The 110,862-nt window shown below is 33.4% G+C and overlaps 8 protein-coding genes, 1 long non-coding RNA gene and 3 other non-coding genes across 16 annotated transcripts; 8 read left to right on the top strand and 4 right to left on the bottom strand.

Annotated features, from left to right (window-relative positions):
* Positions 1 to 3,796: 3,796 nt before the first annotated feature.
* Positions 3,797 to 7,694, top strand: LOC100260093 (large ribosomal subunit protein bL27c). The gene is made up of 3 exons (XM_002270234.5): positions 3,797 to 4,277; positions 7,139 to 7,240; positions 7,329 to 7,694. The coding sequence occupies exons 1-3, from the start codon at positions 3,999 to 4,001 to the stop codon at positions 7,506 to 7,508; spliced, it is 561 nt and encodes a 186-aa protein (XP_002270270.1). The 5' UTR covers positions 3,797 to 3,998; the 3' UTR covers positions 7,509 to 7,694.
* Positions 7,695 to 13,839: 6,145 nt separating this feature from the next.
* Positions 13,840 to 18,900, bottom strand: LOC100249687 (uncharacterized). Its single transcript, XM_002270518.4, has 4 exons — positions 18,712 to 18,900; positions 18,073 to 18,137; positions 15,226 to 15,424; positions 13,840 to 14,648 (listed from the first exon to the last, which is right to left on the bottom strand). Exons 1-4 carry the CDS (start codon positions 18,835 to 18,837, stop codon positions 14,277 to 14,279), a joined length of 762 nt encoding a protein of 253 aa, XP_002270554.1. The 5' UTR covers positions 18,838 to 18,900; the 3' UTR covers positions 13,840 to 14,276.
* Positions 18,901 to 22,493: 3,593 nt separating this feature from the next.
* LOC100249751 (peroxidase 55) lies at positions 22,494 to 24,698 on the top strand. Its single transcript, XM_002274095.4, has 3 exons — positions 22,494 to 22,793; positions 23,595 to 23,786; positions 23,880 to 24,698. The coding sequence occupies exons 1-3, from the start codon at positions 22,551 to 22,553 to the stop codon at positions 24,453 to 24,455; spliced, it is 1,011 nt and encodes a 336-aa protein (XP_002274131.2). The 5' UTR covers positions 22,494 to 22,550; the 3' UTR covers positions 24,456 to 24,698.
* Positions 24,699 to 31,286: 6,588 nt separating this feature from the next.
* On the top strand, positions 31,287 to 32,409 carry LOC100266922 (peroxidase 55). The gene is given in 3 exon segments (XM_059742729.1): positions 31,287 to 31,649; positions 31,731 to 32,152; positions 32,154 to 32,409. Coding segments are annotated over 3 exon segments (933 nt in total). The 3' UTR covers positions 32,302 to 32,409.
* A 198-nt stretch (positions 32,410 to 32,607) lies between these two features.
* On the bottom strand, positions 32,608 to 36,969 carry LOC100244537 (protein NUCLEAR FUSION DEFECTIVE 4). Its single transcript, XM_002270701.5, has 3 exons — positions 36,306 to 36,969; positions 33,635 to 34,566; positions 32,608 to 33,535 (listed from the first exon to the last, which is right to left on the bottom strand). Exons 1-3 carry the CDS (start codon positions 36,639 to 36,641, stop codon positions 33,028 to 33,030), a joined length of 1,776 nt encoding a protein of 591 aa, XP_002270737.1. The 5' UTR covers positions 36,642 to 36,969; the 3' UTR covers positions 32,608 to 33,027.
* A 9,003-nt stretch (positions 36,970 to 45,972) lies between these two features.
* LOC100266857 (protein NUCLEAR FUSION DEFECTIVE 4) lies at positions 45,973 to 50,037 on the bottom strand. 2 transcript variants are annotated; one of them, XM_002270773.5, is made up of 3 exons: positions 49,350 to 50,037; positions 46,931 to 47,862; positions 45,973 to 46,832 (listed from the first exon to the last, which is right to left on the bottom strand). In XM_002270773.5, the coding sequence occupies exons 1-3, from the start codon at positions 49,683 to 49,685 to the stop codon at positions 46,325 to 46,327; spliced, it is 1,776 nt and encodes a 591-aa protein (XP_002270809.1). In that variant the 5' UTR covers positions 49,686 to 50,037; the 3' UTR covers positions 45,973 to 46,324. The 2 variants fall into 2 exon arrangements, with proteins under 2 accessions (XP_002270809.1, XP_019080572.1); XM_019225027.2 differs by having other exon boundaries at positions 48,927 to 49,995.
* An 8,075-nt stretch (positions 50,038 to 58,112) lies between these two features.
* Positions 58,113 to 58,194, top strand: TRNAS-UGA (transfer RNA serine (anticodon UGA)). The gene has a single exon. It is a non-coding gene; the product is annotated as a tRNA-Ser (tRNA).
* Positions 58,195 to 58,257: 63 nt separating this feature from the next.
* TRNAS-UGA (transfer RNA serine (anticodon UGA)) lies at positions 58,258 to 58,339 on the top strand. The gene has a single exon. It is a non-coding gene; the product is annotated as a tRNA-Ser (tRNA).
* Positions 58,340 to 58,402: 63 nt separating this feature from the next.
* On the top strand, positions 58,403 to 58,484 carry TRNAS-UGA (transfer RNA serine (anticodon UGA)). The gene has a single exon. It is a non-coding gene; the product is annotated as a tRNA-Ser (tRNA).
* A 1,773-nt stretch (positions 58,485 to 60,257) lies between these two features.
* On the top strand, positions 60,258 to 63,853 carry LOC100261671 (hypothetical protein). The gene is made up of 2 exons (XM_002270806.4): positions 60,258 to 60,532; positions 63,460 to 63,853. The coding sequence occupies exons 1-2, from the start codon at positions 60,334 to 60,336 to the stop codon at positions 63,681 to 63,683; spliced, it is 423 nt and encodes a 140-aa protein (XP_002270842.1). The 5' UTR covers positions 60,258 to 60,333; the 3' UTR covers positions 63,684 to 63,853.
* A 7,914-nt stretch (positions 63,854 to 71,767) lies between these two features.
* LOC104881648 (uncharacterized) lies at positions 71,768 to 80,833 on the top strand. Of its 2 annotated transcripts, XR_009467569.1 has the most exons (4): positions 71,768 to 72,199; positions 72,415 to 72,620; positions 75,223 to 79,705; positions 79,874 to 80,833. It is a non-coding gene; the product is annotated as an uncharacterized LOC104881648 (long non-coding RNA). The 2 variants fall into 2 exon arrangements; XR_787606.3 differs by having other exon boundaries at positions 71,787 to 72,199; positions 75,223 to 80,833.
* A 1,157-nt stretch (positions 80,834 to 81,990) lies between these two features.
* LOC100241171 (MADS-box transcription factor 18) lies at positions 81,991 to 108,366 on the bottom strand. Of its 3 annotated transcripts, none has more exons than XM_010662442.3 (7): positions 107,993 to 108,366; positions 83,713 to 83,794; positions 83,294 to 83,349; positions 83,096 to 83,195; positions 82,914 to 82,955; positions 82,454 to 82,495; positions 81,991 to 82,366 (listed from the first exon to the last, which is right to left on the bottom strand). In XM_010662442.3, exons 1-7 carry the CDS (start codon positions 108,175 to 108,177, stop codon positions 82,325 to 82,327), a joined length of 549 nt encoding a protein of 182 aa, XP_010660744.1. In that variant the 5' UTR covers positions 108,178 to 108,366; the 3' UTR covers positions 81,991 to 82,324. The 3 variants fall into 3 exon arrangements, with proteins under 3 accessions (XP_010660744.1, XP_002271169.1, XP_010660743.1); XM_002271133.5 differs by having other exon boundaries at positions 81,991 to 82,373; positions 107,993 to 108,334; XM_010662441.3 differs by having other exon boundaries at positions 81,991 to 82,373; positions 83,294 to 83,346; positions 107,993 to 108,334.
* Between the last annotated feature and the right edge of the window lie 2,496 nt (positions 108,367 to 110,862).

The raw sequence follows: 110,862 nt of genomic DNA, 5'->3' as shown, positions 1-110,862 counted from the left end.
GTGAGTCTATTCATCCACCATGTGGACCATTCCATTATTTTATGATCTTAATAGATGCTTCTACCAGATGGTCACATGTTTGTCTCCTTTCTACATGTAATGTTGCTTTGGCTAGACTCCTTGCACAAATAATCAAATGACAAACAAAATTTCCAGATTATCCAATTAAGACAATACATCTTGGTAATGCTAACGAATTTACTTATCAAACATTCATTGACTATTGCAAGTCAGTAGAGATAAATATTGAGCATCTTGTTGCTCATACTCATACCCAAAATGGTTTAGTAGAATCCTTCATCAAACGTCTCTAATTAATAGCTCGACCATTACTAATGAATACTAAATTACCTAAAACCGCCTGGGGACATGCTATTATGCATGCTGCAACTTTAATCCATATTCAACCTACAACTTTCCATGAATACTCTCATTCACAACTTGTGCTTGGAAAACAACCAAATATCTCTGACTCACGAATCTTTGGTTGTGCAGTATATGTACCAATTGTACCTACATAATGCACTAAAATGAGTCCCCAACGAAGACTTGGGATTTATGAAAAGATATCTTAAACCTTTTACATACAATGTTTTTACAGCCTGGTTTGCGGATTGTCATTTTAATGAGAGTGTTTTCCCATTATTAGGGGGAGAGAAGTCAATTCCTAAAGAACGGTAAGAAATTAGTTGGAAGGTATCTACTATGACCTATCTTAATCCTTGTACAAATCAATGTGAACTAGAAGTTCAAAGAATCATTTATTTGCAAAATCTTGCAAATCAATTACCAGATGCATTCATTGATACAAAGAAAGTGACAAAGTCATATATCTTGACTGCAAATACTCCAACATGAATTGATGTCCTTGTAGGATAATTAATAAATGAATCTAAGATACACCTAAAGCGTGGTAGACTTGTTGGCTCAAATGATGTAACTCTTCAGAAGAAGCAAACCCATGAAAAACTCGACACTCTAAAAGAGGCCATCAAAATGACTAATTAGTTTAAAATTGATAAATCTATAGCCCCATAAAAGGCACAAATAATGTAGAAAGCCCCTGAAAAGGCACATATTGAACAAAAAGCTTTTAAAGAGGCACATATTGAATGAGAAACCCTTAAAAAGGCACAAATGCCTAAAAATTGTGAAATCTCAGTAAGTTATGTACACACGGGAGAAAAATGAGATCAAAATAATATTGTTATTAACAATATTTTTGCTTTCCAAGTGGCCTCCAATATCATAAGAAATGATGAAGATATTGAACCATGAAATGTGGAATAATGCCAACATAGAAATGATTGGCCAAAATGGAAAAAAGCTATGCAGGCAGAGTTAAACTCATTAACAAAGCGAGAAGTTTTTGGACCTATAACCCAAACACCTGAAGATGTAAAGCATGTTGGGTACAAATGGGTATTTGTACGAAAGCGCAATGAGAATAATGAGATCATAAGATATAAAACGTGATTATGACTGAATTAAATTAAACAATGAATTCTTATTTTTTCACATTTATATTAATGATAATATTGAGAAATTAATTTTTTTTTATACTTCATTATTTGTATTGATGAGATCTCTTAAAGAACGAGGGAATATAGTAAATATGATAAATTAATGAGACAATTAATTTAGGTTATGTTTTGTTCATGAAAAGTATTAAGGAAATAAAAAAATGTTAAGAAAAATAGTTTTCTCATATTTGGTTTTATGGTAAAAAAATACAATATATATATATATATATATATATAATTAAAATTTGTAAAGATTTTATATATTTTTAAATTATTTAATCTTTATATAATAGTGGGAAATAAGTCAAATAAATTTGAAGAAGCATATAAAAATAATTTATTGGGTTTAAATCTATTTTATATTTTCTTTTAGTTTTTCTTTCTTTTCACTTTTCTTTTCCTCATAAAAGTAGGGACATTAGTCAGTCCAAAGGGCATTACCAGAAACTCGTATGATCCATACCGAGTTACACAAGTGGTCTTCCCCTCATCTCCTGCTGCAATTCGCACCTGCTAGTAGCCCGATCTCAGGTCCAACTTGGCTGTCGAGCTATTTGATAGACTGTCAAAAGCTTCATACTTCACCAAGTTGGACCTGAGATTGGGCTACTGGCAGGACCAAACATATCCTTGATATAAAAACATATAATTTTTTTTTATGTATAGAACACTAATCCCAATTATTTTGAAATTTTAAAAAATATTTAAAATAAGGGTATTTTAGGTATTGTATTAAAAATATTAATTATTCTCTTATATGAAATAAAATGCATTTTAATATTTTAGATTAAAAAAATGAAAAATCAATAGTATTTTTTCAAATATTTTCATTTGTTTATATCTTATCTCAATTTTCCAAAAAGAAAGAAAGAAATCTTATATACATAACTAGTTCAAAATAAGTAATTTTTTTTAATAATTATCTAACAAAAATATGATTTTATAAATCAAGTAAATATAATTTATTTTTATTATATTAAAAAATTTAAGAGAAAATATTTTATTTATAAAAAAAATTAAATTTCAACCAAAATCAATTAAAGCATAATTTGAATTAATATAGTATCCACAAATGAACAAAATTAAACTTTTTAGAATTTTAATTATATTATGTTAATAATTAATAATAACAATTTTGAGGTAAATTTTAATATAAAAAAAATTTAATAGTAAAAATTTTGATCTTGTAAAAGAATAAAGATATAATAAAAAATTAAAAACTTTAAAATTTATTAAATGTGTTTTTCTAAGTTTTTAGCAAATCTTGTTTATTAAAGGATGTTTATTTTTTTTTAACATTTTGTTGAAAGCATTTTATTTTTAGACTTTAAATCATTTTTTTTTTTTTTACCTTTTTATGACTTATTATAAATTTTTTGCTCAACAAAAAAAATATTATGTTGATTTTATTTTTTATTTTTTAATGTTTGATAAAAATAAAATATTATAATAACAAACAATTTAATATTTAAAACTGTTAAATATTAAAATTATATTTAGAATCAAGTAAAAAAACAAACATAAACCCGGGAATTTCAACAAATGTTAGATAATATTTAGTGTTAATTAATTTAAAATTATTACTATCAAACACAATTTTTAAGTAATTTTTTTTTTTTTCACTTCGAAGGATAAGTTGATTCATCGAAGATCCGTCCTTTAACATTCCGCACCGGCAGTAGGAGTCGAGCCTCCAAATTCCAAAATGAGACATTATTGCACAATAATCGAGGCGGCTTGAAACATGACTATAAGAGAATGGTCATTATCGGCCTCAAAATCTCGTCTGTCTACACCAATTTGGAAGTTGTTTCTTTAATAAAAGAGATGAAGTTCAAAGTACCTGGACCATTTCGGCTAACGTCTCAGCCACATATTTTGCGCGTGACAACTCGCCGCCACGGGATAGAGAATTGTCCTTTATATCCTCTTGACCTATATACCATATATATACGTGTATAAAATATATATTTTGAATATTTATTCGTTGGTTTCTTGACTGTGGCCAAAAATAGCAGATCTAGACACTCTTTCAAACATTTGTTGCTTCTAGCTTTTTTTTATGATGTCGTAGATGTCATGTTGTTCCTTTAACAAAATACCTCAAATATGGTTTAAATTCTTATTTTCTTTTTTAAAAAAATAAGAGGTATTTTTGCCAAAAATAGGTTATTAATTTATTAGCTAAAATATGTGGAGGGTTATATTTGTAAATTTGCAATTATTTCGTCATTTTTAATCAAATAATCCAAAAATTATTTTGGAAAGGTGAAATTTTGGCCCAAAACTCTGTTTACTGATATTACGAGTCACACTCGAAAACCCAAACCCAAATTCAGGTGAAGGCCAAGCCCAAGCCCAACAAAATTTTCTCGCAATTCACAAAGGGGGAGGAGAGTTGTTTTGAAGATAAGGTTTTTTTTCAAGGCCTCTCTCCCTCCATCTTCCAGCAGTTAATTTTGCAGAAGAATAACAATGGCGAGTTTGAACCTTGTAGGAGCTTTCAAAGGACTCTCTCTAAGCTCTACCTCTTCCTTCTTGAGAGGAGATTTGGGTTCCATTACTGGTAGTTCCAAGTTATGTGTTTCATTTCCACTCAAATCGTTGCCACTCACGATTGAGTCTGCGCACAAGAAAGGAGCTGGAAGTACAAAGAACGGTCGGGATTCCAGAGGGCAAAGGCTTGGCGTCAAGATTTACGGCGATCAGGTCGCGAAGCCCGGCGCAATCATCGTCCGGCAGCGAGGTACCAAGGTATGAATTATTGTGAATGAATCATGACTACTCAAATTAGAGGTTCAATTCGTTTTCAGAAGGTAATCTTTGTTTCCATTTTCTAGGTTTTGCTTTGTTTTGGTCAGTTTCTTACTGACTAGCATGTAAATTTCATTTCCAGAGACTGATATTCTTTTCTTTTCTTTTTTTTTCCTTCAAGTTTTTCAAGTATACAGTTATCCTAGATTAGTCTCATAATTGGATCCACATTGATTGTTAGGAATCCAGTTTATCTATGCAGGCTTGTCTTAATTACTGTGTCAATAGTAGAAGAGAGAAGAATTGGAAAACAAGATTAATTGATTGTGAGAGAAATCAGAAAAACAAGCTTTGATTCATCGTATGGCAATTGGAAAGGAAGCTCGACGAGTATAAGATCATTCGAAACAAAGAGCAAAATAAACCATTAGCTAGTAGGCAACAACTATCTTATAAATGTTTTAAGTCGTTCTGAACTATATAGGCTACATAACATTCAATACCAGTGGTGTGTTTTCTGTGATGTTTTAAACTTTTAAGTGAAATTATCTTGTGAATTGAGAAGGTCTCTGTCTTTGTGAATGTTTGTGAATGGCTCTCATTGTTCTACTAATTGACTAGATGCTTACAAACTTTTATGTTCCCTCCATCAACATGTCTAATATAATTTGGCTTAGATAAAGTGAGTTCTTCGTTTTTTGGGGAGATATAAAAGAAATCTGCAAACTTAAAATTTCTTTTCCTTTCTTTAAATCATTCTTCCCTTCTACCAAACAGAAGTTTAACAGTTTTGAGTAGTGAATTTTTCTGTTTTGCTAATTACTGATTATGGAATGGAAGATTGTTGTTATTTGCAAATGTAAGACAACTTGTAAAATTTGAAATCTAGTTTTGTTTTTGTGGAGATTATGGTGGTTGCTTTATGATAAAGTCAAATATTCTAAATAATTTATATTTTACAGTGATGTTTGTAGGCAGATTTATGCAAATTATTCGTTCTATTTTTTAACATGATGCACATTTGCAACTGATCTACTTGTCAGGGTTTTTATTCTAATGGAGTGGAATTAATGTTTTATTGAGTTTCAAATATCTTGAACAATGCATTGTAACATATTAGTTAGAGATGTTAAAGAAGAGTGGGGGCCATGCTTTGAGATCACATGATGAAGACTGGTATTCAAAAGTAAATGAAGTTGATCGCTCCAAGGAAACCTGTGGACAAACAGACTGTAGGAAAATAATGTTATTAGGAAAAAAAAAAAGGAAGATTTGTCTAAAATGAAAATGGGCAAATCCAAAACTGAAACTAGAGCTTTAGGAGAGAGATTGAAGTTTGGCTAACTCAGTTTTTCAAGCCAACTTCATGGACTGAGACTTGCAAAGGAATGGGTTTAAGTATGGTGATGCTTATTTAAAAGAAGAATGGAAATGAATAACATCGTTGCAAATGTAGTCATCAAACATGTGATTCACAATATGGAACACCAATATGTTGTCAATGAACTTGTAGTACGAGTAGAAACAAGAAACAAGGTTGTGATCCATTAGGAGGAGGATTGAGGATTTCTTGTTCCCTAAGCCTATATTGCTCTTGCATATTAGAAATGTTGATGTTCATTTGATGTGTTGAGCTTTCATTATTCACTTGTGTGTCTATGCACAACTTGTATAATGATGTCTTGCTTATTTTGGTTGATTTGCATCTTAAACAATTTAGATCATGATCACCATTACCTCCTAACTAACTACAACTTAATATTCTTATTTTTTTTCCATTTTATTTAGACTTGATATGTGGGGAAATAGTGTTGATTTTTTTTTCTCTATTTAAATAAAGTTTATTTTTATTTTTTTTTATATATACTGCAAATTGTTCAGATTATATACTTGAGAGATTGAGCATATGTATTTCTATATGCAATCTGTAAATTGGGTGATCATATAGGTCCTAGTGGAGCCATGGCCCAGGCTTGAATGTATGTTTCAAGACTATCATTTGTAGTCAAGAACATGTGGGTGAACACAAGTTCCTCCATAAAGTCGTGTAAACTTTGCCATGCCATGTGGGCCCTAGTGATTGGCTTTTAGCTTGATTTCAAGTGTTCTTGCTAGGGACACCTACATATTAAACACATTCTGTAAGGGGTGTCTGTGTGCATGGAAGTGTTTAGCTCTTTATCCACCCACTCAAATGGGGGGGTTGGTTATGGGGTACTACATCATTAGAATGAGGCCTTCATTCATTTGTTTTATGCCTTTCTATGCAATTATGAACATACTCATTTTTTTCCCCTTTATTTTGCTCATGACTAAGATTGTTCAAAATCCACACACCAGAACCATCACATACTGTGCAACAAGCTCATCTTTTCAAAAGCTAAAACCATTCAGCCTGTTCCCCATCATTTCCATGGCGACCTGGGTTGGTTTATTTGATACCTTGCATTTGTATCTAAGTTGATCCAGGTGCTTGAAAACAGGGAGGTACATTAATTCAAATCCCAACCCTTTCCAGTAGTTTTGTGCATGTGTAGCATATTAGTGTGTTGACCCTAGTTAAACTTTATTATCTCTTTCTACCCTATCAGTTCCCTCAGGTGCATGGGAAGAGCATCATCTCCTGTATCTGTGAAGGTTTGAAGCATTACTGTCAGAAATTCTTGTGTTTGTCTGCTTGCTAGCTACAATGCCTGAATTGCTTTTCTGTCTTACCTGCACAATAGTTTACGATATCATAATATAATGAGTCTTAAATTCCTTTATTGTGGCCACTGGTACTGGACTAATAATTGATGTTTCTCATGAGTACATGTTATATCTTCTAGCTATCTCTGAATGTATTTGTCATGGCGTTTCAGTTCCACCCAGGGAAGAATGTGGGGCTGGGCAAGGACCACACCATCTTTTCCTTGATTGATGGATTAGTCAAATTTGAGAAGTTTGGGCCTGATAGGAAAAAGGTCAATTTTTAAGTCCAGAATCTTCAAAAGTTTGTGCGTCGGTTAAAAACAGGGTTGACACTGATGGTTATCTCTATCTGATTGGCAGATAAGCGTTTACCCATGTGTTTTACAGCCTGAAAACCCCAACAGTTGCAGAGCAAAGAAGAGAGAATACTTCAGAATGCAGCGTGAACGCAAGAAAGCCAGAAAAGAAGGCATTGTCCCTCAACCCCAGCTTGTACTGGCATCAGCAAATGAAGCTACTGATGGAAATCCAATTTGTTGATTCCTTTTATCGTGGGAATCTTCATTAAAAGTGCAAGTGATGTTGAAGCCAGGTTTGCTGTGCAAGTTTTCCTTTTATATTTTTTGTGCATTATCTTTTCAAAAATCTTAATGTGAATTTTGAGCTTTACTACTGTAAAAATTGCCTACTGAAGGCCTTTCAATATTTGGCTTGAGTTTATGGGAATCAATATGTCCTAATGCATGTCTGAAATAAAAATTGGGGCTTTAAACTGGGGGGTTTTTGAGAGAGCAGTTTTCTCTGCACGTAAGGCAGGCGATTGCAACCAGTTTTTTCTTGAGGTTTACGAGACACAAAAGTAGAGTTTGTGGTACTCTTTCATCCCTTATGCTCTGTACAAGATTCTTGTATTTTTAGATTGGGATTAGGTGTTGTCCTTTTCACTCAAGACCCCAGACTGGAAGGCTTTTTCATGTCGAAGAGAAGCATGGCTCTTTCTTCTTTTAAAGCTAATCCTAAGACGCATCCTTTTTTTAAGCTAATCTGAAGATGCGTCCTTCCATATCCGTAGGTTAGTTATCCATTCCTACCCCTTTTTTAAAAATGGTCTCTAGGATTGCAACTCGGTCCAGACCTGGTTGAGGTCATATATCCCACGGAGAGGCTGTGATTCACCTACCTTCCAAAGCCCTTCTCCTTCCAAAACCACTACGCTCCATCCTCTCAAACTTTCTTACCCCCCTCCCCCTTAGAGGGGATATAGGAATTTGACCGCCCCGTTTTTCAAATTTTTGGTAACCCAATGACCCCAGTAATACAGCAGGGTAACAGTTTGGACCTGAGGGTCAATTTCGGCAAACTCATCAGGGGTCCAATGGCATGGGTTTACTCCCTCACGAACCTCCCCAACCCCTTTCCAGGCCAAGTCACATTTATTCCCCTCTCCGTATTCAGGATAGGCTCATATGAAGAAGGTTCATACGGATTATCAAATTCATAGGGAAGTATTCCATCCTAAACTCCATTAAGTGGACGGTTTGCTAATAGGACCTAGCTAGCCCAGTTCAGTTTAGCATGATTTTGGCGTTTCCAGTTTGTTATGACTGAAAATTTTTATGCCTGGCAAAAGTTGCAGGCCTCATCTACAGCATGCGTTGATGATGTGGATTCTAAGCCAACTATTTCCCACTGAAGCTCACGCCAAGAGTAGGATATACTGAGACCTGATTTGTTTGCAAGTCTAAACTCATTCACGTCTTCATAATAGATGAAAAAATAAACAAAAAATAAAGAAAATTAATGTTTAGCAAAATAACCAACTGGTTACAGTGGCCTCGTGAATTCATTCAACCTCGAGTACTATCAAAATGAATAACAAACCAACAGGTATGTCTCCAACATAGAAGAGCTCAATGCAACTCAGAAATTTTAACATCCACCAATCTGCTTGTTTCCCGATAGTTTACATGTCAAAGAAGAACCTAAAAAGCTTAAAGTAATTTTATCCTGTGTAAGCATTTCGCACTCCAGACAATTTCCACCATTCCTTAGAGGCCTGCAGTTTTAGTTAAAATTCCATCAGTCAAGACATTATATCAGTCAATGTTTTATATATTATGCAACAGCAACAACCACCACCATAAAAAGGGAAAAAAACCAACCGATAATCACCTCAATAACCTGCTTCATTTTGCTTATGCAATCGACAGCCTACCTTGTTCTGTTGAATGTATTATCTAAAACTTAATTGGACAACCAATAGGTGGAGCAAAAATTCACCATATGCATCACATAAAAATGCATATTTCATAAAATAATTAAGAAAACATACATTGACAAAAGTTTGACTACATATTCAAAATTTAAATAGTTTCTTTGACCCAGATTTGATTTAATGTTTTACAACCTCTATTGAATTTTAAGATAGCAATGGAAATTGTCTATGGTTTTATCAGATAGCTTGAAATTGCCTAAGGCTTTTATCAGATAACTTGGAGAAGAAGATAGATGTTTTAAATTTAAAGATGGCAAATGAAACTTAGCATACAGCACTCTGATAACGCAGAAAAGATAGATTTTATCAACCTTGCATGATGTAGCATGTGTCCTAAAACTCAAATACAATTGCTGTGGGAGTAAATACTAATCCTGAAATAAAAAATTACATTTGATCAACCCTACTATGGAGATTATATATGACTGAACAGTCTTGAATCTTTCAACTTTGGCTGCTTTCCATTTACATGGTTTTTAATATTGTTTCTTTTTAGCTATTTCACTTATCATATTTTAAGAGCTTTATCTATAGAGTGAAATGGTATATATTGAGGTAATACACTAATACACCAAAAGAACAAGAATGTCATCATAACCATGTGGGCTAATTTCTAAATTAAATTTAAGACTTCAATTTCTACCTATTGGAAAACCTAAATTTCAGATGGTACCAATCAGTTTTTCCAGTTTTGCAAATTCAGGAAAAGTTTTCAACAATTAATAATGTTATGTCCTAGGGTTACACCCCATTTTGCTTGGAGCCTGTTAATATATATCTCTAAAACAACTACTAAAGTTTTGTACTACATTCTATCCCTATTTCTCGGTGCCTATTATAATATATATATATATGACTTGCCTTTTGAGAGAATAATTAATAGAGTTCACAGTTTTCAGATTTTTTATTTAATAGCACTGCTGGACACCATGTCAGTATTTCTAATGACAAAACCCAAGTAATGTGAGTAACTCAGTTCTCTGATCAAAAGATTAAAAAGGTGATTATTAACCATACAACAGGATAAGCATTCTCGATAATAGAACAGACTATTCTTCCCCTTTGTTCCAATGAATTGCACCCTGTGTAGGCTTGAAAAAAAGATCTGCAAATTATGCTTTCAAAGTTTTTTCAAACAATAAGATGGTATCAAGGGAAAAGGCAGTGCCAAAAGATTCAGAAAAATAATGATTTAAGGTTTCATATGGATTGCAGAAAAGGATAAGGGAAGGTGTTTTATACAGTACTATTTGGATTATGTTGGGCATCATATAGAAGTGAATACTCTTGTCTTTGATCAATTTTGTTGATTGGTTAGAAACTAAGTAGTTGTGGGTAGGTGTTGTTTTTCCTTAAATTGCCCTCTTTTCTTTGGTCTTTTCACTTGGTTCACTTTCTATACTTCCGTGTACTTCAGCAAGCTCTGCCCTTTCCCTTTTGTACCACCTATTCTCTTTCTATAATATTTTTGGTGTGCTTATTAAAAACAGATTAGGATAAAGGAAGGGAAAGGGGAAGAAAATGCTAAATGTGACCAAGATAGAATAATTCTTTTTTGAGTAATTTTCATCTTTTTCCCACTTTCGTCCCCTTCATTCTTTCCAAATCCAACAAAGAGCCAAAAGGATCTTTAGCAGAAAGAAGCACTTGTGAGAAAGAAAATATAGTGAAAGAACCTAAGTTAGTTACACAGGTAGAAACTCATAATTGTATTTGATTATGCTTTAGTATTATAACAAACTACATAACATCCTCGTCCAAATATAAACTATCATGAGTTAGTCCATGAAATGAATTCCATTTAGTTTCCAATTTTACACCAAGGAACATATATTCCAGTAGGTTAACTGCAAACACCAATAAAATTCATTAAAACAAGTCACATCACCAAAATGGTACCATAGGTTTTTGACAATACCATCCATCAAAACCTTTGAAACCATGGCATACACATACTTTTTAAAAGGCGCAAGGCACACTTAAGGCACAAAAGTCTCCTACAGCTTAAGTGCAAAGCGCACCACAAGGTGCATGCCTAAGGTGGTGTTTGTTTTTTTACTTAATTCTAAATAGAACCTTAATGCTTAATAGTGTTAAATATTAGGTTGTTTGTTTTTGTAGTATTTTATTTCTATTAAGTATTAAAAAGTAAAGAAAAACCAATATGTTATTTTTTTTATTTAGAAAAAGTTAAATATTTTTGCTTTTTCTATTTAGTAAAAAGTTTATAATAAGAAATGAAAAAGTAGAAAAACAAACAATTTAAATTCTGAAAACAAATTGCTTTCAGCAAAAAGCTAAAAACACAAACACCACCTAAGTGAAGTGAAATGCCACTTGAGATGCATATTAATTTTATAAGAAATGATTCAAAATCTAATCCAAATAATAAAAAATTTAAGATTCCAAACATTTAAAAGAAGTATGCAATAAAAAAAGCAATGAAATTATATAAATTTCAACATACAATTAGAAATTTCAAGAACAAACGTGTTTAAAAAGGAAGAGTAAAATTGACAAAACGCACCTCTTCAATAAGACACATGTCTTGGCAAGTGAGACCCTATAGCTAGGGAGTGGTTACAGCGTGCCTTTTAAAACTATGGGCATGCATGGTACCAAATAAACTAATAGAAAGGACTCACTTCATATGCTATGCAAACAATGCAGTTCTAAAATTCTATATGACATGCACACATCAACTTTGCACTTTACAGACATAATTCCAGTAGATTAACTACAAAACACCAACATAAAATGTTAAACGAAATTACATCACCAAAATGATAATATAAGTTTTTGATAATATCAACTCTCAAAACCTTTGAAACCAAGGTATACATATTACCAAATAAACTAATTTTATCTGTCCCAAAGAATGGATTCACTTCATATGATAGACAAATCACCACAGAGTTCCAAAATTCTACGACCTCCACACATGACTACAGGAAATTAGTAACCCAGGTCTTTTGGTTCTGTTATTCAACACATTTGGAACCTTCTATGATCTTCCAGGAACCACATATTCAGGAATATACAGTTGGCCACAAAGTTAGCTTTCTAAAAGAAGTTTGATTCAAAATTATGCTACTCCTCAAGCAGCAGACATCAACTCAGATTAACTCGTTAATTATTTGTTAAAGGAAAATTGGATTATACTTTTTCTTCTTTTACTGTAGAAAGCATTTTTGTTCTTTTAATTAAAAAAGACATAGAACAACTCAAAAAGTTATTTATTTTCTTTCCCCCTGTTATCTCGGCAACCAACCAGATTTTTAGCAGATTTACAGATGCTAATTCTATTCAAACACTAGAAGAAACCGCATCTCCGAATAAAAATCACATGCACAACAGAAAACTAACTACAGATTGATTGCTCATCTATTAGGTTATCACAAAATAGATCTCCAAAATAAGAAAACAGATGATCTCAACTTAACTAACGACAATAACAACCATTACGAGAGAGAGATATGACTCTTGTGTGGATCGAAATTGATTTTAAACCCCTAAAAACAATTTGCTTTAAAAGAACGAGTCTCCATAAACAAGGATAATTAGCAGGCAGAATAAAAAAAAAATTAACAATATACCTAGACAGATCCGACAATTATGTTGTTGATAGGGATGAAGATCAGCTTGACGAAAAACCCTACGAAGCCCATCACCACGAAACCTATGGCTGTGCGGAACGCGACCTTGGTGAATTCTGCAGCAATATCGAACGACCAAATAAGCACTCAAAATTCACAGATCTGAGGAGAAACACAAGAGGAGAGAGGAGAGAGGAGAAAATACCTTTACGATCGGGCTTGTGGCACCGCTTCACGAGGCGGACGCTGTCCTTCGCGAACTCCCTCATCGGATCGAAGACGTTATCGATGGCATCCATTGCTTTCTGCAGGCAGAAACAGCTCTAGATCTTATCTGATCGAGAGATTGGTTAGATATCCGAGAAAGAGAGGGTTTGGATTTTCGATCAATCTGAAGAATATATATGCAAAAATGGAAAGCCTTAATACCGAGTCTAAGACGGAGGACTCTAGACTTTTGTTGACCTAAATACCCCTGACGAATTGTAAATCAAAACGGCGTCGTGTTTAGAGGCTTAAAGCCTTATTTGCTAAAAATTTCCCTTACAAATATAATTTCGAATTGACAAAAAAACACCTTCCATTGGAAAATACTTTATAGAAAACACAGATAATCATGCTCAAGATGACTTCTTTGTTTAAATTGAAGATTATTTCGTCCTTCTATCCAAATATTCCTTTCAACCACATTGGCACTGGACATAAACTTGTTGAAGATTGAAATAGTTATTTAAAATTAAATAGATACAAAAATACAAGAATTCATCTTATCAAAAGATAAATTCACTTTTTACCTTAGAACTCATCAAAGACTGTCTTTTTATATTTTTTGGTGCTGTATTTTAAAAAATTACACTACTATTACATGAAGGCCCGAATCGGTGTCTATTGAAAGGATTGGATGCCTTCGTCCACCTCGAAAGGGGTTGTTCACATTTGGGATGCCCTGCTCAGTTTTATGGAGGGTAGATGTCAGGAACCAGCCAGAGATAGGCCTCGATTCAAGTACAAAATTGGAGTTTCACCTCATGCATTCAACTTTCTTAATTCATTATAGCATCACATAGAAGTACGTGGAGCCTGATCACAATACAAAGGGAGGATTAGAGACTTTTTTTAGAAGCCATAGGGAAACTCCATGCATGACAACCTACACAAGCTATCAGCCTCTCCAAATGGTCTGTACCCAGCATGTGATTTCTTTTCGCATAGAAAGTTTCTGAGAGTGAGAGCATACATCTTCAACAGCAATGAAGATCATTCGAACAGCCCAGCTGTACTCAGTTCCAAGCCACTGACAAAAATTGATAAATTTATGTACCTATTCATAGAACCGAAATTTTGAAACAAGCTGGAGAGCTTGTTGCACTCTCCGTGTACAAAGAGAAGACAGGGCACTTATATAGAGGATCCAAATTTGATTGGCAGGCATGCTGACTATCTCTTAGTAATTGCTTGTGTGGAGTCTGGCCTTTTTTCATTCTGAACAGCACGAGGGACAAATGTGAAGCCACGAGTGTGGTGACGGCCAAAGCTGACAGAGGAAGGAGTTGAGTCTGAAGTGCTTAATTTTGAGACTGCTGAAACAAGGCCACTAATAGTTTCTTCTTCTATTTCCATGGTGCTTGAAGCCTCCTCCCTCTTGTGAACAGCTTGTTTACGTTGGAGTTTCTGCCTCCGTTTCTTGGATGGCTGGCCCTTCTTAAAGAACTCAAAGGAAGTGGGGAATTTATGTTTGTCCACCAGATGCTGCTGACGACTTTTATAGCTCTTAAGCTTCATACCACAGCCTTCGACCAAGCATTCATACTGAACACATAGCATACATGGATGTTTATAATTTACCTAGTGATTTAGACAAAATAGAAAATAAGAGCACAAAATTGAGAAGTTTTTCCTTGTTCTGCCAGTTATGATCATATACTGACAATCTAAAGACCTGTAACTCTATTCATTAAGATATCATCCAGAAAACAACCAAAAGCTTCCATAAATTCTTTAATTGATTCTGTCTTTTCCCCCCATAAACACCAGCTATTCTCTCATATCCTTCTTATAATCCTCATTTGTTTAGGTTTTTTATTTATTTATTTATTTATTTATTTATTTTATATCCTTAGAGAGAGTGGTGGGGGGTCAGGTGGGTTGTGGATAAGAATATTCCAGCAAAGCACCCACAAAGTGAGGAAAAGAAGAGCATAAAATATTTTGAAAGGTCATGCTGGACACTTTAGTTTTTTTCCATCCAGAAAGAATGCACTTCAAAATAAACGAAACTGTGGAAAAGAAAAATAAATTTGCTAACCCATCACCAAGAATGCTAAAAACAAACATCATATGATAACATCAATATTAATTCACATAATAGAGGATAAACAAAAAATACCATTGCATAACCACGAGCAACTTTTGCCTGAAAGAAAGAATCATGTGCTTCTGACACATGTATGCTGAGCAGGCGGGATGTTGGGTAAACTCTTGAGCAAACCGAGCAAGATGCAGTATGTCGTGCATTATAGTGATCTTCAAAGCCTTCCAAAGAAGTCAAGCGTGCCCCACAACCAACAATTGGACAAAATAAGCCCCTACAGAAATTGAGCAAGTTTAGAGTTGTTTCTGTTTTTTTCTTTCTTTTCTTGTGTGTGTGTGAATAGGGAGAACAGGGAGAAAATGTATCTCCATGTTGCTTAGAAAATACCTCTCCATCAATTGTTTTGCCCCACAATTACATTTTCTAACTCCATAGAAGAGACAAGTTTTTGGCACATTTTGCATGTGCAGAAACATAAATCAATTTGGCACAAGGAGAAGAGCACTAAATAAATTGGTGAAATTATATCTGGATTCTGGGCATTTTATATTATTTTATGGGTCAAACAAAAATATCAGATCAAGTGTCACAGATGAGGAATGCCAGGCCTCATTCCACTCAGATTTCCCATCTCCCTAAACCTATTATGTTGAAGAACCTAAACAAATGCCTGCTGAATGAACATGGGTAAATGCTTGAAACTCCCTTATCAGGTTGGAGTTTGACATTGGAGATCTAATAAGTGGAGCTCAAGTCCTTCTCACATGAATGTGCAGTACTAATCTAAAAATCTATAATAGATAACATATCAACTTCTGAAAAAGTTTCCCATTGGAACAATACAAAACAAATACAGATGTTCAGATCTGGAAAACAGTCATTGCTCAACATAGGCACCATAAATATCTGACCTAAATGCTCCTTCACTGTCAAGCCAAAGTATCCTCATAGAAGGATAAGTATGTGATAATAAATTTTGCCATCATTGTTATGAAATCACATGTTTGCTATAGTATACAGATCACTGGAAATCAAAGACAACACAAAATCCTATATTTGGAGTGGGGCATCCATATTAAAAGCTATATGGCCTCAGGTCCCATCTTATGTAGATCCTCACTTTTTATACATGCAACAAGTTTGAGAGAGAATGTTATAAAAGATTCACAATCAAAATAGATGTTCTAACCAGATGAAGTCCCTGCCGAACTAAAACGCCACTCACATTGTAATGTCAAGGGCAGTAGGTAAAATATGAATGTCTTTGTTCCCACCCCAGTAATAGAGATCACATTTAACTACAATGCTGATGTCTGGCAAATACAGACTGCTTAGTCAATTTATGAAGGCCCCTTTATACAACACCCTGAACCCTCTTAAAAATTACAGAAAATCCTCAAATGGCATATATTGATTGTATCATAAGAAAAAGAAAGGAAAAAAAAGAGTGGAGGGGGAGGGAGAGGGGGAGAGGTGGGGGGCTATGTTGCAAACAACAGGGTAGCATCTGTAACGTCCCCAATTTTTACTTAGAGACTTCATTACCCAATAGGAAAAGGGCCAGTGACCTATTATTAATAATGCAAAATTACCCAAAGATAGATATTTGAATTTATTTTTATTTTTTTGGCGAATTTAAGAATTGTTGACACAATATAGTGACACTGCATATACAAATATTGGGGTTATTAGTTCACATGACTTAAGCGATTAAGAACATTGAAGAGGAGGCATGCTGCTTGATAAGCCCACCTGTCTACATCTTGAGCAGCCACAGTTTGTTGCTCATGAGACTTTTTGGAAGACACCTCCAGGGATAAGATTGAGTAATTTAAATTCCATTAACAGAGTTCCTCTCTTTCATTAGCCTAATGATCATCAGGGATCAAGCTTAAACTTGAAAGATTCTAAACTCTTTACTCCCTTCTAACCTCAGGAAAGTTTTGAGAGCTCAGGTCTCCACAAATATCTTGGTACATTCTAACAAGTCCTATACCACTTTCCACCATTCAATTTATCCCAAAATAGCATAAATGTCAAGGGGATACAGGAGACCAGAAGAAATAAAGGCAATGATGTTAAAAGGGAGAAAAAAATATTGAAGCATGATAGAAGAGTTAGATACTTAAACAAACTAGTGTTGGTATTTTGATTATAGTATTCCATTAATACAGTACCAGAATACTGTATGTCATACACTTTTGTCTAACAATGGATGGAATAATAGATATACAAGCACAAGAAATATCTTTCACTAACATGAAAATGAATTTTATGAAAGGTGGCTAGATTCCAGAAATACAAACAGGATAGAACACCTATGAAGCATGAAATATTTTTTAACACAACCTTTAACAAATCCATAACATGAATAAATGTTTGGAACCACCACACGAGATCAGCAGTCTGTAGCTTCTCAATATCATAACTGTTACAGCTAAATTTGACTTCTAACCATATAAGCTAAGGCCATGTTTTGTTTCTGGAAAGTTTTAATGAAAAAAATAGAGCAGAGAAATATAAGAAAAAATTATAAAAGTTTTCTTTTATTTGATTGCCCATTGAAAAGTTGAGGGAAAGAAAATTAAATTGCTAAAGAATGCAATTTCCACTAACTTTCCTCACTTTTTGTTAAGGAAAATGCACACCACCACCACCCCAACCCTTTTCTTTGGTTTTTTTTTTCCTTGATCTTTTCTCATGGTACCCAAACATGAGAAAACCATTTTCACTAGCATTTTTTCCTTTCCTTTCCTTATTACTTTCCAAGAACCAAACATAAGGAAAGTTTATGACACCCTTTCTGACACAACCATTAATAGACGGTTCAAGGTACTTCTAACAGTGAAAGAAGAATTTCACAAACAGTACTTATAGTAAATTACAGAATAAGCCAAAAGTGAAGATAACATCTATTAATACCTGCCTTCTTCATCTTCCAAATTCTGAAGATGTTGCTTTTCATCTTCAGTTAAGTCCAATGCAACCTAGGAAAAATTAGAACAAAAAATTAATCAAGCATTCTTTTCTCAGCATCATCATGCAAAATTTTCCAGAATAGCATAAAAGGAAATCATGAAGAAAAATAAAAAATTAAAAAATAATACGCATGCTCTCTACAATAATCACAATAAAGGCAAACTACTGCAAGAAATTATTAGAAAAAATTGGAAAAAATAAAATTCGGAGAATGGAAATCCAATTTCACCTCCATATAAAATACACCATGAAAAACATTGGAATCTAGTAAAGCTCTAGATAAAAGAGGTATTTCAGGCCAATTTAAGAGCTCTATGAGAAATTCAAATGTCCATTCTGAAATAGAAAATTTAAAACCTAATTGAAACTTAACTAAGCAATCCGAGTACCATAAAAACGTATAAACAGTCACACGAATACTCGCATAATCTTATCAGTCGAAAGGTTATAATACAAGGTGCAAAACACCAGAATCAGAAATAAGTTTCACATTCTACAAAACTTACACTAAAAATAGAAAGTTAAAAGGTCACAGACAGTCGAAAATAACCAGAAAGAAAAGGAAAATAAAAGAAAAGGGACCTGTTTGGCGAGAAGTTCTCTCTCAATGTTTCCGGAAGTAAAGAAAGGAGATTCTGGGCCGAATCTCCGTCGAACTGAGCTCCAGTACGGAAACCCTAATTGGCTTTCTTCCATAACCACCTCCATGTCTGACGTCCCTGCTGATTTCTGTAAGAGAGACGCTTGAATTGGTTTAGGCAGTTTGGGGGGATTTGAATTTGGGCCAAAAGGTCGAATGTGGGCCTTCAGGTGACACGAGCTTGGCCCCGCTTTTGGGTGGATTTTTAAACTTCCAATCTATTATTTTTTTATTTAACCCTTTCATATTTTTGTTTGAAAAATAACTCATTTTATATATGTATGTCTCTGATTACATATATATTTTAAAAAAATACTTACATTTATAAAGAAAAAATGAGAATATTTTTATCAAAATAAGATAAAAAATAGTTGAAGGGTTAAATTTTCAAATTACCCAATTATCTTTTGTTTTTAATGTAATATTTGCAGACCTTTTTGCTTTTGGGTTCAAAGGCTATTTGTTAATGTTTTTGAAAAACATTTTCGAAAAATAAAATTTTTAAATGGTTGTTAAAAATATTTTATAAAAATATTTTTCAATTATTTTTAACATAAAATTTTATTTAAACATAAAATATATAAAAAAAAAATTCTCAATCTTATTGTTCTAGGAAATTATTATACATTTATTTACAAATGTAAAAGTTTTGAAAGGATTCTCTATTTTTTTAATTATTTCTCAATATTCTAAAAATATACTTAAGACACCTCAAATTTATTTTTAAAAACAACATATTTTACAATAAATTTTCAAAAAATAAAAATTATCAAACAGTTTTTAAAATTAATTTTTTATTATAAATAATATAAAATTACTTTTAAGAATAGTTTCCAAACATTACATTGAATTCAAAATTTTCATTGATTCTTTTATTGTTTTACTATAAATGAATTCTTATTTTACTATAAGTGCCTAGAAATTTAAAAAAAAAAAGAAGTAAAAATAAATAAATAAATTCAAAAAAGCAAATGGTATATGAACATTTGAAGCCTATTAAGACTTCAGACCAAAAAGGAAAATGAGGCCCAAGTTCGAATAATGTTGACGTGTGTATCAAATTGAATAGAAATTTTTATAAACTTAAGTGTAAGTTTGGTTTCGGAAATTTTGAGGGAAAGATTAATAAAATCTTATTGAAGGACACGAATTTTAGTAAGATCACTCTAGTTGGAGAAATGTATACGAAATTTGGTACAAATTAAATTGAAATTTTATTCATTTGATGACGTAAGTGCAATTCTTAATTCACCCCTTGATTCTCCTTTTGCAAACACCCAGCCAAGCATTTTAGTAGAATGTTTCACATTAAAACAATTGTTTTTAACTTTAATATTCCAAAATCTTCAATAGTGATTTTAATTTAGGCTTGGAATCTTAAATAAATATGAGATAATATTGGGGAAATTTAAAGTTGGCTAAATAATTATTTTGTACATAAAAAAAATGAGAAAAGTGGGTTTTGATTCATTAATATGAAAATATATGAAAAAAAAAATCTCAAAAATTTTAAATCAATATTATTTAAAAGTAATTTGAAATATGTGCATTTTTAATGAGTTCTCTAATTATATCCTAAAATGTTTATTTTATTTATCATGTCATCAATATCAATTTGACAATAATTATTTGAAATTTTTTCTCTCAAAAAAACTAATACATAGCAAAAGTGAGGTAATTTGAAAAGTGTGAACATTAAGAGTAATAAAAAAAATCACAAATAAAATAATAATAATATAATTATAATAATAATAAAAGGAAGGAAAATATTTACATGGAGATCAATCTTTAACGCTCCTTTCAGCCACTTCATTCATTTCCCGTCAAGGAAAATGTTTCATCAATATAGAGTTAATGACGTGAATACCCATTGACCCTTTGATTATGGTCTTGTGTTAAAGTATTCAAACCAATAAGAAAGGGCACATACAAAGCTACTTACACTTTTAACCCTAATTCGAAAGATGTTCCTTGGTCGGATTTGTTTTTGTGAATAGTCATCGTGGCCTAGTCTTGTCGAGATAATGTTTAAAATGTCATTCACTCGAAAAATATTAAAGAACTATAATTATCAATTAATGTTGGTAACATGGTAAGTAAAAAGAGCAAATTAGGAAATAATTAGATGATTCATAAAAAAATTACATATATTTTAAATTCTTTTAAATTAAAAAAATAATATTAATTTAAAAAAAAAATTATATATTTTTATATTAGGAAGAAAACTCACTTTTCCCTAAAAATATTTTCTCTACTTTTAAAAGACTCGCGGAGATAGTCCTTAGAGATAAAATACGGGAGAGAGCCACGTTGACTATGTGCATGTCTGACAAGTGAAGCAAGCCTACCATAGGTTTGAACATCATGATTTTTGTTATATTTGGTCTTTAAAATAAATTTTTAATGTCTGTCATCTGGGACAAATTCCTGGCTACTCCTCTTGTTAGAATAATGATTACATCTATCTCATCAAATAAATAAATTTCAATTAATTACAACTTCCATTTGTGAGCCTTTGATCGGGTTTATGTTACACACGATTTCGTCTTTTTTAATTTGAGGGAGTTAATTCTACATTGACAATTTTTATGTCATCTGTATAATTAATTAAAAAAATTTAATTTTTAATGTTTTTCTTTGGTGCATATGATATACTACAAAATGTATATATTTTTTTGTGTTTAGTAAAAGTAATCAGTTATCCCTGATGCCAGGAGCTTATGAATTTTAAATTGGACGGCGGTCGGGCGGCGTTACTATAAGAATAAAATGAGTAGGTTATTAAGATAGTGTCTCGATGTAATTGCTAGGTCAAGAATATCGATCAGGGTCTGTTTGCATTGATATTTCCAACTTAATCCCGTCTGTACCAAGTCATATGTGGAATTCGAACCATTTGGTGAACGTTTGGTGAAAGAGCAATGTTATGGCTTTGGGCAGTTGCACCAATTTGGTTATGGCGGAGAAACTGAATAGGATGATGAAAAAGGGGTTTGGTGTGGGTATGGATGATTGTCAACTTACTGTTGCTAGAAGGGAAAAGGACCACCCGACTTCTCTTCTCTGGCTATGGCAGTTATCTATGTGCCACCAAGAGCATTGAAAAAGACCAAGTTATTACGGCTCAAATGAAGCATTTCCCATGTGAGCACTACTCAAACGAGTTTTTTACTTAGTCGTTTTCACGTGTCTAGTCTAAACAAGAAAAGAAAGGGAGCGCCTCTACCTAACCTCAACTCCATCTGGTAGAACCCATTGAAACAACTAGAAATTGAACAATTAATCAAACAAACAACTGGCAATTTCCTGCTACATTTATAGGTTACATCATCTCCATTGATATAATTTATGCCTTCTGAATGATATGTTAGGAGAAACTTTGAAAATAAGAAGCCAGCGGGATGACCAAGATGACAATGACCGATGCCCTACCACGCGCATGCGGAAGTGGAAATTTTCGTATGTAACCTTCGGATGGTGTGGGGACTTGAGACGTAAGATAGAGACACTTCAACTCTCTGATCCTAAAAGCAATTGTATGTAAGAGCCATAGTTATTCAGGTGTTAGATAAAGTTGTATTTATCTCAATATTATAAATGAACCCAGTAATAAAAAAGCTTTATTTCACTTTCTTTACATGTTCAACTGTGGTAATTTCAATGGTAAACCAAAGGCTTAGACCAAGTACACAAAGGATCGATTCAAAGTTGCTAGGCTCGCTCATTTCTTGTCTTCATCTGAGTTTTATATATATATGTATATAATAGCCAGCAATGGACCATGGAGAGGAAGAGAGGTGTGTTGATGGAGATGAGAAAAATGCAGGCATGGAGGAGGTTGTGTTTAGTGATGGTTCTGCTGATGGTGGGGCAGGGAGAGGGACAATTGGCGGAGAACTTTTACAGTTCGAGCTGTCCCAACGTGGAAGCTATAGTGAAACAAGAGGTTTCCACCAAGTTTAGTCAGACGTTCACGACAATCCCGGCTACTCTTCGACTGTTTTTCCATGACTGCTTTGTTGAGGTATTGTGGGCAATAACTTTTTCTGTTTTTTTCTTTTATTCTTTGTTTTGTATATTGGTGTGATCGTCCACGTCCGATGAAAACGTCTCACGCTGGTGTTTTTTCCTATATACAAGTCCCTTGGATTGTGATTATGGGGTGCTCAAATGAGCAAGCGCAGATGAGGGAGAAAAGAGAGATGTTCCTTCTAGTAAGAATCTTGTTTTTCTGCAATGGAAGATGTGGTCACATCGGAAAAAAAAAACCCGCCTCTAACTCTTGCACAATTTGGTCAATAGAACTTGAGAAAAAGTCAACTGGCTCAAAGACTAAGATTCTCAAGTTCATTGTTACTCGATGTGCAGTGAAGAAAAATGGCACAACGCCATTAAATGTAAAGGACAAACACACCCTTGAGTTTCTTTATACAAGGCGCCAAGTTTCAATGCAAATTGATTCCTCCTTTGAATTGGACAAGATGGCTGCAGTCAGCTCTACATCTCAACCCCTTTGTTTTCTCTTGTCAGGCACAATCCATTTAATTATTATAGAAATTAAGAGAAATTTTAGACATTTTTAAAATTTTCTTATTTGAGAGACAAACAAAGTTGGTATTCAAACAAGGAAGGAAGATTCATGGAAGGAGAAATTTGGGGGATCGGATTTGCATTCTTTTACCTTCCAATTTTTTTTAATTATCTCTTTTCTCATCATTCTTAGAACCAAACATAACTATTGATTCATTTTACATTTGAAAATGGAACACCCAACACCAGAAATTAAGCAAAATATGAAAAAACATTTCAAACATTATCTTTGCAGGGATGTGATGCCTCAGTCCTGATTTCATCACCAAATGGGGATGCAGAGAAGGATTCAGATGATAATCTCTCGCTTGCAGGAGACGGGTTTGACACTGTAATCAAAGCTAAGCAATCAGTAGAAGCAGCATGCCCAGGGATAGTCTCTTGTGCTGATATTCTGGCTCTAGCTGCCAGAGATGTTGTAGTCCTGGTAAGGATGCACGACCTCATTAGCAGTTACTGAAAGTGTTTCCCTTTTTTCTTTTTCTTTTTTAAACCAAAAACTCATTCCGAAAACTCTCAGGCTGGAGGCCCTTCATTCAGTGTAGAATTGGGTCGTCGTGATGGCCTTATCTCTCAAGCATCTCGGGTTGCAGGAAACCTGCCAGAACCCTCCTTTGATCTTGACCAACTCAACTCCATGTTTGCAAGACACAACCTTAGCCAGCTTGACATGATAGCATTGTCTGGAGCACACACTGTAGGCTTCTCCCACTGCAGCCGCTTTGCCAACCGCCTATATTCATTCTCCTCATCCTCCCAGGTGGACCCTTCTCTAGACTCAGACTACGCCAAGCAGCTAATGTCGGGCTGCCCTCAGAATGTGGATCCCAGCATAGCAATTGACATGGATCCTGTAACCCCACGAACATTCGACAATGAGTATTACCAGAATCTGGTGGCAGGAAAGGGTTTGTTCACTTCAGATGAGGCGCTCTTCAGTGACCCTTCATCTCAGCCTACAGTCACTGATTTTGCCAACAGCCCAGGTGAGTTCAATGGAGCTTTCATCACCGCAATGAGGAAGCTTGGGAGAGTTGGCGTCAAAACTGGTGACCAAGGAGAGATTAGGAAGGATTGCACAGCCTTTAATTCATGAAGGCAATGTCTCAGCAACAAATTCTGTAAGGAATTCCTCATTATCCAGTTTGCCTTACCGATATGTTATCTACAGTTTGTCAATATAGTCAAGACAGTTCAATTTTTTTTCCATAGCCCCCTGCATTTACTCTGTTTTCTGATTGCCTCTGTATGTGAACTCCTTGTTTTTTCATCCTTGTAATGTTCATATTCTTTCATAAGAAGACTTACAACAATGAAGATTTGCAATTTTCTTTTTTTATTTGGGCTGTAAATAGATTTCGAAGACAATATTTTACATGCTGTTGTTTAGATTTTCACAGCCTAGAGAGTCATAATGATCATAACCTACCAGTTGATGCTTACTGTACAACTTAATTTCTGTAACTACTCTCATAATGTAAGCAAATCAAGAAATACAGAGAGTCATTTGGGAATCCCCTGGAATGATATCAATTGAGGTGATTTTTGTGCCAAGTCATATCTGGAATTTGATTCATTTTTAGACAATTGAACCAATTTGGCTATTAAAGAGAAACAAATGAAGAGTAATTCGAAAAACTAAGTATGCTGATGAAAGAGGGTCTGGTGTGGCTGGTTAGCGATCAACTTACCATAGCCAGTAGAGCCACCCCTCTTCTCTCGTCAAATACACATTCACATGTCATTGAAAAAACCAAGTAATATGGATCAAATGGAGCATTTCCCATGTGAACACTACGTGGCATTTAGACTTTTGATTTTTTTTTTTATTAAGTCATTTTCACATGTCTAAACAAGGAAAAAAAAAGGAAGCAACACCTACCTAACCTCGCCATCTATAGAACCGATGGAAACAACTACAAATTGAACTATCGATCAAACAAACAGCTGGCAAGCTTTGCTGCCTCATTTATAGGTTTTTTCATCTCCATCAGTATAGTTTCTTCACTTCAAGGAACAGTTTGAATTGAAAAATCAAAAAGATGCATCCCAGACAAGCGGCGTACTTAAGCCTTCTGAATACTATTCTAGTTACGAGGAGAAATTTTGAAAGTAAGAAGCTCGTGGGATGGCGAGGATGATGAGAAGCGGCTATATTTTATTGAATGGGTAAGGTTACATGACAGTGACAGATGCCCAACCACGCGCATGCAGAAGTGGAAAGTTTCGTTATCTCTTAAGAGTATAAAAATTGCAAACGAGATAACCTTGCAGCAAGGTGACGTGACTTGTAAGACAGGACAAAAATATAGACATTTTGATTCCCTAAGTATTCTTTGTAAATAACTCCGTCCTTGCATAACAAATTACCCTTTGTGTTCTGTGTTTTTTATATTTTTAGATATGCTGAATTGTATAGTTGGTTGGGAGAAAGTTCCATAACTCATATATATATTTGTATTAGGCTATGTTTGGTTCCACAAAATTTGAAGAAAAATGCAAGGGAAAGAAAATATAAAGGAAAAGTAGAAGGAAAAAAAAAGTGAAAGACAATAAAAAAAAAATAGATTAAAAGTTGATAAATTATTATTTTTTTGTTACTTTAAACTCATTTTATTTATTTTAACTCATAATATAAAGATTAAATAATTTAAAAATACATAAGTTTTTAATTAGTTTTAATTATATTTAGTTTTCTTTTATATTTTTCATATGACAATCAAATATGAAAAAATCATTTCCCTTTGTATTTTTTTTTTCTTTTCTTAGTATTTTCCAGGAACCAAACATAACTTTATGTTTTTATACAGTTCAATGAATGATAACTAAGTAAATTTTCTCTTTTTTTGAATTTTCATTTTCCTTCTTATTTTCTAGCTAAAACTAGTAATATGGTATTAGAGCTTTCCTTTTTGCTCATCGTTGTTTCCATCTTCTTCTTCACCTAATGGCTCAAGGCAACCAATCGACATATGCCCACCCTGTGGTTGGTTCCTCAGACCCATTGCCAATGGATGATTCTAGTAGTCCATTTTATCTCCATAATGGAGATCATCCTAGGCTCATCCTCGTTTCACACCATTTATCTGGAAGCAATTACAATAACTGGAGTAGAGTTATGATGATGGGGTTGACGACAAAGAACAAGGTGGGATTCATCGATGGTTGCATTTCTCGACTTACCTCAGACGATCTTCTTTTCAATGCTTGGAACCGCTGCAATAGCATGGTAATTTCTTGGCTCTTGAATTTTGTTTCCAAAGAAATTGTTGAGAGCATTATGTACATCGGCAATGCCCATGAGATCTAAACAGATCTACGCGATCATTTCCGCCAGAGTAATGCCCCTCACATCTTCTAACTTATGAAGCAACTTATTGCGTTGTAGCAAGGAGCCCTTGGTATTAATGCTTATTATACACAATTCAAGATCATTTGGGAAGAGCTTAAGAATTTTCAACCCCTACCTATTTGCCATTGTGGTGGAATGCAAGCTTGGTCAGACTATCAATAGCAGGAATATGTAATCCAATTTTTAATGGGGTTAAATGATTCTTATGCCCAGACCCAGAGTCAAATTTTGATGATGAAGCCTTTTCCATCTCTTACAAAAGTTTTTGCACTTGTGATTCAAGAGGAATGACATCGGAATATCAATTATGGATCGTCATCTTTTGGGGATCTTCTAGTTCTTGGTGATTACAATTCAGCTTGAGTAAATGCTCATATTAGCAATGTTCCTTCTAAAGGAAAGCTAGAGCATCCTCAGTGTGTCTATTATGGTCTTCAAGGAAATACAATGGACAAGTGTTACAAGCTTCATGGGTATCCCCCATGATACAAACCTTGATCGAAGAATTCAACGGGTCAAGCTCAAGCCCATCAAACCACTTTTGTTGTATCCGGTGATACAGGCTCACTTCATCATATGCAACATTGGGTGTTATTTTCTTCAACCAATGTCAACAACTTATTGCTTTGTTGAGTTCACAGCTGCATCGAACCACGACTACCACTCTAGAATCATAAGAGTGGGAATCCCCTTTACTCTCAAATTTTCTTGGTAAATATTCCTTTTTATCTCCCTTTTCTCATAACTTGATTCCTTCCAATTCCTAGGTACTTGGCATCAGTGCTACACATGTTGGAATCCGTGCAATAATTAATGGCGAAAAATAGAAAAAAAAAACAAGAAAGAAGAACACAAAGATTTAACGTGGTTTGGCTAATTGCCTACGTCCATGAGAATAAGGAAAAATGATTTTCACTATGTTAAAATTAGGGTTACATAAAAGGTATTTATATTAACCCTTAGGAATGAAATTCCAAAAATTCCTTGAACCGTAATATAAGCATATGCAAAGGAAGATGATTGAGATGGGTGGCCACTTCGAAAATCTCATATCTCTAGATCCTACCAACCTTTTCCTCATGTTTTTCATCATCTCTGCTATTTCTAACAATGCCATAAAGTCTGATCATCAACTTTGGCATAGCTATTTAGAACACCCATCTCTTATTAGGCTTAACACAAATGTAATAAAACTCAAGGATTTAGTTATTCATCCTTCTCATTGTAAAGTTTGTCATTTGGCTAAACAGAAACGGTTACCATTTCCTATTTCTAATACAATTACACATTCTCCTTTTGAGTTGATTCATCTTGATATTTGGGGATCTTTTCATCATCTTACCATGAAGGATACCGTTATTTTCTTACTATTGTGGATGATTTTTCACGTTTTATTTAGGTTTATTTGTTGCGTTCCAAATCTAATGTCATTAGCATCTTTCTTAATTTTTACAAGCTGATTCAAACTCAATTTGGTGTGAATATCAAATCTGTATGTAAACCCCTTGAGTTATCTTTTTATTTTTTATTTTTTCCGGGATAAGGGAACAATTTCTTTCCATTCTTGTGTTGATACATCTCAATAGAATTTTGTGGTTAAACTAAAGCATCAACATCTTCTTAGTGTTGTACGTGCACTCTTGTTTTAGTCTTGCATTCCATTGTACTATTGGAGTGATTGTATTCTTACTGCCACATATCTCATTAATCGCATTCCATCTCCGGTTTTGCCTAATAAAACACCTTTTGAGATTCTTTATAATAAGGTTTCCTCATATTCTCATTTACGTGCTTTTGGTTGTTTGTGCTATGGATTAACTCTTGATCGACATCACACTAAGTTTTCTCCTAGAGTCATTCCCTTTATTTTTCTTGGTTACCTGCCTGGTTATAAGGGATATAAACTCTTGAACTTGTCAACCAATGCAATTTACATTAGTCGAGATGTTATCTTACATGAATCAATATTCTCTTTCTAGTCCACCAATTCCACCCTCACTTTTGGGAATTTTTTTTTTTTTTTTTAACTTGTGCCTCCATCTTCATTTTCTCATACTTTTCATCAACCCTTTTCACCATCTCATGACCCTAGCCTTATTTCTCCTTCTCTCGAACCTCCCACACTTCCTCCATCTCATTCTCGCCCTGCCCGCATGACTTGACCTTCCTCATATCTCAAGGATTTCCATTGTTTTTCCACTACTTCTCACTTTTCCTCTCCTACTTATCCACTCTTTGATGTTCTTGGATATGCTAAACTCTCTTCATCTCATCATGGTCTCATCATCTCCATTTCTTCTCATGTTGAGCCTACTTCATTTTCGCAAGTTATTGTTATTCCTGAGTGACGCCAAGCAATGCAAGCTGAACTTCAGGCTCTTAAACAGAATGAAACTTGGTATCTCACTACTCTCCCACCTAGTAAACATCTCGTGGGCTGCAAATGGGTATATAAGCTCAAATTCTCAACTGATGGCTCTCTTGAGCAACACAAAGCTCGGCTTGTTGCCAAGGGTGATTCTCAGCAAGAGGGTGTTGATTATCTTGATACTTTCTCTCCCGTGGCAAAGCTGGTCACAGTTAAGCTTCTTTTAACTAATGTTAAGCTTTCACAGCATGATGGGGAATTGCTTGAAGACCCAAGATTGTATAGACAACTGATTGCTAATCTTCTTTACTTCACAAACACTCAGGCTTATCTCTCATACTTAGTGTATCGTCTCAGCCTGTTCCTTGCTAATTCCAAGATCTAGTCATCTTCAAGCTGCTTATTGAGTTCTGCAATATATCAAAGGATCAGTTGGATAGGGTCTCTATTTTCCTTCCTCTTCAACAACTCAATTCAAGGCCTTTGCTGATGCGGATTGGGTAGCTTGCAAGGATTCAAGATGATCTATTAGTGAATATTGCATCTTTCTTGGGAACTCTTGGTTTCATGAAAATCTAAGAAGCAAAATACAGTATCACAATCATCATTTGAGGCCGAATATAGAACAATGGCAAATATGACTTGTGAACTTGTGTGGTTATTATCTCTTCTTTGAGACTTTGGCATTGAACACAAGCAACCAACAATTTTATATTGTAATAATGAAGTAGCTCTACACATTGCAGCCTATCCGGTGTTTCACGAGCGGACCAAGCACATTGAGATAGATTGCCATCTTGTCCGAGAAAAAATACAAGCAAGTTATCTCAAAACACTCCATGTCTCTTCTCAAAACCAGATTGCAGATCTTTTCACCAAGCCACTTTTTCAAACTAGTTCAAGTTTCTTCTTTACAAGATGGGAATTCACAATATTCATTCTCCATCTCGAGAGAGAGTATTAGAGTAGCATGGTATTCTTTGTAAATAACTCAGTCCTTACATAACAAATTACCCTTTGTGTTTTTTGTTTTTTACATTTTTAGATATGCTGAGTTGTATAGTTGGTCAAGAGAAAGTTAGAACTCATATATATCTCCTTTTTTGTACTCTGTTTTTTACACAGTTTAATGAATGAAAACTGAGCAATTTTTCTCCCCTTTTGAATCTTCATTTTCCTTCTCATTTTCTAGCTGAAACCAGTAATATCCCTGATCCTAAAAACAATGGTGAAATAAGAGCCATAGGTTATTCAGGCGTTGAATGGAAGTTGTGTTTATCCCAATACAAGAAATGAACCCAGTAATAAAAAAGCTTAATTTAACTTTCTTTATATGCTTAACTGCATGTGGTCATTTGAATGGCAAACCAAAGGCTTAGACTAATTATACGAAGAATCCCAAAGTCTCTAGTCTCCTTGCTTCCTTCTCTTCATCTGAACTATATATATATATATAATCCCCAGAAATGGACTACGAAGAGATAGAGTGTGTTAATGGAGAGAAAAATGAAGGCAGGGATGGGGTTGTGTCTAGTGGGTTGGGAAGGGAGAGGGACAATTGGCGGAGAACTTTTACAGTTCGAGTTGTCCCAACGTGGAAGCTATGGTGAAACAATCGGTATCCGTCAAGGTTAGCCAGACGTTCAACACAATCCCGGCCAGTCTTCGACTGTTTTTCCATGACTGCTTTGTTGAGGTATAGCGGGCAGTAACTATCTGTTCTATTTCTGTGTTGCATTTTGCTGTGATGAAAACATCTCAGGCTGGTGTCTTTTCCTATATTCAAAGTCCTTTGGATTGTGATTGGGGTGCCCAAATGAGCAAGCAGGACATGAGGGGGGAAAAGAGAGAGATGCTCTTTTTACTAAGAATCTGAGATAAAAACAAAGATAGGACACTAGTTTTTCTGCAATGGAAGATACGGTCACACAGAAAACCCGCCTCTAAGTATAAAGAACAAACACACTTGGGTTTCTAGCATGAAAGCTCTTGATTATATAAAGAGGGGAGTTTCCATGCAAATTGATTACTCCTTTGAATTGGACAAGATGGCTGCAGTTAGCTGTTTTACATCTCAAACCCTCTATTTTCACTTTTCAGGCACAATCCACTTAATTATTATAGAAACTAAGGGAAATTTATCCATTTTCATAATTTTTTATTTAAGAGAGTAAGAAAGTTGGTGTTCAAACAAGGAAGGAAGATTCATGGAAGGAGATATTTGGGGGATCGGATTTGTATCTTTTTACGTTTCTATTTTACCTTCTGTTATCTGTTTTCTTGTCATTCTTAGAAACAAACATGACTTGATTGATTATTTATTTGATTGTTTTGGAACAAACATTGCAAACAGATTTCTGTGCTTATCTTTGCAGGGATGTGATGCCTCAGTCCTGATTTCATCACCAAATGGGGATGCGGAGAAGGATTCTAAAGATAATCACTCCCTTGCAGGAGACGGTGCCTGTGACACCGTATTCAAAGCCAAGCAAGCAGTAGAAGCAGCATGCCCAGAGATAGGCCCTTGTGCAGATATTCTGGCTCTAGCTGCCAGAGATGTTGTAGCCCTGGTAAGGACGCACGACCTCATTAGCAGTCATTGAATCGTCTCACTTTTTTTTTAACCAAAAACTCGTTCTGAAAACTCCCAGGTTGGAAGCCCTTGATTCAGTGTAGAATTGGGTTGTCATGATGGTCTCATCCCTCAAGCATCTCGGGTTGGTGGAAACCTGCCAGAACCTCCCTTTGATCTTGACCAACTCAACTCCATGCTTGCGAGACACAACCTTAGCCAGCTTGATATGATAGCATTGTCTGGAGCACACACTCTAGGCTTCTCCCACTGCAGCCGCTTTGCCAACCACCTTTACTCATTCTCCTCATCCTCCCCGGTGGACCCTTCTCTAGACCGAGATTACGCCAAGCAGCTAATGTCAGTTTGCCCTCAGAATGTGGATCCCAGCATAGCAATTGACATGGATCCTGTAACCTCACGAACATTTGACAATGTGTATTACCAGAATCTGGTGGCAGGAAAGGGTTTGTTCACTTCAGATGAGGCACTGATCCTGCATCTCAGCCTATACAGCCACTGATTTTGCCAACAGCCCAGGTGAGTTCAATGTAGCTTTCATCACTGCAATGAGGAAGCTTGGGAGAGTTGGCGTCAAAACTGGTGACCAAGGAGAGACTAGGACGGGTTGCACAGCCTTCACTTCATGAAGGCAATGTCTCAGCAACAAGTTCCGTAACGAATTCCTCATTATCCAGTTTCCTGAAATCCCCTGCATGTACTCTGTTGTATCCTTGAAATGTTCAGAGTCTTCATAATAAGACCCACAACATTGAAGATTAGCAATTCATTTTTTCCCTTTTTCTTTTTTTAATTTAGGTTGTAAGATAGATTTGGAAGACAATATTTTACAGCCTGTTGTTTAGATATCCTCAAACTAGAGAATCATAATGATCATACAGCCTGCCAATTGATGCTTAATTTACAACAAAAGTTCTGCAACTTTTCTCAAAATATAAGCAAATTAAGAAATTCAGTGTCAATAATGAATGAAAAATAGTAAGCACATCCTCCTCAAAAAGTCCCAACAACAGACGTAAGAAAGAACTTTTAGGGAAACAAATTTAATGCTTCCACACCAAATAAATGTCCAAACTAGAATGAAAAGAAATACACAACACCTCAACATACAAAATAGAACCATGTGACTCCAATACATTATAGCAAACATTGTGGAACACCCGAAAAAAGCAGTGTCTAAATTCCATCTGCTTCCCCCTCTGGAGTCCCGTGTTCTGGAGAATTGCTTAGCTTTCAGAAACATAGGTTAAAAATCAGCAACTTCTCCACGAGCTCGGAATGAAGTATACAAAACATTGACATAAATTGGACAAACACTCTACTCACAATGCACCTTTTGCTACTCTTGCCATGAGTCAAGTACGTGATTTTCCATAGAGGTTGGCATAGACAATCTTTGTCCGATGTACAAGTACCATGCTTAAAACAACTGCTATAATGCAGAGACCAGACATTATCATAGAAGTGAGAAAGAAGCATATGGAACCTTCACATTTTGGAGGGTCATCCATACTAAGCATGCCAGAGAAAATCGATCCTACGTTCTGCTGCAGGTGATGGTGGTGATGAGCTTGTTTCTCCGCTTCACGATCATATATACTGCTAGCAATGACACCAGAAAACACTAGTGAACCTGCAGGGTTTGCAAGCGTGAGAAAATTGTATAAAGCCCCAAAGTTCTTCAAGCCAAACAACTCAGAGGCAGCAGCCGGCACAATTGCCCAGTGGGCCCCATAACCAAGCCCAATCAATAGAGTACCAATGTGCATTGCCCCAGGCCATCCCATAGCAAAGAATAAGTGTCCGAGTGCCATTATAACTTGGGCCGCTGCCATGGCCACTGGCCGTGGGTAAGCATGGTCCCTACTCAACAAGCATCACAAGATCAGATAAGAAAAATGAGCACAAACCAAAATCAAAATCAAATCTGGAAACCCAGTGGGAAATGAAGCAAGTTTGTACCTGACTATCATCTCAGAGAAGTAACCTCCACCAATTCGACCAAGAAAATTCCAAATGCTGATCATGGATACAAATATATGTGTATTATGATATCCTAAAGACTGGCTCATCTGTCCCAAATTATCAATCACTGTCAAACCAGATCCAGAACCCAAAAGAAGTGAGAAAAAGATAAGCCAAAAGTCTGCCTTAATCAAAGCCTGCATCAGGGTAAAGTCCTCCCCTCTATGCGGCCCCCTCCTCCTCTTGACCCTCACAGCTCCTTCTGCAGCTGCTTGGAACAGTTTTGCTTGCAAATGGGCAATTCGTTTTTGCCTTTCTGATGCTGGAAGCAAGTCTACTTCCTTAGGCTTCTCATCTTCCACCTCACTAAATATAACCTCAGTTGCATCCTGTTCGGACTTGCCAGGTTCGTCTTTCTGTGGCTCTGTTAGAAGAGCCTCTGCTTCAGGAGCTTTTGGCTCTGAGAAAAAACTCAGTGACACAGGAATCACAATTGGTGCTAAAATGAGGACAAACAAAATTGCTGTAAAAATTGTGACCACTGTGTGGCTTAAGTGAACTAGATCTTGGACAAGCATGACCCCCATCAAATAAGCAGCCAAAAGGAGGCAGACACCATAGATGAATGTGAAACTTAAGTCATCAGTTGGCCGGACTTGTCTGTGACCTCCAACAGGCCTAACAATGAACATTAGGGCAAAAACTACCATTATTGGACCCACTGCAACCATGAATACGAGGGATGCGTGATCAGGGGAATGGATCATGGTATATATCTGTGTCAAAATGGCGCCACTCAACCCAGCAAAGCCTTTTAATATTCCAACCACAGGCCCCCGGCTCTTTGGGAAATTTTGCACACAGGAAACCAGATCCACCGTATTGAAGTAGGTCTCACCATTTGTTCCCACAAATATAAGAATGCATATCTGCATTTTGATATCCATTAACAATTTAACCACAGCAAGAAGGGATGCAAGATTAAAAAGTCTCCTCATAAGGCTACAAGTAGTCAAATTTAGCATATTACTTTCAACTTAAGGATCCATTTGACCAGCTTAAATCTAACATTGTCTGGAACACAAAGTTTCAGAAGCTTTTCAGTGCATGACTCATATGATAACTACAGCTCAGCCAATGATTAATGCCCAAAATAAGACAAGTTGGAACCATATAATAAATTGCATTGAGAGTTGGTTTACTGGGCCTCATACCCACACATGGAGAAGCAAATCACATATTACGAATTGCAAATAAACAGGTGTGGGAATAAACAAACATAGAGACTCAAACTCGAGACCTTTAATTAATCAAAGCTCTAATACCATGTTAGGCTATCAATCTAACCCAAAAGCAAACAATGTACACTAGGGCTAATATATTTCAATCATAATATGTTAGTGCTGAATTTTAAGTATATTTCACTATTATCTTATTGTACTGATTGTATTGGTAAATTCTGGTGAAATAAAAGCCAGGGTAAATGCATAATTTGAAGAAGCAAATATACCGATAAAGGAGTAAAGGGACATATAGCTCACTAGGGCAATCCATGTAAACCAAAAATTAGAACATAATTTGAAGTTTAGTGAAAACAAAAAAGGTTGTACTTTGGAGAGCAATACAAAACACAAGGAACAAATATCTGACTCCAGAACTGTAATGAGAAAAAAAACGATGACACAAACATTTCAAAGGTAAAATTTGATTCATGTATCAGATCATTTGCAAAGCCAAACTTCTCAACCACATTGTCAAAAGCATCAAAGATCTTGTGAAATGGATTGCCCTTAGATCTTTGAAATGTGATTCATGACCAATCCCAAGGGAGTAGTGGAGCCCAGTAGAACAACCAATTCATCCATCTGAAATCAATCACAAGCACCTTAGCCCTTAGATTGTTGGATATCTGAAGCATAAATATCTGCCAAATTTATTTATTAACCATCTTCAATGTAATTTCTTATCATGCACAGAAGGATAATGCTGTTTCACCAGCAGAAATGCAAGTCTCAACTCAAATGGAAAGGACCAACTACGATATAAAGCAAAATTAGAAAAATAAAATAAAATAAAACAGAAACCCCTACTCAAATTTGGAAAGTAAATAAGATTTCAAAAATTTAATCTAAAGAAGACTGAATATCAAAAATAATAAAATTAACTCCTTTGCTCAATCAAGGAAATAATGCAGCTAAAATCAATTCCAGAATCTTAAAAGGATCCCTATAGGTAAAGAACAAAGGAAAAGTAAAAGAAAAACAGAATATGCAGAAGGGTAATACAATAAAACAACCCACTATCAATTGCAGGACTCTGGATGCTAAAATCCAGAAACTTTTCCGAAAAGTAGAGAATAACAATTATTCTTGCAAGAGAATATCCGATTGACAAATTAAACTGAGCACTGCTCTATCAAACAAAAAAAGGATTGAACTGTGCTCCAGAAATCTAAAGAGTGATCATTTGAACTTAGTTTGAGATACTCAGTGCATCTTGCAAAGTTTAACAAAAAGACCCAGATCATTATGTGTAACTAGAAGAAAACAGACATCAAACAAAAACCAAAAGAAAGAAGAAACAAAAAAGCACAGCTACTTTAGGCGATGGATCACGTGAAATCGAAAAGGGAGAGAAAAGGGAAAAGTATTTGATAAACGATACTCACAGCCCACAAAGGCAGTGTTGGAACTCGATGAGTGACAATCAACCAAACCCACCCATACCCAATAAAATTCTGCAAAGCACCAACGAGCAGAACAGCCCACAGAGGCAAAATCTCACACAGGCTCCCAATCCAAAACCCAATACTGTCTCCAATATCCTTAGCCACACCCAACTTTGCAATCTGCCTCTGATTGTAATTGAGAGAGCTCTTCATCACCGGCGATAAACTCCCAAACAAGTACCCAATTCCGGCACACGACTGTATCCACATTGCGGCCACAAATACCAGCCATCTGTTGTTTAAAAACGCTCTAAACCTCTCTGGTAATCGAATCATCTCATCCAAACAAGCCGTTCCCCTGTTTGTAAACTTTCTCTCAAGTAGGCTTAGAGATCTGAGAAGCTCAAAGACCCAAAGAGCTGAATATTTTATGGAAGCTTTCTGGTCACTTTTTCAATTATGAAAGGAAAAAAAAAAAAAGAAAGAAAGAAAGAAAGAGGTGGGGCGAAAGGCTGAGAGAAGAGTGATGACAGTGATGAGTCTGATGACTGATGAGTTGGTGGCGTGGAGTATCGTCGCCTGTATCCTATATGAAACTGGAGAGGATGAAAACTCCCATGGTATTTCCTAATAGTTACAGAAATGCCATTGTTTGATAAATTCTCCTCCATTTATTAATGCCCAAAGAGTAGACACGGCTTTACGAATTCAATGGTTCCAAACAAGCCTGCTGTTTTTAGGTAGATTTCTGCAGCTTTCTACCCATGATTTGTTATTCAGTTTCTTTTTTATCTCAAAATAAAATTTCGTTCATATTGTAACAATTTTTTTCTATTTTAAACACATCATGGTTAAATTTAAAAATCCAAAAAATGTATAATTTAAATAAAAAAAATTATTTTTTCTATAAAATTCTTTCAAGCAGACAGAACTATAATTCATATTTATTAAAAAAATAAAATATATTTTAATTTTGATTAAAAATAAATAAAGGATGTAGGTTTTATTTGGTAAAGTGTTCAAAAATATTTCTAAAAAATAAAAAGGTTTTTAGAAATAATTTTTAAAAATGGTTATCAATTACATTCAGAGAAATAAAGTTTTACTTGAAAATACAAATATAAAAAATAATTATTTTTAGTATATTCTCATGTATGGTATAATGGAAAAGTTATCAACAAATTTTCAAAAATTATTTTTAATTAAAAGTTATTAAATATTTTCAAACTAAATTTTTTTTTCTTTTTCACTGCATTTGCTTTTGAGAAAATACCCAAAGAGAAACACATTCAAACACTTCTAGTACAAAACATAATTATTTCCATTTTTCTTTTTCATCCAAACGTGTTGTCAACTTCTATCCTTTTCCCTCTTATCATTTTGGAGATGTTCCATAATTTATTTTTTAAAATTTATTCTAATTATTGGCATATGTTTGGTTGTCCATAATTTGAGGGAAAATGTCAAAAAAAAAAAAAAAAAAAAAAGTAAAAAATAGATTTAATTTCAATAAATTCTTTTTTTTTTCACTTATTTAATTCTTTCATATTTTAAGATTAAATAATTTAAAATATATAAAATTTTCATTAATTTTAACTATATTCCATTTTTTTTCATATTTTTATGATAAAATCAAATATAAAAAATATTTTTTTATTTTCTTAATTTTTTGATGGGATCCAAATATAACCTATTAATTATTACACCCAAACAAATGCCATACAATTTTAAATATAGATCATAAAAAAATTCATAAATTTTCTATTCATAATAAATTATTAATATATGTATTAATAATGTTTTATTCTTTATTAAAATTTCATATAAAATTATTTTTTTAAAAATGCTTTCCTTCCAATCTTTTTTTTTTAATTTTCTTTAGGTTTTTTTATTTTTTTATTTTTATAAAATTCAATATATTTTGTAAACTTCCAATATTTCGTACAAAAGAAACCTCTCACTATTGTTAACGTGATAGCATTCTCTCTTACTAATCATATCAATTCAGAGAATCTTTGAAATGTCACACATACAATCCTTTTCTTTCTCTCTCTTTCCCATCAAAATCAATGAACCCCACTTTTAAAAAAAAGGAAAAGAAAAAGAAAAAAAATAAAATAAAATAAAAACGTGTTTCATTTGTATTACCAAATTTGTCTAGATCAAAAGTTTTCATGTATACGCTAAATTGAAAAGAAAAAAAAAGTTTAGTGGAGACTTTGAATTGATTAACTTATCTTGAATGAGAAAATTTTCCACTTGTATTATAGCAAGCAAAAGATAAAATTTTGAAATTTAAGGGAAAAAGATTTTGCACATATTAATTTTTTTTAAATAAATGGCTCTTAAAATCATTATTTATGTTATGTTACCCTTATATTTAATTTGTAAAATATATAACAAAATGAAATAAAACAAATATTATTTTTTAATGTTTGACATTTGTTTAAAATAAATATTTATAATTTATAAATAATTTTTTTATATTATGTTATTTAATATATAAAAATAAGTATTATTTTTAATTTTTAATCAGTTTTTTTATTTTATTAAATAAATAATAGAAAAAAATAATAAATTTTGATTTTAAAAAATAAGAAATATGAGATATATATATATGTCTTGTATCTTAGCTTAAGAATAATATATTTTTCATGTAAAATAAATATAAAAAATGATGAATAATATATCTTATCATTTATTTTTCATTCATAGTTAGTTGAATATAAAATAGGATAAGTAATAAAATAACTTCTTTTATACCATTATCAACTAAACATAAGATATGATGTGTCGTCCCCTTATCATTTCTCATACTATATTCAACTAACCAAATATGACATATTTTGATTAATAGGATAAGACATGATATCTTAAAGGATATGTATATCTCATCATATCATATCCCGCTTAATAGAAAATACATATATTATAATATAATTTCTAACAAAAATATGAGGTTCTAAGATATGAAATAAAATTTTAAAACAATATATATGATGAGATATGTTACGTTATACTTATATTTAGTTTAAAAAAATAAAATGAAATATGTATTATTTTTTAATATTTAATATTTATTTAAAATAAAAATTATATTATATTTTAATATTTATTATTAAAAAATATAAAATTTTTCTTATATTTAATAATATTCATAATTAAAATATTTAAAATTTATGAGTAAAACTTTCTTACATGATGATGCTATTTCATTACCAATCAAATATAAGGTCGGAGATGTTATTGAAGTGCCATTCAAGGGCAATTTGGTATGGGAAAAAAAGATGGCGGATAGGTGATTTTGGCTTCTTCTCCATGAATCCAAGTAAGGGCCACCAGCCCAAAACATAGCGTGACTTTTATATCGAAATATACAAATTGACACAAAAAAAAAAAGAATAAAAAAAAAAAGGGAGGCTGAGACAGAGATGGGCCAGTTGGTGATTGGGTGGTGCTTTTTTTTTCCCCCCAATATAATAATAGCTACTATTATTTATTTATTGGTAAAATGTGTAGTTTTGTAACTTATGTTTTGGGAGGAGAGCAAGATAGGATCTCACAATGGGAGAAGATGGGATAGGATCAGTGTGTAACATCCCCTGCTCTGCTTGGCCTCTCTCATTTTGTTCTTATTCAAGCCACTTCATTAGATAGACTTGAACTTTTGTTTTTTTCCTCTTAAAAAGGAAATATTTTTATTTTACAAATGCCTTTTGGTCATTATCTCTTCTAAATTTTTAATGGCTTTGGGAGTGTTCATATTTGAAATACATTTCATTAAAGTGCTTTCTTTAGAATCGTTTCAGGATAATCACATGTCTGAGTACTTTTTCGAGAGTGATAAATAAGTGATTTTTCAAAATTTTAAAAGTTTTATTGATACATTATTTTTCTTCAAAAGAAATCATTTCTAAAAGTACTAACTCATTTGAAATTAGATTTTTTTTAAGAAGATGCAACTAATTAATTTATAAATTTATTTTATAAATTATAAAAAGAATAAGATTTTCATTTTAATTTATAGATAAAATTTAAGCTTTTTTGTCAAATGTTATTTTATTATAACATTTAATTAAAAACTAATAATTGCCCATTTGTTTCTTAATTAAGATTTCTATTAGTCCAAGTTTCATAATCTAAATTAATATCTTTCGATTTCAATGATAACTTTTGGATGGTATAATAAATTTCTAATTAGTATAAATCCCGTAAATAATATTGTTTAAGTTTATGTATTATTGTAATATAATAATTTATTATAGAATAAAGAAAATTATTTAAGAATATTTTTATAAATATTTTAGGTCATGACGAGAAAATGTTAGAAGATAGAGATGAGCTTGTGAATACTATATAATTTCCATAAAGATATAAAAAATGAAGATGAATCTCAATGATATACTATACTTAAATGGGGTTTGAATAGGTGTTTTTTTAAACAAATTTAAAACATTCCCCAACATATATTACTTAACCTTAAATTTTTCACAATTTGTTCTTCTCGTCGAATACTTTCCAACATATACAACAACACTCTCCCAATAATTTTCAAATGCAAGTCACATGTAAATACTACAACACTTCCCAACACAGTTCATAAGAACAATTTCTCATTAGTACAATTTTCTACTTCTATTGAGTGTCCATAGCAAAATAACAAGAAAAAAATATTCAAGATATTTAAAGAAGATCACACCTATCTCAACTCATTTCATTAAACTTTTATGCCCAAGTAATAAATGAAAACTAAAATCAAGAAGTAGAATTAGAGAAAAAGACAATGACACCAAAATTTAACGTGAAAAATCTTCGAAGAAATAAAAAATCACGAACCTACAATTGATCGAAAATGTTCACTATGAAGAATAAAAAATGAATGCAAGGTTTTACCTATCTCAAACCTACCAATCCTTCCCGAATCACTTGACTAGCACATTTCCACTTTCAATTTCATACCTTCTTCTTATGGAGCACACTTGGAATCTTCACCAAGTTCGATCTCGACATCTTTTTTAATCCACATAAGAAGAAAATGGGTTTTCACCCAAATCCAAATAGATTAAAAATTGAGAGATGAATGAACAAAAGAATTAACTCATTTTTTCTCAAGAAAATCTGTTGAAAACAATTTGAAAATCAAGTAGAAAATGAGATTTTCTTGACAACCAAATACCCTAAATTTTTGTAAGAAAAAAAAAAGCACAAGGGGAGAACGATTATTTCTCGCATTTCAGGAAGCAATTGTTGTATTTTAAGTTTAAAGAAACCCTTAATCCAACGAATGAAATAAGATCAAGAAATTGCAACCTAGATCGATCTAACTTGAAATTGGATCAATTTTGGAATAAGACATTTTGAATACTTAGTAAATATATATATATATATATATATATATATATATATATTATATGCTTCCTAGACCTCCCTAACTCCTTAAAAATTACATTCAAGAAAAACAACATTTAAAAAAATATGATTGATTCAATTTCATCAAACTCCAACCTCAACTATATACTTGAGTCTCTTAGCAAATTCAACAATTTAATCTTCATTAGGCAAGTAGTTCAAAGAAGGATTTGAAAAAACTGAATTAGGAGATACTTAAGAATTTTGTCCAATATTGTCAACTTAGCTAAACACTCACAATCTCCCTCTTTGACAATTCTGAGACAAAACCCTTTACAACACAATAGAATAAGCAAGCAAGCCTCACCCATTCTCATACAAGGCCATTCACTTACCCACTCAATCTCACAACCTAATTACTACAAAACTTGCAAATAAACTTCCAAAAACAATTAGTAGCACCTATATGAAACAATTGAATAGATACAATATATCCAAGTATATAAAAAAAAATATCCAAAAGAATTATCACATGTATATCCAAATCCAAACTAGATAAGTTCACATATCAACATGTATCTTAAAAAAATATAACAATAATCATCAATAACATCCGATATCCATCCAATATCCAATATCAACATATATATACAAAATGGCAATAATCATCAACACCGTCCAATATCTAAAATCTTAAATATAATGCATCTCCCTTATTTATCCTAGAAGGAGACAAAAACCACAATCAACCTCTTTTTGTCCAAGAAAAAAAAAACAAAGGGATGACCATTTAATAATAGAATATCAAATATTCAAATCAACAAGCATCCACATGTCAACAAGATATTAAATGCCCAAAAATAAAGTATCCACATATTACTAAGCATCCATATCAACATCCCAAAAAAATTTAATGGGATATAAGAGTCTCCTCTTAACTCCTATCACAAGATACAAGAAACTCCCCCTAATCCCATCATAGGGTCTCAATTCAAAACTTTTAGAAAATGCTCTACCACCATAAAAATACATTCCAAGCATGCAAATGTATAGAAAGCACTCACAATGAACAAACAAAGCCTAGGACTGACATTGTTAGAAATCAAGAACAATCTAAGGTAAAAATGAAACCTCAAATAGGAAATCTACAATGAGAAGGCTCCACAAACAGAAAACATCCAAATAAGGCTAATAGTGGAGAGAAAAATGGATGGACTAAATGCTAAGGGTTGTTGGAAAGAAAACCTTGTCAGAGTGACAGTTCAAGAAATAGTTGCCAGATATAGCAACTTGCTGGAGAAGATGGCTTAAGCTAAGAAACCCACGGATGAGCCACAAAAAAAAAAGAAAAAAATGACATCAAATGGAGCATTGATTCAGAGATTTTTTATGCTGATAAGAATGATGCTAATGGAGGACTTCATTAGAAATGAATTCCCATGGTCTTGGCAATGGAAGCTCTTGCAGTGAAGGGGAAGAAATAAAGACCCCTTTGAGAGATTTGAAATTAGGGCTTAATTGGAAAAAAAATAGGGCTTTTAGATTTCAGGATTTTGGCTTTTTCAAAAAAGATTTTTTAGATTGAAAATGGCAATTTTACCCCTCAAACACTCACTTAATATAGTAGCACAAGCTTCAAAAAGACATATTACCCAAAAACGGCTAAGTGTCACAGGCTTAGTCGTTCACTAAGCTCGTGCGGCACTTAGACAAGCCAAGACGCTTGATCTTGCTAAGTCAGCCTTGCTCCCCAATGCTTAGCTTGCTCGGCTATCGCGACTCGAAAGCTTAAGAAGCTTGGTAGGCAACTCCTTAAAGAATGGAAGCTCTTTATTACTCAACGAAGCCTTTACAAGTGCTTGGATGCTCACTTGCTTGGTTAGGAAGTGATTTGGGTGGTGCCTTGGCCAAATGAGGCCCTCACCTATTTATAGGCACCAAGGGAACTCTCTAGAACCTTGGAGGGTTCCTTACAAATCAAGAATATTCTAGAACTCCCTACACTAATCTATGTACAACCCTATGTACAAGAATATGCAAGAGATCTTTAGAATCTTCTAGAAAGCCTTGGACTCCTCTCATGTCTTCCACCATAGTGTAGAGATGTGTGGACATCTCTAGGCATTTCTAGAACCTTCCACACTCTTCCCACCAATGGCTTAGTGTAGATGGCTCCAAGAGTCTCCAGAAGCTTCCCTCCTCCTATATAAGCCCATGGGGAGGGTCATTTGAAGCATCCTGTGACATAAGGGTGAGAAACGTGGAGTGAGTAACATTGATCTTGGTGGTTCAATCCAAATTCCGGTCATATGCTCTCAACCAAAAGACTGAAACCTGAATATAAGAGACTGCTAAAAGTGTTGGAACTACATAACATTGATCTTGTTGGATTGATCCGCAAATTGTACATAGACTCTCGGCCAAATGATTGTCAGCACAATGGATAGATCCAACCCCAGAGCAGATCAATCTATACCCAACACAAAAATGATTTTGATAGAAGACCACATGAAAAACACCAAAATGATTTCCAATGAACACACAATGATCCAACAATGATGAGAAACATGAGAATCACACACTTATCTTCTAATCATTGAGCTAAAAATTATTCATATTGATAAAAAAAACCAATAAGAGTGAGAAACCTTACCTATTTATCATATGCATAGATTAAAAAAAAAAAATTATTATTAACAATTTGTCAAGAAAGCTCAAACTCACTCATGACTCCATAAATAATGAAAATATTAATTAATTTCCACCAATAAGTCTATTTCTATCCATGAACCAAAAATTATTTTCAAGAACACACATCCACACCTAGAGAAATATTATATCCCTTGAAATCAATTTGCACTTCTCTTGACCAGCAAAAAAAGGTGTGCTCGAATCCTGTCCAAGCAAAACCCCAATGTTTTGGCAAGGATTTTGTAGGAATCATTTTGGGTACCTTTCCCCTGGTGTCGGGTGGTGTCTATAGAGGGTGATCTTTAACGTTGCTTTTTGCCCTTATAATTGTCCTTAATTGCAGCTTTAATGTGTAACGCTCAATCATTGACCACTGATAATGATCAATTATTTATGACATGTAACAGTTGCCTGTCTTGCGCAAAATGCATAACCGTTCCATTTATTGTGTCCAGCTGCCCGAGCGTCTGTCTTTTGGGTTATAAATCTCGGCCAGGTACCATACCGCTCGGATGGATCGCTCGGGTGAGACTATACGGCTGGCCACTAGCTTTAGTGCCCACAAGTCTCTTGTGCAGATATTCTGGCTCTAGCTGCCAGAGATGTTGTAGCCCTGGTAAGGACGCAGGACCTCATTAGCAGTAACTGAAATTGTATCTCGCTTTTTTTAACCAAAAACTCATTCTGAAAACTGTCAGGTTGGAGGCCCTTGATTCAGTGTAGAATTGGGTTGTCGTGATGGTCTCATCTATCAAGTATCTCGGGTTGCTGGAAACCTACTCGAACCCTCCTTTGATCTTTGACCAACTCAACTTCATGTTTGCGAGACACACTTAGCCAGCTTAATATGAGGTGCTCTTCACTGACCCTACATCTCAGCCTACGGTCACTGATTTTGCCAACAGCCCAGGTGAGTTCAATGTGTCAAATGACAGCTTTGTTGTCCATACTTTTCCTTATTTCTTCATTTATTATTCTGTACAGTTAACATACATTATTTGACAAATTATAGTTTACATATATAGAGCTAGAATCATGCGGGAATTTATTTGCTTTCCATGTATAGCATCCTTGTAAAATCTATATATAATATACAAAACTCAAGGCCAAGGTATTCGGTGATTCACACAATATTTTAATACAATGGAGCTTCCATCACAGCAATGAGGAAGCTTGGGAGAGTTGGCCATCACAGCAATGAGGAAGCTTGGGAGTGTTGGCATCAAAACTGGTGACCAAGGAGAAATTAGGACGGATTGCACAGCCTTCAATCATGAAGGCAATGTCTCAGCAACAAGTTCTGTAACGAATTCCTCATTTTCCAGTTTCCTGATATCCCCTGCATGTACTCTGTTTTCTGATCGCCTGTGTAAGCGGACTCTCTTTCATCCTTGAAATGTTCAGTCTTCATAACAAGACCTACGACATTAAAGTTTTGCAATTCTTTTCATAGACTAGATAATCATGATGGTCATATAGCCTGCCAGATGATGCTTGCTTTACAACTAAAATTCTGTAACTTTTCTCAAAATGTAAGCAAATAAAGAAATTCAGTGTTAAATAATGAATGAAAAAATAGTAAGCACATCCTCCTCAAAAAGTCCCAACAACAGCCGTAGGAAAGAACTTTTAGGGAACAAATTTGATACTTCCACACCAAATAAATGTCCAAACTAGAATGAAAAGAAATACACAACCTTAACATACAAAATAGAACCATGCGTGACTCCAATACATTATAGCAAACGTTGTGGAACACCTGAAAATAGCAGTGTCTAAATTCCATCTGCTTCCCCCTCTGGAGTCGTGTGTTCTGGAGAATTGCTAAGCTTTACCATCTCTCCCTCAATAAATACTTTCAGAAACATGGGTTAAAAATGAGCAACTTCTCCATGAGCTCGGATGAAGTATACAGAACATCAACATAAATTGGACAAACACTATACTCACAATGCCCCTTTTGCTACTCTTGCCATGAGTCAAGTACGTGATTTTCCATAGAGGTTGGCATAGACGACCTTTGTCCGATGTACGAGTACCATGCTTAAAACAACTGCTATAATGCAGATACCAGACATTATCATAGAAGTGAGAAAGAAGCATATGGAACCTTCACATTTTGGAGGGTCATCCACACTAAGCATGCCAGAGAAAATTGATCCCATGTTCTGCTGCTGGTGATGGTGGTGATGAGCTTGTTTCTCCGCTTCACGATCATAGATACTGCTAGCAATGACACCAGAAAACACTAGTGAACCTGTAGGATTTGCAAGATTGATAAAATTGTATAAAGCCCCAAAGTTCTTCAAGCCAAACAACTCAGAGGCAGCAGCTGGCACAATTGCCCAGTGGGCTCCATAACCAAGCCCAATCAATAGAGTACCAATGTACAGTGACCCGGGCCATCCCATAGCAAAGAATAAGTGTCCAAGTGCCATTGTAACTTGGGCCACTGCCATGGCCACTGGCCGTGGGTAAGCATAGTCCCTACTCAACAAATATCACAAGATCGGATAAGAAAAATGAGCACAAACCAAAATCAAAACCAAATCTGGAAACCCAATGGAAATGAAGCAAGTTTATACCTGACTATCATCTCAGAGAAGTAACCTCCACCAATTCGACCAAGAAAATTCCAAATGCTGATCATGGATACAAATATATGTGTATTATCATATCCTAAAGACTGGCTCATCTGTCCCAAATTATCAATCACTGTCAAACCAGATCCAGAACCCAATAGAAGTGAGAAAAAGATAAGCCAAAAGTCCGCCTTAATCAAAGCCTGCATCAGGGTAAAGTCCTCCCCTCTACGTGGCCCCCTCCTCCTCTTGACCCTCACAGCTCCTTCTGCAGCTGCTTGGAACAGTTTTGCTTGCAAATGGGCAATTCGTTTTTGCCTTTCTGATGCTGGAAGCAAGTCTACTTCCTTAGGCTTCTCATCTTCCAACTCACTAAATATAACCTCAGTTGCATCCTGTTCGGACTTGCCAGGTTCTTCTTTCTGTGGCTCTGTTAGAAGAGCCTCTAGTTCAGGAGCTTTTGGCTCTGAGGGAAAACTCAATGACACAGGAATCACAATTGGTACCAAAACGAGGACAAACAAAATTGCTGTAAAAATTGTGACCACTGTGTGGCTTAAGTCAACTAGGTCTTGAAGAAGCATGACCCCCATCAAATAAGCAGCCAAAACGAGGCAGACACCATAGATGAATGTGAAACTTAAGTCATCAGTTGGCCGGACTTGTCTGTGACCTCCAACAGGTCTAACAATGAACATTAGAGCAAAAACTACCATTGTTGGACCCACTGCAACCATGAATACGAGGGATGCGTGATCAGGGGAATGGATCATGGTATATATCTGCGTCAGAATGGCGCCACTCAACCCAGAAAAGCCTTTTAATATTCCAACCACGGGCCCCCGGCTCTTTGGGAAATTTTGCACACAGGAAACCAGATCCACCGTATTGAAGTAGGTCTCACCATTTGTTCCCACAAATATAAGAATGCATATCTGCATACTGATATCCATTAACAATTTAACCACAGCAAGAAGGGATGCAAGATTAAAAAGTATCCTAAGTTATCTCTGATTAGAGCACATGACTCTAAAAATCAAACTTCTATATAATTGTCTCAAATTTCAATATTGTAATAGATGTTCATCATCCAACTGCATTGCAGACTCCATCATTATAACATATATATGTCGTCTATGCAATAATAGAAACAGACATCTAGACACAAGGATCAGATTTTTTTTCTTTTTTGGATTGCATTTTTGTGGGTGAGCTACACATGTAATAATCAACCCTCTACAAGTTGTCAAATTTAGCATATTACTTTTAAGGATCCATCTGACCAGCTTAAATCTAAAATTGTCTAGAATACAAAGTTTCAGAAGCTTTTTGGTGCATGACTCAGATGATAACTACAGCTCAGCCAATTATTAATGCCCATAGGAAGACAAGTTGGAACTGCATAATAAATTGCATTAGGAGTTAGTCTAGTGTATTAGGAAATACAAAACAAAAGGAACAAATATCTGACTCCAGAACTGTAATGAGAAAAAACGAGGATAGAACCGTTTCAAAGGTAAAATGTGATTCATGTATTTGCAAAGCCAAACTTTTCAACCACATTGTTGAAAGTTTTGAAGATCTATTGATTTATGACAAACCCCAAGGGAGTATTGGAGCCCAGTAGAACAACTAATTCCGACATCTGAAATCAGTCAGAATCACCTTCGCCCTTAGACTGTTGGATATCTAAAGCATAAACATCTGCCAAACCTATTTATTAACCATCTTCAATATAATTTCTTATTTCATGCACAGAAGGATGATGCTGTTTCACCAGCAGAAATGCAAATCTCGACTCAAATGGAAAGGACTAACTATGATAGAAAGCAAAATCAGAGAAATAAAATAAAATAGAAACCCCCTACTCTAATTTGGACCGTTAATCAAATTTCACAAATACAACCAAAGAATCGTCTAATCCAAAAAAGATTGAATATAAAAAATAATAAAATTAACTCCTTTGCTCAATCAAGGACAATACAATAAAACAGCCCACCATCAGTCGCAGGACTCCGGACGTTAAAATCCAGAAACTATGCCGAAAGGTTGAGAATAAAAATTATTCTTGCAAGAGATTATCCGATTTACAAATTAAATTGAGGACTGCTCTAATCAAACAAACAAAAAAAAAAGATTGAACTATGCTCCGGAAATCTATAAAGGAAGAAAGAAAACAAGGTCTCCAGTTTATGTGATCATTTTCACTTGGTTTGAGATACCCAGTACATCTTCCAAAGTATAACAAAAAGACCCAGATCATTATGAGTAACTAAAAGAAAACCAGACAAAATAAAAAAACTGACATCAAACAAAAACCAAAAGAAAGAAGAAACAAAAAAGCACAGCTACTTTAGGCGATGGTTCACGTGAAATGGAAAGGGGAGAGGAAAGGGAAAAGTATTTGATAAGCGATACTCACAGCCCACAAGGGCAGAGTTGGAACTCGATGAGTGATAATCAACCAAACCCACCCATACCCAATTAAATTCTGCAAAGCACCAATGAGCAGAGCAACCCACAGAGGCAAAATCTCACACAAGCTCCCAATCCAAAACCCAACACTGTCTCCGATATCCTTAGCCACACCCAACCTTGCAATCTGCCTCTGATTATAGTTGAGTGAGCTCTTAATCACCGGCGATAAACTCCCAAACAAGTACCCAATTCCGGCACACGACTGTATCCACATTGCGGCCACAAACACCAGCCATCTGTTGTTAAAAAACGCTCTAAACCTCTCTGGTAGTCGAATCATCTCATCAAAACAAGCTGTTCCCCTGTTTGCTAAACTTTCTCAAGTGGGCTTAGAGATCTGAGAAGCTCAAAGACCCAAAGAATTGGATATTTTTATAGAAGCTTTTTTATCACTTATAAAAAAGAAGAGGTGGGGCGAAAGGCTGCGAGAGGAGTGATGACAGTGCTGAGTTGGTGGTGAATGTGGAGGAGCATCGTCGCCTATATCCTATACGAAGCTGGAGAAGATGAAAACTCCCATGGTGTTTCCCTCTAGCTACCGAAATGCCAATGTTGATAAATTGACTTTTCCACAGTGAAGTCCCCTCCACTCATTACGTGTTCAAACACTAAAGACTACTTTTACGAATTCAATGGTGGTAAAGAAGTGGTATCTTAACTGAATTAATAACTTAATTGACTTAATAATTTAATTTAAATTATTAAAAAAAATTAAATATATTTTAAAAATAACTTTTAACTTTGAAATTATTTTGAAACTAAATCTTTTACCAAAAATATTGAGATGTCCTCCTTATTTGTAAGTTTCTGTTGCTAGGAGGCTGAAAATTTCAACATATGTCATCTTTGCATTGAAGTATAATTGTTATACACTTCCCTTTTATAAATGTGACTTCCTATCTTACCTCGAAGCCGATGTATAAAAATTATAAAATTAATTACAAAATTTTCAAGCATCCTATGAAAAAAAATTTCATTATCTTGTGAATATATAGATTCATAAAAATCAAGTATTTTTTAGGAAAATCCAACTCAACCCCTTTCTCATAATTGACAAAGCTACCTTAAAACTTCCAAAATCTTCAGGATTATAAGATCGACTCATATCTTCTAATCAAATAACGCAATATCCCTGAAAAATGAATTCATTGGATATATTCAATTAATGAAAGATTCAAATTAAATTTTGATAGCTCAAAAATAAAGAATAAAAATACTTTAAAATGGGTTATTAGAGACTCTAATGGTACTATAAAAATAGTTACAACTTACAAGTAGTCATAAAAGTAATGTTTTAATAATTATTATGGAATGTATGACTTTAAGAAATGACATGTTAGAGATTTAAATATTTATGATTGTCATTATATTTATAGGGAAACAAATATAATAGCAGATTGTTTAGTTATGAAAGGTATTTGTAATTTAGAATCAATTATTTGCTAATCAAATTTTTTTAAAGATGTTATAAAGCTAGTTTTGATTGTGGTTCATCTTTCAATCAAATTTATAGGCATTCTACATTGTAGTTTCTTTCATCAAATAAAATAAATAAATAAATAATTTTAAGTAATAGATAAAATCAATTAACTTATTCTTAAATCTACATCTTTAATTTAATTTTTTACTCTCATTTGCCCTAATTACCTACTTACCTCCACAATCTCATTTGCTTTTTCCCCACCTCCACTATTACTCAACCTGCTTTGCCTAATTAAAAGTAAAAATTAAGTAATAAATTTTAAATTAATAATTTAAGTATAATTTAATTTAAAAATAAATTTAAATTATTAAGTAATAAGTTTAAGTTTTATAAAACCGAAGCATTATCTACTTTTTTAGTAGACCAAATCAGCTTCTATCTATGATATGTTATTCAGTTTCATTTTTTATCTCAAAAATAAAATTTAGTTTTTCTTTTAGCTTTTTTTTTTCTATTTTAAACATATCATGGTTAAATTTTAAAATCCAAAAATAAATAATTTTAAAAAAATATATTTTTTCTATAAAATTCTTTCAAGTAGTCAGAACTATAATTCATATTCATTAAAAAAATAAAATATATTTTAATTTTGATAAGTATAATTCAAAATCTATTTTGTAAAAATTTAAATTATTTCCATATAATTCAAAAGTAGAAATATATGATTATAATCACATGATTGCACGTATGAGTAATAAAAAGGAAAAACAAAAATTACAAAGTGAAATAAGAAGAAAAAAGAAAAATTAGAATGTACGAAGAAAATAGAATTTCATTAGAGGTATCTCTCTTTTATAGGAGTCATATATACATCAAGATCATCCACAAGTTTCGATAAAATCTCATATTTTATAACAACAATAATTTTGTCCAATAATTATTCCTCATTTTATGTCAAATCTTGCTCCGTTTAACAAGCTGGAGATTAGCATTTAACAACCTAGAGATTAGCATTTTCCTGCTCATAAATGTTTAAATAATTTTTCTTTTTAAAACATTTTGATTGAAAATAAATAAGGGATCAAGTGTTCAAAAATATTCTTTTTAAAACATTTTGATTAAAAATAAATAAGGGATCAAGTGTTCAAAAATGTTTCTAAAAAATAAAAAGGTTTTTAGGAATAATTTTTTAAAAATAAGAAAAGTTCTTAAAGAACTTATTCTCAGAACAAATTTTCAAAATTTATTTTTTATTAAAAATTATCATATATTTTATGTGAAACCAAGGTTTGGTTAATCTTGATTATAACAAAACAAGGTTTAGAACTAATGATTATATTTCAAGTGTGATTAGGCAAGACGATTTCCAAAGTGGCAATCACAAAGACAAATCAAGTCAAGGAGAAATCATAAAGAAGAAGATCGCCTCAAAGAGAAGTGTTTTTCAAGACCTAAGTTTCATAAGATCTCTTTGTAAGGTTGTTGGTGCACTAGAACTTTCATACATTTCATTTTTTATTCATGCATCAAAATCATTCAAGAGTAATATTGTTTTAAATATCTTAAGAATTGAATAATTTCATGTTTTCAACTAAAACCTTATGTTAAATATTTCTCAAACTTGTTTTAAAAGGTTTTAAGTTGAAAAAGGTTGGATGTTGAGCCAAAAAATGGCTCAACCGGTCAACCGGTTGTGCTAGTTCGATCGAGGACCGGTTGAAAGAGACCAAAAAGTTTCTCTCTCTCCTAGTGGTCTTCTCTTCCCGATCGAGGATCGGTCGAGGTTCGACTGAGGCCCAACGGTCACCTGCCAAGCATTTAATGCTAACGGCTAGTCAACCGGTCAACCCCTAGCTCGACCGATCAAACCCCCAAACGGCTAGTTTGGTTTTTCTCTTCTATAAAAAGGCTCCAATCTTCATTGTTTAAGAAGCTTAACCTTCCCAAATCTTTCTTAATTATATTTGAGCATTGGAAGTGTATTTTTTAGTGCACCATTATTTCAAAACTTGCATATCTTTAGTGCACCATTCAATCCTAGTTTTTTTTGTATCATTTGATCCTAAAGTTCTTGTGTTAGGATTTTTGTAAGATCATTCATTTGTTTGAGAGGAAGTTTCTCAAGTGTAGGGTATCTCCCTCTCCCCCTCTAAGATGATTATTATAGGTTGGATTAGCCTAATATTTCTAACATTTTAAAATTCCCTTAATTTTTTTATTTTTTTTAATGAGGGTTTTTTATCTTAGTTTTTTTTTTTTTTTTTTAATGAGGGTTTTTTATCTTAGGTTTTTTAAATAGAATAGAAATATTAAAATAAATAATATGCAGGCAAGATAAAAATAAGTTTAATTTTATCCAATTAATATTTTATTTTTCCTTTTCACTATATTTGCTTTAGAGGAAATACCAAAAGGAAACACATTCCAACACGTCTAGTACAAAATACAATTATTTCCATTTTTCTTGTCCACTCAAATGTGCTGTCCACTTCAATCCTATTCCTAACTCTATCATCTTGGAGATGTTCTATATTTTTTTTACAAATTTATTCTAATTATTTGCGTCACCCATTCCGGGATATATATCTATTCCCAACCTCCAATGAAATGAAACAAAAACAAAAAATATATATAAAATAATAATAATAATTTAAAGTTAACAAATTATTTTTATTTCTTACTTCAAACTTATTTTTCTTATTTAATTATTTTATAAAAAAATTTAAATAACTTAAACATATATAAATTTTTATTAATTTTAATTATATTTATATTTCTTTTATATTTTTTATGATAAATCAAATATAATAAAATTATTTTTAAAAATATTTTTTGAAACCAAATATAGGCAATAGCTATGTTATTACACCCTAACAAAATGCCATATACGATTTTAAATATATAGCATAAAAAAATTTCAAAAATTTTACATTCATAACAAACTGTTAATATATGTATTAATAATGTTTTATTATTTATTAAAATTTCATATAAAATTATACCTTAGATTTTAAAATTTTTAAAGAAATATCGTGGTTAAATTTTTTATTTATTTAAATATATCTTAAATTATTGGTGGCCAGGCATCCTAGAGCGCATCCTGCCACTATCAATGTGATCGGTCACATCATTTTGGATAAGAAGAGGATTTGCGACTGGGAAAAATATCCGCCGGCTTGTAGCCCTGAAGGATGTTTATGCACGGCTCCTAATACCAAAATAATTATAAGACACAGACCAATCATATGCGACTCAATCAGCATAATCGTCGGGAAATATTTACTATTTTTTATTTTTTAAAATTAAAAATCTTTGTATAAAAATAAAATATTTTATATATATAAAAAAGGATTTATCTTATGTTTTCTAAAATCACTTTAAAATTTTTTTAAATTTGAGATAATAATTTTTTTAAGATCTTATTTTTTTGAAATAATTTTCATTTAAAAAAATATAAAATCTATAAATTCTTATATATTATATAAAATTTATTATTATTTTTAAATTTTAAAAACACAAAATATAAAGTGTATTTAAAGGTAATCTTAACTTCTATATCTTATATTTTTATCTCTAATAGGGAGTATATTTCAATTTAATTAACAATTCAGGTCTAAATAATGAAAATTACTATCTTGCCCATGGTTTCTAGTTACTTGAAATATACTTAATCGATAATGAGTTCATGCATTATCATGGGGTAAAGTGGATAATAAATACATGTAATCGTTAGAGAATTTTTGTGAAATCTAAAGTTTATTTTAATTTAAGAAAAAAAAAGGGAAAGAGTTAAATTAGTGTTTGTTTTTTTCATTTAAAATCTAAATAGCCCTAAATTTGAATTGAATCTAAATTAAATTAAATTTCATTAAATGTTTAGACTAACAGTATTACTAATATTGTAAATGCATTGCATTTCAACTATGGATAACAATTAGAAAATGATAAATAGATATTTTTAAATCAAACTCAAGAAGGTTCATCATGTGAATTAATCGTTTGAGTTTTCACTTCTTCTTTTATTTTTTTCAATCTTTTCAACAAACAAGAAAATAGACATACAATAATGGATGCACAAATACTGACCCAATAAAATAGTCGATACAACTCACATGCCAATAAGTCAACATCCCTAATTAAAATTTATATGATATTTCAACTACTCAAAAACCGTTTTCACATATCCATTAATATCAAAACATATTTTTAAAATTTGAAAACTAAAATATAAAGACATATCCATTAAGGTTTACATAGTTATTACATAATCCTAAGAAGATTAAAAAATTGGTTTTAGTTAAAAATTAATTAACAAACATGTTTTTAAAATTTAAAAACTAACATCCTAAAGACGATTTTTATAGTAGTTCTACAATACTCACCTATGTTTACCCTCAAACTCCTTTCAAGTGAGGGACTACTAGTTCAAGGCTTTCAATCTAAATTTTTAAGTCTTCTAATCCAAGTTTTCAAATCTTACACTTAAAGTCAATGATTCCAATGGATACATACAAGTATGTTCAAATTGAATCTTTAATTTAAAGCTTCGACATTCAACCTTACTCAAATTAATAAAGGTTTAACAACACTCAACCTAGCACAATAAATACTTAAATATAAAAGAAGTTAAGATGAATAAATAGACGTACAAAGAGTTGAATACTTTGAACGAGAGAAAAATGTTAGATAAGGAATTCAATGCAAGTGTTCTCATCTCAATAAATACTTAAAAGGTAATTGTTTGTCATTTTCGAAGTTCGATTGATAAAGGTTAACCTAGATTGGGAATGCAAGTTCAAACAAAAATTTTTGCACCTTGGGTCGGACCTTGACTAGGAAAGGGCAATCGATTCAACTAGTTCCCAATCTATTGAATTGATTCAAGTCCCATAGATTGGTTGGATCAAATAAGGCTAAAAGTCTATCTTTTCAACCTTAAACCTTTCTAACATTTGAGAATTATTATTACCTAAAATCTTTTCACTTCAAATCTCTATAAAAAAAAATTAAAATTTAAAAAATAAACACAATGATAAAAGTATTAATCGAGAAAATTTGAAATTAATAATGAACAAATGTATTTTCATAAAATCTTAAAGATGTCATCAAAATTAACCCTTCCCAAGGTCCATGCATTTTTACTAAGTCAATATTTTTTTTTTCTCCTTCCTATTACTTTTTGACCATCTAATTCTCTTACATATTTTCTCCGGCAGTGCTTAAAACCCCAAATAATGAAATGATAAATTTCCTTTTTCCACAAGATTTGTTTAAGACAAAAAATAAAAAATAAAAAATCCAAAGCAAACAAATTCGAACACCACTAGTCCAAAGTATAATAATTTCCATTTTTCCTTCCACGCAAACGGGCAGTTAGCAACTTCAAATTCTCTTCCTAACGGTCTAATCTTGGAGATGTTCCATGCCCTTTCTAAAATTACTCCCAAAGTTCCGATTGACGGTTGTCTTCCACGTTTAATTATACTATTGATGAATTTTTTCATAATTTAGAATTATTCATATAAAAAAATATTGAAAAAATAAAAAATATTTTACCGATATTGCCCATTATGATATACACTTTTTAAATATAGCATAAAAAAATCCAAAAATTTTCGATTCTTAATAAATCATGAATTCAAAATAATGGGGTATAGTCATGTACATTTCAATTTATTAAATAATAAAATTTAATAATATACCATATTATTTTTTATAAAATTAATTTTTTTTGTAGTTCATTTGAGACTTTGAAGAGATTAATTAATTTATTTTAAACAAGAAAGATTTTCAGTTGTAATTCTAATTATGTTAACCTAAATGTAATATTTGTTTACTAAAAAAATGATAATGTGTTGATTAAGCTCTTGCAACAAGTAGTCTTTCATTTTGTTTTGGATTTTGCTTCAAATTGAAGTCAAAGTCAGATTTATGATTTTGAAAATGTACTACTAATAAAAATATCATAAAATAAAAAATAACTTCCTATAAATATTAAATTAATATTTCTTTAATAAAATTTATTCAATTTAAAAACTTTTTTTTAAAATTTTACGGAACTGGTTACGTATGAGCTCACAATTAATCAAGTAAATTTCAAAATACTAATCAATACATTGACAACAAGGACACATATCTTTTGAACAAAAGTAGGAACCCTTGAATGTTATGATTGCTGAAAAAATTAATTTAAAATGTGGTAGGTAAGAAAAGAAAAAACCAAATCAAAATCAATATGGAAAACAAGAACGTCTTTTAGACATTCACTTTATCTCTGACATGCATGTTGTTCACATTGTCTTATTATGTGCAGAAACGTCCTCAGCAACAAACAATTGGATATTTCCCAGCCACAAATCCTCTTCTTATCCGAAATGATGTGGGCTCCGATCTTACCAATGTTAAAGATATGTTATTTATAATAGTTGAATATGTAGGATAAAATTTAAATTATTTAAAAAAATATAAAATGATGGCATGGAAAATTGAATCATTAGGAGGATGAATCACAAGGAGAATGGTTTATCTCAAAATTTGAAGGTACACAAATTCACCTTGACCTAAAATAAAGATCATAAAAATGGACGATCTTCTTGTATTTAAAAAGATGAATATAACTATTCTTCTCTATATCGTGCAAAAATTTTCACAAATTATTAAAATGAATATATAAAGTCATAAATAAAAAAAATTAGGATATAAATAATGAGATCTAAAAATATATATATAATATGATGGATGGTTTTGGTAAATATTAAAAAAAAAAATACTTTAGTACTATTAACAAACTTTATGATCATCTCAATAAATATTTTATAGCAATTAGACAATTTTTTTCTCTCTCCTATGATAAAAAGTTTTTGGACGATTTAAGGTAAGATGTCTTTCAAAGACAATTTTTTTCTCTCTCCTAGATCTTTAGGAAAAATACAAATCTTAGAAGGAGACCTTTTTGAAAATATGGTCCTTGAGTGTCTTCACCTGTCATTGTTGATAACTTCATATGGGTCCAGAGAGTCGTCAATTTTTCTCCCACCCCTAGTGGGAGAGAATAGCTAATAGAAGAATTAAAAAGTGATTTGAGTGTGTCCAACAAGAAGGAAAAGCCAAATCCATATGGATGACGCCTGGACTATAAAGAAGATAGGTTTCACTTCACTTTCCAATATATAATAATTAATTTCGGTTCTTATCTATAACCATATATGCTATTCAAACAATGGACATTCTGATGCAAAGTAATGTCAGGATTAATAATTATCTGTTAACATGGACAATGTATAAGTCGATATGTCCGAGTGGTTAAGGAGACAGACTTGAAATCTGTTGGGCTTCGCCCGCGCAGGTTCGAACCCTGCTGTCGACGAAATTAAATATTTTTTATATTAATCTTCTTTAGCCTTTCATAAGATTTTCTCAGGAACCACAGGTCGATATGTCCGAGTGGTTAAGGAGACAGACTTGAAATCTGTTGGGCTTCGCCCGCGCAGGTTCGAACCCTGCTGTCGACGAAATTAAATATTTTTTATATTAATCTTCTTTAGCCTTTCATAAGATTTTCTCAGGAACCACAGGTCGATATGTCCGAGTGGTTAAGGAGACAGACTTGAAATCTGTTGGGCTTCGCCCGCGCAGGTTCGAACCCTGCTGTCGACGAAACTAATATTGCTGCCATGAATTATTTTTAATTTTCTTTACCCTGACGTACGATTTTCCCAGCAACCAAACAAAAAGGATGATCTCCTGATTTATGTGGTACTGAATATTTGTGACGGTGGACCATGATGGATGTATTTCTTATCGCGTTTGTGTTGCGCTAACTGGACAGGGAATTTTGCTGTTAGTTAATTTTTTAATCTATGGATTATTTTTTTCTTCATATAATTTGAAATATAGGTTTATTTTCATGGAGATCATATTCAAAGGAAAATTACAGTTTATAGTGTCGTGTTTGCAGGCAGATCTATTGTTTTGAGTGTAAAGTGTAAACCATTTGTGATGGTTTTTGAGATTTTCATACCTTAATGAAATTGACGAAGAAGCCTCTGGTAAAGCGAAAACTACTAAAGAATATATGGCATGTTATGTATAAGCTATGGATGAGGCAATCAAATGGGTGTTTGGACACCTGTGGTTTATGGTTTAGTATGCATCTGTATGGATGAATGCTAGCTCAAATTGTTTATTTGCCCTTTTTGCTTGCATAAATTGACTTGTCTTGCTGCCAGGACGCCTATATGTAATGATTGATGACACTTGATCAAAGTATTTGACCTTGTTTGATCTGGATTCAAGGGGCATGACTTATTGGTCATAGCCTCCTTGACCTATCCCTCCATTCCGGTACTCCATGGCTGAGACCTGTGTCCAATGGGAAGTAATAACTTGTCACAAATTCTTTGGATTCAATACTTCTCATTGCCTTCTATTTTGTCAACTGCAACAGGTTCAACAGATAGTATGTGTGCGGTTCAGAGTCATAACCTTGATCATGAAATGATTGTGTACATAAAGGTTTTGAGTGTTTTTCTCTAACAAGCCTATTTGTATTATTCCTCATTTTTTAGACTATCGAAGGAGCAAGGACAATGTAAGTAGAAGTTAGGTTCTTTTGGGCTGGTCTCCAGTCCAATAATAAGGGCTGGATTAGTACAGTGGTTTTCAAAAAAACTCTGCACCCGGAGTCCATCTCTGAAGGAATTGTGAGAGAGGGCATGTCCAATGTTTTGTCCCCTCGACCCAATGGTGGATTGGACACTCAACATGCGGAATTAGTACAACTTCCCAGCAAAGAGGCCTGGTTTCATTTGGTTTGCGTCTTTCTGTGCAATTATAACTATTTTCCTCTTTGTCACGCTTTTTGTTGGTATAAATCATGGATGTTTCATTTGTTGCTGACACCCCAAGAAGGCTTTTGCTTTTTGTGTGACTTATTCTGGTTGATAGATATGAATCATTCAAGAACTCGGCGAAGGAGCCTTGTTTTGACTGTCAGGATATAAATCAGTGGGTTGAACTTTAGCTGTTTTTATGGCTATAGGTTGAAGGTGGGGATTTTTCTGAAAAAAGTAGACAATCAAATCAAATCCTAGGTTGCATGTTTTGCTTTAAATCATGGTAAGAAGCCACTAAGTGGACTCTTTATGTAATCCAGGTGAACATATCATAATCCACAATGGTTAGCTGGAATCAAAAGGCTTTATGACAGTGGCGTGAATGTGTAGATCTTAGAAAAGCCAAAACCAGAATTCTGATCTCACAAGCAACCCCAAATTGATTCTTTTTTCAGGATTCATAGTCCCACCCACCTCACTTGCTCTGGCTGATCATTCACTGGTCATGCATGTGACTTCTTTGTGAAATGTGAATCCGAATAGCTTGATTCTCCAACCTTTGCTTTTCCTAGTCATTAGTGCTTTGTCTTCTTCCCCAAACCTCCACCACTTTATAAACACCCTTCTACCTCTATGCTAGCCATTGCTAATCAGTGATAGAAATAAGGAGGATGTCGGATTGGGGAGCTGTGTTTGTGTCAGTCATGTTGTTCATACTATTGATGCCAGGACTGCTGATTCAGATACCAGGCCGTGGCCGATTCATTGAGTTCACCAACTTTCAAACAAGTGGAGTGTCCATACTGGTTCATTCCCTCATCTACTTCACTCTCATCTGCATCTTCTTGTTAGCAATTGGTGTGCACATGTACATTGGTTAACAACCTTCATAACCCATCACTGTTGGTGGATTGAATTCATTTGGATTGTTCAACATTGATGTTCTCTGTATTAATAATTTTTCTGCATTGGCCTTAGTTCTATCAGTAATACACATTTGATTAATATATCAGTCAAACTCTTGATCCTTTGTTGGGTTCAACAGGGTTTAGTCTTAGGAAAGGCATTTTCTTAATCAGTGTTGTGTTACATATGTTGCCGTTCCTTAGTTATTATGATTACTTTTTTTTTTGTGATGGTCAACTGTTATCGTGAATGAACCTGTCTTTAATCACCATTGTTGTTATGAAATTTGGTTTATTTTGATATCGTATTAACTATATTCAGAGAATTGTTTGAGACCCAGTTTCTACTTCATTACCATAAATCTAATTTGATCTCAATTCGAGGAAATAAAAGAAGCTGGAGTGACCGGCTAATAAGCGCGTTGCATAAATGATATAACAAGAAACGATCTTATGTCATTACTAAAATTATCATTTTATTACTGACAACTCTAGAATGTCTACATTCATGTAATGTAAGTAATTTATTAGATGAACATTGACTAGGGCTCCATGGACTCAGACAGGGATGGCTGGCGTGTTTGGATGCTTAGGGGGGAAGAATGCAATGAAAGCCATAGATATGTAGCTTTCTTCCTCATGTTTGTGTGATGTCACTAGTTGAACTCTCTCATAAACTATTGTAACAGTGAACAGGCCATTCCTTAGGTTATTCCAATTGATATTTGAATTCATCCAGTTTTCCATTAGTTCACTGGACTCTATGGCATGTTTATACTATGAGCTACATGCTAGCATAGTTCACCAGCATGAATTAAGTGCTGCTTAGAGGTGGATGGTAAAAGCTAGAAGGAGGATCAAATGTGTATACATATGCTAACAGCACTTGATGCCTGTTAGGTTGGGTGAACAATTTCGCTGAGAATCTGGGACTGAATTTAGGATTCCTCTGTGTACACCATAAAAAAACCGCTAATAATTCAAAACACGACCGGTTAACATTATTTTTATTCTGATAGGAACATCAATAGCAGTATCAAGATCAGAGTAATGAATGTTCTACTGTAGAAAATTATTGATTGCAGCACCATTCTGAAACCTGGAAGTGTCACTTATGTGATTTATGAGTCTTCAAATGTGTGTTTATGTTTGCGATTCATGAGTTAATCACTGGTGTGCTTACCTGCTATTTCTTTGGGAAAGTCATGCCAGTGTGCTTACTTTCATGCTATCCTGCTTAAAACAAATGGATCACAAGCAGACTTTCCTATTTTCTACATTAATTAAAGAGATGACTAACACCCTTTCCATTTGTGACATAGAAGATTATATTTTCCATCATTTAGCTATGTGGGATGACATTCTTTATAACATCTTCATTAATCCTCTGCTTTCTTGACAATCAAAATTATTGTATAGAAAGAAACACAACTATGTTTATTAAGGCACTTGCTTGACCATAAGCTACAAGTATGAATATTCCTTCATTACCAGGAATACATCACTGATCAATAAGCAAATAAAAGACTAAAAACTCCAAAATTCAGTCCCAGAGGAGCTGAAGCCTGAGTCCTGAGGCTTGAGGCTGTGCTTTCAAAAAAGCTTCCAGTGATGTCTCCATACCTCCTAGGCATAGAGGTGAACATTAAGAATAATGAAGAATAAAATGAGAAGCAAACCGTAGATAACTGCATGAACGAATACAGCGGCTATATTAGTTTTCATGCCCATAAAATCAGCAGGTCGCTCCCTCCCAGGAATTTGAAAGATCAATCCCGGAGACAGAAATGCAAACAGGGCCGAAGCTATTAGCAGAGCTGCCCAATCCCTCATCCTAAGCTTGACCAAGTGCTCCAACTTTGTCTATGCGGCAAAGGAAGAGGTGGAAGAAGTATCAAGCAAGCATATAAAAAAGCCTTCGGATGCCGTACTATGCCTGCAGCTACTTCAGAGAGGGAATGGAATCCCATAAAGTATGGGATATGGGAAATCAATACAAATCTTTTTTCTCTTTTGTGTTTTTGTTATCGCTTTGTTGGTAGGGGTCAGCATAATTTGAAGTAGATGGTGAAAAGCCCACAAGCGCTAGCCAGCTAACTCTCCAAGCATTATGTGTATGGTAATCAATTGCGGTCCTTCTAGTTGCTTGGGAGTTGGTGTCCAGTGCTTACCAGCGTCCATCAATTATAATTAAGCCGGACCTTCGCCCCATCTTTGGGCTTCTTTCAAAAGTTAATAATAAAAAAGAGGATGGGAGGCGTTGGGTCAAACAAAAAGCTTGACGGTCCGGTCCAGCTGTGCTTGGATATAAAATCAAATGGCAGAGATAAAGGATGGGCGCTATTATTTAGTCGATTTTGAATTTGGGACCCAGTTTTGAGATCGATTGGACTGGGATGTTCCTTTCCTAAACCGTCCGGTAAGCTTCGCATTTAGTGTAGCGAGCCAAGCAGTTTTCATTCATTAAAGTCAAGAGTGAGAAATTTCATATTATGTTATATTATATATTTATATTTTTACGATTTTTTTAATGCAAAATTATTCTATATATTCTTCCCAAACAAAAAAAAAAACTTTAATTCAATGATAACATTTCGCTAGACAAAACCCAGAGACAAAGATGGGTATTTATTCTGTGGAAGGGCCAATCGGTTCAAAAGAACAATGGCGTAGTCGTAATAATTAACTCCTGAAGGGCTATATTAATAAAGGTGTATTAGCGTTGGAGAGGCCACTTGTTGCTTCTTGTGCTTACGAAAACTGTGGGTGGTAGTTAAACGCCAGTGTCACATTCGAGGGCTTAAGTTTCTAATCTCAAAAAGGAGCGTCGCCTCGAAGCTACTGCTACTACTTAGGCTGGGACTGAGATACAAAGGGAGCCAAAGCAGATCGGCGATATATTTGAAATGGCGGACTGGGCGCCAGTATTAGTCGGCGTGGTGCTGTTTGTCCTGCTGTCGCCAGGACTACTGTTCCAGTTACCGGGACACTACCGACATGTGGATTTCGGAGGCATGAAGACCAACGGCAAGTCAATCGCCGTTCACACTCTCATCTTCGTCGCCATATTTGCAGTCCTCATCATGGCTCTTCATCTCCACATCTACACCGGCTGAACTGCCCCTCCTCCATTTGTTAGGGTTTCTCTAGATCTGCGATTATCTTCTATTCTCTCTCTTATCTTTTTTTGTCCTAGGCTTTTGATTTTGTTTTTAGGTTTTCGCTTTGATGTAGCTGGTGATGTTTTGTTATCAAATATACGGATCGCAGATCTCTTCCTTTGAAATGTCGATTTTGAGTCTTCGATTGCTGAGCTTGGAGCGTGAGCTGGTGGTGAAGGCTATCCACTGATCCGCTGAGGAGGTAGATCGGAGATGTGATGCCGGGGAATTGGATTACCCGACAAAACAAGGTGGCGAGATCTGAGTAGTCAGGAAAAGTGCAGTGCAGTTCAGTGCAGCGTAGCTTTTGCAATTGAATAGATTCCATCAACTCATCCTTGGTTGTCTTTTCTTCTTTAAAATGCTTTGACAAATTGCCTGATCTTTTTTGTAAAACTTTACTAAAAGCAGCAGGACAATCCCCATATCAATCTAAGAGTATGTTTGAAACTGATTTGAGAAAGGCTAAAAATGCCTCTTAAAATCATTATCAAACAGGTTTATGGAAAAAATATGTAAAGATCAAAATTGTTATGACTTAATTATACAAATGATGCATGTGAAACCATCTAAAGTTCTTGTTGATAGAATTCTTAAGAAAGAAGAATCTGAAGAGAAGATAGTGGAAAAGGTTATTGGAAGATTGACTGAAAGACTCTGCTCTGCACTCTGTTTTGTTTTCTCTATTGTATTTCTGCAGCTTAAGTATTGTTACAATCTGTTAAGCATGAGCTGTCAAGACTAATCCAAAACTAATTCTTAACTGATCCTAACTAATCTACTCTAACATCCCCCCTCAAACTTAGGGTAGAAAGGTTTTCTATCCTGAGTTTGTGTCTGAATTCAATAAATTGAGTTGAGGAAACTGTCTTTGTCAATACATCTGCAAGTTGATCAGCTGAGGGGACATGGCGAACCTCTACCTCCTTCCGAATGACTTTTTCACGAACAAAATAGAGATCAAGCTCTATGTGCTTTGTTCTTGCATGAAGAACAGGATTTGCAGACAGCAAAACCGTGCTAAGGTTATCACACCAAACCAAAGGAGGCTTAGCTAGGGGAAGTTGCAACTCACTCAACAATGACCTTAACCATGTGATTTCAGCTACCAAACCTGCAAGACTTCGATATTCAATTTCAATGCTAGACCTTGAAACAATATGTTGTTTCTTGGATTGCCAAGATATCAAATTTGGTCCCAAAAATACACAATGGCCTGAGGTTGAGCGTCTATCATCCAAATCAGATGCCCAATCAGCATCACAAAATCCAATTAAATCAAGGTTGGATGATTTCTTCAAATGCAAACCATGCTGCAAAGTGCCTTGTAAATATCTCAAGATTCGTTTCACAACCTTCCAATGCTCCTCTGTAGGATTCTGCATAAATTGACATACTTTGTTCACACTGAAGGAGAGCTCCGGCCTTGTGATGGTCACATACTGAAGAGCTCCTACTGTACTCCGATAACCATGTAAATCCTCCACAGGATCACCATCTCCAACTCTCAATTTTAGACCAGTGGGCAGGGGAGTTCTTGCAGGTTTGCAATGCACCATTTTTGTCTTTTGGAGCAAGTCTCGAATATATTTAGTCTGGGACAAATGTAGTCCATTATTGGTATGAGAAACTTGTATTCCTAGGAAATAATGTACTTCCCCAAGGTCTTTCAAGGAAAATTCTGAGTTCAATTGAGCTATTAGGGAAGTAATTGCAGCTGTGTCACTACCAATGACCAAAATGTCATCAACGTAGACCAAGACATAGGTAATATGATTAGGAGTGAACCTTAAGAATAGTGACTGGTCAGACTTGGCGGATACAAATCCAAAACTCAATAATGCTCGATGAAGTTTCTCAAACCAGGCTCGTGGGGCTTGTTTCAAACCATATAAGGCCTTATGAAGTCTACAAACCAAATTAGGATTTTGCTCATCAATAAACCCTTGTGGTTGTTGCATGAACACCTCTTCTTGCAAATCTCCATTGAGGAACGCATTATTTACATCCAGTTGCTTGATTGCCCAATTTCTTGAGAGAGCAATGGTGAAGACAACTCTTACTGTAGAAGGCTTAACGACTGGACTAAAGGTCTCAGTGAAATCAAAGCCAGCTTGTTGGTGAAAGCCTTTGGCAACCAATCGTGCTTTATACTTCTGAACAGTGCCATCTGGATTTTCTTTAGTTTTGTAAACCCATTTGCAACCTATAGCCTGTCTACCAGCAGGTAAAGGAACTAGTGACCAGGTGTTGTTTCTTTGTAATGCATCATACTCAGCCACCATAGCCTTTTTCCACTCATCTTGTTGAAGGGCAGCTGAAACACTTGAAGGTTCTCTTATTGCAGCAATAAAAATTTTGGGTTTAACAATTCCACTCTTTGCTCTAGTAATCATTGGATGAGTATTATCAGCATCCTTGGCAATTGTCCTAGTCACACTTGCATCTGCAATGGAAGAGACAACATGCTGTACAGGAGTAGCAACTGGATTAGAAACAACTTGTGCAGGTGTTAGAGTAGTATCAGCACTATTAGGTGCATGTGGGTGAGTGGAAACAATATTATCCATTTCACTTATTGGCCTAGCTGAAGAAATGGGAGAAGTAGGAGTTGGCAGCATTGTTGGAGACAATACTGGAGGAGAGGCTGAAGGAGACAAATGAGAAGTAGAAGGGGAAACAGTGGAAAGTAAACAAGATGAAACTTGAATAGTTTTAGAATAAGGGAAGGAGGTTTCATTAAAAATGACATCATGACTAATATAGACTCGACCATTAGAAGACATACATTTGTAACCCTTGTGTTTTAGACTATAGCCAAGAAAAGTGCATTCTTCACTCCTATATTGAAGTTTATGGGTGTTATAGGGACGTAAGTTGGGAAAACAGGAGCAGCCAAAAACTTTGAGGAAAGAATAGTCAGGTATGGACTTGAACAAGACTTCAATGGGACATTTGTGATGAAGTATTGCAGTGGGAAGCCTATTTGATAGGTAAACAACAGTCCTAAATGATTCATCCCAAAATTTAAGGGGAAGAGAAGCTGTATGGAGAAGAGTTAAACCATGTTCAACTATGGTCCTATGCTTCCGTTCAGCAACACCATTTTGTTGTTGAGTGTGTGGACAAGAAACACGATGTACAATGCCATTTTCAGCAAGATAAGATTGAAAAGCACGAAATTCACCTCCCCAGTCAGTTTGCAAGGACTTGATTTTTAAATCAAATTGCAATTCCACCTGAGTTTTGAAGTTAACAAAGGTTTTGATAGCTTCAGATTTATTTCTGAGTAAAAATATCCAAGAAAATCGTGAAAAGGCATCCACAAAGTGAATATAATACCTATATCCACTATTAGATAATACCAGGGTTGGACCCCATAAATCTAAATGAATTAACTCAAGGGGTTTGGTATAAGTTGTATGAGACAAAGAGAAAGGAAACCTATGTATTTTACCCAAGCAACAAGAAGAACAGAAGTTGGAGTCCATTTTATTTATATGGGCAACATTACATTTGGACAGAACATTTTTAATTGTTGCAGCCGAAGGATGCCCCAACCTTTTATGCCACAAATCAAAGGTAGATGACAAAGAAGTTGTACAAACTTTGGAAGAAAAGGAACTAGCAACAACAGAAGGAGACTTCGATAAGCTTTGAGTTGGTCTGAGAGCAAGATGTGAGGAGTCAAAAGCATACAATCCATCTCTAACCTTCCCAACCATTAGAACAGCTTGGGTTACCTGATCCTTGACAAAACAGGAATCAGAATGAAATTCAAAAAATACTTTATTATCCTTTGCAAATTTGGAAACTGACAAGAGATTTTTGGTAATGGAAGGTACATGAAGTAAGTGATTAAGTAAAAGAGGTTTAGATGAAAAAGGAGATAAGAATTCAGATTGACCAATATGCTTAATGGACAAACCTGTTCCATTCCCAACATGAACCTGATTTTGCCCAGCAAACTCAGCACTTTTCATCAGATTTTCAGGATTAGGTGTCACATGGTTTGAAGCTCCAGAGTCCGGATACCAATTGTCATCACTAAAGACTTCAGAAGTTGGGATAACACCATTTACTTGGGGTGAAAAGCTGTAATAAGCCCGAGGAGAAGAGTTCCTGCTTGACAGATTCTGTGGTACCTGGAAAGTATGGTCAAACCTGTAATAGCACTGTGCTACTACATGACCTATTTTACCACACAGTTGGCATGCTGGTTTCTCATTCTGATTATCAGAGTTCCAAGGAGGTCTTGCTTGAAAACTACCTTTGTTTCCTCTACCACGAAAACCACCTCTATTGCTTCTTCCATTGTAATTCCAATTGAATCCACGACCACCATAGAAGCCACCTCTACGACCAAAGTCTCCACCTCGTCCAAAACCACCATTGTAACCTGAATGACTACCTTGAGAGTTAGCAGCATAATAATCCTGCTTAAAACGATTCCCTTTTTCTACAGCGTTAGAGCTTGCAACATGAGCAGAAGGAGAGGAGTCAAGAGAATTGTTGTTCTTCTCAACTCTAGATTCATGAGCCATCAAGAGAGCTTCAATTTCTTCAACTGAAAAATCATCATTCCTCAAAATGACTGAGGTAACGAAAGACTCATAATCATTGGGCAAACCATCAAGAATTGATTCAACATGATCTTTGGTTGACAAAGAAACACCAACAGATGCAAGTGAATCAACACAAACCTTGATCTTCGCAAGATATTCATCAATTGTTGAACCTCCCTTCTTGGTATGCTGAAGTTGAGTCTTGAACTGTTTCGCCTTGGCTCGAGTCTGAGACGCAAAGTATTGCTCTAATCGTCCCCAAAGAAGAAAGGATGTATCATAGCCAACTAACCGAGGAAATATTGACTCAGAAACAGATGAGAGAAGCCAAGAGAGCAGTAGTTGATCCTGTTGTTCCCACTCGAGGAATTCCTTAGTTGCTTTTCCAGATCTCGCATCTTCTCTGGTGAGAAATTGAACTGTACTTCATCATCACTAAACACAAATTTCTGTAGCCCATAGCCTCGAATCGCAGAGACGATTTGTTGTTTCCAGATCAAGAAATTCTTGTTATCAAGCTTCACGGACAGTGAGTGATTGAAGTTAATTGGAACAAAACGAGTGGAAGACAAAGCATTAGGGTTAGGGTTCGCTATTGCAGGACTGATATTGGCCTCCATTGAAGAAGACTCATAGCTCTGATACCATGATAGAATTCTTAAGAAAGAAGAATATGAAGAGAAGATAGTGGAAAAGGTTATTGGAAGATTGACTGAAAGACTCTGCTCTGCACTCTGTTTTCTCTATTGTATTTCTGCAGCTTAAGTATTGTTACAATCTGTTACAATCTGTTAAGCATGAGCTGTCAAGACTAATCCAAAACTAATTCTTAACTGATCCTAACTAATCTACTCTAACACTTGTTAAGAATGTATCCATTCATATATCAGAATATCAAGTAGATGATTATATATATATATATATATTCACGTTAATCTCTATAAGCCGACAATGAGGATTAGAAGCTTAAAGGGCAAGAAGTGGGAGTTGGTGAATGAGGCCCAATAAACAAGTGACATTTTTCGAATATTCTCCTTCCATCCATTTGAACAAATTTCAAATCAAACTTCATTTATAAGATTTGGTGTTTTGAAACTTAAAAGCCAATTTAATTATTAATGACTTAGTTAAATGTCCGTTTGGACCCATCCCATCCCTAAAATTTGCAAATATTATCTTTCTGAATTAAACCCATTTTTAATATTTCTTTAATTTTTCAAATCAAATAAAACTTTATGGATAAGACTTTTCGGTTTTCAAATATAATTTGAAACTCAAAAATCGATCTAATTAATAGAATTTAACAATTTTGTAAGTTTCCATTTGTACATATTATACTTTTTTATGCCTATTTTTAAAATTAGAAAATAATAATAACTTTTATATAACATACAGGAAATCTTAAAAATTTATATTGAGAAAGTAATAATTTTTCAAACTATTTAAAAAAAATAAAAATCAAGATGTGTACAATTTTTTACCACCTTAAACTTCAAAATTTTTAAAAATGATTTTTAAAGAAATACAATACACCTATAGTTTTTGCCGGAAGATGTTTTTCTTTTATGTTGTAGTATTAGATGTTTTGCTTTTACATAAAATAATAATAATAATAATAATAATAATAAATTAATTTAAAACATTAAGTTTCTCCTTGTACAAAACTAAAATTTTCCTACGTTTTTCACTACGAATGAATTCTAAATCAATGTTAGATTTATCAAGGGGTTTAGTAATTTTTACTAATAATTTAAAACTTAAATCAATACTTATTATTTAGTGATTTAAGTTAACTTTAAGTTAAATTATTTTTAAGTTATTGACTTAAAAACTTATTATTTATATTTTTACTTTAAAATATTAGAATGATTTGATAAAATTAACTTACAATTTATACTAAATTATCAAATTGACATATTTATTTTTGTTAATTTTAACTAATATTTATCTTTATTGATATTAACTCATATTTATTTTTTTAATTTTAAATAATAAATTTATTTATAGAACATTCATATTTAAAGTATTGTAGATAAATAAAATAATTATTATAAAAAATGAATCATGAATGTGAAATTATAATTTTAAAATATAGCAAGTACAGTAAAAATAATTTGAAATCAAGAATAAGCAGGTATTTGGTAAGTCGAATTAATGACTTAAATTAAGTTATTTAAAAAATTAAGCATGTTTGATAAAATAACTTAATATTACAACTTAAACTTATTTTTATAACTTTAAGTATTAAGTCAAAATAGTTAACTTATTTTTAATTTCAAATCATTTTCGGTTCATTTGCCCACACTAGTGACAGTACATTTTAGGATCATGACTCCACATTCATGACTCATTTTTAATAATAAATATTTTATAGTTATTTTATGCATCTACAATACTTAAAAATAATAAACATTTTTAATAATAAATGTTTTATAAATAAATCTATTACTTAAAACTAATGAAAAATAAATGTAAGTTAAAAAATAAATATTGGCTAAAATTAATGAGAGTAAATGCATCAATTTGATGATTTAGAGTAAATTTTAAATTAATTTTACCAAACAACCTTAATAAAAAAACATAAGTAATACATTTTAACTTGATAACTTAAAAATAAATTAACTTAAAATCAATTAAGTTACTAAGTAATACGTATTAAATTTTACCAAACAAACATCAAGTTAACTATTTTGATTTAAAACTTAAAGTTAAAAATAACTTTATATTGTAATATTAAATTATTTCACTAAATATGATTAATCTACTTAATAACTTAAGTTAAGGTCTTAAATCATCTTAACTCGTAAAGTTAATTTACCAAACACCCATGCATATATGTGTTAATTAATACAATAAAATATATGAATGAAAATTATTTTAAAAATAACTCTATTATTTTTCTTATGCATTGAACTATATTTTTTCAAAATTTCTCTCTCATTAAACAAATGCAATCTAAATCAATCCAAACTTAATGCATTGTAATTATTAGTAAATTTATTAATTTTTTTTTATAAAAAAACTCAAAAAATAATTCAATCATTACCAAAAATTTACGTACTAAATTGATCCAAATGATTATGTTGTTTTTTTTTGTTCTATAAACCTAACTATATATTTATATTTTTTTATAGGATTAATTGATTAAAAAGAATAAAAAGATATCAAAATTTGTAAAACTAATCTCACTCATTTTTAAACTCAAAGAATAACCTATTTTTAATATAAATATCATTCAACGTTTTCATTCATTTTACATGGGTTTTAAAAGGAAAAATTATTTTTTATTAGAAAAAAAATGAGGATATTCTTACCTAAAATGGGTAAAAAAAATTTGGTAAAAAAAAGTGAAAGGTTAGATTTGTAATTTCATGCTTCTTTTATTCCTTTTAATCGGCTATTTTTTTTAAGCCCTTTTTTAAGGTCCAAACCCACTTACACACCTATTTCATCAGATTGAATCCCCACCGTCGATCTCATCTTCCAAGTTTCTGAAACCCTTAAAGACCCCAAAAAAACCGATTAAAAAAAAACCGTACACCACCCCGGTCCTCCCCTCACTCTGTCTCTCTCTCTCTCCCCTGCTCTTTCTTCCTTCTTCTCTCTCATAGCCACTCCACGCCTCACCGCCTTCCTCTCACCTACTGCCGCCATCGCGACGGTCACCTCTTCATTCACGGCGCCACTGCCGCCGGCCCATTTCCTTCATTCAACCACCACCGCACTACTTTCCGGCAAAGCCTCTTCACGGATAGTCATCATGTCGCCACAGCGGTGCCGGTCCCTCGCCCAGTGCCCACCCACTGCCACCTCCATCTTCGCCACCGTGGCAGCCTCCAGCCACGTCACCACTGCCTTGTTCTTCATCATAGGAAGAAATATTTGGGCAAGTCTTGACAGAATTGGGTAAGTTCTCGTTTTAATCTCTACAGTAGCGTTTTGTTTTTTGTGGGCTTTTGTATATTGGGTTTGGGCGGGCTTGGGTTCCAATCTGGGGCCTTGAGGCTCTTGGCACCGGTTTGGGCTTGGCTTATTACTGATAGATTTTAATATTAAAATTTGCTTTGGACTTTTGGACTTAAAAATCATGGGTTTATTTGATTTGGGCTCTAATTATTTAGATTTTGGACTTCTTTCGGGCCAAATCTTTGAAGTCTCTCCAATGGATAGGAGAGAGCAATCAGCAGAGAATTTGGAGTGGCTCGGAAGAGTCTAGACCAAGATTCTCAACGGTTGACGGAGAAGACCATGAAGTGAGTATATGAAAAAGGGCATAGTTGAGATGTCAGGAGAAAGAGAAGGATATTCGGGAGAATAGGTGAGAGAGGTATAGTATCTCTACCTTTTCTCATTTGTGTTTGTATTGTAATAAATAAATCAGAAAGTGTTCTATAGAGATGTGGGATTTGCATGATCTAATTTGTGAGAATGAGATTTGCATGATTTAATTTGAATGAATTAAATTAGAATTTCTTTGCTGATTTCGTTGTATATTAATAAAATCAGATAATTATCTTATAAATTTATTTTGTATAGGCTAACATCTAGAGAAAAATCAGAAAATCATTTTATATATTAATTTTCCCAGATTATAAAAATTAAATCAAATTTTGGATCATATATTAGCTTCTTCTTTTCTTTTTCTTTATTTTTTATTTTTTTTTATTTTTATTTATACTGATATTAATAGAATTAAAGAAAATTATTTCATAAATTAATTTTATAAAGTGAATTAAATAAGATTTTTTTTCATTATTATTATTGACTTCGTTCTATATTAAAATTAATACAATAAGAAAAATTAGTTTATTCATTAATTTTGTAGGGTTATACCATTTAAATCATTTTTTTGTTATTGTTATTGATATTGTTATTGTTATTATTATTGTTATTATTATTATTATTATTATTATTATTACTATTATTTATTGTTATTGTTATTATTATTATTAAATCATTTAAATCACTTTTTTGTTATTGTTGTTATTGAAAAGGTGAATCTCAATAATGGACTACACCTAGAGGGAGGTGAATAAGTGTTGTAGAACAATCCAAGGACTATCTCAATGTCAAGAAACTTTTCTTCCAACAACTTTTTAACAAAGCATAACATCCACAAACAAGAATGTATGTATCAACATTCTCCCAAACAATTTATAAATGCAAAACACATGCAAATGCTTCAATACTCCTTAAAAATAAATCAAAAGAACAATCATCTCCTCAACTCATATCAATTGACTCCATGATATCATTAAACAAAATGAACAGAAAAATTATTAAGGATATTCCATGGATCATCACACTTATATCACCTCATATTTCTTCCATTCAACATGTATGCCCAAATAATTAATGATATCAAACACAGAAAATAATTCAAAGTGTAGAGTGAGAGAAAAAGACAATGAATACCGGATTTTTAACGTGGAAAACCTCCGAAGAGATTAAAAACCACGAGCCTATCATTGATTGAAAAACTCCACTATGAAGAATAAAAAGTGAGTACAAGGTTTTACCTAACTCAAGCCAACCAATCCTTCCTGGACTACTTGACTAGTACCTTCATTTTCAGCTTCTTACCTTCTTCTTCCGAAGCACACTTGGAGTTCACACCACGCTCAATTCGGCCTCTTCTTGAATCCACACAAGAAGCAAATGGGTTTTTGCACAAACCCAAATAGAATAAGAGATTGAGATATGAATGAAAGGATGAATCAACCCATTAATTGCTCAAGAAAATCCATTAAAAACTAGTTTGGAAAACATTAAGAGAAATGGATTTTCTTTGCAATAAAAAACCCTAAATTAGGAAAACAAGATGAGAAAATGAAGAACACATGGAGTGACTGCTCTCTCCACGTTTTCTGCAGTCACTCTACAGAAAAATGAGAGAAGATTGTTTTTTAAAGCGTAAAAAGAAGCCTTTAATCTAATGGTTGAGATTTGATAAAAAAAAAATTAGTTGGATCGATCCACCCTTGCACCTGGATCGATCCAGAAACAGGGGAATAAAAGTCTTGCATCAAAAACCATTTCTCCTAACTTTCTAACACATTTAAAGATTAAAAACCGGGTTAATTCACATTCAATCACCACACACTCGACTACATACCTCGGCCTCTTAGCAAAATCTTAGTCTTCAAAGTCAAGTAGTCCGAAGAGGAATTGGGAAGCCGAGTTAGGGGACACTTAGGAATTTTGTCTGGAATTGTCAACCTAGCTAAACACTCACAGTTATTATTATTATTGTTATTATGGATTTCTTTGCATAAAAAAATTTGTAAATTAATTTTGTATTAATGATTTTTTTTTTAAATTTAACTGTAAGGTTGTGTAAAATAAATAATTTTTTATTTGTTTTTTAATTTATTTTATTTTATTGTTTTGGTCTACTTATTTTTTGTGTAATGCTTATAAAATCGGGAATTTATTTAATTAATCAATTTTGCAAATTTTTTTTAGCTTAAATCAAATTTTAATTTGTAAACCGATATTAATCAAATCAAAACCTTAATTTAAATTGAATTGTATAAAATTAGGCCCCAAATCAGAATTTTAAAAACAATAATAAAAAAAAAAGAATAAGTTTTTCAAAAGTCCTACTGTCGTTGGCTAATAGGCAAGAATAATGAACAAATGATGAACACTCCACTAATGAACAACTATTGTCTAACCCAGATGATGCCTATAGGGGCACCTTCGCTTCAACAATCTCCGATGGTGGTTTTTATGGCATGATTCCATCCCGTTTTCTATGTTAGCATTTTTTTTTCTGAAGTGGCCGACGTGCCATTTAAGTTTTATATTTTAATAAATCAATAATATTTATTGAAATTCTATTGATCAATTTTGAGAAAAATCTTGATACTGCCTACTATGATGGAAAGTGGGATAATGTGTCTGGAACTGGTTTTCTCTCTACCCAGAAAAGAGGTATCGGTTTTTCTCTCCTTCAGACAAGTGTCCGTCAAGCTTAAGGGCTTAAGAGGGGCTTAAGAGGGGAGAAGCACGGTTAGCTCCTTCTATATTATATTTTTTCTTTCATATATTCTCATGGATCAAGGTACGTTTTCTCTTAATTTTCTGTTGTGAAAATCATATTGTTCTGTGATCTTTGGTATTAAGATTTATGTCAAAGCTGAGAGTTTTTATTTTTTTGCATGATGAGAATTTAATAAATTATTAACATTCGGTATGAGAGCCCTGGTTTAAGAACTTATGATTTTTTTTAAAGATTATTATTATTATTATTATGATTTTTTTAATATAAATAAAAATTTCTTTCTGTTTTATTTTTTTATTAAATAAAATAAATTTTAAACTAAATATTTCAAATGAACTCTTAAACCACATTCACTCTTTGTAAGTCATTAATTGGGTATATTTCTTTTTTAAATAATGTTAATATGGACATGTGGTTAGTTAGTATGCTTAGTTTGATGTGTTTAGCATATTAAAAAATACCAAATATGTCTGGTTGGTATCACCTAAAGGAGAGCTTCAATATGCATATTAATGTTTAATGAATTTTGTTTGAATTTGAATTATGTGTTTAAGTTTATAACTCAAAGCATCAATGCGTGAGCATTCTACATTTATTGCAGTATCGGTATTTGTTTCTCTTCATTCGCAAGCTTTGTCTATTGTAATGTTTAATAAACTTAATTTTCTTGATTGGTGTGAACAAGTCCAGTTTCACTTGGTGTTTTGGATCTTGATTGGACACTCCAAATTGAGAGTCCAGTTGTTATTATTGATTTTAGTAGCGATAACAGAGGTCTTTCCATAAAGCTTGGGAAATATCAAACAAACTAAGCCTAGTGTTCATGCAAATGATTGTAGTAAACAACATAAGTCCACAATTCCTAGAACTGAAAGTGCTAAGGAATATATGAAGTTTGTGGAAGAACACTCTCAGTTTGGTGCTGCTAGTAAGTCACTTACTAGGACATTAATGAGTACTTTGACCATCATTAAGTTTGATGGTTCATGCACCATGCTTCGGCATATCATTGAGATGATAAACATTAACAAAAAAAACTAAGGTCCATGTGATTGGAAGTAAGAATTCCCTTGTGCAGTTCTTCATTAACTCCTTGCCTGTTGAATATGGTCCCTTCCAAATAATTACAACACTATTAGGGATAAGTGAAATGCGAATGAGTTGCAAAGTATGCTTATTCAGGAGGAACCAATACTTAAGAAGCAAGAAATTCACTCAATTGGTCTCATGGGTCAGCAAGGAGTTGAAAATAAACTTGAAAAGAAGAATGGAAAGGGCAAAGAAGGAGCGTCAAAGATAAAAGTGCAATTTGTTGATATCTTAGATCTAAGTATTAGAAGCAATACCATTTTTTTTTTTTAAATTGATTTTTTAGGGTTAAAGATCTAAACATCAAAACCTTAAATTCCAAGTGTTGAAGATGACGTTGAAGTTGTTGGAAATCTCGTAAACCCAATGATCTTCCACATGATGACTCAACCTTGTTCTTGGCACACTTTCAATAGGGAGGAAAGGAGGGTGAAGGTTATGACTCTCTATCTCTCTCCATGGTGGAAGACAAAAATTATAAAAACCCTTAACCCTTAGGGGGTATTTATAAGGTTCCTAATTGGACTTAAGTGATTTGAGTTCACATGGGCCTAAGTCACTTAATCTAGTTCAAATTGGGTCCTAATTGATTAATTAATCCAATAGGGTATACTAATTAATTAATTAATTGTCCTAATCCAAAGATCTTGTTCATTTACCTTTGTGCAATCTTGCGTAATTACCAAAACGCCCTTATGTACAAAATTGAACCTAGAGCCAATTCGTCACTCATAACCCGTGCCAACAAAGTATATGTGCTAGAGCGGGACCACTAGGACCTATAGGAGTACTGACTCCCGATGTTCATGGATCAAGGTATGTATTCTCTCGATGTTCTATTGTGAAAATCATATTGTTCTAAGATCTTCGAGTATTATGATTTATGCAAAAGCTAGAGTTTTTATTATTTTGCATTATAAGAATTTAATAAATTGCTAACATTATAAAGCTTAAAAGCTCAAAAGGGTAATAGTTCAATACTCGTGTAAAACAATGGACTAAAATATGACATTTCCTTTGTCAATTTTATGTATCAGAAGGGGTGAAATTGGGTGGATGCAATTTTTTAAGAATAAATCAACAAAAAATCGTTGATCTATCAAAACAAGTAACACATAATGCGTCACGTCTCATTTTCATGATTTTATTTATTTATTTATTTATTAATCGAGGAACCTTTCATAGCAAAACCCTTAGGACTCTCCATAGGGACCCAAACTTCGGAGTGCTGATTGCCCCACAACAACCCATACCGGGTAAATTCAAGGTATCATCAATGACAAGATTCGAACTAGAATTCGTGATATATCAAGCGTTAAGTAAAAAAAGTTAAATTATACCGTCCCTAAAGTGACATATCTCTAGAAAGAGATATCAAGCAATAAATTAAAATGTGAAATCATACCATTTTCAATAAATAGGTATGTAAATGATTCATTTTCTCTTACGAATTATTTATAATAAAATATTGATTACACTTGAAAATGCCTTATTCATTTTTTATAAAGTACAAAATCAAAACCTTTAAAAATAATTTAAATTATTAATACTTATGTATCAATGATAATATTGAGATGATCAAATATAAAGATAAAAATAATATCTAAGTGGTTAAAAGTACACAAAATTGTAATTATTTTTAGATATATATAGATATATATATAATTAAATTTTATAAGCTTTTATATATTTTTTTTCCATGAGTGCATATGAAAACACATTTTTCCCTTTTTGTTTGTTTGTTTGTGTTTTTGTTTTGTTTTTTGTTTTTGTTTTGTTGTTTTGCTTTTTCTTGTGATCTAGGTGTAATTATAGGTAGCAATCCATCTGGTAATTCTTTTCATTACCTCTTAACCTCTTAAGGGCGTTGGATGTTGTTGGATTTCTTTCCAATGAAGTAATCTATCTAATGGCCTATATTTTTTCTCATTTTGTTTAGGTTTCATGTGTTTTTGCCTCATCCATATTTTTATCCAAATTTCTGTCTTATATGTACATAAAAACCGGTTGCACTACCATACTTGTTTTTGGCACGTGGTGCTGGCAACGAGACTTAACCCTTAAGTCACAGATGAGCCTCCTCCCAAAATGCGGCTTTTATAATGGGCCACGCTGCCCAATGGAAGGCTGCTTCCGTCTTTCAAATATGAAAGAAGAAAAAGGAAAGTTCAGTGACTCTTAAGGCTCTCTGGTTTCCCAAGCCAAACTTTACAAAGTATCCTCTTTAAATGCTAGGCAGAGACGTATGTGTAGGGCTGGTATTTTTTACAGAGGATTCAGAATCCTGTATTAAGATTCAATCCACCGGACATGGTCCTAAAAGATGTAGGCTCTTAATTTGTCGCAGGGCATAACATACTAAAATGAATAGATCCAATTTTTTTATAAATCCAACGAAGTTCAAGGCTTCTTTTTAATACAATTGATCGCGAAGATAGATTACTTTCTTTCTTGTCAACCAAACAAATGATACAACCATTCCCGGAAGGAAATTAAAAGGAAAACAAACTTCAAAGGGAAAAGAAAAACAGAGAGATAAAGCAAGAAGCTAGACTTGAAGGTGAAAAACAAAAAACAAAAACAACACCAGTCATGGAATTAGTCGGCATGTATGTGAATACCGACAGCAATGAGCAAGATGGTGAGAATACAGAAGTAGATGATAGCGTGAACCAGAATGGCAATCCCACTGGTACACATGTTCCCAAACTCCACCACCCTTGTCCTTGCCGGTAGCTGGAACAGCAGCCCTGGTGACAACAGAATGAATAGAACCACAGAAACAACCACTGGTCCCCAATCAGCGCCCATCTCTCTCTCTTAAGCAATTGGGTATAATTCAAGCGGAGGATGAGAACCCGATATCTGATATCTGATTTTGCGTTTAGGTGGGAAAAGGAGAACCTCCCTCCCAAATTTGTAGGGGAATGGGTGGGACTAATTTTCTTGGTGAAGAAGGAGATGAACGATGCCAAACTTCGGGACAAAGAAGACAGTAGATTTGAAGGAGAGGAAAGGTATGTTACGTAGTGGATTTGCTTTATGGATATGAAAAGCAGCACCTTTTTTTTACATTAGCTTAATAATTGTTCACTTGAAGGGTTCTTTTTCCTTTGCTTTGGAGATTGACGAAGGTGGGCAGGTCCCTTAAAATAATTTACAAAATGGAGAAATGGAAAAAGCAAGTTCATGTGTGTAAAGGTGTTGCTCATGCCAGGTGGTTTTGGAATGCTTTCTTGTATGGCTTGCCTCTTCCATGATAAGCTTATTAAAGGTGTGCATTAATGGATGTGGACTCCTGTGACTAATGCGTTGAGGTACCATGGCTTAAAGAACTTAGCATTGATCTTCATAACAAGTAAATTTTGCTCAAAAAATAAACCATGCAAAGAACCTCTACATTCCAAATGGACAAAATTTGAACTACGTGAACTTAAAGCCTAAGACAGGTAGCCGTTTACAATCTTCCACGTAAATGTTGATAGGTAACGAAAATGGCGGGTTGACGATAGTAATTTCAAGAGGGATTGGCTCGAAGTGTAGATCTGGCCCACAAAAAGACCTTGCAAAGCCCAGGCCCAGTCCTGACTGGATTGGTCTACCCAAAATCCAACCAGGATTCTGGACCCGGTTTGGAAGGTGCCTTGAGCCGTCCAAAAAGGGATGATGCCACGTTTGCCGCCCGGCATGGGTAGCTGTCGAAGAGGCGTCGAATCCAATGCCACGCCCTCCTCGCCGGTTCTCTGACTTTTCTTCAGCCTCCCGGCTTCTCTTTGTCTCATTCTCTCTCAATTATGTATCTTCCCGTTTCTTTAACTCTGTTTCTCGGTGGTTTTGTTTGTTTCTCCAGTTCTCTCTACCGCATGACCGCAACGACTATAAATCCGAGCGTTATCATCCTATCTATCTTTTACAGTTTAGTATAGTTATATACTCTGGATTTTGGTAGATAGAGGGAGAGATGGCGGACTGGGGACCGGTGGTGATAGCGGTGGTACTGTTCGTGCTGTTGACGCCAGGGCTGTTGTTCCAGTTGCCTGGAAACAACCGTGTGGTAGAGTTCGGCAACATGCAGACTAGCCGCATCTCTATCTTAGTCCACACCATTATCTACTTCGGCCTTATCACCATTTTCCTCATCGCCATTGGTGTTCACATCTATACCGGCTGATAATAGCCACCCATGCCCACGCCACTCCTACTGGTTTCCTTGCCCTTTCTCTGGTTAGCCTTTGGTGGAAAACCCTTTTTGAAGGCAAGGTGCTCCACTCATTTTGATTCATCCACAATTCACTTCCTGGGATTGGAAACCGGCCTATAAAGAATCGTCGTTACCATACAATCGTTATTCCTTCTAAATTTCTTATTTGATTTCAACTATTGCCTCCTTATTTTTGTACTTGCAATTTATTATTAACCTGTGAAGCTTCCTGCTACTTGCTCCATGAAAGCTACTGGTTGCGTAGACAAACCCAATTTCTGATTCTAACGGCAACTTAATCAGAAGAATCACCCATTTAAAATGGCAACACAAAAGCCTTTCAAAATATTAACTTGAACATTCTAGGCTTCTGCAACCATTTCATCCTCAAAATAGATCTTTGTGCGCATCTCAATACCTGTTTTAAAGGCAAGAAGAGAAATATGCGGCCGATGATTTTTAAGCACTGACCATTTTTCCATACCAACATTGAATTTAGCATCCCTGGCCAGGAGTATAACTAGCATGCGGGCAGAGTCTATTAATTCTAATTTTCTTAGCTAATGTCAAGAAATCACCTCTTTCTTCAATCATTGGACTGGCTATAAATCTCGGCTCTCATGAAAATTTTCATGCTGCAGCACCTTCAAATTATTAGCTTTAATAATTTTGAATCGTCTAAGGTGAAGTAGACTCAGATTCCAAAGATCAACTCAGAATTTTGAATTCCGAGAAACCACTAGAAAACACATAATCATATTATCATGAAACGAAAAGCAATCAAGATTCATAGCAGGGAAAGAGGAATCTACCTCACAAAGATGCAAATAACTCCAAAGATTGACAAAGAGTAAGTGCTCACCAGGTACATCCTTCCTTGATGTGGCCGAACAAAGAATCGTCCGAACCAATCCAGAAAAATTCGAAACAATTCAACATAATTTGACACTAGAATCATTCCAATGATCCAAGGCATCAGTACGAATCCAATAACGAAAATAAAGGTTCCGAAAAGCATCTAAGCCAAGGAAATCCCGAGAAACATCAAGGCGAAAGCAGCAGGAGAGACATCCCTCGACGTCAAAATTGAGGGAAGAGCAGATGAATAAATTGGTAGAGGAGGGAAAGTAAGGATGTGAATGATCATGGAGCAGAAATTGTAGAAAGATGCCATCCTTCAAGGGAAAGAAGAAGATTGGTGAAACTTGGACAAAATAAAAAGTGCAGGAGAGGTTTTCTACAGTCGATACGAAATGATAAGATTTGGGTTTTGCAGGTGAACACTGAAAATGAGAGTAAGGAGTAGCGGGAGGTGGAACCTTGGGTAGAGAGTCCTAGGGAAATTCCATCTTATCACTCATCCAAAATTTGATTTAAAAAAATAAAATAAAATCCCAGAACTTATAGCTAGGAAAGGGTTTTCTAATTATTATAGACTTGGTCATCACAAGGAGTCATAAGACCAAAGATACAATTAGGCGGTGGATGTCCCATTACTTTCTGTACTATCCTCCAGCCACAAACAAATACTATAGAATTATCTCCCCAACCTAAGCTTACAGAGAAGTCCACTTCAAGATTAGAACTAGATAGCTGAGACATACCACAGCTGGCACTTGTGTAGAACGGTTTATTATCAATTGCCACGTGTCAAGCTTGTCACTAGCATTGAATCAAAGCAACTGCAGCACAACATTCTGGGGAGGGGGCTTGCTGTTGTTACCGGCTTGTTCCATCACCAGGTCCTCATGCTGGAGGGCGTCTTTACTCTCTGCTGCTGCAATCTAAAGACGTAGATAATTAAAGCCCATAAAAATCACATATTTGATAGTAGAGTTTTCCTTTCATTTTGGTCTGTACATACCATCTTCTCCATTTGCTGTTTTTGTTCGTTCAGCTCCTTTACCTGCTCATAATTGATTGAAAATTTAATTAGAAAAAAAAAAAAAGAACATTTATCCATGGCATTGTGAAGTCAAGGTTGCAAACTAATATTCAAGGTGCAATTTCTCCTACTTTTGAGTTCATCATTTAATGCCACTAGGTTTAAAATGGAACAGAAGTCTCAGGCATTTGCATGCATTCCTTCCCCAAATACCCTTAATCCTATACTTCCCCAGCAAACCCATGTATCCTATTGGAAAAATTGGTCTTTGACCACACAGAAAAGGAGATTTCCATTCCTCTTGTGTCTAACCCAAATTTAATAAAACCTCTTAACATGAACTTATCGTCATGCCAAAATTGGTAGTTAACACAGAGATATCTGATTTGTTCTTTAAAAAGGAATCAAATTTGATGCATTAGAATGAAGGTATGCATACCTTTTCTTTGAGGCATGCTATGGCTTCCATCATCAGCTGTGTCTGCACATGAGTGAGCATTCCATCAATATATTGTAAACAACAAACTTTGGGTTTGCTGAGAAGATTAGAGGTCAGTTTCTTATGAAACAAATGGTTTGGTGAGTTTCAAACTTTCAATTAGAAAGCATGGGATAACAGACCTTCCGTCGCCTAGTTTGTCTCAGCATGCCATCCAGTTTTTGCTCTAGTTGGCTGAGCTCTGACAACCTTAGTTGCTCGATGCGTGGCCCTTCAACCTGACTACAAAAGCACAAAATCAATGCTTATCAGAAGGTATATGGCAGTAAAAGAGGAAGGGTCTCAAGCAAAAAATTATGAATACGATTAATTAAGAGTACCTTTCAACTATTTTAAGTAGGTCAGCACCTGCCCATCGAACTGGATAACGCTTCTGCTGGAAGGCCCAAAGTAGATATTTTACAAAATTATCTCACCCAACTAAAGCAAAAATATATTTTCTACTGTTCTGGTTAATTTTTATTTTGTTATTCAACCTTATCTCATGATATCGGAGGGCTGTTGTTCCCGTTTAAGAGTGCTAATTTCCCTTCCCTCTCCCCAACCAAAACCCACCCCCGACCCCTTCTCTCTCCTTTTTTCTTCCACTTTTCAAATCAAGGTCTAGTTTTCTATACTTATAGCTCTTTCTTCCTCTCTTTACCCTTTTGTCTTTTACTTCCAAAAAAGCTGTACTTTTTCTGAACTTCCAAAGTGCAATTGATACACTGATTGTCTACAGCTGAGAGTTTTGACCTACCTTGGCTTCATGAGAGCTGCTGCCAACATTTGCTTCTGCATCACGACTTATCTGTAGGTAAGACTCGATAATGTTTCTCAAGCTGTATCATAAAGAACATATACAAACAATAAATCTTTCTCAAGATGTATCATTAAGGAACATATGCAAATAATAAGAAAATCTAACTATTATCATATTAGTTAAGCTTATATATTGATTGTGGTGTTTGTGTACTGTCAATGTTTGCCATGTGAACAATTAGGATTCTACCACCTAATGTTTTGTTAGACTCTTCTAAGCATACTAATGGAATTAAAAAAGAAAAGAAACGAAAAGAAAATAAAAAAGACTCTTATTCTTATGTCAGGTCGAAGGCTCCACCTCGAACTCAAAATATCCTTGATCAAATTGAACATTGTACACCAATTTATTAAACTCATCTAGACAATCTTTAATGGACTTGTTCTCATCCATTTTAAAGCCAAATAATTTCTCTTTCAAGTATATCCACATTAGAAGAGCCTTCTCCACATACAACATACAACTTATCAATGTTTCTTCCATAATCCAACTAGTGCAAAAGTCTCCTCATAGTCCATACCATATTTCTAAGCGAAGCCCTTTGCAACTAACTTAGCTTTGTAGTGCTCAATTGAACCATCTAACTTTGTTTTGATTTTACAAACCCAAATGAGAACCAATAGAGCTCTTACCAAGCGGAAGTGGCACCAAATCACAAGTGTCTGTCCAATGTAAAGTAGAAAGTTCCTCAGCCATAACTTGCTGCCAATTGGGATCAAGAACAATCTTTGTATAGGAGGTAGGCTCACAAAAATTGTGAAGAGATGCTAAAAATAAAGTAAATGAAGGAGAATAATAAGAACAAGCAAAATTTGGTAACTAGGTGAACTTACGAATTTGCTTTGGATATCAAGATAGAGGAGGATCTGCAATCACAAGAAATGCTGAGAAAATCGAAGGAGGAGGGCATGAAAACATCATCTGTGGAGGGTGGAGCATAAAAAATACCACGAGTTGCATCATTCGTAATTGCTCGAGTCTTGCGAGAATAATGATAAGGAAAAAATTGTATAAGAAGGGGTAAGTGAGTGACAAAATGGGGGATATCATGTGATATGAGTGAGCTAGTAAGGGGTATAGGGTTAAGAGGATCATCAAGAAAGGGTCCATGTAGATAATATCAAACTTTGACAAGGTATGATACTTGGTAGGAATAGATTAGAAAAGAGTATGCTCAAGGAAAACGACATGACGAGAAATATATAACTTTTGAGTAATAGGATCATAACAACGACAATCCTTTCAACCCTCACCATAGCCAAGAAAGACACAAATGGTTAAGCGTGAAGATAGCTAGTTATGCTCTACATTAGGACGAAAAACGAAACAAGTGCAACCAAAAACTCGTAAAGATGAGTAGTCAGGAGGGTGACCATACATAGGGAGAGGGACCTGATGTATGAGAAAAGGGTATTTTATTTGATCAAATGCACAATAGTGAGAACAACTTTGCTCCAAAATGCACTTAGGACACTAGCAGACAAGAGAAGGGAGCGAGCAGTCTCAACAATATATGTTTGTTTTCGTTCAGTGACCCCATTTTGTTGAGGAGTGTCAGTACAAGAGGATTAGTGCACAGTACCATAAGAGATAAGTAATTTAGAAAAGACTATGGATGCATATTCTTCACCCAAATCACAACGAAAACACTTGATAACAACAAAGTGTTGAGTTTTAACAAATGAGTGAAAATTAGTATAAACATGTATAAAATCAAACCGACGCGTCATCAGATAAACCCAACAATATCGAGTGTGATCATCAATAAAAGAGACATAATATCTAGACCCCCATTTTGTGGCAACAGGGAAAGGTCCCCACACATTAGAATGAATCAAGTAAATGATGAGGAAACACATTGATTAAAGGGTAAAGCAAAAAACCTTGCCAGTTTACAACCACTATAATCATAAATATCATGAGTTTGCAAATTGCCCAAAGATCCTTTAGAAATTAAATATTCTAAATGAAGGGCTAAAACATGGCCAAGTCTAAAGTGCCACAAATAAAAACTAGAGAAAGATGAAGCTAAATGTAAAGACGACAAGTTAGCACCCAAAATAGCTACATCTGGAACTCATGGAAGTCATAACTCATCCATGACATATAAGCCCCCCTGCCTACAACCTGTCCTAATTAGCCTCTGGGATTGAGGATCTTGCACATGACAAGAAGTAGAAGAAAATTGAACAAAATAACCAAAACCACAAAGTTGACTCATAGATGTGAGATTCATAGTAAGTTTAAGAATGCAATAAACATATGAGAGAGACAAATGCGGTGTGCATATGAAACCAACACCTGCTAAAGGCATGGGAGTACCATCAACAGTCATGATTGACATATAGGAAGAAGAATGACACATATACAAAAGATGATGAAGAAGGTGACATATGATGTGAGGCACTAGAGTCTAAGACCAATAAAAAAGAGGATTTAGTTGAAGTGTTAGGGGAGGGCAGACCTAACAAAGATGGAGTAGACACGACATACGATTGTGGCAATGACTATGTGTTAAGGAACTTTTAAAACAACTCTAGAATGATCACCATGTTGGGATTTGAGGATGATGCAACTTTAGGTATAAGTGCTACAATATTAGGCTATGATGACCTATAAGCTTGTTGTTAAGGTTGTCCTCCAAGACACCATTGTTGTGAAGGTGGGGCTGGTTGCCACTACTGCTATGTAGGAGGAGGTGGTCTTCACTGCTGCTATGTAAGAGAAGGCTACTGAGATGTTTATGCTTTATGCAATAGTTTAGGACACTAAGCCTTTCAATGTCATTCCTACTTACAGAAGTTGTACTCATCAAAACTAACCTATGAAGGTAATTTAGTCTGGTTGCTTGAGAATGGTTTTCTAGGAACTAGAACTAATGAGCTAGATGTTGGGGAAAGGCCCTTTTCCTGCACGAGTCTTGAGACATGTCTCTTCAACTAGAAGCTCACTTACCACCATGTCAACAGAAGGATTAGGATGATGATGTAGAATACTTCCCCGAAGCCCCTCAAAATCATCACGAAAAGTCATGAAGAACTGAATAAGACACTGCCTCTCTTGATGAGCTAGATACTCAACATTGCTCTGAAGAGATGTGGGTTTCGTGAGTGCCATCTGATCTTAAAAATCACACATTGTAGAATAAAACTCTTGGATTCAAAGCTCGACCAATGGATAAATCAGAAAAAATTGTTGAAATATCTACGATATATCGATCAAACCGATAAATTTGGCGATGTTTTTGTTGGGTTCACTGTCGTCGTAGAAAATCGGTAAAAAAATCAGCGAAATTTCACTAACATATAAGTGATTTTTTTGAAAAAAAATCGAGGAAAAATCGTTGTTCCTTATCTCTTCTTCCAAATTTTTTATCCAACAACTAGATTCAAGGGCTGGTGATTCAATGGCTAAAATTCCACCTATGTTTTTGTAAAACTATCCAACGATCAAATTTGTGATCCAATGGTGGAAAATGAATTTTGACTTGATCTAACAGCTAGGAAATGTTCCCAATGGCTAGATCAAGATCTAATGACCAAATGTCAACCAAATTTTGATCTAACAGCTAAAATTAATTTATAACGGTTATTTGACCATCAATGACTAGTTTGACCAAAAAAAATTATTTAAATGCCCAAATTTCATTCCATTTACATACAAGTCAATTGAAAGTTTCTTGATCTTGTATTACTCCAAGTTTTTTTTCTCTATGATCTATTTCAAAACTTTTTAATTTTGGGAATTTGTTGTTGAAGTGTTGGATTAACTCTAAATCAAGGCTAATTAAGATATGTTTTCATAAAATTTATTTTTATATATGCATAGTTTAATTTTATTTTTTATTAGCAATGCTATATTATGAAGCATACATATGATATAATTTAATTGATATTACGTAATTAATATGTTTTTAATAATTTTAAAGAAATTAAATTTTATTAATTTGAATATTAATGTTATATTAAAAATTCTAAAATTTTTAACTATTTTACCTTTTGGGTTTGTAGATGAGGGTTCATTAGTTTTAAATAATTAGATGAACTAACATATAAATTATAATATAATATTTTATAATTTCTTTTTTAATTAAGGCTTTTGTAGCAAAAAGTTCGTCAAAGGCTTCTTGTATAGCTACTTCATATTCATTCAAATATTTAAGAGAGATTAGGTTTTTGATATTAGTGGTTAAATTTTTTATAGTCCTAACATAATATTGCTACTACCAATATTGTCGAGATGTCTTCTCTTAGTAGGGAACAAATAGAGCAACTTCTTCAACTGTTGAAGTCCAATCCACTGACTACTACTCCTATTAGTTCATTGGCACAAATAGGTAGTGTTTTGTCTGTTACATTTTGTTCATCTGTACCATGGATAATTGATTCAGGTGCATTTTATCATACTACCGGTATCTCTAATTGGTTTCAAACTTATGTCCCTCGTCTTGACAATAAAAAGGTCCAAATTGTAGATAGTAGTCTTTCATCCATTGCAAGTAAAAGCTCATTTTCTATTTAAAAAACATTGTATTTCAATGAGTTCTACATATTCCTAAACTTACTTGCAATTTGTTGTCTATGAGTAAATTGTCTAAAGATTTTAATTGTTGTCCCTTTTTTTTTAATTCTCATTGTGAATTTCAAGACCGAAACACGGGGAAGATGATTGGCAGTGCTAGGATGCAAGATGGTCTCTATTATTTTGATGAAAAGGTCTTCAAAAATAAATAAGTGCAGAGCTTTGGTGGTAGAGTTAGTTCTACTTTTGTTTATGATAGAATAATGTTTTGGCATCTTAGACTAGGACATTATAGTTTTTCTTATTTAAAACATTTATTTCTAAGATTATTTAGAGGAGTTGATTGTAATTTGCTACATTGTGAAGCTTGCGTTTTATCAAAAAATCATTAGACTTCTTGTAAAATAAAGGCATATTCTCTATCAAAACCTTTTCATTTAATCCGTAGTGATGTGTGGGGGCCTTCTAAAATTCATAATTTGAATGGAAAAAGATGGTTTGTGACATTCATAGATGATCACACTTGATTGTGTTGGGCTTACTTGATGAAAAATAAATCGGATGTTGAATAAATCTTCAAAGATTTCTATGCTTTTGTTGATACAATTCCAAATAAAAATCAATATTTTAAAAACTAATAATGGTATTAAATATTTCAATGATTATTTGGGAACTTTTATGAAGGAAAAGGGCATTCACCATCAATCCACTTGTAGGGACACACCCAAACAAAAAGGTATAGCTAAACATAAAAACTGTCACTTGTTAGAAGTGGCTAGGTCTCTCAAGTTTTTCATGCATATACCAAAATATTTGTGGGGTGAAGCAATTTTAACTTTTTGTTAACTGATCAATAGAATGCCCAGTCATATTTTGAAATCTAATACACCCTTGCAGTAATTGTGAAAATTATTCCCTATAAATCGATTGGCCATAGAATTATCCTTTAAAGTGTTTCGTTGTATTGCTTATGTTTACATACCTAGTCATCTAAGGAATAAGTTAGACCCTAGGGCTGAAAATGTGTTTTTGTTGGTTATGCCTCGAATAAAAAGGGTTACAAATGTTTCAATCCAATTACAAGGAAATTTCATAACACTATGGATGTTCATTTTGTTGAAAATACCCATTTTTTTAACAAAACTTTTCTTTAGGGAGAGATAGAAAATGAAGATCAGTTTTGGCATATTTATTCTCCAACGCCAAAGATTTCTCTTAATGATACTCTTTTTATTGTTGAGACTAAATTTTTTGATAAAGAAAAAATAGGAGAGCCTAGTCTAACTATGTCAAAGGATAGTGAGTTGCAAATAGGGGGAGAAACACTCAAAAATAATAATAATCCTACTGTAATACGTGCTTATATAATAAGAAAATTTCATCAAAATACTGGAGAGAATCCGGCTATCCTGGAAGGTCAATCATCAACCCCACAAATTCCTTAAGGTCCAAGCATATTAGATTCCTCTTATAATCCTATTCAATTCACCGATCTCAATGTTCCTATCACTCTTAGGAAAGGAATTAGAACTTGTACCAAACACACTATAGCTAATTTTTTATCTTACCATAAATTGTATGAAAACCATAGGGCCTTTACTTTTAAAATTATTAATTTGTTTATGTCAAGGAATGTTCAGGAAGCTCTTAAGTCATTCAGATTGGATGACAACATTTTTAGAAGAAATTAATGCCCTTAAAAGAAATGGAACATGGGAAATTGTAGAACTGCCAGAGGGAAAGAAGACTGTGGGCCATAAGTGGGTGTTTACAATCAAATGCAAAGCTGATGGTAGTGTGGAAAGATATAAGGCACGTTTAGCGGCAAAGGGCTTCACTCAGACATTTGGGATAGACTACTAAGAAACTTTCACACCAATGGCAAATATCAACTAAATTCCAATTCTATTTTCTCTTATAGTCAAGTCAAACTAGCCTTCGCATCAACTAAATGTGAAAAATGCTTTTTTGAACGAGAATCTAGAAGAAGAGGTTTTTATGGACCATCCGTTGGGGTTTGAAGAGAAAAAAGGTAGACAAAGTGTTTGTAAGTTGGAAAATCCTTCTATGGACTCAAGTAGTCACCCAAAGCTTGGTTCGAGTGCTTTAGGAAAGCATTGAAAAGTCACTGTTATACTCAGAGTCAAGTAGATCATACGGTGTTCTTTAAACATTCTTGTGAAGGTAAGATTACTATCTTAATCATTTATGTGGACGATACTATATTAACTAATGATGATAGCTTGGAGATTGAGAGATTGAAAGGGTTGCTTGCTCGGGATTTTGAGATCAAAGACTTAAGAACCTTAAAGTATTTTGTTGGTATGGAATTTGCAAATCAAAGAATGGAATTTTTGTTTCCCAGAGGAAGTACGTATTGGATTTACTTAAGACGACATGCTTATTGGGTTCTAAAGCTACCAAGATTCCTATTGACTTAACTTAAAATTGCAACCAGACAAGGTCAAGGATGTTGTTGATAGAGACTAATTTCAACATTTGGTAGACATTAATTTATTTCTCCCACACATGTCCAAATATAGCATTTGTAGTGAACATGGTTAGTCAGTCCAAGCACTCACTAGGATAGGAACACTTCGATGTTGTTTATAGGATCCTTAGATACCTAAAAGGAACTCCAACAAAGGGTCTTTTATTTAAAGACAAGGGTTATTTAAGAGTTGAAGTTTACATAGATGTTGATTGGGCCGAGAGTTTAACGGATAGGAGATCTACTTCTGGGTATTGCACTTTTGTGAGAGAAAACTTGGTTACATGAAAGAGTAAAAAGCATAATGTAGTTGCTAGGAGTAGTGCAGAAGCGGAATTCAGAGTAGTTTCTCATGGTGTATGTGAGATCCTTTGAATCAAAACACTACTTGAAGAACTTAAGGTAACTAGTAGTCTTCCTATGAAAGTGTTTTGCGATAATAAGGCAGTAATTGCAATTGCTTACAATCTTGTCCTACATGATAGGACAAAGCATGTTGAAGTTGAAAAGCATTTTATTAAGGAGAAATTGGAGGAATGGCTCATTTGCATGCCCTACATTCCTACTAATGAACAAGTAATTGATATACTCACTAAGGGACTATCAAAGAAGTAATTTGATAAGTTAGTGAGCAGACTGGCCATGGAAGACATTTTCAAGCCAACTTGAAGGGAAGTGTTGGAAATCTCGGGAGATCCTAGGTGCTAGTTATGAATATTTGTACAATTGTAAAGATATTTCCTAGTTGTAAATATATGTATAGCTGTAAAGATATTTTTCCTATCGATTATTTCCTTATCTATTCTGTTGTAATTTGCCTATATAATGTATTCTTGTGCACCTATTAGAAATATTTCATCAGAATATTTTCTTAATTAGCCCAAACGGGATTCTTTAACAACTCAGTCGTCAAAGAAGAAGAAGGAAAAAAATGCGGGAGAAGAAACACCTGTTTGGAAATTCGTGCCTAGCCGGACACAAGCACCTTGTGCACCTAATCACCACCTCCATGCAAAAGCAACACTTGGAGTCAAGCGAGGTGTTGGAGCATGGTGTCGTGCTGCCTGGAGCCTAGATGCAGGTTTTACAACTATGATTTTGTTCAAAATCATGTTTGGTAGAAGTGATGAAGCCTCATCCAAGTCAGACATTGAGCGACCACCACGTGCATTTTAAGTTGTTGCCTATGACAATCCTTTCCTTTGGGTTACGTCTCATAAACTAAACTAACAGAACTACTTACAATGGTCTCAATCCATAAAAATGTTTATCCGAGGCAAAAGAAAAATTGATTATCTCACTGGAGCTACACAACCACCAGAAAAGGAATATGAGGTTGCATTTCAAACATGGGATAAAACTCAATGGTGATAGTCTGACATGTTAACTTAATGGATCCAGAAATTGGACAAACATATCTGTTCTTATCAATAGCAAAAGCAATGCAGGATGCAATTAATGAGACATGCTCATATTTAGGCAATTCAACTCAAGTATTTGAGATTAAAACTTGAATTCATGAAACGAAGCAAAGAGCTTGAGGTATCACGAAATACTATAGTATTCTTAAGGGTCTCTAGCAAGAGTTAGATCAGTATTATGAGATGAATGGGAGAATGCAGGAGATGCTTCCTAGTTCAAGAGGTTGTTGGAAAAAGAATGCATTTTTGAATTTTTGGTAGGATTAAACTTGGAGCTTAATGAAGTAAGGAAGAGAATCCTTGAAAAAGAACCTTTCCCATGTGTGTACAATTGTGTGTGTATATATATATATATATATATAGTTGGGTATATATTTATGTATCTAATCCTTGATTTGTAGGAATTCTTTCTTATTATTTCTTTTTTTCTTTATTCTTTCTTTTCCATTATTGTATATATATTTCATTGGTTGTATACTTTCAAGATATGAATAAGAAATTCAATTTTTTTCTACACTGATAGATCCCTTGAACAAGATAAAGTAAGGTTGGTCGCAATGATGAATATAGTGAGGATTCCTTGATATGAAGTGGACTATCAAGGAACTTTTGCATTGGTAGCAATGATGAATATAGTGAGGATTTTATTGTCTTTGGCAACTCATTTTGATTGGGATTTACTACAAGTTGATGTAAAGAATGCCTTTCTCCATATTGAAATTGATGAAGAAATCTATATGGAAGTTTTTCCCAATTTTGGGGAAAGTTTAGATAAGAATAAAATGTGTAAATTGAAGACATTGTGTCAAATTATTAGGAGTTTGTTGTTATACTTTTTGTTATTTGTTTCCAATAAATCTGAACTAATTACTGTCCAATCTCAAATATCTAGGTATTTTGATAGTAAGGTCCTAAAGTTGTGCTTTTTAGTTCCTAGATTCTTGGTAGTTAGTTACATGGTTAAGCTCCATACTTAGCCTATTTATTTTTTTTCCTTATAATTTTTTCGAACTTAATTCTTTCACAAACTATTTTTCCCTTCTATTCTACGCGTATGGTATCAAAGCGTAGGTCACTATTTGGGAAATAGTGATAGTGAGAACAACCATGACTGGAGAAAGGACAACAACATCCTTAGGTGTTGTTAGTATAGGTGCACCTCTAGTTTCTACTGTAACCCTTAATGGAATTGAAAATCCATCTCTTAAATTAATCGTTCACAAGCTGAATAGTAAAAATTACCTAAAATGGGTGCAATCAAATGGGTGCAATCAATCAAGCTTATGATTGATGGCAAGGGAAAGTTAGGCCATCTGACTGGCAAGATAATAAAACCAATAGACGATGATCCAACACTGAAGACTTGGAGGTTTGAGAACTTGTTAATGATTGCATGGCTTGTCAATTCCATGGAGCCAACAATTAGAAAGGCCTATTACTACAAAAAGAAGTTTAGGAAGATGTTTTAAAGACATATTTAGAGCTAAAAAATAGATCCCAAATTTTTGAACTAAAAACAAAGTCGTGACATTCAAAACAATGAGATAACGAGATAACAAAGTATTATAATGTGATGAAAGCACTATGATAGGAACTAGCCTTGTGCTAGGATGAAAAATGGGACTGTGCAAAGACAACATAAGGTATACGAAAAGGATGGAGAATGACAGTGTGTGTTCTTTGTAGGACTAAAAAAAAATCTGAATGAGGTCAAAGGTAAAATTCTTGGCAAAAAACCACTATCATCTCTTCGTGAAATGTTTGCTAAAGTAAGGAGAGAAGAGGGTTGAGGAAAGGTGATGATGGGAGAAAATAATCAACCTACACTGAAGTTTCCGCCCTAGTGACAAGAAACAATCAATCTGCTCAACTTGGATAACCACGACAAAACTAAAAAAATGACAAGATTTGGTGTGATCACTGCCATAAGCCTTAACACACTAGAGAAATGTGTTAGGACTTACATGGAAAACCATAAAATTGGAAGTTGAAATTGTTCAGTCAAATAAATTGTGATCCAAAGGTGTTTCAAGTAGGAGCCAAAGAGCACAATAGCTTGGGAGGAGCTGTGGAGATGTTTTCTTTCAATAATAAACTTTTTCAATCCACACGATTCTCAAATAATGTGTCTTTCCCCCGTTCTTTAGTCCAAAAAGGTAACTATTGTTAAACTGCTAGATTTAATGTATTTGCTACTTCTAGTTGTCTATGGATCATAGATTTTGGTGCAACTGATCGCAAAATCTCTTATTCTTTATAATGTCCTTCATGTTCCAAATCTTTTTTGTAATATGTCATTTACTAGCAAGCTCACTCACGACTTAAAATGTTGTATTATTGGTAATGCTAAAGAAAGTGATGGACTCTACTACTTTGAAAATGGAAACAACTTGTGTGGACAAGTTGATAGAACTTGGATAACTAGCCTTGAATCATTTTCTGAATCTAGAAGAAATGAAATAATGTTGTGCCATTTTAGATTGGGTCATATTAACTTTCAGTATTTGAAGTATTTATTTCAAAATTTATTCAAAAATAAAAATCCATTTTGTTTTCAGTGTGATATCTATCAAATTACAAAACATCATCATGCATCATTCCCTATACAACCTTACAAGTCTTTTAAACCCTTCACTCTTGTTTTTGGTGATGTTTAGGGTCCATATAACAATTTCTAGAAAAAAAATGGTTCATAACACTAATTGACGATAATACACATGTTTATTTGGTTTATTTACTCAAAGAAAAATCCAATGGTGAAAAAATTTTAAAATTTTTTTACACTATGATAGAAACTCGGTTTCAAGAAAAAAAAAAAAAAACAAGTGTTTAGAAGTGATAATGGAAATGAGTATTTCAACAAAATTTTAGGCACATATTTCTTAGAAAAGAGGATTATACATCAAAGATCTTGTATTGACACTCCACAACAAAATGGAGCGGTAGAAAGGAAAAATAAACATCTCTTGGAAGTAGCTAGGTCTTTAATGTTTACAACTAAAACACATAAATACTTGTGGGGGAAAGTTATTCTTACTATCACTTCTTAGATCAAGAGAATGCCCTCAAGAACTTTGAATTTTAAGATACCAAATGTTTAAAGAGTGTTTTCCAATGTCATGTTTAATCTTTGATTTACCTCTTAAAATTTTCATTTGTGTTGCCTTTGAACATGTGCATAATCATCATCATAGTAAGTTGAACTCACGAGCTATGAAATGTGTTTTTCTTGGATATTTTCCAACACAATAAGGGTATCGCTGTTTTGATAAAATAAAATAAAAAAAATTGTTACCATGAATGTCACATTTTTTAAAGCTTAAGGTTTTTTAATGCTCTTCTTCATGGGGATAATGGTTATGAAGACTCGTTACTTGAATGAGAAAAGAATGACATGGTTTTTGGTAGAAAATCTTTCATAGTAATCTTTCATACATATAGATTCCAAATCCTATCAAAATAGGATTATAATTTTAATTTCTTGAAAGAAATCCCATTTAATTTTTCATCTAATAAATGATTTTTTTTAAATCACCAATCATAACACAGTCCAACTTTTAGAAGTGTTCAATAACAATTCCTCTATTTCTCTCTCTCTCTATATATAAAGACATTTTTTTTTTGTTTTGTTAAAAGCAAAGTTTTTTCAATTTTCTATTGTTTAGACTTTTATACCTTGCTTTCTTAGATGCAAACCTATATATATATATATATATATTAAATTTACAAACTTTAAAAAAAAAAAATTTGAAACACACACATATATAAGGTCTCATAAGACCAACTAAGGATTGTAAATTTTTTTATAAATTCAAGAGTTTGTCATCAATAATTTTTGTGAGCATTGGTTTCCAACTACCAACACCATAGGTGAGATTTTTATCCTTCTTTGGGACTTATACAAAATTATTACCCATTCATGAGATGTTTTATGATAAAGTGGTTCTTAGTGTTGAAGAGTTGTCTAACGATAGAAGAGAGTCTTCACTTCCATCAAGTTGTTGACATTTTTTTTTGGTTTATTATTAATTTTTTCACAAACAAAAGACAAGCTAGTGAAGATTACTTCATGGCTTGACTTTTGGTATAAAGACACAAAAATATATGAGAAACCATCAAAGAAAAGTACTAGAAACAAGGTACAATGACCAAAGGACACTTATAATCCTTCTAGAAATATTATTAAACCTACTCCACCATGTACTTGTACTTGGTGGGACTGGGAAGTAGTTGATAATATTGACATAGCTAAGAAAGACATGGATGAGAGATATTTAGTTGCTTTCCATGCATGTTAATTGCAAGTTTGTTCTTCTTATAAAGATTATTACTTCGATTCGTCCTAAGGTTTTCAAGGTGGCTAGTCAAATGGCTAAAGGGCATTCATTTTGCCTTGCAGTCCTTGTGTTCAACATTTATAAAAGGTTAGTTGAATTACCAATTTTTTTAAAAGCTTAAATTTATAGGATTTAAGCCCACAATGTATATCATGTTTTTCAATAACCTCTCACTTGTAGTCTTTATTTTAGGATTATGCATGGGCTTAATAAATTAGGTAGATAAACATATGGTGGTGAGGTTTGAACACTAGAACTCCCACCAAACAAGGTTCAAATACCATGTTGAACAACCAATTTTCCTAAAAGCTTAAACTTGTAGAATTTAGGCTTATAACGTATATCCTGCTCTTCAACAAGATTGAATGAGATTATGAACTCCTCACATCCTGAGTATAGTGCATGTATCTTCCCTATCCATTATTTGTACGGTTGATAGAGTCATTACTTCAATACCAACTTCCTTTCTCTGACATGGGACCATTTTCCATGAATGACTAGTTGTGTTGGGGCATTTGTTGCTAAATATTTTGATAATTCAAGCACAAGATTTGATAATATATTGCAAGGATATGATATTAAACCCTTTAGTACCATAAAATCAAGAATGAGTAGTCTTTCTTTGGTTGGTCAAATGTCTTCCTTTTTAATAAATATTCACTTGAGTTATTTAAACTTAAGACTAGGTTATTATCAAATGATCCAACTATATAGTTCTGATCACTTTGGTAAGCAGTTTGGCTTCCCTCATGATATACTTGGGATGTTCAAGAAAATCCCTAGTCACGGTACTTTGTTAAAAGTGTATAAATATTGGGGGTCATGCACTAGACTACAAACTAACTCTATATTCACTATACTTTACTATCATAGTCATGAGAAATTCTTGATTACAAAGCTTATGCTTATTAGTGGTTCAAATTGCATGATTTGAAAAAGTGCTTAAGAAATAGTCATAACGATTTATTTTTAAAAAAGTGCTCAAGAAATATCTATTCAACAACATCCTAACCTTGTTCAATAGCAATCCTTAAAGATTAGAAAGTATAGCACAAATTCCAAAGTTAGATATTCCTATGAAAAAAAGTACTCAAGAAAATTTCAATGAGGTTTTCCATGATGATTGCATCGACGTTACCTCAAGGATTTCCTTTACATGCTTAGGTGGTAATCGTTAAGCTAATTCTACCACACACGTAGAGAAAGGGATGTTTATGCTCTATAATGTTTATCCTCTCTTAATGCACTAGATGAAAACTCACAAGATGTTAGTGAGTGTCAGACCAAGTGTCATTTTGTGCATTGTGATGAGACCAACTCCTATCCACTTTGACATGAATATCTTTTTTTTTAAGATGTGGTGATTTTGGCTCAATTACTGCAACTTGAAGTTAAAGATTGTTTTTTTTTTTAATCTTTATTCTATTAGTGTTAACAAAATGATTTCTTTATTTCAACAAAAGAGTAATGACTTACCTTCAAAAGATGTGATAGGACTATGCACTAAGATCAACTTGTTGACAATAATGTTGTGATTGAGAAACAATCTCCTTGAACCCCATCGTACAAAAGGACGGGGATTTTGTTACTCCTCACACTATTTTTATTTAAATGAGAGATCAAGGTACAATATTTGGAAAAAATAACACAAAATGGGTTAACCCTTGTAGCTATTGTAGATTTGATTACAACGCAACATTCTATTATTGCCAATGACTCACCACGCCAAATTACTTAATGCGATGTCAATAATTCATTTAATGTAAAACAAATCATTTTAACAATAGAATATTAAAGAAGATATTAAAAAGGAATATTTAAGAATATATGAAGACCTTCCATTATTGAAAGGAAAATTTAAGGAGGTTTTTACTATCATCTCAAAGATTGGAGCAGACCATTCATCATTGTAGAAAAGAGTTGAAAAACTTATGATTTATGTCAATTGTTATGACTCAATAAGACATGTTTATTCCTTAAAAATAACTTTAGTCGTCCAACAACACTACTTAGCTACTGTTAACTCCCAACTCATTCATGTTTACATTACCAAGGGTGAAGAAATAAAATGAAATCAACCTTTGAGAGTTTACTTAACTACTATTGAGAAAAGACAAGAAATACTCAAACATGAATTAGAATAGTTAAATTCACAAATGAAAAGATTTCATTCAAGCCAGTGATGAGCAACTTATTTGTAAGCAAAAAGAGATTTCTTGTTTGAAGGAAGTGCAAGTCACCATTGCATGTACTCCTGTGTTGACTGATATTGATACTTAGATTTATGTTCATAAAGAAATAATCAAGTCATACCTTAGCTCACTTTTTTTTTTTAATAAAAAAAACTTTTGCCAAAATTAATTTTTAGTCTTGCATATTTTTTCTTTTCAAATATGCCATACATAGTTTAAGTTCTTACAAGCCAATAACATGATAAAGCTCAAACATAATAATGCTTTATGAATTTGTAAATGATAGGTTAACTATTAATCCATCTTCAACAATAATTTTTAGGCACCATTTGTGTATAATTCTTGGATCACAAATAATCCATCCCATTTGGATGTAAATTTATTGCCAGTCTTGTGAATAGTGAATGGATCTACATATACTAAGAACTAAATGACCAAATTGGAATGATCGAGGATGGACTTTTTGTTAAAAGCTCTAAACGGTCGAGAATTCTAAATATTGACATTTGAGTGGGAATAGCAATGATGGATCTACACATAATGAGAACTAAATCATCAATTTGGAATGCCCAAGGATGAACTTTTTTGTTAAATGCTTAAGAGAATCGAGCTTGGTAGCATTTTATATGTTGTTGAGCTTCAAGTCACTCTCATTTAATGCTTCTAACTCTTGAAGATGTAATCACACATTCTCTTCATTTGTTAGCCTTTTTGTATTGCAATTCTTAATGAAAAAATTTGACACACCGAAGGTAACAATACTTATACTCCAAACACAAAAGAGTATGAGATTCCTTGTGTGGGTGTTTAATAATATGTTGTTCAATATGCCAAAAGTGTTCCACTAACTCTCTTATGCTAGTCCTTATTTGACTTACTAATGATCTTCTTTAATAGATTATAAAGGGTCTTATTGAATGTTTCTGCCAAGAGCTTAATACATTGAAGAATTATGTTTTTCAAGTCAAACTTCTCACAAAGATTGTTCATCAAGCTATTAGAGAAACACTACAAACTATTCGTTTTGATGTATCATGACAGTCCATATCGATAGATGATATTGTTTCTAATAAAGTTCCACATAGTTTCATTTTTTACTTCTTTGAATGGTATTGCGTTTACCTACTTTGTGAAGCAATCTATTGTTGCTAATATGTGTGAATGTCCTACAAAAGATTTAGGGGTGTGGACCTGACTACATCAAGGTCCCATGCATCAAGTATCCAAAAAGCAATTATAAGGTGGAGTGGCATAGGAATTTGGTGTATAAAGTTTGCATGGCACTAACATGCTTGATTTTTCTTAGCATAATTCATGAAATCTTTAACAATGGTTGGTTAGTAATAACCCATCATTTTGTTCCAAAGTAGAGTTTAGGACCAGATTGGTGAGCACCACAAATCCCAAAATGAGCTTTTTCAATTACTTAAATCACATTTTTTTTCTCCTAAGTAACAAGTAACACTTTATCAAAAGAACATCCATAAACTATTTCTTTATAACAACTAAAGTAAGGTGCATGATGACATTTATTTCAATAGTCAATTTTCCCTAGGAGCAACATTATTCATACTTAACAATGGCCACTCATGAAGCACTAAGGGTGTAGATGCCAAAGCCACCAAAGCCATATATGTCTTTAATGGCAACCGAGATGCTAAGAGGTTAGATAACTTCGTATGGAACACGAAATAGTATTTTGAGGCAATATTATTGATTGATGAGGTGACTAAGGTGTAGACTATGACCCTCTCCTCACTGATATTGGTACTCTATGATGACGCTAGAGGTTTGCCGATGTAGAGAAAAACACTTGCAACATCGACATATGAGATGAATTTGAGAAAAATATCAATAGATAATTCTACCCCAAAGATGTGGCTTATCTAACAACAAAACACATAAAGTGTCTCAAGCACGTGAGCTCAATCCATGAGTATGTCAATGAATCCTCTACACTCATGCTTGAGATCCCTAACATAACAGAGAAAGGGTTATTATTGGACTTCATAGATAACCTACAAATTTGGACTAAGCACGAGTTTAGGCACTATGGTAACCATAGCACAACCTTAACATTATTGGAGTCCTTAGTGGTTTTTCTAAGTCAAAGCCCTTAAAGGGTAACCATGCTAAAGGAAAGGAAAACAAAGAGGGTCGAATGGTTGCACTGTTGTCAAATAAGGGTAAAACAAGACTTCTAACGATAAAGAAGGCAAGGGCAAAGACAAACAAAATGAGTTTGTGCTCAAGGCCAATTGCTTCCATGTGATGGATTGCATTGAGCGCTAGATTGCCCTAAGAGGAAGGCCCCTAATGTCATGATCAGTGAGAAGAAGAAAGAGAGGGATGCATAAGGAAGGTAAATACAACTCTTAAATGCCCTCAAGGCAAAATTGATGCCTATGATACCTCATAACAAATGGTTGATGTAAGTAAAGGCCCATGTGAATGAGAAGCCCACCAAGATCATGGTGGACACATGTATCACTCATAAGTTTTATCTCTTTAGATGAGACAAAGAGACTATAGCTCTAAGCATCTAATAAGGAGGATGACTAAAGGCAGACAACTTTATTGTAAAGCCATTATAAGATTAAACGCATCGAGTGGTTGTATGCATTGGCATATAAGAACGCAAGATCGACTTCACAACGTCACTAACAAATGACTTTAACATGGCGTTTAGGTAGACTTCCTAAGAAAAGTCCAGGCCACTATCATTTTTATACTCATGGCCATCTAAAAAGAAAAGAAAGCCCTGCGTAATCCCTATAGTCACCAAAGATATGCCTAACACCCATTATTGTCAACCATGCAAGTAAAAACGGGGTTAAAGAATAAGCAGGTGACCTACTTAGCTACACTTAGGAATAAAACGGAAAATACCATAAGGGAATCCATGCTTAAGGAGATTAAGGGAGTCCTTAAAGATTTTAACGATGTGATGACACTAAAGCTACCAAGAAACTCCCACTAAGTAAAGAGGGGAATCATAAGATTAAGTTAGAGCTAGGAGCTAGGCCCTTTGCCATGCAACCTTATAGGATGACATCACTTGAGCTAAAGGAGCTAAGGAGACAATTAAAGGAGTTTTCTTCATCCAATGGTCTAAATCTCCTTATAGTGTGTCAATATTCTTCCAAAAGAAATATGAGGATCCCTAAGTAAAGAACAAATATCCAATTTTACTTATTGTTTTAATGAACTTAATAGAACAAGGGATTTCACAAAACTAGCCTTGAGATTAGGCTACTACCAAGTAAGGATTGTTAAGGGAATGAGTCGAAGACAACATGCATAACTCAATATAATTCTTATAAGTTCTTAGTGATGCCCTTCAAGCTAATCTATGCACTAACTACGCTCTACACATTGATGAACGAGATCTTCCATCCATACTTGGATAAGATTGTGGTAGTGTACCTAGACAACATTGTTGCCTACAACCGCACCCTAGAAGAACTTGCAAAGCACTTAAAGAAGGTTTTTAAAGTCTTAAGGCAGAATGAGCTTTATGTAAAAAAATAATAATAATAATAATAAATAAAAATAAATCAAAAATGTTCATTTGCTAAGAAAGAGGTGTGCTTCTTTAGACATAAAATAAAGGATGACAAACTAATGATAGATGAAAACAAGATAAAAGCCATCCGGGAGTGGAACTCGCCTACATAAGTACCTCAATTAAGGTTTCCTTGGCTTAGTAAATTACTCTCCATGATTCATTAAGGGCTACTTAACGAGGATACCTTTATTCATCAATCTAGTAAAAAAAAAATGAGGTGTGGGATTAGGATAATAAATGTCAACAAACCTTTGAAGATTTGAAGAATGTTGTGATAGAGGAACTGTTGTTGACACTACTCAACCATAGCAAAGTATTTGAAGTGCACATAGATGTAAGACAAACATATCATAGCCTTTAAGAGTCGCAAGCTTAATGACACAAAAAAGGTGTTATATAATGCAAAAGAAGGAAATGACGACTATAGTTCATTGATTGTGCAGTTGGAGGCACTACTTGTTAGGGTCACATTTCATAGTGAAGATTGACCAAACATAGAAGAAATTAAGACCTAAACAAGCAAGGTGGCAAGAATTTTTTGCATAGTTGGACATTGGAGTACAAGCCATGAATTGCTAATCATGTGGTTGAAGCCTTAAGCCATAAAGCAGAGCTAGCATCAATGAGTAGTAAGCCTTAAGGAGAGTTAATGATGAAACTTATAAATAAAGGTTTACAACATGACACATTGGTTAAGAGGAATGATGAAAATATTGGTAAACGCGGATATATCAATAAGATATAAATTGTTCAAAATTCACAAAAATATTTGAAAAAACATTAAAAAAAAATGATAAAATAAGCAAGAATACATATATTAAAATTATTTTGTAAGTTAATAACATAGATATGATCAATGATAATATTTATCAAAATTTTTTAGAAAAATTAGCTTGAATTCCTTTAATATATTTATATTCATTTATTTTAAAAAAATTAAAATATTTTTATTAAAACATGTTTTATTATATTTTAAATAAAAAATTAAATCAATTTATATAAAATATTTTATTTAAGATTTAATTTCTAAAATTTTCTTACGAATTTGTGGTGACAACTTTTTTCTATTAATATTATAATATTTAATTAAATAACTAAAATTATTAAAAATTGTATTAATAATTTAGTTTATTAAATTAATTTTAATTTATAAAATATTAGAACTTCACCACTTTTTTTATATTTTAACAATTTTTTAATAAATTTATATTTTTTATATTTTAAAATAAAAACATTTAAAAATAAATAAAATTAAAAGAATAAATATAAAAAAAATAAAAAGTGAAGTGATAGTAATTTTTAAAAATAGGATAAATGAGATAAATATAAATAAAAAATTAAAACAAAGGATAATATTAAATAAAAGGTTTATATAAAATTAAAATAAAAAATAAATTAGAAAAAAATAATTTAAAAAAAAACACAGATTTTAAAAAAACTGGCATTTTTTTTTAATAAACCGCCGATTTATTGAAAAAATCAACGATTTTTTGTCGACACTCTACCTCCACACGCGCATATTCTTTACTTTCGATTTTTCACCGAAAATTCGGTCATTAACCAATCGCCAGAATCTTTGATTTTTTGCCAAAATTTCTCTCGGCCAATAATTAGTAGCCGATTTTTCAATCCATGGTTAAGAATAATCACCTAAAACTATAAAAGAAAGACTAAACAATTTTGGGTGGAGGATGACCTACTAAATGCGAAAAGAAAATTACTCTAGGTGCCTACGTGGGGTAACTAAAGAACGAATTTAACTAAGGAGTATCATGGTACCAATTGGGTTGGACACCCTAGAGTCGTTATGTTATTGGCCTTATATGTAGGATAAGGTTGAGGCCTATGTTAGAACTTGTCTTAAGTACCAACAAAAAAAGGTGTAACAACATTTTCCTAGAGGGCTATTAAAGCCACTACACATCCAAAGTGCTCATGGGAAAGTGCTACTATGGACTTCATCATTAGATTGCCTAAGTCAAAGGGATATAGATCTATTATGGTGGTAGTAGACAAGTTCTTAATGTATGCCACTTTCATAGTAGCTCCTATAGAATATACCACTAAGGAGACAACAAGGTTATTCCTGAAGCAGGTAGTCAAATATTAAGGATTGACAAAACACATTATCAATGATTGTGACCTATATTTCACTACAAAGTTGTGGACAAAGCTCTTTAAGATGATGGGTTTAGAGTTTCACTTCTCTCCAAGTTTTCACCCACCAATAGATAGACAAAGAAAAAAAGTGAGCATTTTGCTAGAACAATACTTGAGGCAGTTTGTGAGTGCCAACCAAAGGGATTGGACTAAGTTAATGATTGTATGCCAATTCTCTTATATTTTACGAAGAAGTGAAGCCACTAACAAGAATTCATTTGAGTTTGGTGCCTCACATACTAATGATAGGCTACATGGGAAGGAGATTTATAGTTTTCAAATTTGCTAAGGGGTGATAGAGCAAGTTGATATAGCTCGCTCAGACTTGGATAAGTTTGCCAAGAGAATGAAAAAGTGGGTTGATAAGAAGACATAACACACTAAGTATCAAGTTAGAGAGTTAGTGCTTATCAAACTATTTCCTCAACAAATCAAGTCCCTAAGGCTAGTGCACAAGGGACTTGTCAGGAGATATGAAGGCCACTTCCCTATACCTAGGAAAGTTGGCAAGGTGTCTTTATCGAGTCAAGCTACCTCCAAGGTTGAAGATCCATTTTGTCTTCCATATAGGTTACTTGAAGTTATACCATGAAAACATGGATGATCTAAGCTACAAGATATTAAAAAGGGCATATCAAATAGGGTGTTTATAGTCGTTGTAACCTCATACTATAGGGAACCATAATACATCATCACAAACCAAGTTAACAAGAGATATAAGGTACCTCTAGCAATGGAATACTTAGTTAAGTCGAAGAGACTACCAAAAAGCAAGGTAAACCTCAGAGGATAAGAAAGCAAAAACATCATTGCAAACCTAGTCATCAAGAGACATGGGATACCTCCTGCAATGGACTACTCAATTAAGTGGAACAAACTACTAAAAAGCGAAGAAATCATTTAGGCTTAGGAGCAAATTGAGAGATTCTGAGTAGAAGAAACAATGAGGATGTGTGTAGCATTGGGTAAGAAAAATGTCACACCTTACTCAAATGTTCTCTCACTTAGTCTTATAAAGGAATATGGAGCTTCTAGGGAGACTTAGAATCATCTGCATATCTTTATAAGGGAATGAGAGATAATGAAGTTGTGTAGAGAATTCTAGAGAATGTTTAATAACTCTTGTACATAGCTTCCATGTAGTAGGTTTTAAAGAATTCTAGATTTGTGAGAAACCTTCAAGTGTTCTAGAGAGTTCCTTGACACTTATTAATTCATAGGTAATGGCTCCATTTGGCTAAGGCACAAGAGCTTCTAAATAATGTAAAATGTCTTTGAATAATCAAAGCTTCTACTCTTCCAAAATTTTCAAGTGTTATTTCCTTTATCCACCAAACACTTGAGAGTTTCTAAGCATTGTAAAGGGTATTTTAATAATCAAAGCTTTAATTCTTTCAAATTCTTCAAGTGTTACTTTCATTATTCACCAAAAACTTGAAAACTTCTAAGCATTGTAAAGTGTCTTTAAGTAATTAAAAACTTCTATTGATCTAAACTCTTCAAATATTGCTTCCTTTATTTGTCTCTTTTTTAAGTCAAGTATCATTGCTTAGTCTAGTGAGCTAAGTTCGGGGAATATTGACTTAGTAACTTCAAATATCTTAAGTTGTCCAAGTGTTGTACATAAACTTAGGAAATATCTAAGTTTATGACATTATGCTCAAGTTTGCATTAGAAATACCAAGGAGATTTACCCCTTAAAACATTTGACGATAATGGACATTTTCCTATGTTAGGAGAAATTTGTTTCCTTGCTCCTAGAGAAACTAGAGAAAAATTTGTTTTCTTGCCCTTAGAAAAGCTAGAGTGATGATTGGTTGACATTTGCTGTGTTATTCTATAGGTATTAACGGATGAGCATGCACCAATGTATGTTAGTTTGGAGGCAAAGTAAATGCATTTGCTTTGCAATAGGGTCATTGGACTAATAGAAATATTTTGTGATGATGAGGTAGCGATAATTTTACCATTCCCTTTCTACAAGTATGCAACTTGGTTCTTTGAAGCCGTTAACTTGGTGTATGGTGAAATTAGGAACTTTGGTCGAAGGACATGAGAGGTAGAAGAGTCTCATCCAATATGCCAAAAAATTGTACACACAAATACATGTTTGATGATATTAAAATACAAGAAAATAACAAAGAAAATAATTTGAGCACACTCCTCTATATTGATTTTGTTTTAATCAAATCTCATTGATTTTGTTTTTAAGATTACAATCTCTACTCTATATTGATTTTGTTTTAATTAGATCTCATTGATTTTGTTTTAAAGATTGTCATCTCTACTCTTGATTGAATTAATCAAGAACAACTAGTCTTGATTTTGACTTTTTCTTACTTTTTTTCCTTTTTTTTTTCTTTTTTTTTTTCGTTTTTATGAAAATTTTCTTATTGGGAACTTTTCTACATTTTTTTCCTTTTTTTTTTTTTTTCCCCCTTTTATCACTTTTTTTTTTCTCTCTCTCTTTTGGTTTTTAAAATCTATCAAAGAGAATCATGGATAAGGAGGTGAATTTTGTTGTGATTTCAAGAATACAAATAATTTAGTTAACTTTTAAATTTAAGTTTTCATCTTTCTCTAAGACTCTAACCATGACATGACATGAGATGTGTCACAAGATAGATTTGGGACCACCACCATTATTATTATTATTATTATTAGTTTTATAAACCAAATATATACATTTTAAAAAAAAATTAAATTTAAATTTAATATTTTATCCTTTCCTGACCATCACAGAACACGTGCCACAAGAATCAGGACCACCATTATCATTTATATTTCGTGTGTGTTTAGAGCAATAGTTCTTGATATTTGTTGTATTTAAAAATATATCATATTATAATTTTAATTCAATCTAAGTATCTAACATCCTAAGTAACTTACCACAAAAAAAAAAAAAAAAAAAAATAGCAAACTAAAATAAAAAACAATAATACTACATTCAAGAGAAAGAAAAATCAAACTGCAGATAAAGGAGAAGGTACATAATATATCGAGAAGGACGATGACATAAATGCACACTCAATTCATGCGTACCATATTTGAGCCCAAAGAGTTTTAACAGATAAGTATGTACTACAGAGTCTGAAAAGTCTAATCTACACATCTGAGCCTAGAGAGCTATAAGAGAAGCTAAAAGCCAGCTTCTCATAAAAAACTTGTGGATACAATTAGCTAATCATAGGACCGGCAGCACAGGATCATCTCCATTGTAGGTCATAACTGACATCAAGGGACCTGTGCTTAAACTAGGTTAGAGTTGTATACTCTTTAACATATCCATGAGCAAGCGGTTCACGTTTTGTCAGGACGAAAGATTGACGAATCACTGTGATCTTTGAAGATCATTGTAAGGAAACGCCATGTAGGAGAAGAGCAAAGCTGGGAGAAAACATCTCCAAGCAAGAGACCGAAATCTCAAACACAGATGGCGTAAAACAGAGGTTAATTTGAACAAAAGTCATCTTCTAAGAGAAAAGCACAAGTCAGTGATATATATATATATATATAGGAGTGAGTACCTATTGCCACTACAGAATTCGTAAAGCCTGCCTCTGGCGGAGAAGATGATCAGAGCAAGATCAACGTCACATAGAATAGATAGTTCGTGAGCTTTCTTCATCATTCCGCTTCGTCGCTTTGAGAAAGTCACCTGCCGATTGTTCTTGTTCTCGATTCGTTTCAGCTGGAACTTTCCTCTCCCCATTTCTCTCTCGGACGGAGAAACAAATTTTGTGGGTTGTGGCCGTTATGTAGGAGATTCAGGGTTTTTTCTACGGGAAGGGGCTGAGCTTCATCGCCACCGAGCTTTGAAAGCAGGGGTTGCATATCCGGGTGTATATTCTCATTGAACCGCGGCTTGCTTTATGAAACGATGCGTTTTGGGCCCCACTGGATGCCCTGCTGCAAAGGTGACTTCCGCACGCTGCTTTTGGGTGGCCATTCTCACCTTCAGACGTGTCCTAGTGAATTGACGAAATTGGGTGGTTGATATTTTCCTCAATTAACGTACCTACCTTTTTATTTCATTATTGAATTTGAAGTTTAAACGCATTTAAATTATAAAAATGAGCATTAAAAAATTAATATATACTTTTATTTATTTAATTTTTATATATAAAAAAAAAATGGGTTTTAAAATTTTTGAAAATAATTTATTAATAAAAGTTATGCTTAATTTTTTTTTATTCTCAAAATGCTTATTTCTTAAAATGTATTGAAACTTCTTTTTTTTGGGTGGGGGGGGGTGTGAAATTACATTTTTCACTCATTTATTGTTGTTTTCCGTCCCAAAAATATGCATATCATCTATTTTCATTGGCTATTAAAGTGATCAATAAAGATAACGGTTATAAAACTAATTTCATATAATATGGATGAAAATAATTTAGGTTGTATTGGGTAAGTGATTCGTAAAATAACTTTTTATCCTCCAAAATTTTAAAAATAAAAATAAACACTTTTGATAATAAAAAATAATGAAAAATAGTTGTGTGGTTCAAAATAAAAATAAAAATAAAAATAAAATAATGCAAGAGCATTACGTTAGATAAATAGTTTAAAACATATTTAAAAACATAAAAGATATGTTAACAATGTTTTTCAAAAACACTTGTTAAAAAATGTATTAGAATATATTTGACATCAAATTTACGAAGTGTTTCTAATCTTTTTATTGATAATAATTTTAGGAAATATTTCTAATTTTTTTAACATTTGAAAATTTTTATCTTTTAAGTATTAAAGATGATAGAAACATTTCCTAAAATTACTATCAAATACACTTTTAGAGCTTATTTGATAATAATTTTAAGAAATATTTCTAACATTTCTAGCACTTTAATTTTTTTATCATTCAAATATTAAAAATATTATAAACGTTTCTTATAATTACTACCAAACTTAAAGTGTGTTTGATAATAATTATGAGAAGTGTTTTTAATGTTTTTAACACTTGAAAATTTTCATTTTCAAATATTAAAAATGTTATAAACACTTCTCAAAATCACTATTAAACACATTTTTAAAGAGTCCGTTGGATAATGATTTGAAGAAGCGCTTCTAATATTTTTAACACTTAAAATTTTTTATCATTCAAACACACTAAGAGCCGATTTGGTAGTTATTATATGAATCACTTTTAATATTTTTTATACTTGAAAATTTTTGTCATTCAAATGTTATAAATGCTAGAAACGTTTTTTATAATAACTTTCAAACGCATTATAAGAGTCCATTTGGTAATTATTATAGAAAATACTTTTGATATTTTTAATACTTGAAAATTTTCATTATTCAAGTGTTATAAATGTTAAAAATAATTTTTAAAATGATTTTTAAATGCACTCTAAAAGTTCATTTAATAGTAATTTTATGTCGTTCAAAATAAAAATAAAAATAAAAATAATACTTTTTGAAAATAATTAAAAATAAAGTATTACACATAATAAATATTTTAAAACATAAAAGATATGTTAATAACATCCCAAGTTCTCAAACATATTTTTGTGCTCAAAATATCATAAAACAAGTTCTATTTTTAAAATCATTTTAAAAAACACTTCCCAAAAAAAATGTTAAAATATGTTTGACGATAATTTTTAAAAATGTTTTTAGTCTAAAAAACGTTTTTAAAAAAAATTAAAAGTTTGATAAATCTTAGAAAACACTTTTCAAATTTTGAAAAATATTGGAAAATTACTTATAAAAACACTATTCTAAAAACATTTCTACTAAAAATATTTTGACTAGAAATATTATCAAACACATTTGTATTTGAGTGATATATTTAGTGTTTTTTTATTTTAAAAATTAGAAAATAACAGTAATTTTAAATAATATAAAAAATATAAAAGTTTATATTAAAAATTAATAATTTTTAAAATTATTTAAAATTTTGAAGTATAAATTTTTTTACTATTTTAAAATTTAAAATTCTTAAAATAATATTTAAAAATATAACATAATTTTCTATTTTTTTGTATAAAATATTTTAATTTTAAAAATAGAAAATATATCTAAACAAACATTTATGTGTAAAATTATGTATTTTTTAAATGAAAATAGTGAAAAAGACCTGCAATTAAACAAATTATTCTAAAAAAAAGGAAAGAAAGAGGTGGGGAGGGTCCACGAAGAAAGTTGGCGCATGTAATGGGACGTCGATGGCACAGGGAGATAGTAAGTGTCACATCGTAATACGTGGGGACGATCTGAGGCATCCCAATTGTTGGCCTTGTCACTCCGACGATTAAAGTTATCTTGTTTGATAAAAAAGAAATAGAAGAATTATGTTTTAAGCACCAACTTTGAAATTGTTGCATTTCTGTACCTCTCTTTTGGGCGTTCCGACACAAAATCCAGAATAACTATTCCCAAGGGCCCAAAAAGT

The sequence above is a fragment of the Vitis vinifera genome, chromosome 14 (assembly GCF_030704535.1).
Source record: "Vitis vinifera cultivar Pinot Noir 40024 chromosome 14, ASM3070453v1".
Taxonomy (NCBI): domain Eukaryota; kingdom Viridiplantae; phylum Streptophyta; class Magnoliopsida; order Vitales; family Vitaceae; genus Vitis; species Vitis vinifera.
The sequence above is the reverse complement of the archived record's forward strand: the minus strand, read 5'-3'. Positions and strand labels throughout refer to the sequence as shown.

Excerpts from the sequence above, each read along its gene's own strand:
- LOC100260093 (XM_002270234.5), top strand. The coding sequence starts at position 3,999 with ATGGCGAGTTTGAACCTTGTAGGAGCTTTCAAAGGACTCTCTCTAAGC. Across the intron at positions 4,278-7,138 it reads TCCGGCAGCGAGGTACCAAG|TTCCACCCAGGGAAGAATGT; the intron begins GTATGAATTATT and ends ATGGCGTTTCAG. Across the intron at positions 7,241-7,328 it reads TTGGGCCTGATAGGAAAAAG|ATAAGCGTTTACCCATGTGT; the intron begins GTCAATTTTTAA and ends TCTGATTGGCAG.
- LOC100249687 (XM_002270518.4), bottom strand. The coding sequence starts at position 18,837 with ATGGAGGTGGTTATGGAAGAAAGCCAATTAGGGTTTCCGTACTGGAGC. Across the intron at positions 15,425-18,072 it reads TTGGAAGATGAAGAAGGCAG|GGGCTTATTTTGTCCAATTG; the intron begins GTATTAATAGAT and ends CAATTTCTGTAG. Across the intron at positions 14,649-15,225 it reads TTGCTCGTGGTTATGCAATG|TATGAATGCTTGGTCGAAGG; the intron begins GTATTTTTTGTT and ends CTATGTGTTCAG.
- LOC100249751 (XM_002274095.4), top strand. The coding sequence starts at position 22,551 with ATGGAGAGGAAGAGAGGTGTGTTGATGGAGATGAGAAAAATGCAGGCA. Across the intron at positions 22,794-23,594 it reads TCCATGACTGCTTTGTTGAG|GGATGTGATGCCTCAGTCCT; the intron begins GTATTGTGGGCA and ends TTATCTTTGCAG. Across the intron at positions 23,787-23,879 it reads CCAGAGATGTTGTAGTCCTG|GCTGGAGGCCCTTCATTCAG; the intron begins GTAAGGATGCAC and ends GAAAACTCTCAG.
- LOC100244537 (XM_002270701.5), bottom strand. The coding sequence starts at position 36,641 with ATGATTCGATTACCAGAGAGGTTTAGAGCGTTTTTAAACAACAGATGG. Across the intron at positions 34,567-36,305 it reads CAACACTGCCTTTGTGGGCT|ATATGCATTCTTATATTTGT; the intron begins GTGAGTATCGTT and ends ATCAAAATGCAG. Across the intron at positions 33,536-33,634 it reads TTCTCTGAGATGATAGTCAG|GGACCATGCTTACCCACGGC; the intron begins GTACAAACTTGC and ends CTTGTTGAGTAG.
- LOC100266857 (XM_002270773.5), bottom strand. The coding sequence starts at position 49,685 with ATGATTCGACTACCAGAGAGGTTTAGAGCGTTTTTTAACAACAGATGG. Across the intron at positions 47,863-49,349 it reads CAACTCTGCCCTTGTGGGCT|ATATGCATTCTTATATTTGT; the intron begins GTGAGTATCGCT and ends ATCAGTATGCAG. Across the intron at positions 46,833-46,930 it reads TTCTCTGAGATGATAGTCAG|GGACTATGCTTACCCACGGC; the intron begins GTATAAACTTGC and ends TTTGTTGAGTAG.
- LOC100261671 (XM_002270806.4), top strand. The coding sequence starts at position 60,334 with ATGTCGGATTGGGGAGCTGTGTTTGTGTCAGTCATGTTGTTCATACTA. Across the intron at positions 60,533-63,459 it reads AGCAATTGGTGTGCACATGT|GCGATATATTTGAAATGGCG; the intron begins ACATTGGTTAAC and ends CAAAGCAGATCG.
- LOC100241171 (XM_002271133.5), bottom strand. The coding sequence starts at position 108,177 with ATGGGGAGAGGAAAGTTCCAGCTGAAACGAATCGAGAACAAGAACAAT. Across the intron at positions 83,350-83,712 it reads GCAGCTCTCATGAAGCCAAG|CAGAAGCGTTATCCAGTTCG; the intron begins GTAGGTCAAAAC and ends TGGGCCTTCCAG. Across the intron at positions 82,496-82,913 it reads TAGCATGCCTCAAAGAAAAG|GTAAAGGAGCTGAACGAACA; the intron begins GTATGCATACCT and ends AATTATGAGCAG.